This window comes from Ursus maritimus, unplaced genomic scaffold (genome assembly GCF_017311325.1).
Source record: "Ursus maritimus isolate PB19 unplaced genomic scaffold, ASM1731132v1 scaffold_5, whole genome shotgun sequence".
Classification (NCBI taxonomy): domain Eukaryota; kingdom Metazoa; phylum Chordata; class Mammalia; order Carnivora; family Ursidae; genus Ursus; species Ursus maritimus.
Genome location: NW_024426663.1, coordinates 58,750,876 through 58,893,157, shown reverse-complemented (window position 1 = coordinate 58,893,157; position 142,282 = coordinate 58,750,876). Strand labels below are relative to the sequence as shown.

Genomic DNA, 142,282 nt, shown 5'->3' with positions numbered 1-142,282 from the left:
CCTCCCACTCACTCTCATACTCTCTCTCTCAAAAAAAAAAAAAAAAAAAAAAAATAATCTAGCCAACCAGAAGAGAAAAAGAAGGTAATTTCCCTTCCTTTCAAATGGCAACCTAGAAGTTGCAACATCATTTCTGGTCACTTATCATTAGCGACGTCTGTAAGTAACACAGGATGAGAGATGTAAATTTTAAATTGGCGTGGCTAAAAATTCTATACGTGGTGATGAATATTAACTAGACCAATTATGGTAATCATTTTGCAGAATATACACATATTTAATCATTATGTTGTACAACTGAAACTAATATATCAATTATATTTCAATAAAAACTTTTATTACCATGTGACAAATGGAGAACAGATATCAAGGGTCAAGTAAGAATTTTGGCCACATTTGCCACTCTAATTTGTGTTTTCTTTGCTTCCCCCTGCCTTTTCCTTTTTATTTATTCTTATTTTATTTATTTTATTTTTAAAGATTTTATTTATTCATTTGACAGAGAGAGAGAGGGAGAGAACAAGCAGGGGGAGCAGCAGGCAGGAGAGGGAGAAGCAGGCTTCTCACTGAGCAAGGAGCCCAATGCGGGACTCCATCCCAGGACCCTGGGATCATGACCTGAGCCGAAGGCAGACACTTAATCAACTGAACCACCCAGAGCCCCTGCTTAGATCCAATTTTCTTATCTTTATTTTTCCTACCAGGTAAGAAGTCATGCATTTTGCTTCTTATACTTTCAGCCGGTCATCTTTCCACTTTTTAAAAATATACACATCTGGGGCGCCTGGGTGGCGCAGCGGTTGGGCGTCTGCCTTCGGCTCAGGGCGTGGTCCCGGCGTTCCGGGATCGGGCCCCACGTCAGGCTCCTCCGCTGTGAGCCTGCTTCTTCCTCTCCCACTCCCCCTGCTTGTGTTCCCTCTCTCGCTGGCTGTCTCTCTCTGTCAAATAAATAAATAAAATCTTTAAAAAAAAAAAATAAAATAAAAATAAAAATATACACATCTATTCTAATAAAATCTGAATATAAAACATTAACCCTACCCCAGAGGCAGATCTAGGTTTTATGGGACCTGGAGCTTATTCAACTTGGGAGTCTTCTTTAAGAAAAAAGGGTAGAGGGCTCCTGGGTGGCTCAGTTGGTTAGCTGTCTGCCTTCAGCTAAGGTCGTGATCCTGGGGTCCTGGGATCGAGTCCTGCATTGGGCTCCTTGCTCAAAGGGGAACCCTCTCCCCTTGCTCCACTCCCTTGCTCATGCTCTCTCTCTCTGTCAAATAAGTGAATAAAATCTTTTTTAAAAAATAGTAGAAAAAAAAAGTCCTGCAGCTTATGCTTTTTAGCGTCCTGAAAAATTCGCTTTCTGCTCTACCCTCTTCCAAAACAACAAAAGAATCTTAGAATACTTTACACCAATGACCCTGTTCCATCTTTCTTTGCTGCTTTTTAAAGGATTTTATTTTTAAGTAATCTCTACACCCAACATGGGCCTCACCTCACAAACGAGAGTCCCAGGCCCCACCAAGCAGCCAGCCCCGCGCTGACCCTGTTCCATCTTAGCCATTATCATTGCCTAGGACTTTATCCGTTCTTGTTTTTAAACCCTCCAAAATTAGTTGCCAGTATTATTGTCACTTTTCCAGTACAGGCTTACTTCGGTTTACCCACATGCATACTTTTTCTCAGGGGTGCTTCTTTCCTTCTAAGCTTCCTCCGGGATCAATTTCTTTTTTTTTCTTTTTTTTTTTTTTTAAGATTTTATTTTATTTATTTGACAGAGATAGAGACAGCCAGCGAGAGAGGGAACACAAGCAGGGGGAGTGGGAGAGGAAGAAGCAGGCTCCCAGCGGAGGAGCCTGATGTGGGGCTCGATCCCATAACGCCGGGATCACGCCCTGAGCCGAAGGCAGACGCTTAACCGCTGTGCCACCCAGGTGCCCCCGGGATCAATTTCTTTCTGAGGAAGATCCTTCAGAAGTTCTTTCCATGAGGGCATGGAAGAAACATCCTTTTCTTTTTTTGTCTGAAATGTCTTTATTTGGCCTTCATTCTTTTTTTTTTTTTAAGATGGGTTTTTTGTTTTTTTTTTAAGATTTTATTTATTTATTTGACAGAGAGAGAGAGAGACAGAGAGAGAGGGAACACAAGCAGGGGCAGAGGGAGAGGGAGAAGCAGGCTTCCCACGGAGCAAGGAGCCCGATGCGGGGCTCGATCCCAGCACGCTGGGATCATGACCTGAGCCGAAGGCAGACACTTAATGGCTGAGCCACCCAGGGGCCCCTTGGCCTTCATTCTTGAATAACATGTAGTTTGGCATAAAATTTTAGGGACAATGATTTCCCTCAGCACTTTGAAGATATCATCCTTGCCTCTCATTGCTGATGAGAAGGCTGTTTAAAGATCATTTCTTTGTAGGGAAAGTTTCTTTTTTCTGTGGTTTTCTTTAAGGATTTTCTCATTGTCTCTGGTGTCGTGAAGTTTCACTACAATGTGGCTATAGAGTGATTCTGTTTTCTCTGCTCAGAAATCACTGTGCCTCTTCCAACTAAGAATTCAGGTATCCATCCATTCTGGAAAAGTCATGGCTGAGTCTGAGCTGCTTCCTCTATCTCATGTGTCTTGATTTCCTTTCTTCATTATTTCTAATCTTTTGCAAATCTCTATGTTGAATTGGTACGTTCACCTAAAGCAAACTTAGAACAGAGAAAAGTTCTCTGGGAGGTGATTTTTGTGTTTTAGTAAAAGCGAATTTTACTTAGTAGCAGTACCCTCTGGGGGCCCCAGCAAAACTCCCGCCCACACAGACACCCCCCTCCCCCAGGTTTTACTGTGCTTTCAGAAGAACACAAAGATGAATGTTAAAGAACTCAGAAGCATAGAATGACTTATAAACTGCCAAGTTAGAAACAAGAACATCAAAAGATCACCAAAGCTAACTAGAGAAAAGGGAAATTTTTTTAGTGCTCTCTAAACCTTATGATGAAGACTGAGGGGCCCATTTCAATGCCCGCAGCCATTTCAGTTGGGCTCAAACTCTGTGAATACATCTCAAGACAAGAGACTTCTCCTCCACCCTTCTCTCCCACCAGCCATCCCCTACTGATTCAGTACTGTCCTTAACGTGGATGAGAGAGACCAGCCGTATGGATGGGGGGTGGGGGTGGGGAAGACAGCTTCAGGGAGGTAGAGTGACTCCCCCTCATCTAGCTAACTTTTTTTTTTAAGGAGGCTCCATACCCAATGTGGAACTTGAACTCAAAACCCAGAGTCAGATGCTCTACCAACTGAGCCAGCCAGGTGCCCCAATAGCTAGCCAATTTTTTAGGAAGAAAGCTGAATGTTTGACAAGTCCCAGTCTGGTGGAAGGTCCCTCCACCGCTCCAGGTCTCCTGAGTAGCATCAGACAGACCGAGGACACCTGAGAGCATTCAGGGCTCCTGTTCCTGTGCTCTAACGTTTTCTAAGACTTCTCATCCATTGTTGCAGATTTGGGCCGCAGCAGGGTGGATTGCGTGCTGAAGGTGGCAGGGAAGCCAAGAACTCCTGGGTTCTGGCCACACGCCGAAGGGGACATCTGGCCTCCAGCTCTGCCACCTGCAAGGAGCTCTGTGCTGTGGGAAAGCACGGTGTCTGCCCTGCACTGCCTCATACCTACAAGCCATCCATCACCTCCCAAGGCCCCAGCCTTCCCTTCTGTGAAATGGGAGTAACAGTAATTGCCTACCCATCCCACAGGCTTAAGGACTGTTTTGGAAAGAGAAAAATACGTTAAAATGTTGTGAGTCTTGTGGGGTGCTACTCAAATGAGAAATTACTGAGAAACCTGGTAAAATTTTTATAATCTTATAACTGAAGTTTTATTTAAAGAAATAAACACACGATTATGGTATAAAGTATAAAGAATTTCAGAAAAGCCTATGACAATAATAGGCAACTTTTATCTCAGCAACCAGACTAAGAACGTGATCTCCTACGTTCTCCAGTCTTTGTTCCATACGGGTATATATAGTTGTTGCTTTCATTTAATGTCAAGAGCATTTTGGGGGGTAGTAAATATACTACATCGTCATTGAGAATGATTTGAAGTCGTGGGTTTTTCCAACGGCATGTGATCCGTGGTAAACTAGTTAGAGAATATGACCGATCCCTACTACTAGGTACTTCCACGGTTTCTCAGCTCTAAACGAAGCTCCAATGTGTTGTAATCTAGGACATCTTTGCACACATCTATGGTTATTTTCAGAGCAATGGCCTTGCTAGAAAAAAAAGGTCTGCACAGGTTTTTTTGTTTTGTTTTGTTTTGGGTTTTTTTTTTAGGTCTGCACAATTTTTAAGTACTGGTACAAATATGTTGCCAAAAGGGCCTGTTGGATTTTCCGTTGAAAACTAGTTCCCGCATCCCCCCCAGCCCACCCCATTTCCTCCAGAGGAACCGGCGGGGGGCTCTGGCAGTCCCGCCCTAAGTAGGGAGATGGTATTCAATCATGAAAGAGGCTTGACCAACTAACCCAACACACCTCGGCCCTCGGACCCCGCAGGCGGATCCCCCTGGAGCGGCCCCACGGCTGGGCCTCCCCCGGGATGAATTTACAAAGAGGGCCCAGCGGGTGCCAGGGGCCCATTCCCATGCAAAGCGCTCGGCCACTGCCAAGGTGCGGGCGCAGCGGGGGCGGCGCCGCGCTGGGGAGGGGGCCTGCGAGCGCGGCCACTTCAAAGCGCTCGGTTTGGGGCGGGCAGAGGAAGGGGCCGGGCTGGGAGGCCCACAAAGGGAAACCTCCTAGGGCTGCCCCTTCCCCACCGTGCGCGCCAAGGGCGCGCAGGGCCGAGCCGTGCAGGCGCTGCGCAGTTGGGGACATCCTCCTCGCCCAGCCTCGGGGGACACCCTCCGAGGCCCCGACTCAGCCCCACTCAGGAACCTGACCTGCAGGCTCTCGGTGCCCTCGGCCTGGGGCACCTTGGATCTGAGGCGCGAGCTGCAAAAGACCAGCCCGACCCAGAACAAAAGTAACACCCCGAGCTTTTCCACCGTGCAGAATTCCCCCAACCTCGGCTTTCGCTTTTTGGGTTAGGAGTGGGTATCATGAAAGAAATGAGAAGTTAAGATTTGAGTCTGAAAGGATTAACATTCTCTCCCTCCCCACCCCCCAGTTCCAGTATTACTGCAGAGTTAGCAAGTTAAGGCCGCTGGGTGATGGGATACTAGACAGAGCTTAGCCTCGCCTGGAGCTGGTGCCGCTAGACCCCGGGCTCCTGCTCCAGACCCACTCCCGCCCCGCCATGAGAAGGGGGAAGCCAGTGCCCCCTCTCCACACTCCCCTCTGCCCCTCTGCGGTTGGGCCTGTCCCAGGATAACCCCTGCATAGGCAGCAGAGCCTTCGCCAGGGCCTCTTGCACATCTGAGCTTGCACAAAGGTTGTTTGGGGGGTGGGGGACCCAGACCCCCACAGCTACAGCGGTGCAGAAAAGGACCTCAAATAGCTAAATAGCTGACCCTAGGGTCTAGCCCCCATATGCAGGGAGCGAGCAGCCTGAGTCCATCTTGCAGACACCTTCTGAGTATTTAAGTTCATTATTCACGTATTCGCCAAGGACCTGTTAGGTGCCTTCTCTGTGCTAAGCACTGGGATGGCAGCTATGAACACATCAGAGAAGACATTCAAGATTTAGACATAACCCGAGAGAGAGGCACACAGGCACACAGCCTACCTCAGACAACATTTCTGCACTGGATCAGAATTGGATCCAAACTTTGCCTCCACCAGAGAGGGGCCTGGAGCAGCTGTCCTGAGCTCCAAAAGGGCTTCCATCCCTCCCACCAGATTTGTGGCATGGTGGCTGAGGCTTCTTCCCTCCTCCCTTCCGGTAACTGCAACAAAGAAGCCGGCGGTCCAGAGGAAGCTTCTTTCTGATGATCAAGGTTGCTGATGTTCATGAACAACACCCCAGGGGTCAAAGAACAAGGAGCCTGGGGAGCCGCAGGGTGCCCAAACTCAGCTCTGGGTAGAGTCACCGGCCAAATGCCCATTGCGGTCTGACCCTCAGCCTATAAATTGACCATCCTCAGGGGCAGAAGTGTCCCTCTCAAAGCCACCAGGAAAGTGGGATGTTGTTAGTTCCAAGGGTCCAGGCTCCAGGTTCCCCCACCCTCACCCAAGGATGCTCTCCTCCCCCCAACCCCAGTGTGACCTCCTGTAGTACAATAGGAAACAAAGAGTACTGTAGGGCCCTGAAACCTCAAGACCTTTAGAAGACCCTCTCTGGAGATGTGGTCTCCTGTCGTTTCTGTTTTGAAAATCCCCGAGCACTTCCCCACCAGCCTCAGCCTTTCATTAGGGTCCAGAGGGAAGAATGGGGGGGGGGGGGGGGTCTTGACCAGAAAGGGCTGGTTTTGCAGGCTGTGTCTAGGGATAAGAGGCTCTGGGCTTCCGGACCCAGCCAGAACACCTGCAGGGACAGCCTTGATAGCCAGACCTCTGGACCCATTACCAGTACCCTGAAGGGCCCTGCCTCCCAGAGGGATGCCAGTTAGAGCATTCACTTCTCAGTAGAGTGAGAAGCCCTGGGTGAATTCTCCTTGAACATTGTCTCCCAAGGGTGAAATGACTCTAAGCAAGTGGAAGCAGAGTAGCCAACACCCTGAAGGTGGTAATCCTCAAAATAAGGTCCCTGACCAGCACCCTCACCCGGAAACTAGTTAGAAATGCATATTCTCAGGCCCAGCCCAGAGCTCCTAAACCAGAAACATCAGGGGGGTCTGGCTCAGCAAGTGGAATCTTAGAAAGTTTTCCAGGTGATTCTTGTGTACAAAAATTATAAGCATCACTGTTCTGGGGTGAAGAAGGCATATTATTTCACCTTTTACTGGAATGCCTCCTCTGACAGACATCTCATCCCCAACCAAGCCAGCTATCCTTGAGTTGAGCTAGGCTTAGAGGCACATACAAGGATGTTTGCTACAGTATTGCTTGTGATGGTAACGATCTGGAAACAGTGTGAATGAATACTCATCAGTGACAAAATAGTCAATTAACCTGTGCGAATACACACTTGGGAACACTAAACTGTGGTTACAAAAGAATGAGGAGCGCTTACATACACTGATGTGCAATGATATAAATATAGAGATCTTCAAGATGTACTGTTAAGTGGGAAAGGAAGTTGCTAAATAATGCACAGAACTCAGATTTATGTGCGTTTTTTTTTTAAGTACACCTCTCTATCCTTGTATCTGTACACACATAAATGAAAATGCATTGAACAGGGGCGCCTGGGTGGCACAGCGGTTAAGCGCCTGCCTTCGGCTCAGGGCGTGATCCTGGCGTTGTGGGATCGAGCCCCACATCGGGCTCCTCTGCTATGAGCCTGCTTCTTCCTCTCCCACTCCCCCTGCTTGTGTTCCCTCTCTCGCTGGCTGTCTCTACCTCTGTCAAATAAATAAATAAAATCTTTAAAAAAAAAAAAAAAGAAAGAAAATGCATTGAACAGACTGGAGGGAGACCCACCCAAAATATAACCCCCAGGTAGGGTTCTGGGATGGGAGAGCTTTAGCTTTAATCATGTTTTCCCCCCCAATGTTTGCATTATTTACATCATTAGAAGTCAATTTTAAAGAATGAATAAAAACTTTGAGGGTTACCTCGCTGGCTCAGTCAGTACAGCATGTGACTCTTGATCTCAGGGTCCTGAGTTCCATGATGAACAGAGAACTTACTTTAAAAAAAAAAAAATTTTTTTTTTTTGAACTTGAAATTAAATCTGATTTGATAAAGGAGGTCAAGCCCAGCAGCAAGCATGCAGGGGTAGGGTGTCCTGCAACCTGGTATCAGGCACAGAGCCTGGGTGGGAGTCAGTTCTGGCCCCGGCTCATGAATTCTGGGTCATCCCGAGAAGAGAGAAGTGCTGAGTTAGTAGGACTGGAAGGCAGGAGGCTTTGTTGCCTGAGGGGCTGCTGGTCAGACCAAGTCAATCTCACCTATAAGGTGTTTTTGTAGCAGGCTTACCCCTTCCTCTCTTGGTTCTCTCAAACCTATCCCAATCACTCAGCAGTGGGACGACCGTTGGTTCCCCTTTCCAAAGAGCACTTGGAATTTAAAAAAGAAACTGAGGAAGAAGGATGCTTACCCCACCCTGCAAGGAATCCTGTGCCGATGGAGGGAGCACCAAGCAGGTAAGCAGAAATCTGGTATTTGGTAATCCTCACATCAGCTGTGAAAACATCCACCAGCAAGGCTTGTTTTCCATGCAGACCTAGATAGAGCAAACAGAAAAGTCATGAGTGTCATGGTGACTGTCCCCACAGCCTGGACCCAGGTCCTTGCCCTCTTCTCCAGACCATCTGTAACCTTGCTCAACAGCGCAACTCTTCCATTGTTCTGTCCTTTCAACAGACCTCAGGACCTTTCACACACTGTGCCCTTGGCCTGCAGTGCTCTCTCCCCAGACCTCCAGTCACCAAGATCACTCCTGTGCAGGCTTCAGATCTCTGCTGAACTGTCACTCCTTGGGAAGTCCTTCCTGAGTCCCCCAGACCAGGTCATTTCCTGCTGAGGTCAGTCCTCATTTTAGTCTTCTTCTTCTTTTTTTTTTTTGTGGGCTCTACCCCCAGTGTGGAGCTCAAACCCGTGACCCTGAGATTGAGTCGCATGCTCCACTGATTGAGCCCAGGCACCCCAGCTCTCAGTTTAGTCTTGGATAGCTCCTTCGTATGTTGCACATGTTGCAATGATATGTTTATGTGTGTCTAATGTTTGTGCCATGTCCATCTCCCCGTCTCCCCTACTGGACCCTGAGCCCTGTGCAGGCACGGCTCAGACACAGTTGCTCACTGCTCTCTCCCCAGCACCCTGCACAGACAGGTACCTGCTAGGTTCAGCTCCAAGGAAGATCCATGGTATATGGGAGAGACTCCAGGCCCAGAGACTTCTTGCCCTGTGGCAGCCTTCAAAGAACTCAAGACATGCCTGTCCTTCCATCATGGCCATGCATATTTAGGTGTGAGGCGGAGGACTGGACCAAATAACCTCTAGGGGCATCATCTCATCCAAGGACACAAGGCCATTAGGTACAAGAGGCTGAAGAGGTGAGAGGCAGGAAAGACAATAAGAGAATCAGGTTGTCTTAAAGATATAGTAGTTTGCCCACTCATAGCCCAATTGGGGCTTATATGGGTACCTAATAGTTCTGGGGGAGGGTCTGACTTAATGGCCAGATAATAATTATTACTAATTAGCACTACCCTTGTAAGTAAGCACTCAAAGTGTTTCTTCTTCTTCTTTTTTTTTAAGATTTATTTATTTATTTGAGAGAGAGAGAGAGTACACATGCAAGCATGAACAGGGGGAGGGGGAGGGGCCGGGGGAAAGGGAGAGCGAGAATCTCCAGCAGACTCCCTGCTGAGCACAGAGCCCAACATGGAGCTTGATTCCACGACCCTGAGATCATGACTTGAGCCGAAATCAAGAGTTGGATGGTCAACCGACTGAGCCACCCAGGTGCCCCAAAGTGTTTCTTCTTTTAAGAGATCAAACATTCACCCTTAAACCTCCTTACTCTCTCATTTGCCTGGCAAAGCCTTCCTTCCCCAGCATAGGAGGAAAACCTCAGCCTGGTCCACAAAATCAAAGACTCTAAGTCCTTTCAATTAACTTTTCTTGAGCGTCTACCATGTGCCAGAGGCAGCCTTTTCGCTCACAGAGTTTATTCCTCATGAGAGAGGGATCTATGACTCGGCCACCTGTCCTGTCCTCCCCACACAGTGACTGTATATCCCCATCATGCTGGAGTGCCCACGGGCCTTCTTCATCACCGTCCTCATCATCCTCAAGACTCACAGACAGCCTAACAAACGGCACTTACTAACACTAACTAACACTAACTACCAGAAGGTTCTTACTGGGCATCCAGCTCTGGTAAAGAGCTTTACACATACTCACTCATTTAGTGCTCACAAAACCCTATGAGGCAGGTACTGCCCATTCTACAGATGAGAAAACTGAGGCGCAGAGAAGATCAAGCCCCCCCCCCCGCTTTTGCCTTCCCAGCACCCATCCACCCCAGGGGGGCAGTTTCTTCAGGCTGCTCCAGAAATACTTTCTTTGGAGTTTGGCAAAAATGGAATGTGGGTTGTCTGAGTGTTCCAGCCTTGGCCACAGGTCAGATGTCCAGCTAGAGCTGGGGAAGGACAGAAAAGGCACTCAATGTCTAAGAAATACCCCTGGAAAGAGACCCTTCCCCTTTGGCTCTGCCTCCTAATTACCAGTGTCACAGGATGTGTTCCTGATAAAGCAAGCCGCATCAGGGAGCCTGGGGAGCAGGGGGCAGGTGGGGAGTTGCTGTCTCATGCCAGCTGTTTCCAGCCCTTAGATCCCCTGAGGATGTGAAGGGCACAGAGAAGACGGTCCAACACACAGCTGCCAAGCCCCTGGTCTGTGCTACACCCTCCTTGACGGGACAGGGCTGGGCTGGCCTGCAGACACAGAACCCGGTCAGAGCCCTGGCTCAGAGGCTGGAGGTCTGCGTGGGTGGCTTCATGCAAAAGCAAGCTATACACACACGCACAGGAGGGAAACCCACTGGCTATCCCTCAGGAAAGGTGGCAGGGAACAGGGAGGGGGAACAGGGCATCTGGCTGAGGACTGAGAGCTTTTTCAGTGGAATATCTGGGGCTGGCAGGGGCCTACTCAGAGCATCATGCAAAGCCCAGAGGGCCAGGCAGTCTAGGCTTGCTTAGGGAACCCCATGTGAAGTGGCAGGGCGTCCTCAGTGCATAGAGACCACTCTGGGAGCAGAGATGAGTTCTGAGAGATGGGAGGCCACCCTGGGCCTTAGAGGCCACAGTAGGGACTTTAGATTTACCACACAGGGTGTGCAAGGATAGTCAGCAAAGAAAGTCCATTTGTGATGTGGTCCCTCAAACATCTAGGAAGGACGGCTCTGGCCGCTGTGTGGTCTTGTGGCTGGTATGGGGCCAGGTAAGACAGAGGAGAGAGTGACAGCATCACGTGAAGAGGGCCAGGGGTCTGCATTCAAGCCATCATGGAAAGGGTGGGGAGGAGGAGGCGGACTTTGGAAATAGCAAGGAAGAGGGACAGATGGACTTGGGGTCCGCCCGGGATAGGGAGTGAGGGAGTAGGAAGCCAGAGAGGCGCCTCCAGTGTGTCTGGCCCAGGTGAGCAGGTCGAGGTCAGATTTGCTGAGCCAGGAACCTAGCAGAGCAGCTTGGGAACCCATTCCATCTCAGTCTAGGTCAGCTGAACCGACACACGCTGAAGGCCCACCGTGCGCCTGGCCAGACGTTCCCTTCGTTGACTAAGCCGTAGAGGAGCTACGTCATTTTCATCCAGGCTTTCCCAGGTGAGAAGGCTCTGGTCGACACGTCTGCCGCTGGGGCCTCCAGGGCCACTGACACCCCAGACTTTCACCCCAAGAAACCCACTCCACAAGACAGCCCGGAGGCCAGAATAGAAAGAGAGAAATAAAGGCTGTTGTTGACACGAGAGGAAAAACCAGGCTTCCTGTTTGAACTCGGGCAGGTACTGGAAGTTGTGAGTAATGTCGAATCTTGGCCTGCTCCGAAGGCGGTCTGCGGTGGGGGCTTCTCACACTCGCTGTGAAGAGTGGCTTTGAATCACCCACTTGCAGGAGACCTGGGGCCCGCGGCAGGCTTGTATAAGGAGTGCAGCATCCACGCGGGCAGGCCGCAAAGGAGGCAACCTCGACGTGCCTGCTGCAGTCGCTTGTCCTCCAGAAGGACCCAGCGTCAAATACTAAGGGCTTCTCACATCGGGGTCCCCAGTGCCCTTGGCTCCCGCAAGTCAGACCATTCCCAGGCCCTTGGAGGCTAGGACTGTCCCCTTCACCCCACTTGAGGTTGGACCAGTGCAAGAGGCCACAGGGGCTCAGGGTCCACTGTGGACCAGGAATGCCGGCCTGCATGACTCCAACTCCCTACGGGGCCTAGCGCAGGGTCCTTGGGCTCTCGCATCCCCAGGCCCCTGTCTGGAAAGGGACCTCACATAGGAATAAAAACTGCAAGCCATCCACAGAGGTAAAGTACCAGACACTGGGCGAATGCCTTATCTCGTCAGAGCCTCCCAACACCATTCCTGCATCACAGACAAGGAAAATCTTCCTATTCTAAAATGTACGTATTTTTTAATGTTATTGAGGTATAACTGAAGTACACTAAACGATACATATTTGAAGTATACAATTGAAGTCTGACATGCTTACGCTCATGCAATCATTACCACAATCAACATAATGAACGATCCCATCTCCCTCAAGTTTCCCACGCCTCTTTGCAATCCTCTCCTCCCTCCTTTCACCTCCGTCTCAGGCCACCTAACCTGCTTGCTGACAATACAGATTCCTTTACATTTCCTATGTTTTTTTTTTTAATTTTTAGAGATTTTATTTATTTATTTGAGAGAGAGAGAGAGAGAGCACAAAAGCCAGGAGCAGGGAGGGGCAGAGGGAGAGAGAGAAACAGACTCCCCACTAAGTGGGAAGCCTGATGCAGGGCTCAGTCCCAGGACGCTGAGATCATGACGTGAGCCAAAGGCAGATGCTTAACCTACTGAGCCACCCAGGCACCTCTCCTACAGTTTTATATAAATCCAGTCATACAGTATGTACCTCTTGTCTGAATTTTCTCACTCAACAAAATTGTGAAATGTACCCACGTTGTTGCCTATGCTGCCTGTATCAATAGTTCACTCCTCTTTATATTGAAGAGTATTCCATGACATGAATGTACCACAATGTATTTATCCAGTTACTTACTGGTAGACATTTAGGTTGTTTCCAGTTTCTACCTATTACAAAATAAATTGCTCTAAGCATTTGAGTATAAGTTATTATGTGCATATGTTTTCACTTCTCTTCTAAATGTGGTTTTACAGTCCCATCAACAGTACAGTAGACTCACATCCTCAACAACACCCGGTATGGTCAGTTTTGGGGTGTGTGTTCTTTTTCAGTTCTGATGGATATGGTAGTGGTATCTCACTGTGGTTATAATTTGCATTTCCCTGGTGACTAATGATACTGAGCATCTTTTCATGTGCTTATCAGCCATTTGTATATTTTCTTTTGTGAAATGCCTTTACAAATCTTAACATCTTGGAAACTGAGATGCATCTTACAGTTGATGGCTTACTATAGTTTAACTGGCAGGGAGCATTTTTTCTTTCTTGGTCGGACATAAAAATATGATACACCTTATGATGGATGGAATTTGAAATTTATGAAATACAGGAAATCACTTGCCCTGGGTCACGCAATGGATGGGGGGGGGGCAGAATGTCTAACGCTGACCCCGTGCTTTTAAGCAGCACAGTATTCTCCCCAGTTAGAAGAGTCAGGACCAAGTGTGTGGTCAGTGTGAGAAAAACTAAAGGGTCATCCACAGCACTACGATGCTTTAAGTGCTAGGCCCCAGAGCCCTGGAACATTCAGTGGCCTGGCCCTGGGGGACCCACTGGAAGGAGAAGCAGCCCCCAGGCGTGTAGGTGTCAGCTGGTCTTGGCATCTCGCTGCACAGTAATTCTTCACTTCCTGAGCCTTCACCTGGCAAAGGGTTACCAAGAGCAACCATATGCCATGCAGGTGTGTAGAGTGGATGGCGCTGAACAGGATGCAGCCTCCGATCTGCAGGACTCTGGGCCCAGAGAGGGAGTCAAGAGAGACCCATGGAATACACAGTCTGCAGAGGCTAGAAGCACTCAGAAGAAGGAGCGGTGGGCCCCAACTGGTTTGTGAACAGGATAAAGTCACTGCTGTATGGTACCTAAGGGTCCTGGGTGGGTCTTTCAGGTCATAAGATTCAATTCCTGGTTCCAGCCCTTACCAGCTCTGTGACCTCAGGCATGCATGCGGCTTAACCTTCTGAACCTCAGTTTCCCCCCCTGCAAAATGAGGGATAAATGATGTGATAGTGGATATTTCTATTCCTTTTACAAATGAATAAAGAGGATTAAATAAGAAAATGTAGGTAGAGTACTTGGCTTGAAAGACGGCTCTTTGGTCTGGGCTTTAAGGATAGCTAGGAATTCACCTGGAAAGAGGCATGAGGGAACCCTGGAGGGGAAACCTGTGTGATCCAAGGGAGAGCACTCGGATCCACTGGAAAGGGACTGAGATGGGAAGAGTCTGCAGGCACAGTGATCCCTCTGCCTCTGACTTGGAAAGACCTTAAAGCTGCCTCAGAGAGCATCTCCTGAAACGCAGTGAGGTGTTGTGCTTGTGGCCGAGGGCCCAGCAGTAGAGCTGCACATTGCAAGGAGGCTCTGAGGGCCAAGCACTCAGAGCCAGATCCAGAAGCCCTGGCCTGCATCTCACTCCCTCCAGGGATCCCTTCCCAAAGTGCTGCCCTCGAGACAGTCCAAAAATCCCCACATGTCTGTTCAGGTCCAGGCCAGCCACCAGCTTGCCAGACTTGCTATGGCTGGCCACTTAATCTTTCTGCACCTCGATTTCCCCATCTCTCAAACGGTGATATGAAAATATGACATGCCCGCCTGCCCACCACACAGAGCAGCGGCTGAGATCACAGGAGCTGCTGAAAGATACGCCAAAGGGCCTCGAAGCCAAAGCCTATGAGATCCTCTGCTTATGCAAATCCAGGGCAGTTCGCAGAATCGCATCACCGACTGCCACACCAGGAAAAGACACTGGACAGCTTTTCCTAGGACTCCTGTGCTTTCCTGACCAAGAAAGTGAGCCCAGAGAAGTAAAATAACTCACCTAAAGTCACAAAGCTGGTAAGCCAGAGTCAATCCTCAGTTTGATTCAAGCCAGGTTGAATCCCTCTGCCTCATGGGTCAGGGGTCTCTGTGGTCGCTGGGGGTCCCTGGGCACAAGGCAAAGCTAAAAACGAAGTCAGGAGCCAAGGTGGTCTCTCCTAACAGACTTGGGGAGCCACTGATTCCATGCACAGTTCAGAGGTCTTTGAAAATGCCTGGTCTCTGCAGACGCAATTATGGGACCTTCACTGAAAATCCCTTCTCTTGGCCTTGGGGTATTTTCTGCAGTCATTGCCCTAGTTACACTTACTTCATCTATAACATGGGCACAGTACTACACTTATTGGGGTTTGTGCTGTCCATCAAATTGACATCAACCATCTCCATGGCATGGGAGAGGAGATAAGGGACATGAAGTTGCTTTGAAAAACCAACCAAAGCTTACACAACACAAGGGTCTGTTTCTATTGTGACGTAAAGACTCCCGGTGCGGGCAGCCCTGGGTAGATTCCAAATATTGATGAACTAACAGAAGAGGTCAAATGGAATGGCAGGAGATGCCGCGACTGATGAATCTGGAACCCCAGGACCTCCCCAGGAGAGCACAGACGTTCCCAGACCCTCGGGGCCGCTTAACATCAGCCTCACGGAATCTTTGCAATTTAGGAAAATTGGCGGGCACGAGCTCGCAGATTCTTGGCAACTTCTGTGGAGGGAGAGCAGCTCTTTCTAGGACTTGCCTCCCCCACCCCCGTTTCTCCTCTCATAAAATCCCCTTCTGATCAGCATCTGATTCTTTTCTTTTCTTTCTTTCTCTCTCTTTCTTTCTTTCTTTCTTTCTTTCTTTCTTTCTTTCTTTCTTTCTTTCTTTCTTTCTTTCTTTCTTTCTTCTCTTTCTTTCTGCATCATCTCCAGTGCAGGCAGCAGAGAGAATTACAGACTCAGCACATTCCTATCCCACTTCTCATAAGTTCGGGCCCCTGATTCTCCCTGGTGACGCGCGTCCTCATGGTGAGTACGGGGTACAGTGAGTGGTTTTGAAGGCAGCTCCTTATCATGGAGCGTTATCAGAGCCATCAAAGTACACTTTAAGAAAAAAAAAAAAGCAGTTTCACCATCAAACTTGAAGGTTTGACTGTTAAAAGGAAGAGCCGGGACAAAGCGACCACAGCTTTTATCGCACATTTATGAGGGCGGCGTGCGGTGGGAATACTATATATTTTGGGCCTGCTGCTGAGAATACCTCCATGGCCTTTGAACAAAACACAAACCATGCTATGGAAATTGCCGGTAATTGTCTTTACCTACAGTTTCAGAGGGCGCACACCCGGCCTTGCGGTTGTGGGCGCCGTTTCATGCCGGGGTTCGCGTCCCCGGCTCTGCTTGGCACAAAGAGTGGAACAGATCGGGGCCCCAGATCTGTGCGCACCTGTGGTCGCTGCAAGGAGCCGAGGAGGACTGCCGCAAGATAAGGCAACAATGGAAAGTTTCTCACCTGAAAGGTCTGAGGAAGAGCCGGGAGGCCTGGGCGCCTCGGGGAGAGTCATCTGCCCCCAGAAACAAGAAACCAGGAGGGGAGACAGCCCCCAGAGCCCAGCCCCCTCCCACCCAGGAAGCACCCCCCACCCCGCCAACACACACTATTCATTTTCTTGCATGGTTTCTTCAACATCAACACTGAGGGATTCCTTTTACCTTTGAAAGGCAATACCTGCCTCCATCTATCAATAGTTCTCCTTGAAGAAAATAAACAGAATGAACAGAACTTTGAAGATCAGAGATTTGTTTTTCAACAAGCATGCATGCTCTGTTCATTCATTCACCCTTCATTCACAGTGGAGGTACTCCAGGGCGTCCCCAGAGCGCGGTACCAGCAGGGCAGGCCTGCCGCCAGAGGCCACTCCGTGGCTGTTCACAGAGGTCCTCTGGCCCGTTTACTCCGCCCACAGGCAGCTCCAGAGTGGGTCAGGGGCCACACAGAAGGGTCCTCACAACTCCTGAGCTTCCAGGCTCTCTGGGGGTCAGGGATGCCCCCTGGCCTGTGACCCCATCGGTGCCAAGGAAAGCCTGGGCCTGAGCCAGTCTGGGTGGGACACCTGGGAGGGGGCTGACCACGGGCATGGGGACCTTTGGGGAAAAGTGCGTTAGAAAGAAGGGGTAGCCTGGGCCACGCTTGGTCATTTCATTTGCTTCTGCTCTTGCTTTCTTACCCTTTTGTATTGCAAAAATAACATAAATAATCAGAAAAGGACATAAAATATAAATGTATAGCATGAGGAATTTGAGTGAACGCTCCTGGAGCACCTCTAGGATCAAGAACTAGAAGGGGGCCTGCACACCCCTCGCCCCGCCCGACCCTTCCCCTCTCTCCTCACCACAGGTCACCACTCTATCCTAATTTTTAGGGCAATCCTTTCCAGCTTCAGTTTTGCCCCCTGAGCTTACCTCCTCTAACACCGTAGAAGAGTGTTGCCTGGTTTTGAACTTTACGTGAATGGAATCCGTCATACCTATTCTTTCAGCCTCTTTCGTCGACACCACGTGTTTCAGATACCCCCGTGCTGTCGCGGGCCTCTTTGATTCATGGTCGTCACGGCAGCCTGCCTCCTGGCCTACTTGGCGGCACTGCCTCTCGATTCTCAGCGAGCAGTGCCTGGGGAGCCCAGAGTCCTCACTCCCTTGAACTAGCCTGTGGCGCCAGCCTCCCGCAGGCTGTGGGGGGTTGGCCAGACTTGGCTGTCTTGTCTCCAGCTGGCCTCGCTCTGTGGGGACAGGCGAGGACCAAGAGCAGTGGGCTCCCAACTTCCTCCGCAGAGCTTCCCCCGGGGGCACCCTGGAGGCTGCAAGGACCCACGACGGAGCTTCGCCCAGCCTCGGCACCGGCGCCTGGCGAGGGCAGGGATCACGGCTGCCCTGCCACCTCTGAACACCAGCTGGGCACTGGAAACAAACAATAAACCCAAGCACATCCTAAATGAGAAGCAGGTGGCTTCCTGGGACCAGATTTCTTAACATTCCGTCCTCTTGGTTTACCCCTTCTCCAATGTGGTTCCCATTTGAGGGAGTCTGAGCCTTTGGAGCCCAGAACCCATATGAAAAATGATATAAATTATAGCTCACCATCCCAGCCTGGCTGTTTGGGAGTTTGGCATAAACATTAAGGAAGGGCCACCCTGATTATAAGGTAGAGACGCTGGGGCGGGTGGGGAGGGCCGGGCAGCCCCCCAACATGCATTTCTCTGTTTCCCTCTTGGTGCGGGGCTTAGCCGGTTCACCTCACCCGGGGTTCTTTGAAAATGAGGCTCCGTAGGAGTTAGCAAGGCAGGCTCTGAGGTGCTGGGAGCACGGGAGGGTCACCTCCTATCCCTGCCCCGCCACGCCTTCCCTTCATACCCCATGTTCAGGCCCAGCTGGTTCCTTCCTCCCCACTTTCGCCCACACAGTCCTCCCAGCTACCCAAGTTCCCACGCCCCGGGAGCATTCTAATTCTCCACGGACTATTCCTAGACATTTGGTGCAGAGACCCACTGATGTCCTGCTCCCTAACGCTTGGCGTCCCTTCTCCTCCTCCTCTGAACCGCACCAATTAGCCCTGATTGCAGAATACATGCATTGTTCTCTAACGGTTTCATGTGTGCAAGTCTCAAATCCCCAGATGGGAGTGGGGGTGGGGGTGGGCATCGGCCAAGCCTCTGCTCCTCTCTGTTCCCCAGTGTTCCCATCTCTAAAGGAAGGAACCCCCCCCCCCACGATCCCCCACCCAGTGTACGGCCTGGGGGCTCTGGTCTTCAGGAAAGCTATGTGATTGATGATGGACTATCCTCGCACCCTCGGCCTCCACCCTCGGGCCCTCTGCCAGGAAACCCACTCCCACCAAGCCTCAGCTGAGGTGGGAGCCCTGGGCCTCCACCCCCAGCCCCACCCCCTGCCACTGAAAGGCAGCACTGGGGCAAACATCCTAAACCACCGAGTACTTCTAAAAATACGGTGTTTTTGTCAGAGAGCAACCTTCCACTTCCTTCAGACTTTGATCCCCATGCAACCCACAGAGGAGAAGACACACTTACAATAACAGTTTACAGCTTTCATCTCCCTTTGGGGGCTACCTCTCAAGGGCTTTGAACCCCCAACTAGATGGTGGTACCCCGTGGTCCTTCTGAGCATGCTCAGATCCATCTGCCCTTGGCTTGGGGATGGGAGACGAACAATCTGTCCGCTGGGTGGGTCTGTGCTCAGGGAGAAAAGTCCAGGACACAGAGGCTCTTGGGGCACAAACTGGCCATGGAAGCTTATGCAAGTTTATAAGGCTCTTTACTGTCTAAAATCTAGAGAGAACATTCATGCTAGGATAGAGTGGAATAAATAAGGGCTCAAGTATAGAAGTGGGCTGGAAGAAAAGAACGGAGAGGCTGACGCTAGCCCAGTGCCTGAACAGAAGTAGGCGCTCCATAAATGTTTGTTAGACTTTCAGGGACTGTTTCTGCCTGAAGAGATGGGGAACGTTCTTCCCACAGCCATGCAGGCAGGCTCGGAAGGACGCTGATGGGCGAGGATGGAGAGGTAAGGATTTCCTGGCATGGGAACAGCATGGGCAAAGGCTCAGCCACGTACTGAACAAGCGAAGTGCGAATTCACCCCATATTTGGCTGAAAGAGAGCTATGAAAGCTCTTCCACGAGCTCAACAGACACGTGAGCGGTGGCTGCTCGGAAGAAAACACAGGGACAGGCGAAATCACGGGATGAAATCAGAGAACCGTGATAAAAACGATCTTGTATGAGCACCAACTGTATGCCAGGCACCATTCTGAGCCCTGAACATACAGGTCTCTGCAGCAGACCTCAACCTTCGTTACTCATGTTTATTTTTCCTTAAGGGGAACAGCTTCAGAGAGGAAATGTCCTTTGGCCCCAGGTCAGAGGCAGAGCCGGATTTGAAGCCAGGCAGCCCGGCTCCTGGTTGATAAGGCCCAGTAAGACCCTGCCTGAGGCCACAGTGATTCTGGCCGATCTGTGCTTGCTGACCAAGACCCTGGCCTTCCTGCTCAATCGGGTGCCCAGGGAATGACCCCAGTGCCCACTTCTCACGCCTCCTAGAGCCCAAGTGCTCTCTGCTCGTGACTTCATTTATTCCCCCACCAAGCTTTGAAGTAAGTGCGGCGTTTAGTTACAAAGCCAGGCGAGGAAGCCGAGGTGCAGAGAGGCTAACTCACACAGTTAGCAAGTGACAGAGCGGGGATTTGAATGCAGATCCATCTGACCCCAAATTCCGTGCCCCTAACTTCTCTGCAGCCTCGCTGGGTTTCACCTCCTGCCTGGGAATTCCAGACTGTGAGTAATTCAAACGTGTCTGAAAAAGTCAAAATCACTATAATTTCCTAAAGACTTTAATGGAGGCAGAACATCTCACTTCAAAACAAAGAATTTATCAGCAAAACTGCCAAGGGGGCCTCTGAGTCACTGTCTTGGGCTTCTCTCTGTTTTGGAGAGGGAGTTGTGCGTAGAAGTCTCCAGCACAGGGGCCAGGCTGAGAAAACCAAGGTTGGGGTCCTGGCTTTGCCTCTCGCATGCTGTTCAAGCCTGGGGTCATGCCTTGAGCTTTCTGGATGTGTGTCGTCATCCAGAAGATGTGCAGGTCTCTCGGGGGATCTCCAACACTGATTCTAGAGCTCACGACGCATGTCTGTTCCCCTCACCGATCCCCAGTAGCCAATCCCCCATGGAGGGAACAGAGGTGTTGGACCATAGCGTAGACGTACAGTTCAGTAAATTCACTCTGGGCCTTAGGTTATCAGAGATTTCCATGTGAATCTTCTTTCCTGGTTGCAGCCTCTGCCTCTTCTCAGGGCCCAGCAGAACTGATGGAATTTCCCTGTCGGCTGGTTCACAGATTTGACCCGGGCTTGCCAAAGCCACCTGCAGCCAAGGCCTCTTTCAAGCTCACGCGCAATCGTCCTTCCAGGGAATAAAGGTGATTTATGGATTCCCAGCCCTGAGTCATAAATCTACGAGCGATCTGCTGTGTTTGGGAATGGCAGCCACTCCGGCCCCTGGCAAACCTGAAGGCGTGTGTGAGTCATCGGAGCACAGGTGCACCTCATTCGATAGCGCTGGATATGGTCCTGCAAAGTGAGATGTGAACGCAACCTTCTTTAAATGCCCTAGGGGAAGGTGTTCCCTTCTGCGGTGGGTAAGATCACTGCCTGTTCTTAATCTGGCGGGGCTTCCGTGTATTGGGAGCACTGAGGTAGGGTGAGGAAGATGTACTCTGGGACAAGACTGACCCATACGCATGTGTGCATGTCCCTAGCACGGCCACGCGTGTCCCTTGTGAGCAGTACCCACAGAACTATGTCGTGGTAGCTGTGCGCGTGTGCAGTGTGTCTGCAGGGACACAGGCAGGCCCAGGGACTCCGGGCTGGGCCAGGCTGGCCCTACACAAGGCAGAGCTGAGAATCCCATCTAGGCCCAAGCCCTACAGGCCTGTAATTGCCCAGAGGGCCTGACCAAGTCTCCCAGATGTGACTTCATTCCAGAATTCCCGTCAATGCCCCTCATATCAGGCTCAGAGCCCTGGGGTGGGCAGGGGAGCATAGGCCTCTGTGCAGGGCAGAGACCTGCGCCCTAGGTAGAGAAGGGGTAAGGGCACTCTTCCCTCTGCCCAGTCTTCCCCTGTGGGAGAGACGGCTGCCAGGCCACAACCCTCCACAGACGGAGAGAGAGTGGCTACCGCAGCCCCTCTCTCCTGCTGGCCATTCCCTATTCTGGGAAACACTGTGGGAAACCTTTCAACGTTCCCCCAGCTGGAATCCCTTGCCTCATCTGAGAGTAACTGTTACTTTCCTGTAAACTGCAGCTCCAAGCCCATTGAGGTGCCCCATAGACCGGGGCTCTGTGATCCCAGACCACTGGGGCCAGCAGGGCTGTGGGAGGGACTGCAACTGCCCTGCTGCTTGGTTTAAAACCACGTCCCCAGGGCTGGGCACCACCTCATCCCAGCAAGCATGAAGCGTTTCCAGTAGGAGCTCTTGGAGGCTCCCTGCAGGGATGCAAGAGTACAAGTCCCGCCCACGCTGGGCCTCGACCTCCAAAATGCCTACCTCGGCAAAGGGAGGGAGCACCTAACATATACCTAGCCCACCTCTCCTCCTTTCTCAACAAGGTCCCACAAGCTCAGATCCCAGAACAATAGTAGAGCTTCTCCTAGTCCAACCGCTGTAGTCAGAGCAGTAGGACTAAAAAAACATGAAACAGGGCAGCTGCCTCTGTGCTCCCCACAGAAAGGCCCCTCTCCCCACATTCTAAGGCCAGTGGACGGAGTGGGAGGGAGCTGCTCCAGGCCCCACCGCTGCCTTGTCCGGGGCCGAGCACATAGTGATGGGGCCTCCCAAGGCCGCTGCTGGGTTCCTGCCCAGGCCGGGAAGGGCTGTGGCAACCCAAGGCCATGTCTTCAATTTTAGCCAAGAGCTCTGGGGTTTCCTTTACACAGGCCACAGGAACCAGGAGTAGCCCCCTTTGGGAGCATTAGTTCTTCCAGGAGTCTCGCCCCCTTCCCCAGCATTTCAAAGGTGTTCACAGAACAATGATAGATATGCCACGTAAAAATGTACTGCAGTCAAAAAAAAAAAAGAAAGAAAGAAAAAGAAAAAGAAAAAACTGTACTGTAGTCAAATACAATTGGAAAATTTGAGTTTAAATAAAACCAAATGGGTTTCTGTTGAGCAGAACATCTCAGAGCTTTTATTTAACATGCTAATGTGCATCTCAAAAATCTTAGGATGGAGTAAGCTGTTTCCCGGATTGCTTCTGACCTTTTTCTCATGGACTTTATCACAAGACTGGGGGTTATTGAAATCACCGGGGGATGTGCTTCTATACCTGATGTTGCCATCCCCTCCCCACTTTCCCAGGGCCCCAGCCTGCTGGGGGAGGCTGGTGAGGCCCAGGGACCAGGCGGTGCTGCTCGCAACAGTGGCCACTCGCCACACACAGCTATTTACACGGAAATGGATTAAAATTAAACGTAATTCAAAATGTGCCTCCTCAGTCCCACCAGCCCCATTTTAAGTGCTCAGAAGGCCCACGTGGCTGGTGCGAGAACACCAGAGAACATTTCCATCACTGCAGAAAGTTTTTTCTGACAATGCTGATGAGAGTCGCAGAGAGCCCTAGAGACAAGCCCAGAACTACACAGGAATTCTAAGAAAGACCCAGAGGAGCTCTGGCCTTCTGTCCCAGACAGGGAATTTGACCACCAGCCTTCCTTAAGCCGCACACGGCCACAGGGCACCAGCTACTGAATCAGACTCTCCCCAAGTGGAACAGAGGCTTTTTACTGGGACTTCAGCAAAGGGCATGCTTCCTGTCTCCAGGGCCTGACTCCCACACTCTGGTTCCTTCGCAGGCCCTCCCAGGCCTCACCGACTGAACTGGGGAAGGAGCCGCTGCACGCCCTGCCCCCTCCATGCCCATGCTCCCCAGAAGAGTACTGGTCCCAAGCTGCCCTCCCTCTCTAGGCCAGGTGACAAGGCACCTAAAATGTTCCCTCTGCCTCCAGCCCAGGCCCCAGGTCTACAGCTCGACTGAGCAGCCCTAGCTTCAGGATTTGAGGCAGGTTCCAGAAGCTGCTTCTGCCAGTGTTCTCAGCATTATGAAATCCCCTAGTCTGGGGGCTGGGCAGGGCGGGTGGAGGGGTGTGGAGGGGGGTTGTGGGCCGTCTGTCTCTCCTTCATCCTGGCAAACAAGGATCCTGTTTCCATGCCCCTGCCTTCCTCCGGGCACATGCCACAGGCCTCCCTCCACACTGGCTGTTTGGGAAACACAGAAAAGGGGTCCATCTGGCTTTCCTATGGAATTCCAGACTCCTTGCTGCCCAGGCCAGTCCTGCTCTGAGACTGGCAGGCCAGGTGGCTGGGGAGCTGGTTTGGGGGCTGGCGTCTAGCAAGGCTGTGCCAAAGACCCCTGTCCACTGCTTCCTCTGCACAGCTGGGCTTCTGCTGAGGAATACTCTAGACCCAAGGATTGGACAAGCTCCCCGTACTTGTCAGCTCTCTGCAGACTTGGGCCACATACAATGCCTGGAGCAGCCGTCAGATCTACTCGGGTCTACCCAGGCTCTTTCTGCCTGTCCTCAGATCTCACCGCTCCCCGTAAGGCTTCTGCCCTGCGCCAGGAAAAGGGATCCCAGGCACTCCCCTCCAGGTGAATTGGCTAGGCTAGGAAGCTAATCTCTGTAGGAAGCCAAGCCCACAACAACAGAGACACTCTGTGTGGCTGTCCTGTTCTGTCAAGATGTAGGTCAATGCACCCCTGAATATAAACTTGCTCTGCCTGGAACTGGGTGGTCTGGAAGTTACAGGGCCTGCCCAGTAACAGGAAAGCAGAGACCAGTTCTAGCTGCCCACAGCTTGCTCGATGGGGGCCCAACAGGGCCACCATGTCACACAACTCCAGGGGGCACCATTCACATAAGAGTCCATGTCAATGGCACTCCTGGAGTTTGCCGCAGACAGCAGCCCTGGAAGCAGGCTTGCTGCATGTGCTGCGTGATGGCAAGGTTGACCTTTCTCCCTAGGAGTGGCTGTTGCAACCTCCAGTCCAGCCCTAGAGCAGGCAGTCCCAGCGCCCCATCTCAGGGCCTCACCCAGTTCCCAAATGAGCCCTTAGCAGAGGCCCTTAGCAGAGGATCAGGGGTGGGGTGCAGGCCTGGAACCTCAGGGCTCTGCAGCTCTTTCTCTAAAAATCCATTTCAATCATCGGCATGTTTCTGTAGTTCGATAAGCTCTCTTTACGGACTGGCCCCCGCAAAACGGGCAAAGGACACAGAGGCGACACAGATAAGGAATGGAGAAATCGGCTCTTAAACATACGAGACGATTCTTACTTCAGTACAATGAGAGAAATGTAAAAACACAACGCCATCTTTCTCCTATCGGAACCGAAAAGACTAAAACATGTTATAAAACTTGAGCGGCACCTGGGTGGCTCAGTCGGTTAAGCGTCTGCTTTCAGCTCAGGTCATGATTTCAGGGTCCTGAGATCGAGCCCCGATTGGGCTTCCTGCTCAGTGGGGAGTCCCGCTTCTCCCTCTGCCTCTGCCTGTTGCTCCCCCTGCTTGTGCTCTCTCTCCCTCTGTCTTTCTCTCTCTCTCTCTCTCTCGAATAAATACACAAAATCTTCAAACAAACAAACAACAACAACTAAGTGTGGGCGAGGCAGCGATGAGCCAGGGATCGTCCTAAGTGGGAACCGCGGCGGAGGACAACTTGACCATAGCTACCACAGCTAGAAGCACACTTCTGTGGCTCGGCATTTCCACAGCGGGCAATTAGCCTACAGATGTCCTTGCACACGTGTGCATTGGTGAATGGCTAAGACGATCCCTGTCAGCATTGTTCGTCCCCACGCCTATCAGAAACAACCTATACGATGACCCAGAGAGGCCTGCTTCGTCCACGGAAGGTTCACAGACACAGCGGATGCTCTCCCACTTCTAAAGCAGATGGACCAGCGTCTCTATATATGATAGGACATGATCTCCAAGATGCGTTGTTAAGCGAAAAAAGCCAAAGTACAGGACAGTATGCTTCACATGCTATTTGTGGCAGAAGAAAAAAAAAAGACTGCACACAGTGCAAACGTATATGCTTGCAGATGCGTGAACTGTCTCTGAAAAGATACACAGGAAAGTAGTAAGAGCGGCTGCCTCAGGGAAGGGGTAGGGCGGGGGAGAGGGGTAGAAAGGAAACAATTTTCACTGCATAATTGTTTGTACCTTTTTTCCTGTACCCTTTGAAGTTTGTCCCACAACCTATGTAGTCTTTTCAAAAGAGAAATGAAATAAAATATAAGAAAACCTCCTCGAGGCACACATTTCCCATTTTCCTGCCCCCTGGCTAGTCCAAGCTCCCCCAGATTGCCTGTTTCGCTCTGGCTCCAGAAGACTCTTGCTCACCAGGAGACAGCCACGGGAGCTCAGTGCCTTCCCACAGCCCTTGGACGCACCGCAAGGCCCTGGCTGGGGAATCAGGTGGAGGGGTATGCGAGGTGTTGCCCATCTTCGGGAAAAAGAGGCCAGGCCAGAAGCCGGAAGCATTCAAGAGTTCCACAAATAACCTTTTTTTGCACATTTTTTTGTATTGTGGTACAAAAAACACATAACATAAAATTGAGCATATTAAGCATTTTAAGTGTGCAGGTCAGTAGTGTTCATATATTCACATTATTGCATGACAGGTCTCTAGGACTCTATCATCTTGCAACGTGGAAACTCAATGCCCACAAAGCACTGGCTCTCCTCCACATCCCTCCAGCCCTTGGCAACTGGCTTCCTCCACTCTGCTTCTAGGCCAGGAAAATTCTTGTTCCTGGCTGGGAAGATAGGCCCGGGGCCAGAGGTCTCCGTAGGTCCTGGCAGACTGTGCACCTGTCCTTCACAGCACAGGCAACCCTATCCCGTCCTCCTTAGAGACAGCACAGCTTTGGGATTGGGAGTGTGTACATTCTGGCTCTCCATTCACAAAGCTGTATGTTCTTGGGCAAGTCTCAGCCTGTTTCCAGTTCAGTCAAGTGGCAACTCACGCAGATAATGATACCTTTCTCATTTTCAGATCGAGTGATGTAGAGAGCACTTTAGATGAGTCGCCAGCCCCTAGTACAGGCTCAGCCGGTGCTGGCTTGGGTCCCCATGCTCCTGGGAGAAGCTCGGCTCTTGGTCCCCATTCTCAGGACCCAGGCATCTATGCACCCGTCCTCTACCCAGCCGCCTGTCCACTGCCTGTGAATGATGCTGCCTGTTCTGGGAAGGAGGCCCTGCCCTGCGAGGTCAGAGCCTTCCCAGGGCCTTGACAAATATTCCTGTAAGAGACAGAATAAGATTCTAGGTCACCACAAGTCCCCAGGAAAATCCCTGCCCTCAGAAGTTCCTAACTTGGGGTCTACGGAATCGCATGCAGAACTGGGCAGATGTGGGTGTTTCCCCCGAGAAAGGCTTCTGCTTCTGCCAGACCCTCAGAGGGGCCACAAGCCGTCACCCGGGCAGAACCCTCCTCCCCCTGCTGCCTGGCACCTGAGAGCTCCCGATTGCCTTGGCCCACCTTGCAACCCCCTCCTTGCGAGGTGGGCTCTCTGCCAGGCCTGACCACTAAAACACAAGGCCACGTGGAGCACGGCCCGGACTCTGGGCCAGGCGGAAACGGGGCTGGGGTGACTTGAGTGTAAGCGGCGCTCTAGTGTCGGTCCCCACAGATCAGCTCTGCGCGAATGATCCCATTGGTCCCTGGAGCCTTCAAGCTGACGGTGAGATCCCTGAGCGTCCCGCCACCCTTCCGGGCCCTCCTGCCCGCCATGACTGAAGACGGGTGCTTCCGACAGGGCTTGAGAAGAAGGCGCGAGGTAGACGTGGCAACGAGGGGAACGATCCACGGTGCAGCCCGTGCCTTGGCAAGTCCCACAGCCACACGCTCTGTGGCCTTGGTTTCAAGGAAAAAGCAAAAATGCATACTCGCTCGCAAGAGAAGGTCTAGAAAGAAGTACACTGAAAGCTTAACAGCGATTCGCTCTGGACGCTGGAATTCCAGATTATTTCTATCTTATTTTCTACAATAAATATGTATCATTTTTTAGCTCGGTGGTTCATAACTGTGGGTAAATCTGTCCCAAAAGGGGCCTTTGACAACACTCAGAGGTCCTTTGGTGTCACAACAGTGAGGGAGGGGTGCGCGTCCGCCACCGGCATCTCGCGAGGAGAGGTCAGGAATTTTGCAGAACAGCCTACAAAGCACAGGACAGCTCCCCCAGCAAAGAATTATCCTGCCAAAAATGTCAGTAGTAGCAAGACTGAGAAAAACAGTGGAACTTACTCTGACAGGGAAGCAGGGCTGGAGAGGCACGAGGCCCTCAAGCTGCTTTAGCCTGTCCCACCATCTCCCTGAGGCAAGTCCTTCTCACCCACCTACCACTTGGTCAGACCTTTGTGGGCTCCCCAGCAGGCAACCTGAGGCCTGGCCGAGGCGCTGGCAGGCCCCGCGCTGGAAGCTGTGAATCTCCTGAGGTCCAGCCCCTCGCTGGAGGGTCACAAGACCCCCAGGACCTCTTCCCAAAAGCATCTCCAGTTTCACCTCCTCCCAGAACACATCCCTGTCTAATAAAAAGACGTCAGTGCAGATTAGTCCTGACTGCCAGGAGTCTTAACATCACTGCAATCAATGAGACCCCCAAATTCTCAAACATCCTGCTCCCAACATTTTGACAATGGCATCCTGTTTTCTTTGGGAAGGAAATCCAGGTTGGATTGATTAACAAATACAATCATTATTTAACCTCAGAACTTGGTTTTGAAATTAATTTACAATAAAAGAAAACGTCCATGCTAAATAATCTCTCTAATTATATGTTAAGGGCTCAGAAATGGAAAACATTCAGGAACACAAAAGGCCCAACCGAGCTCATTAAGTCGGCTTTGCCTCTCAAGTATCTCTATGGTAACTCACAGAGGGGGCAGCAAGGGGGAAGGCTTTTAACATCAGATCGCCAAGACTTCACCCAGAACAGCCACAACACAAAACTCTTTTTAAAAAAGTCTTCGGATGATGAAACGGTGAGGGTGTGTTTCCAGTCATGGCCCGGCACAGGCATAGGGAAGCCACCTCTTCCTAATTGCCCACAGTCCCCTAGGTTCGCCCTGGAGAGGTCAGTCCAGTGGCTGCAGGGGGCTTGGTCCCCACAGCTCTCTGCATGCACACCTATGGTGGAGGGGCTGCAGGCGAATGGGCCTCGAGGTGCTCCTGTAGGCTGGGGCAGGCTGGGGGCTGGGGAAGGACAGGAGCAGAACTGTGTGCTTCCAGAATGAGGCCAACAGCCATAGAAAGCAATTGTCTCATTTTCCCTGCAACTGTGGCCCAGGTTCCTAGGGGCTTTCCCATGGGGACCCAAACAGGACAGGTCTGGCCAACACCAGGGATTCCTTTCTCTTGGACCAATCCTCTGCCAGCCTCTGCCAGCATTCCCCTCTCACCCTGCAGCCCTCTGTGTCTGGACAGATGGTGATACCCTGCATGGCCCTGACCACCAGCCCCATCTTCTTCACAGGAGGATCCTTGGCTCCAGGCTCCTGACGCTTTCTTGCATGAGCCTGGCCCGATTATGTCATGGGAGCTGTCTGCAGCCTGCACGAGGAGCGGGTTAACGTCATGGTAACCAGGGCCAGCCCAGGGCCTGCCCTCACCCCTGAAGGCCCAGATAGAGGCACTGAGGCACTGGGGAGGGGGCAAAGTCCAAAGGTGCCAAGTTTTAGTCTCTAACAGACAGGAAAAGAACCCAGCCAGCCCACTCTGGATTTAAAGTTGTGTTTTAGGGCCTGCGATGGTGATGCCTGAGCTGATTCAGGAGCAGTGAGCAAGCAGGCTGTGCTCCGGGCTCAGATCCTGCAGCGTGATGAACAAGGAGGTCAGGCACTGCTGGGGCTGCCCGAGGTTGGGGGGGAGAGGGGGAAGGGGGAGACCTGGAGACAGAGGAGAAACAGAGCCTCATGAAGAGAAGATGGTGGGAGGGGAGGGAGAGGAGGAGGGGACGTAGAGAGACAGGCAGGAAAGACAGAAATCATTGAAACTTACCAGCTCAGAGCCTGGCGGCCTTCGGGCTGAGCCCAGACTCTGAGAAGGAGGGCTTTTTGGAGGACTATAATTTGGGCCACTAGAAAAAAACATCTGGCTGGGCCTGGCTTGGGGGACGGACTATTCTGGCCTGCCTTCTGGTTGCCACAGAATTAACCTTCGAAGGGACCTGCCCTTTGACTTCCCAGAAGTTAAAACTTCCCCGATTCTCAGGGCCCTGAAGGCTCCCTTCAGATACATGGTGAAGAGGCTGGGGCCCTCTCACCGCCTGCCTCTCCACTTCCCCCACTGGCTCACCTTCCCATCTGAACAGGCTGGCACAGCCTTGGCAGAGGAGGACATCGTGTCCGGGTAGTCTGCTGGGTCTCTGCCAACTGCTAAGCAGCCCCCACACCCCCACCCTGCAGTCGGCCTTTCCAGCCACCTTCCTTGTCTCACCAGAAGCTGCGGGCCAGACCCAGGGGTTGAGGCTGAGTGGGGAGAGGGCTGTCCCACATCTCCCAGGCCTTGCTGGTACAGCCTGGCCTCTTGGCTGGCCCTGGGTCAATCCGGTAGGCCCTGTGTGCCCAGCCCTGCACATGGGCCACAGGTGGAGAACACAGAAGCAGCAGGACCCTTTTTATTTGTTCACTTAGACTTTATGTACCACCTGCTTCTCCTAAGGATTGAGGCCCCTGGGGCGAACTAAGTGCCCAGGGGCACAGACCCTGGCGAGCTAGGCAGGTTTCCTGCAGAAGGACAAATAGGTATCAGTGGATCTGCCAGAGGCTGTGGCTCTCCCTGGGGGTGAGTAGATGGAGCATTTTCTGGAAGGCACAGGCCAGCCAGAGCCCCAGCCCCTTCACAGCTTACCCAGCAGAAGAGCTTCTAGGGCACCAGCTCATTTACGTATCATTTGCATTCTATTTTCACGTAATGCATAAGATGGAAAATCCCCTCAACACTGGGCCCGCAAGTTATAGTCCCTAACGCTTTGCTCCCATAGCTGTAGCAGCCGGTGGCAGACAGGGAGTCCTGCCCATTACCTGGGCCTCCTGCCTGGAGGTGGCAGCTGCTGTGCAGGTGATGGCAGCAGCAGACACAGGCCTCGCAAAACAAGAGACTTTCACATGTGACTCACACTCCCAGGATCAGAAGCAAAATTACGTGTGAAAACCAGAGCCGGCTAAGTCTTCTCTGGGGAATCCCCTCAAGCTCCCTCCCCATTGCACTCCTTTAAAAAACCCTGGCATGGCCTAGCATTCAAACGTTCCAGAAAAGTGCCACACTCTCCCAGCCATGGTGGGCAGGGACCACGCCACGCATGCTGGGTGCCTTGAAGTCTGTCCCAGGGGTCTAGGTCTTGGAAAGGACGTCAAAGCAGAGAAATAGTCAGAAGTGGATTCATCCCAGTGGGGAGTCCAGATGGGTCTTCGCAGCAGTTGTGGCTTTCACGCCCCAGGGCTGCTCCAGGCTCATCTTTTTCCCAGCCTGGCTTCCTCCTTACAATCCACTCTGTGAGCCATTCCATATCCTTGCAGGAAATTGCTCTTCTGCCCAAGACCACCAAAGGGGATTTCTGTTGCTTGTGAGCACTAATCTCAGCTGGCAGATTCCCCGTGAAGGCAGCGTGCTCCAAAGCCTTTAGCAAAGGCCATCTTCATCTCCTGACGTACCTCAGGCTTCTCTGCCACCCCCAGTAGACCAGCCTGGCTGCTGCCAGTGGCCTGACTTTGGGGCGGAAATTCCTCCTTCTGAGTTTCCGGGTCCCTCACCTGTAAAGGACAGCTGATAGTTAAAAAAACAGGACTGGGGGAATGATTAGTGAGATGAGGGAGAGCTGACATAGGAGTGGGGACTCAGCAAACCTTAATTTCCTTTAATCATCATATTCCTTTTCAATTAGGCCCACATTCTAATGATTCTTCTGATCGCTTTCTTTCATTATATTTTCGTTTTTATTGTGAGAAGCATGAACAATGTGGCCCACTCATGCATGATCCCATGAAGTAACAAAGCAGGCTTCGTTATCCCCCACTTCACAAAGACGGAAACTAAGACCCAGAGAGAGTGATTTAGTGGTGGCCTCCCACGTCAGACTCCCTGGGTTCAAATCCCATCCCCATCACTACGAAGCTGTGTGACCTTGGACCAAGTTACTTGTCCCCTCAGAGTCTCTGTGTCCTCCTCTGTCAAATGGGGGCAATAAAAACATCCATGTCACAGATCAAATATTAGATAGCACCAAGGAATTATCATTCACTTTTTTGGGGATGTGATAATGGCTTCGTGGTTATGTAAGAAAGTACCTCTATTTTTAGAAATTATGCTAAATCACACAAGGATGAAATGACATGATGTCGGGGATTTGCTTTAATAGATTTAATTTAAAAGAAACAGACTAAAAGAAAGAAAGAAATAAAATGAGCCAAGACAAGTATGACATCTTGATAATGGTGCGGTTAGGGTGAGGGGATATATGTGGGTCTATTCTCTCTACCTTGGGGATTTTCGTTAACAACTCCCAAAAAGACCACCTGCCTCACAGAGCCGTTATGAGGCCTCCCTGGCGCTGGTCACAGGGAGCATTTAGCAAATGTGAGCTCAGGCTGTCACTGCCATTATCCTTGTCATGATCCTGCCAGCCTGAGCAGGTGAGCCCGGGAAGAGCCAGCCTTCCTGACCACCCCTCCCCCCACGCCCCATCACTCCCAGTGACACCTCGCTCTGCCCCTCACGGTGGGGCCTCACCAGCTGTGTCACGGATCTGTCACCAACACTGAAGGCAGGGCACAGTCATGAAGTGCCTCCCCCCCTTATGCCCCGTGTGAGCGGCTTTGTTCTGAAAGACCCCCTTCTGGGACTTGGTTGAACCAGAACATGGGGCCAACATGGGGCTACTCCAGGGCCCAGGTGAGAGCCTGTCACAGCTCCTTCAGGGGGGAGATGAATTCTGCCAGTGAATCCAGTGCCATCCTCTCGTGTGCAGTGGTGGCAGCTGTGGGGGGAGGCAGGGGTTCAGCGTCCAAGGGTCGCTTTCCTTACTTCCCGTCCCTGCAGTTCAGACACAGCCTCTTCCAGAACCAGCCACCAGGGGGTGCTCTCCAGCGGAATCACAGCCTCCCCAGGACCCAGGGCACAAGAGGCTGTGGAAGGAGCCTCCTGGCCACCCCGAGCTAGTGAACTGCTTGCAGCAAGTCCCAAGCCCCCATCCGACTCCTGACATTTTTATTTCCGCCAGCATTTTTAAATAACATTAAGTGATTTATTTTTTATTACAAAAGCAACTCATACTCAGCATACGAAATGGCTTCTTTGGATTTTTGTTTTGTTTTGCTGCATGTTTCAAGATTTCTTGTGCTTAGGGCAAATGGCTATTAAATTTTGGGGGCTATGAAGTAGAGGAAGGGGGAGTCCCAGGGACTTGTGAGACCCAGGCAAGTCCCTGCCCCTCTGGGCCTCGGTTTCCCCTGTGTGCATATTTGGGGGTACCGGCCCTCTCCCACATCTCTCTGAGCTCTAGCAGGCTGGTTTTCCTTAGGACTCAGGGCTGATCCAGGGAAGGTAGGACAGGAGAGATTCACCCCCCAACCTTTCTCTACAAGGCCCCCAACTCCCTGCCTCCCATCTCACTGGCTCTTCACTGTGTAGCTCTAGCCCCTCTTCAGGGGACCCTCCTGACCACTACTCTCCTCTCCCCCGAGGGCCTGCATAACCTTGACTCTGCCATCCGGGGTGTTTCATTACACGAGGCCCTTCTCCAAACAGGGTGATCTCCAACTCCCCCCTGACGCTTGCACGTTCTCTAGGAGCTCTGGCACCAGCAGCGAACATGACAGGCCCAGCCTCGCCTGGGCTGGCATCAGAGCACAGCTCCCTGATGAGCGCCGCGACCTGGCGCCCAGGGTACCTTTGGGACTTTCTGTGGGTGCAAAGGAAAGGCCAAGACAGCATTTTCCATGCTGGGGGCAGGCACGCTGCGGGTTGGTCTCCTGTACAAGTCTCAGCAACCAAAGGGGTTTTAAGTGTTTCCCCCTGTAGACCCGAATCTCATCTTTGAACACAAATGTTCGAGTTTAACCACACAAGCCGGAGGAGCTCAGGGACCAGCCAGGCCCCACCCAGAGTATTGTGTAGGATCTGGGACAAAAAAGCTTTGGGACTTCTGCTCCTCCCCAGTTTGGGGGCCTGGGGTCAGGGCTTAGCAGGAGACAGGGAGCATTTCTCTAGCGCCAAGGCAAACATAAACTGGTGGTTCTCAGGTCTGCAGTCCTGGGCTTTTCAGAAACCAACTGCCGAGCACTGTCCCCCCAGCCCCCAAGCCAGGACGGAAAGTCTGTCCCAGCCCCTGGACTATACCTGGAAACCCACTGCAACAGGCCAGCTGCTGTGGCCCAACCTGTTGCTACTGAAGAAACCTCCACTCAAACCAGAGGGGCTGTGAATTCCAGAAGGGGAGTTTTCGGCCACAGGCCTAGTCCCACTCTGAATCAGGATGAGAAGGGCCCCGTGAAAGTTTTTTCTTATCCCCCGTTCTGTCAGGCTCTGCCATGTGCCCACTTTCTCAGGGCTCTATAGACCCCAAGAAGGAAGGTGACTTGCTTATTGTCAATGGGCTCAGCTGTGCCAGAAACTTCCCCAAGCAGGGAGGGCAGCTCTGAGAGGGGAGAATATTGGAGAGAAAGAGAATGGATAGGTCAGGGCAGAAAGGAGGCTAGGGGCACCAAAGCTCCCACTCAGAAAAAGAAAAAGAAAAAGAATTCCCAGTTCAAAGAGCATGGTCTACCCAAGTGTGTGTGGGGGGGGTATCCTTAGGCCTGCTGGGGTCAGGAGCAGGGAGATGAGGGATGGAGGGGGAAGTTGCTTTTAAACCAGCCCCCCACCTACCTCCTGCTTCAGCATCTTCTGAAACCATGGGCTGAGAAGAGAAAGACAAGAGGGAGAAGAGAGAAGTTCTCAAATTATAAAAACAAAGACCAAGCTTGACCAGAGGGGAAACCCTTAAAGATGTCAGTAATAATAGCGGGTTGAACAAAAAGTAAAAACAGCAAAGCTGACAAGGAAAACCACAGCAGTCAGCAGAGGCCCACCAGTGACCCAAAGTTGAAGAGACGCACTTTCACCTCTGCAGAAAAGAGCTGGCTCTGCACCCCCAGGGCCTAGCGCAGCTCCAAGGGGGATCCAGAAGGTTTCCTGGGGCACTGTCTCCCTTAATGAGGCAAAGCTCTGATGCCACACCTTTGGACAATGACTTGGACTCACCTCCCTGACAGAAAGCCTGAGGCCATGGACCTGCCTGTCCTGGCACCCAGGAGACGCGGGGGAAGAGCTCGGTTCGTGACTCAATGATCCTTCACTACCTGAGACCCCCTCCCCCATCAGAAGCCCTGGACGCCATCCCCTGGGAGCCAACAATCCCATCTCCCATTTCTGAGGAGCCTTCTGAAGAAGCCAACACCAGCTAGGGGTCCCTTCTGCCCCTCACAGCCCTCACACAAGGAAGGAAAAGACATCTCCATGGGCTGCAGAGCTAGAGTGAATATAGAGCCCTGAGACCAAGACCAGGGTTTGAGTTCTGTGACCTTGGGCAGGTCATTTCCTCTCTGCGAGCCACAGTTTCCTCATCTGTAAAATGGGGTTAAAAGACCTACCTCTCAGGGCTGTTGTGAGGATCAGATGAGATAACAGATAGGAAGGAGTTTTGTAAACAGTAAAGTGCGGTGCAGGTGTCTGGAGACATTCTTGGGTCTAACACATATATATTGGGCATTTGCTCTCTGCCAGGCTCTGGCTCATCCCAGGGGACACAGTCTTGAGTAAGACACAGGGGTCCTGCTGAGACAGCAGAGAGAATGGGAGTGAGCAGGACAGCCCAGGCCCGCAGCCTCACCCACACCCAGAGAGACTCTATGGGGAACCCAGGTCTCCCAGCTCCTGTCCCTGGTCCTAGAGGCTGCGTGAGGTGGCCCACCTCCCTCAGCAGTGTCACTGCCAAAGCCACCACCACCAGCCTGGAGCTCTAGCTGCTTCCAGGACCCCACGATGGCGATTACTCAGCTGGAGGAAGCAGGGCTGCAATTTGTAATCGTCACCCAACCATGTTGTCACCTATTAGTCCAAAAAATCTCCCCTGGGCAGCAGCAACGAGAGAGAACTTCCTGCCTGAGAAGGGGCAGGGAGGGCACTTCTCTGACCCCCTCCTGCCCGCTGTTCCGTTGTCCTCCTCCTGTGGGCACTTTACCTCCCTTACAGTGCCTGCAAACTCCTGGTGCGAGAGAGCCGAGTGGTTGAGAGCCCAGGTCCAGGAGACAGAAAATCCTGACTTTAAATCTTAGCTCTGCCTCTCACCAGCTGTGTGACCTTGGGCAAAGAACTTGACCTTCTCAGGTTTAGCTTCCCTAATAATAGGATTTTCAACTTCATTAGGGTTTTGTAAAGACTAAACAAGATGATTATTGTAAAACCCCTTGTATGTTTACTAGGCTAGGCTTATGATTTGCTCAATTAATTTTTATCTATTTAACAAATATTTATATGGTACTTAATAGGGACCACAAACTATTTCAAGGACTCTACCAATAATAACTTGCTTAATTCTTACAAGAACCTAGTGAGATAAGTATTATTATCATTCCATCTCACGGATTAGAAGACTGAAGCACAGAGAGGTTAAGTGACTGTGCCCAAAGTCACAGAGCCAGCTAGTGGCAGAGTCAAAATTGAAACCCAGGTTCTTTCCTCTCCTGCTTCTTCCCATCTATCTCCTTCCAGCCTGTGGTTTTAGAAGTTGAAGTAAGTGAGGGGAAACTGATTTAAAAACAAGCCCCCTGCCATCGCCTATCTCTGTTGTCCCCAGCGCCAGCAGGCCTGGGGTGGGGGGGTGCCAGGGTACAGATTGGGCTCGGGCTCCATGCTGCCAGCCACTGCATTAAGCTGCCTCCCCAAAAGGGTGATGTTGTCATTAGTCTCCCTCAAAATCAGCGTCTTACAGCAGCACTCCCCCCCAGCCTCCAGCCCCAGTTTGGAGGCGGAGATGTGCAAGCTTTGCTCTTCCACTCACCTCTGAGGCTGCCGAAGCCTGCAGGGACTCCGCCAAGCCAAGCGAGGAGCAGAGCTGCATGGAGGTATAAGGGACTGCCCACAGCCTCGGAGGGGCCCCAAGGGTGGAAACCCTCCTCAGCGGCTTCCCTCCCTTGGGAACTCCCAGCCTCTGCTCGCACACCTCTCGTGACGGGGAGCTCACTGCCTCTGTTGGTGGCCTGGGCAAGCCATGGTTGGCCAGGTCTGACTGGTAGACGTGTTTCCTCAAGCTGAGATGAAATCTCTCCATGTAATTTCCTCCCATTAGTTCTGTCTCTGCCCTCAGGCCGCACAGGCCAGCCGACTCCCTCCAGCCTGTAGACATCTGGAGATGGCCATCTTTTGGCAGGAGGAGCCTCCACTCAGGCTGAATGCTTGGCAGCCTCAGGCTGGCCTCAGAAGGCAGGGCTCTAGTGCCTTCCCTACCCTGGTCTCCGCGTTCCACCCAGAATTAGCAGGACTGTAGGGTTGCAGGGACTGGCTCTTCTAAGGGCCTGGTCCCGAGCACAGCACCGCTGGCTGGGAGCCGGAATAGCGACACTGGACAGCACTTAACCAGTACCCACTCTTCATTAGACCACACTGTGCTAAGTACTTTTTTTTTTTTTTAAGATTTTATTTATTTATTTGACACAGACAGAGAGTATAAGCAGGGAGAGCAGCAGGCAGAGGAAGAGGGAGAAGCGGGCTCCCCAGCTGAGCAGAGAGTCTGACACTGGGCTCGATCCCAGGACCCTGGGATCACGACCTGAGCTGAAGGCCAACACAGACACTTAACCGACTGAGCCACCCAGACACCCCTGTGCTAAGTACTTCACAAGCAAGAACACATACCATCTTCCCGGCTCTCTGAGACAAGTATTACTATTGTCCCCGCTGAGCAGGTGAGCAAAGGAGGGCTCTAAGAGGGAGGCGACTGGCTCAAGTTCCCACCCACAGCGAGTAGGCGGGGGGAGCCCCAGTTGCCACACAGGCAATGAGCTTCCAGCCCAGCTCCAAAGCGGATAGCCGGGGAGACACGGGAGACTCGCCCACAGGAAACAGACCAAACTGCTCAGGAGAAGGTGAACGACTCCAACTCTAAAAGCATTGCAGGGCCCGTAAGAATTCCCAGCTAACAAACCAGTGGGAATAGCCCCCCAAGGTTGAGGAACCAAGCTGGGTTGGACCTATACACAACAGCTCCACTTCATGGGTGGCAGGCATTTATTAAGCACCACAGTATGTGTGGTCCATGTTAACACTCAGCAAGGGCACAGAAGGGTCCATGACCCCAAGAAGGTGACAACCCAGTAGGACAGGAGTGAAGCCTGGTTAGAGCTGTGATGACCAGTTTGGGGTTCAACTATTGCTCATTTCCTCCCTATCAGGGACACAAACTGGAGTATGTTTTGAATAAGGAATGCCCCTCCCTGCCTTCTGAAAGCAGGGATACCAGCATTTCCCAAAAGACTTCCAGAGGAATTCTGTTCTTTGGAAAATCATACATGGAAAAATAGTTTTATGGTCAAATAAGTTTGGGAGACACTTGGCTGAAGAAGGCTCGACAGGACACCTCTGATGCAGGGCTTCTCAGAGCCTTTACTGGCTGTGCACATCGGGACCAGCCATGACTATACGGTCTGGTGCAGGCTCCCCTGAAGCCCTCCCTGACTACCATGTCCCATTGGTCCTTCTTGCAACATGCCAGCTGCTCAGAGTAAAAGGGCCACTTTCCAAGTGGAAGATGGTGGATTATGCACCCAGGAGTCTGTTCTAGGAGAGGGGACAATCAGGAAGAGCCAGTGTTTGGGGAGGAGAGGCATTGTCCCAGGTGGTGGGGATAGGGAGACTGTAGGACCTGGGACAGGAAGATGTGCCGTTCTGGGCAATGCTCAATCAATGGACAAACGCTCCCCCAGGATCCTGGCTCACCTAAGCCCCAGAGACCGTACGGGATCAGAGTCCACCATAACCCAGAGTGTGGCTACTGCTCCACCTGATCAAAGCTCTGCCCTCCCCCCTTTTTTTAAAATTAGGCTCCATACCCAACATGGGGCTCGAACTCACAATCCCCAGATCAAGAATCACATGCTCCACCAACGGTGCCATGTAGGCATCCCAGCCCTGTTTCTCTTTAATCCTACTTGCCTCCTAGGCTGACATCCTTCCTCCAGGAAGCCCTCCTTGACTTCCAGGTTGTGTGCCAGGACATTACACAATAGCCATGTTTCTGAACCCCTGGCCCCGGAAACTCTATCTGTCCTAATGTGTCCCATAAGAGTTCCTTGAAAGCAGGTACTAGGCCGAGTACTTCCTCCCCAGATTTTAAGTGATTGCTGCTATGAATGATTCATCCATCCATCCGTCCATGCATCCATCCATTCAGTCTAAAAATTTCTGAGCATTGGGGCGCCTGGGTCACTCAGTCAGTTAAGCATCTGCCTTCGGCTTGCGTCATGACCCCAGGGTCTTGTGATGGAGTCCCTTGTTGGGCTCCTTGCCCAGCGGGGAGCCTGCTTCTCCTTCTCCTCCCCACTTGTGCTCTCTCTCTCTCTCAAATAAATGATCTTTAAAAATTTCTGAGCACTGCACTTTGTCGGCTCTATAACAGGCCCTGGGAATAAGCAGCAAAGCCCTTACAACCTTGTGTCAAAACTAGAGATCTAGCGGTACTTTCCTGGTAGGACAGTCCCCTATCAGTGTGTCTGGGGCTGTTCCCACAATCCAAACATGAGTTAATATGGGCACATTGTGAGGCGGCAGGCAACTCCCACATGGACCTGGGTCTGTGTCCCTCACTTCCTGTTGTATTTGTGATGCTTCTTGTCTCCCCTCTGGTCTCATTGTTGTGGGCTCCTCACTACATCCCTGGAACTAGGTAAGGGGCCCTGAGCCCAGAGAAGGCAGAGGACTCACCTGAGTTCATGCAGCAGGTCAGGGGGTGGTGCAGGGAACAGGGCACAGGCGTCCCACTCCCCAGCGCTTTGGAGACCCCTGCACTCTGACGGCACAGTGCATGGCAGACAACGGCCCCTTGCAGCCTGCCTTTGCTGCTGAGTCCAGACCCCTTCCTGTGGAAACCCAGGGTGATTTCTTCTTCCTGGTGAGCGAATCCCAGCCCCATTCGCTGGGAACCGTGGCTGGCACGATGTGGGAAATCAGCCTGTGGGAAACTGTCCTAACAAGCCCTCTGAGGCTGAGGGGCAGCTCTTTGTAGTCTCCCCACCAATGCCCCCCCGCCACCCCGCAAGCCAATTTGGTCAAAATTCCTGGGTTTCATCAGGGATAGCTAACATCTAGCTTTATCATTAAATTTTTTTCATTAAATTTTTATTTATTTTTTTAAAAGTATTTATTTATTTATTCATGAGAAACAGAGAGAGAGAGAGAGAGGCAGAGGGAGAAGGAGAAGCAGGCTCCCCTTAGAGAGGGGAGCCCGATGCAGGACTGGATCCCAGGACCCTGGGATCACGACCTGAATTGAAGGTGGACGCTTAACTAACTGAGCCACCCAGGTGCCCTCATTAAATTTTTATTTTAAGAGCAATTCTTGGCTGTTGCACAAAGTCTGGGCAGCGGGGTGAGGGAAAAAAAGAAGGAAAAAATGACCCCAAACCCTTCTTGCTTCATTTTATTTTTTAAAATACCTCTTTATCTAAGTAATCTCTACACCCAATATGGGGCTTGAACTCAAGCCCCCAAGATCAAAAGTCGCACGCTCTACCGACTGAGCCAGCAAGGTCCACCTTATCCCTGCTTCATTTTGAAGGCAGCTGCCTGGTACCTGACCCAGAGCAGTCACATCACAACAGCGGTGTGTCTGCCATTCTACAGGCCACAGCCGCCTCACACACACACACACACACACACACACACACACACACACACGAACATACAGTGAAACTACACAGTTTCCAGAGAGCAAACTGTGTTTCTAGTAACAAACCACAGTCTGCCTCTAGGATGTGTGGCCAGGCTCTGCCCTGAGAGAGAAGGCTCGCACGGGAAGTGTTCCTGCCCAGAGCCGGCAGCCAGGCCTCCAGGCTGTGCTCGGCATGTCCCGACAGGATGCCAGGCGGGCTGGCGGGCAGGAAGAGATGCGGCTCCCAACCTCTCCCGGCTGTAATTTACCAAACCCATCTGGGGCTCCTTTGAGTTGTTTTCTGGAAATGTCACATTTCAAGGGTCTCCCCGTTAAAAAAGGTCAGAGAGTTCACACAGGCCTTTCATGTGAAGGAACTTGAAAGAAAAGGAAAGGAAAAGTAGATTTTCAGCCTTCGCTGTGATGAGGTGGGCCCGGGCCATGAGAACACTTAGATGACTTTCATGACGTTACATGAAGAGCCAATTAGCCTAACAACTTCCGAAAACTATCTAGCTCAAGAGTACCCATTTATTAGAGTGCTTGGAATGTGCCAGGCCTTGAGCTAAGCTCTTTCCTAGGATATGGAAATCATCTTAAGATCACTCCCGCAGTGCTAGGCAGCGTTGGGGGTGATACCCATTTTACCCAGGAGGAAGCTGAGGCTCAGAGAGGATCAATGATTTGTCTGGAATCCCCCACCTAGCAAATGGTAGGGCAGGGAGGCAAACTCAGAGAGGTCTGCCTAAATCCAAAGCTGGAGCTCTCTTGGTCAGACCCTCAACCCTTGTGAGCTCTGACTTTGTCCTGTCTCCAGCCTCCAAGGACACCACGTGCCCACCTGTGGCTCCCATGCATGAAGATGAAGCCTCATTAACTCTTCAGCTCTGGGGGCACTGGGGTGACTCAGTCGGTTAAGGGTCCAGCTCTTGGTTTTAGCTCAGGTTGTGATCTCATGGGTTGTAAGGTCGAGCCCCAGATGGAGCTCCGGACTGACTCCACACTAGGCGGGGAGTCTGCTTGAAGATTCTCTCCCTCTGCCCCTCCACCCACTGGCACGTGTGTGTGCCCACACGTGCGTGCACTCTCTCTCTCTCAAATAAATAGATCTTTAAAAATAAATAAATAAATCTTCAGCTCTGACCTGGACTTCATGGTCCAGAGAACTGCAGAAGACTCTGGCCCTCATCCTGAAACTGCCCGGTCACCTCCGGAGGGGCAGCCTCAACAGATCCCACTCACCACCCTGTGGAAGAACCGCAGGGCCATTGTGACTGTTTGGGATCTGAGTCAGTGCCCAGAGCGGGCAGTCTAGGGTGGGCCCAGAGATGGTACAAACTGAGGTCTGACTCGAGGGAGACGCTCTGGGCCCTCCTATCTAGCAAAGAGCTTGAGCCACCCTATATAGACCAACCAGAGAGATTCCTCAATCCTCCTGGTGGTCCCTCCAAGCAACATGAGCCACTTGGAAAGTCAGGACTCTATTAGTCACAGCTCATTCATCAGCATTTGTCTGCAGAGACCTCAAAGGAGGTAAGAACCGCCCCCCCTCTGGAATTTTAGAGGTCATGATGGAACACTAGAGTGTGTGGTAGTTAGGGTGCGGGTCCAGGAGTTAGACTGTCAAGTTTCTGGAATTTTGGTGCTCTCACTTCCAAGCTGTGAGATCCTGGGTGACTTATTCAACCTCTCTGAGCTTTGCTTTCCTCGTTCATGAATAGGGATAATAGTCCCTATGTCACAGAATTGGTATGATGATTAAATGAGATAATGTGTACATGGCAATCACTCAGGAATATGACATCATGGTGCAGGTGATAATGAGGATGATGATGACGGAATCAGGGCTGACCAGACACCAAGCCGCTGCAGGGCCACCTGCCTTTGGTGTACAAGCCTGAGCTCCTTTGCCTTTCTATCTCTCCAAACATTACAGAACCTTCCAGGTCCACATGAAGTCTGCTTCCTCCAGGAAGCCCACCTGATCACTCCAGCCACATTGATTTCACCATATCCAAGCTCCTTCTGCCCATGGTGTACACAGACTAATAACCAACAAACTCTAAGAACTTTTCAGCTTCTCAAGCAGACAATGCCTTCTGGAGAACAGGAAGCCCACCACTGCCTCTCCCCTCTCCACAGCTTGAGTCCAGGTTTGGTTCCACAGGAGATTCTCCTTAGCAGGCATTCAAGCTGATTTCAGTGTGGCTGTAGATGTCTGATACTCAGCTTGTTTCTCTCTCCCTTACCTCTCCTCCCCACACCCCTATTCTCCCTGCTCACCTTCCTCCTCCCCTGGTTCCACCCAGCAGGGCATGATCCTGCAGGGTCATGGTTCCCAGGCTTTGGGATTTCACATCCCTAGAAAAGGTCTGAAGAGATCTGGGGGTGGGAGAGTGAACGGGATGGCCAAGTTTTTCTTTTGCCAAATAAGGACGTTTTAAAAAATCAATTTCCACCATTATTTTAGTAAAGAAAGGGTGTTTTTACACCAATAAAGCAGAAAATCCATAATCTCTGATTAAAAGCTAATACTTTAAGCTGAAAAAATTCAGCCTTATAGAGAAAACAAACCACCTCACTGTTGCCCTGACTTCTCTCCTTTCTCCATGGACTGGAGAAAACAACCCCCACTGTCCTGTGTCCACTCATGGGTCTGGGGACCTTTGTCCTGGAGGAGGCTCCTGCTAAGCTGGGCTCACCCTGAAAGGGAAGAGGACCCCCAAAACCTTTGATTTAGGCAGATCCATCTTCCCACTCAGCTTTCCCAGAGGAGGCTTGTCCCAAGTTAGATCTTATAACGTCAGGGGCTGGGATGGGGGAGCACATGGGTCCTCCTATACCCTTTCCCCTTGCTCCTGGGCTAAGATTTGCTGGATCCCTACCCCCACCGCCACTGTTCAGTGGGAATAAAGTGAGACTCAGCAGCAAGCTCACACCCAGAAAAGGAGACTGGGGGAACCTAATGGACAGGATCTTCTCGACATCTCTTTTGCCAAATTGAGCACTAGTAACCCCCCCCAGCCCCCCCCCCAAGGGAGGAAAAGTGGGCACTCCAGCCGTGCAGTAGGAGGCCGAGCCGCCCCGCTGAGCGGGCGCAGATAGGATCTGAACGCGGAGAAGGACGGCCCTGGCTCTTTGATCCGCAGCCAACCAGGCTGGGCCTGCACCGGGAGGGGCGGCGCGGCCCTCTTCCGGCCCGGCTTTGCGCGGCTGCCAGGGGTCCCGTGGGGCTCTGAGCGGGAGAGGCGTCCAAGACACCTCCTTCCCAAATACCCTCTGTCCCTGAGCTCTCGGGAGAGATGGGAAAGTCTACACCAAGTCCAACTCAGAAACCTGCTGGGGGCTGCGGTTCACATCACCGCGATCCTAAAGGGCCTGTGTCTTTCCCAGGTGCAGTGGTGGAGCCAAGGCCAAGTGTGCTGTGGAGGCCCGCCTGGACACGACCCCGGGTGCCTCGCAGACGCGATGGAAGCTGGCGCACGTTCCCGCGCTCCTCTGGCTCTAACAGAGCCTGCAGCGTGGATCTTGTGAGAGTCGGCGGGCGTCAGGCTCCGAGTCAATCGGCTCCATGGGAATGCGACTCCCCATGATAAGTTGCTTCTGACCACCCACCCCTCGTCGGAATCCCGCGGCCCACGTGCCTACCCAAAGGCTCGCATCCCTGGGCCGCAGGTTCTAGGCGTAAAGCTGAGTTGGGAGGGAAGGAGGGGGCAGGTGGCTGAAGGATCCTCACGGGGTTTGGAGGGATCCTTCCTCCTTCCTCCTTGTCCTCTTGGCTCTGTTCGCGCCTCGGAGATGCCACATGGCTGAGAGGCACGTCACAGATGTGTGATGCATGAGCCCCGCATGGAACAGCGCTCAATAAATGTGTGAGGGGAATCATGCTTGTGTTTGCGCTGTATGTGGGCAGTCTGGAAGGAGGTCCCAGGTCGGCCTAAGGTTAGACAACAGGGCAGAGAACGGGAATTTGAGGAATCCTAACGCTGTCAGCCGGGGTGGGGTTCGCGCACAGCCTCGAACAGCCTCCAACCTCTAGTAAGCCCCCAGTTTCAAGCCCAGGACGTACTGGCTCGGGGCGCCGACGCAATTACACCTTGGCTTGCGTTCCAGTTCCCTCCCCGGGCCTTGGAGACCCGCTCCCTCTGCACTTGGGGGAGAAACCTGGGCGCTGAGCGCGAATCCCTTTTTGTAGGTGAGGAAGCGGGGTCAGGAGTCTCCTTTCGAGCCCCTACATTTCGGAAGAAGGGCGATGCTTGTCAAACTTGCCGGACGCCTCAAAGTGACGCCAGGGAGAGCGAGCCCTTTAAGATTGGGCGCGCTGTCGAGTCCCAGCTTCTCCCGGGAGAGGAGGGGCGGGGCGGGGCGAGTTGACCCCGCCCACCATCTGGGCCCGCCCCCGGCGCCCCCGCCCCGCCCCCCGCACTCAGCCGGCGGCGCCTTTGATGTTAGGACCCGCCAGCTCCCGGAGCCGCTCAGCCTGGCGCCCGCGCCCAACGCCCGCAGCCCGCCCAGGCGGAGTCAGCCCGCGCTCCGCCCGCCGCGCTTCGGGCTCGGAGGTCCGGACTCCGGGCTCGCCGCCTGCAGGGCCGGCTCTGCGCCCCGCACTCCAGCGCCCTGCGCCCCGGCGGGCGGAGCGCACCATGCCGCAGCTGGACTCGGGCGGGGGCGGCGCGGGCGGGGGCGACGACCTCGGCGCGCCCGACGAGCTGTTGGCCTTCCAGGACGAGGGCGAGGAGCAGGACGACAAGAGCCGCGACAGCGCCGCGGGCCCCGAGCGCGACCTGGCCGAGCTCAAGTCGTCGCTGGTCAATGAGTCCGAGGGAGCGGCGGGCGGCGCGGGGGTCCCGGGGGCCGGCGCCGGGGCCCGCGGCGAGGCGGAGGTCGGGGCTGAGGTGAGCTGCGGCCCGCGTCCCGCGCCTCTCCCGCGCCCGCCTGCCCCGCCTCCCGGGCCCCTGGGGTACCCATCCCTCAGACCCCTCCTGCGCGGGGCCGCGAGCCCGGCTCCCCTCACGGCCCCACTGGATCTCCCCACAGGCGCTCGGACGGGAGCACACTTCGCAGAGACTTTTCCCCGACAAACTTCCAGAGTCTCTGGAGGACGGTGAGTTTCGGCCCGCCTCCCCTCCACCCGTAAGGGCCCGGGTGGGACAGGGGGCCACCGAAGACGGGGTTGGGGGGGCCAGGAGGGTGCCTCCCCCCACGGCAGCTAAAGGAGGCGGCAAAGCCGGGGCGGGGGGAGTGGGGGGCGGGTTTCCCGGGCGCCGCCGGGCTCGAGTCACTTCCGGTGCCCTGACCTTTATAGGAGTAAACAGACCCCCGCCATCTCCGCCTCCCCTCCTGCCCAGGTGACTGCCTAATCCCCGGTCTTGAGGAGAAAGCGTTGGCCCAGGTTCCTTGGCCGGAGGGCGGGCTGGGGGTCAAGTAGGGGCCGCCGAGGGGAGGCCTGGACTCGGGGTCCTTCGTCCACACTGAGGCACCCCCAGCCCGTGCCTTCTCCGGTCACACACGTGAGCGGGGCCCCTCGGCCGTTCTTTCTCTGGAGAGCAGACAGCCTCCAGCCCGAGCCACCCGGTCGGGCGCGTCTGACCCAGCTGCGGTTTTTCCAGGCCTGAAGGCCCCGGAGTGCGCCAGCGGCATGTACAAAGACACCGTCTACTCCGCCTTCAATCTGCTCATGCACTACCCGCCCCCGTCGGGAGCAGGGCAGCACCCCCAGCCGCAGCCCCCGCTGGTAAGTGGCCCCGGCAGCCCGGCAGGCCCTGTGCCTGCCACCTCCTTGACCAGGTATGTGACGCATGGGCAACAAGTGACTTACCTAGAACAAGATAGAGAAGTGAGAACTCTGTTCAGGTGCCTTTTCCCATACACGCCCAGTGGGATCTGAACCAGGAGAACTTTGCTGAAGGAAAGAGAAAGACTGCCCTAGGCACCCCCCCCCTTCCCTCCAGCTGTTGCCTTTTGTCTTCCTAGCTTGCTCACCAGCAGGTGCAGGCCCTGTCCTGGTGCTAGGTAATGCCAGGGTAGAGTCTTTTCCCAGAATTTTTGAGCTGACACCATCCCCTCCCCTCCTGGGGGTGGTGTTGGGAGTGTGCTCTTAGCTGTGAGCTTTGCAGTTAGCCTTCTCCCCAAGCCTAAGCCCCAAGCCTGGGTGTTTGGAGGAATGGGCGGAAAGGCTAATGTGTTTCAGAGCTCCTGGTTGTGCAGGAGAAAATATGCTCTACTCACTCTCTCCTTATTGGCATGAATGCCCGCTTGCCAGAGAAAGAGCCTGAACGCTATGTGTAGAAAGTAGTTTTGCTCTCATTAGCTCTGGGAAGGGTTAGCAGAGGTGTTTCAAATCAGTGGTGTGGGTAAGGGGCCCGTTTAATGATTTTACTAATTAAATATGTTAAAGTGCTTCGAAAAGATTCCATGATCATTACAAACCATGCTTTTCTGCCTCATTGGTACAGATGATCTAAAGGGTGAAGAGCCTATTTTGAGTGCATTGGAGCAGTACAGCTGCACTTAAAAAAAATTGAGATTAGTGTTTCAGACTGTCCTCAGCTGGCCTAAGTCAAGGGTGAGATTAGAGCTCCTAGAGTACACGAAGTGTTTGGGGGACTCTGGTGGCTGCAAATGGAGGCCCAGTGCAGGAGGGGCCAGCAGGTAGGCGGCTCACATGGCTAGTTGGGGGGTCACTCTGAGGGAGGAGGGTGACTGCCAGGCTGTTGCTGTTTCAGATCAGGAGGGAGGAGAGTTGGTTCTGAAAGCTGTTTTCATGCCGAAGCTGGTGGGAGGTGAGAAGACAGATTGAGGCTTCTCTCTAGAAACCCCAGAGTGGAAAACTTGGTAAACTGTTGACTGTAGAAATGAGCTCCTTGCCCCTTAGACTCCCCATTTCCTCATATGCAGAAGGAACATGTTGGTTGAGTGGTCTTTCTGCTCTAGGGTGGCTCCGTCTATGAGGTGCTTGCTTCTTTCAAGTCTGTGGGGCAGGGGGCTTGCCCTCTGACCTTGCCATCTGATGCAGCACCTCTTCCCAGAGACCGCTGCCCTGCACAAGCAGATGCTTACCATAGATGCTTTTTGGGCCCCTTACAACATGTAAACCCTTAGATTTTGGGCCAACCTGACATACCGCAGAGCTGCCAAACTGCCAGCAGGTGAGTTGCTGGCATGTGACACTGGGGTCACTGTGACAACCTTGGGTAGACAAAAGGCCTAGGCCCGAGAACAGTCCTAGGAGGGCAGGATCCCCTCCAGCCGCTTGTGATTCCACAGTGGTTCAGGGAAGAGGCGGGATTTCTGCGTTCCTTTCATGGCCTGTGTTAGTGGGGAGAGTGCCCAGAGTGGGAGGGCCTCGTTCTCTTTAAGGGTGTGGTGATGGGACCATTTGGTGTCCTTAAGTTCACACTGGTCAGAGTGTAGGCGGACGGGTGGCCAACTCCAGCAGTCAGGATTGGGGGTGGGGGTTGAGGGCAGGCACACCAGTGTTCCCCTGGCCTGTGTCATTTGTTTTTTCGTCTTGGGCATCTCTCTCAAGCTATAGCAGAGGCTTTTCTGTATATCACACTGTCTCCTGTAGAGGTAAATCCCCTTGCCCTACTCCCCACCCAGCTGCAGCCTCCCACTGCCTGGCTTCTGGGAACAGGGGAGGAGTAAGACAGGCTCTGGAACAGATGTTCTGTGTTCTAGAACCAAATGTTCCGTGGGGCTGGGGACAAGGACAGAGGCAAGGGCCTAAGCTGGGGTGACACTGGGTGAGGAGGATGTCCATGAATATAGGGGAGCCTCTTCTAAGCAAACCTGATAGTTAAAAACGAATAGCAAATTGGAGTAGTTGCTTGTGTTACCCAAGAAGTTGTGTGGACATTTAAAATGCGGTTGGTTTTAAAAAGCAAATTTGATTGACTTTATGTTTTAGGAGCACATGTATCAGAAAAGATACTCTTATGGTGGGTCAGGAGTCCATTGTAGGGCCCTATGGAAAAACTGCCTTTGGAGGTTTCTTCCCAAGCTCTGCTTTCCTGAGCCCTCTTCAGATGTCAGACTGCCCAGCCCCTGCCCATGGACCTTAGAACTAGTCCCTGGCCCCTTTGCCCTCTCTCAGAGAATCCAGGCGGTCAGCAATTGTGCTGAAGAGCTTTTAAGGCCAGTGGGGAAAGCCCATGCCAGGTACTCCTCTACCCACATGTGGGTGGCATGCCCATGTGGCTACCATGTTGGATGCCTCAGAGTGGGCAGACTGAAACCTTGCCAGGGGCGGTGGACCAAATGACCACCTCACAGCCAGCTGCCAGGGGGCAGATGGAGATTTTTTTTTCCTAATGGGGTGCTTCTTTTTGGTATGTGGCTTCTCTTGAATTCTGTTTTGGGAAGGGAGAATTAGGTCAAAGTTTATTTCATGGCTGATGTTTGTGAGGCATCTAATGTAGGCTTGCAGACTGTTCCTGGCCTCGACCAGTAGCCACTCCCTGTTTAGTTTGCTCTGTTTTGCTCTGAGATTGGGGGTGGGGGTGGTGATAGAAGGGCCAGTGAGCTCGTCCTGGGCCTGACTTTGAAGAAATTCTGGAATGAGTAAGGCATCGCTCCCTAGGGAAACTCAGACTCTTGGATAGGTGAGACTGCCAGACTGGCGCAGATCTTCTCGGAAAGGAGATGAGGCCCGGTTGCTCTTATGTCCCCTTCTGTGGACTCCATTTGGAGTCTATGGCCTGGAAGGCTGCTCAGCCTTTTACCATTTAGATGAAATGTCCAGAATAAGCAAGTCTATAGAGATGGAACATAGATGAGTGGTTGTCAGGGGCTGAAGGAAGACGGAATGGGGAGTGATTGCTAATGGGTATGGGGTTTCTTTTTGGGGTGATGAATGTGGAATTAGTGGTGATGGGTACACAACCTTGTGAATATACCCAAGCCGCTGAATGGTATCCTTTGAAATAGTGAATTTTATGATGTGAGAATTACATCTCAATTGAAAAAAAATAAAAAGGCTGAGCCTTTTGGCTCTTGCAGGGACTTGGGGCCGTTCCCCAGGCCTGACCTCCACAGCTGTGCCAGTGTATGTGTGTGCCCCAAGCTAGGGACTCGGGCATCAGCTCCAATGTGGGGAAGCCCAGTTGAAGCAATGGACCCTTGCTTGGGTTCCAGGCCATTGAGCTTACATTCCCGGGCTCCAAGGTCTGAGGTCAGATGAGGGCTGTGTTAACAAGCCCTGTGGGGAGTAGGAGGTGCAGGTATGAGCAAGACTTGAGCAGAGGAAGGAAGTGCTGCTGACACACGGCCACCATGTCCAGGGAAGCTCTGCAGAGAGGCACCCACCCAGCCCTCCATAGCCTCAGAGAGAGGGAGCAGCCAGCTCTTGCTGGGGACGGTTAGTGAGGGTTGATCAGCAGCCCTGGTTGGAGTGAACCTTGTTAGGAGGGGTCTGGCACCAGGCTAGGTACCAGACGGATCACAGCCAGCCTCTGCCTCTGGGAGTGCCTAGCTCAGTGGAGGAGACAGTTGAGCAGACTGGAAGCAGGCCCTGGTTGGAGGAGTGCTGTGACAGAAGGCCCTGCTGGGGCATCCAGGGTGGAGCTGGCCCCCACGTGCGTGGGCTGTGGGCTCTGGAGAAGGGTCCGCCGAGCAGCTTCCTGAAGGTGCAGAGTTGGCCAGCAGATGAGGACAAAGAGTACCTAGGCTGCCCTCCAAACATGCCAGATCTCCCACTTCTCTACTTCAGTCGCCTCCTAAAGCCCAGGCCACCACCATCCCTCACCCAGAAGGCAGTAACAGCCGCCTCCAGGCTCCCTTGACTTTGCCCCCCCACCCCCGAGCCCCTGCCCTAACCCCCAGTCCAGGCTGCACACATCAGCCCAGCATCAGTCAGATCCCTTCTCTTGCCTGCTGAAACCCCGCAGTGGCTTCCCATTGCTCTTGGAGTAAGATCCAAACCACTCACCACAGCCCTAGTGCCTGGGTGGCCGGCCCTGCTGACAGCCCCTCCTCGTCTGCACCATGCTCTTCCTCTCTCCCTAAATAGCAGCTACTGCGCTGTCTCCATCTGTTTTCACCCGTCCTGTTCTTTTCCACCTCAGGACCTTTGCACTTGTTCCCTCAGTTTGGAATTCTCTTCCCCAGCTCTCCCATAGCTGCCACCTTCTCATTTGTTATTCAGGGCTGAATTCAAATATCACCTCCCCAGAGCATCCAACTGGGTCACTCTGTCACTCCCCCAGGCCTCTGCTGCCTCACCCACTCTGGTTCCCCAGGCCACAGTGGGCGGCCCTGCTTTATGATGAACTCGCTGTACTGAGACCAAAGGCAGCCCATCCGTCAAAAGTATCTCTCTACCTTAGTTTCCTCATTTGCACAATGAGAGTGGTGAGCCCTCCTCCCAGAGTTGGAGTGTGGGCTGGAGGCAGCAGTGCCAGGGAGGTGCCCAGGAAGGTGCCAGCATGTCCTGGGCTTGGGAGGTGGGGCTTTGGCCATAACTGATCCCTTCTCCCTTTTGCTCTCCTGGCTCGTCTGAGGCTAGTGCTGGCTCAGTGGTAGGCTCCATGGAGACTTCCACCTGGAAAGATGTACCTCTACTTCGGGTCACAGGGGTCTGGGGGTCTGAACCCTGGGGGCCAGCTCTGGAACAGGGACACAAGTGTACAGGCCCTTTTCTTTCTCTATTTTTTTTTTTTAAAGGTTTATTTATTCTAAGAGAATAAGCAAGCGAGCGGAGGGAGGGGCAGAGGGAGAGAATCTCTAGTAGACTCCCTGCTGAATGGGGAGCCCGACACGGGGCTTGATCCCAAGACCCTGAGATCACGACTTGAGCTGAAATCAAGAATCAGACAGTCAGCCGACTGAGCCACCCAGGCGCGCCCCATGTACAGGCCCCTTTCTTGCTGCTGTACCTTACCTAGGGATTCTTGGGAGGGGGAAGTACTATTCTTGGAGCCAGGATGGGAGCCCTCACTACTCCATCCTGCAGTCCTCTCCTGCCGTGCCCAAAGATTGATCTGAAAGAGATCCCCCTTCCCCAGCCATGTAGAAGCCCTTCGTGTAAGATGTTCAGGGCTGAAGCTATTTTGTAAGAAAAATAGGGAAAAGACCTGTTTGGTCATCAGCTTCCAAACCATTCTCAGACCTTTGCTCACATGGTCACACGTGCGTGCACCCCGTCATGTCTTGCCCCAGTTCTTCCCCTGGTGTGGGGGTGCATATTTGCACCTCCAGGTGGTGCCCACATATAGCATCTTTATTAGTTATCCTTCAGGCAGCTTCTAGTTTGCACACAGGTGGCCTTCCTTGCCCAGTGGGAATGATGCTGTGTACAAATCACACCTTAGTCTCCTTTTTGATTATTTTCTTGGAGCAATACGTTTGAGGAGAATTATGGGGTCAAAAGGCAGGAAGAATCAGGGGTGCCTGGCTGGCTCAGTGGGTAGAGCACGTGACTTTTGTTCTTGGGGTTGTGCGTTTGAGCCCCACACTGGGGGTAGGGATTACATTAAAAAATAAAATATTAAAAATAATATGGTAAGAAGAATTACAGCATTTTGCTCCCATCTGACCCCAGTTTGCTGTGGGTTCCTTGCAGTGTCTAAGCATGCCAACTCCCAACATGGAGTTTCTTCTTTTCAGTTGTTCATTTTGTAGGTTCATAGTGGGAAGTAGGACTTGAAAGTTATTTTGACTTGCATTCCTTCCTGACTTGGAAGGCTGTGTGGTATTGGCTGTGGTATTTGGAAAATCTGCAGCCCCCAAGGTGCGACTTGACTTTCAGGGTGCCTGCTTGCTGCCTTTCAGGGCCAGGAGAACACCACAAAGGTGGCTCCTCCTGCAGGCCGCTGCCGCACCCCATCCCCAGGGGCTGCAGTTACAAGACCCGTCCCCACTCCTCTAGCTCAGTGGCCTGGAGGGGCCGACAGAGCCTTGGGTCGGTCACCAAGGCCCGGATAGTCTTCACCCAATCGTACTAGGGCTTCACCGAGCCAGCTTCCATAGCTCTGCCCACCTCCCCAGGGGCCCTGAGACTCAGGTGTAGTGCAGTTGGAGAGGGAAGGCTTGGCGGTGACCTCCCCGAAGCTGCTAGCAGCCCATGGCCTCCTGGGTCTCCTGAGACCACAGCCCACCCCTTGCTCCTGCAGCGAGGGAAGGTTAGCTGAGCTGTGAGGATAGGCTCCGGGGGCCCTGGTTTCAAGTCAAATGACTGCTGAGGTCAGGCTGGATGAGGGTGGGTCCAGCTGTAGGGAGGGGCAAAGGGTGCCGCAGCCTCCCTCTGAGCTCCTCGGGCACCTGTGGTCCTGAAGCCATGCAGTCACACTCCCTCATGCCTTGTGACTGGCTGCTTCCTGCCGCTGTGTACAAACAAGACTCTGGTGGAGGAAACAGGTGTTTTATCAGGTCACCGGGCCCCCTTCCCCAGTGCACAGACCTTTGGGTAACCACCCTCCTTCTACCAGTAGGGACAGGACGGCCAGGTCAGGGAAGGGACCTATCCAAGGCCCCTTAGAGGCACGGAAAGGGAGGGCGTTGTCTGGAAGACCCACCCTCAAATACTGTGTCTGCCACTCCTTGGCTGAGAGGCCCTGCATGAATTCCTGAACCGCTGGCAGCCTGAGTTTCCTCATGTAGAAAACGAGGAGAAGGAGGGTTCCGACCTCCTTGGGTTCCTGGGTCATGGAAGGACACAGCGTGTGTGGGGTCCCTGGTACGTGGCCGGTGCTGTGAGTGCAAGCACTGGGGGGCTGGTTGCTAACAGCGGGTTGAAGAGCTCCTGCAAAGGGTGCTGTGCCAAGTGGGGGGCGGGGGCGGCTCCTGAAGCTGAGCTGGGATGCGGCCCCCACGCCTGCTCTTCTTCAGCTCAGCAGCTGGCTCCCCTGTGGTGGCCTCAGCTGGCCCGTGACAGAGTGGTATCTAGAACCCTGGTTCCAGGCCCCTATTGGCATTTCCGAGCCCCTGCATGCTTGGCCTTAGCTCAGCACAGAGGGGCGGTAGTCTGTACCTTCCGGAGCTCAGCCCTCTAGAGGCAAAGAGACTCTCCTGGGGGCTCACAGTTAGCTTTGAGGTTCTGCCCAAGTGGGATGAAGGCAGTGAAGAAGAGGCTGGTGCGGGGCAGCCAGAAGAGCTTCCTGAGAGGACCAGCTGGAACCCTGTGCAGGTGAAGTGAGACTGCTCTGGGGGTAGGGGCACTTTGAGCAAAGAAGAGCAGAGATGAGTATATTCTTGGTCATTGGAAGGGCAGCCCGAAGCCCAGGGTCTGTGAGGAGCACGAGGTAGGACTGGAGAAGAGCCAGCAGGGCCCAGCATGTGACCTTAATATGCAGGCAGCACTGGTCCCAGAGCCTGGGAGTGGCCGGTGGGCCATGCGGTGTGTTGGCAGCACGAAGGACCAGGTGGTGACCATCGGCTGATGGTTTGAGTTGGACACGGAGGGAGGGGTAGACAGAGCCAGCAGCTGGGGCAGGGTGGACGCTGGGAGGCCCCAAGCTGGTAGGAGGAGTGTGAGCAAGGCCAAGGGAGGGGTGGGCTTTGGGCAGGGGAGACCCAGTGTGCTGGCACACGCAGGGCCACAGGGCCTCAGAGGTGGGCATTTGCATTTTTGTGTTATTTCATTTGACTCTCAGTGTCTCTGTAGGGTCATGAGTCCAGGGTCTTGGCCTCCTGTTAACTGAGAGGAACCGAATCCCAGAGGTCAGGTCCCTCAGCCTATTGGTAGTTTAGCCAGGGCGTAGAGAGCACCTCTTCTCAGCACTGTCTTTAGCAGGACTCGAGCCTGGGGAGGGTCTCTGAGAACCCAGGACATTGGTAGCTTCTTCCTTCAGGCAGCTTCTTCCTTCAGGCAGCCTCTGCTTACAGATCCATGATGCTTGGGGTTTGGTCCTGGGCACCACCACCCTCCCTTAAAAAGATGTGGTCTTAGCATGCACAGAGTGTCTCAGGTGGGTCCCGGGTGGGTCTGTCCTGGTCATAGGGTTTGGCCTGTTCTGGTCCTGCTAGAACCTTGGGCTCCCCTTGGTGCAGTCCCCTGTTGTGTGGAAGGACACTCCCTGCCAGATAGAGGCCATGGCCTGGGCTAGGGCCAAGATGGGCATGAGTCTGGCCCTCTCCTTTGGGGAGGCTGCACGTGTAGCTAGTCCCATGGAGACTGACTGCCTGGGCTTTGCCCGCAGACATGGCTTTAGAGCCCAGAGGAAGGCTGGTGACAGAGCTTTCGTGCCACAGCCGACTCCACAGCCAGAGCTCCCTGGAGGTCAGAGGAAGCAGACGTTCTGCCAAATAAGCTTCCCCCACCCCCACCCCCCATTAAAACGACCAATTGTTTCTCTCTCCAGAGACAGGAAAGTTGTTGGGGCCCCACACTGTCTGCTTCTGAACGACGAATGTGTGGCTAGGCACGGATAGGCAGGACATGGCCCACCCCAGGAACAGGGGGCTTTGGAGATTGGCGTTGTTGGGGCTGCCCCTCCCCACCGTGTGTGGGCTGGCCTAGCCGGGGTTGGCACGTCTTCCCCCTCCCAGAAAGCCCAGTTTGCCTCTGAGGGCAGGGAGCCGTGATGGGGAAGGAAGCCAGAGGACAGGGCCACCTTCTCTCCTGGCTGTGTGATCTCGAGCAAATCTGTTAACCTCTCTAGGTCTCAGTTTCCTTCTGTAAATTGGGAGTGGGGATCCCTGGCCAGGAAGGATTTCTGAGGTTCAGATAAGTGTGGGCTGGAGACACCTGTCACTCAGGTGGGCCTCAGGTGGTGCTTGCTGGGCATTGCCAGGACTGCTCCAGGCCAGCCTCCCCATCAGGCAGGGAAGATGGGAGGGAAGGAGGGACAGGTGATGGGAGTCCAGGCTGAGGGCATTCTGACTAACTCTGACCTGGCTGTGGTGGTAGAGGCCCAGCCTCCCGGTCTGCTGGGCCGCCATCTGAAACGCATTACCGATGCTTTGTAAACTCCACATCATTTGGCCACATGAAAGCCTACGATCTAAAAATAGCCATTCCCAGAGGACGCCCCGCATTGGTGGGGCTCAGCTGACCTCTGCACGCATACCCACCAGCAGGCCCCGTCCCTTGACAGGGAGCCCCGACTGGCAGGGCCACACCCACCCACTCTCCCAGTGTGGGCAGCCCCTGCCTGGGGCCACTTTATCTGGGCACAGATCTCATCCAGCTGGTCAAAGCTTCAGGCCCTAAGGCTTTACCCAGGGCAGAATGTCTGGAGGAAGCAGGCAGGAGGCAGCTGGGGCTGTGTTGGTGGCCTCAGGACCCCTTTCCCAGCCCCATACATGCCTGGAATGGCTGTGGGACACTCATTGAGAAGCTAGCGGCACCATCTTGCACATGAGGATGCTGAGGTCCTGTGGAGGGGGAGCGTTGGCCACTGTCAGGTGGTGGATAGGAGGGCCACTGGCTGATGTGCTGGCGTGAGAAGGGTGGGGGCCGGCGCGGGCCCCACAGTGTTGGCGGAGGGCTGGCCCCAGCAGGAAGGCAGGGCAGCTGCGGATCTCCAGGCTGCTGGGCTTGACTCTTTGCCCTGCTTTCTGTGGGTTCCCTCTCCCTATGGTCTCTGTGACCAACTGCAAACCACTCTTTTCCCTAAAAATAAACATGCTTATGGGATTGGGGGAAGCTTTGTAGCTATCAAAGGAAATAATAGGGTGTTTAAGAAAATTACATTGCGTTTTAAATAACCAGCATGAAAGTCATTAAGTTTGAAGTTTCATTCAAATCAGATGGCTCTGTGGCTGGCCCAGTGGCCAGGCGGGCAGAGGGTGGGTGGGCCCTCAGGGACGCTGAGACACAGCCTGCAGAGAGCTCTGTGGCGGCGGCAGTGAGGTCTCTGCTGGGTACAGCCGGGGTCCAGGCGGCGCGGCTGCTTCGTGTGTGCCAGGCTGCGGCAGCCACCACACAGCTCGTTGGCCTGCTTGAAGCAGCGTGCAGGCGGGAGCCGCCCAGCTGTGGTGGGCAGCCCCATGGGTGGGGCTCGGGGGTGACCGTAGTCCGCAGGGTGTAGGGACAGATGAAGCTGGGATTGCCAAAGCCACAAGGGTTGCTGGCTGTATAGAGGTGGGGTTCCAGGAATGGTGGTTTGGGTCAGAAAGGGCTGGAGAAGACCTACGGGGCCAGGGCCACATCTGTCCCCTCCCCCGCTGGCCTCTCGGTCCCCACACAGGGCACAGTGTAGTGCAGGTGCTCAGTAAACTGTAGTTGAGGGAGTAACGGCAGCTTTAGCGGTGCGTGTGTCGAGAACTTCCCAAGTGCCGGCCCATGCCCAGGACTTTTAGTCCCAGTATCGAGATCCTTACACGAAGTTGAGAGAGTGTTACTGTTACTGCTCTCATTTTACAGATGGGGAAGCTGAGGCTCAGAGAGGTGAAGGATGTGCTAGGACCTGGAAGAGTCAGGGCTTCGACTTAGGTCCCTTTACCCCGAGGTCCATGCTCCTCTTTGCTCCACTGCTTTGCTCTCAAATGTGTGGAGATGGGGGCACCGCAGGCCTCAATGCAGAGTGGTACCCCCACTCCTTTTGGGCTCATGAGCTGGGTCCAAATGGGTTCTCTGGTCCCAAGGACACACTTGGCCCCCAGTGCCCCTCCTGGGCGTGACCTCACAGCTCTGGGCCCAGATCAGGGCTGGATACTTTCCTCCCTGGACATCTGGCAAGTCAGGGTTGTTAGGGCCACAAGGATTGTGTTTCGTGGTTGGAAGCAGGAGCCCAGGATTTCCAGAATAACTGTTGCCCTGGAAAATGTTTCCAAATAACATTTAAGATTGATCAGGTCTGATGCCTGACGAAAGCATGCAGGCTGAAACTTAAGGACTGTCTGTCCGTGGACCCTTTGCTCTTTGTGGCTCTGGTCCTGCCTTAGCTTGGAGCTCAGGGTTGGGCCTCTCTGGAGTAGGCGCCCTCCTCCGTGTGATGTGTGGTTGGCCTGGAGGTTGTGCTAGGCCCTGAGTCACTGGAAATGGCCTGAGGAAGCTAAGGTGTCCCTGGCCGTGGGTGTGTCCTGTCCCTTGTCACTGTGTCGCCTCCCGCCCCACCATGGGCAAGTCCTGCTGGGGCATTTCGAGAACAATTTTTTCTTTTCTTTTTTTTTTTTTTAAAGATTTTATTTATTTATTTGACAGAGAGAGACAGCCAGCGAGAGAGGGAACACAGCAGGGGGAGTGGGAGAGGAAGAAGCAGGCTCATAGCAGAGGAGCCTGATGTGGGACTCGATCCCAGTACGCCAGGATCACGCCCTGAGCCGAAGGCAGACGCTTTAACGACTGCGCTACCCAGGCGCCCCCAGAACAATTTTTTCTTGTACCACTGGCGTCCTCTGCCTGTAGTCCCCCGGCTCTGGTCACTGAGGGCCAGTCAAGAGCTTAGCAGTCTGGTCTTACAGCAATCAGGCAGGAGTCCAAAGGAAATCAAGGACCAGTGGACCCAGCCTGGCACACAGTCCAGCTTTCCTGAAAAGCCTGGTTTAGGGACCTGCTGGCTTTTGTCTTTTTTCTTTCTTTTATTTTGTTCTTCATTAATTTAATCCCACATCAACCTCATGAGATAGGACTGTTATACAGATGGGGAGCCCAAGGCTTGGGGAGACCTGTACCTTCTAAGTGCTGGAGGAGTGATTTGAACCCAGGCCTCCGCCTCCGTGTTTCCTGCCCTTACAACCATGCTTCCTTGCCTCTTACACAGCATACCTATCCACTCCTTCTTGGAAAAAAAAAAAAAAAGGGTTTTATAGCCCTAGCTGGGTTCCCTTGGCTCCCCCTACCCCCTCCCTCTGCACTCCTCACCCCCCCCCCCAAGGAGTTTGGTATTTCCCCCTCTTCCATGTATTTTTACAGTTACATCCAGTTGAGTATCTGTCAGAGTTGTCTGGTGTGGTTTTCGGAACCCCCTAATTCAGCCTCATTAGGGGGCTCCACTTCCGAGGGCCCCTGTGGCAGCCAAAGAAGCCCTGAGCTCCTCTGTCCGCGGACACTGGGCCTAAAGGGCTTGGTGAGAACGGTGAAGCCTGCAGCGGCTCCTTTCTGCTCTGTGCCTTGTTTCCCTTGGTATAAAGTGCTGGGCTCAGTCCAGAACCCCAAGGGTGGCAGGAGGTACAAGGATGAAACCCCAGGGAGCTTTCTGACCATGGCCCCAGGGCAGGACTGACCTCCCGGGGCTGGTACAGACAGCTGATCGGAGCCCCTGTCTTGTCTTTGCTCCTCAGAAGCCTGGCTCACATTAATCAGGGTGGAAACGCAGTGCTGAGATCTCCGGGTCTCCTCCCCCGCCCACCCTGGAGGTACCATCAGCCTCCCGCCTTTCAAGGTGCTGCTTGGGTTCTCTGGGCTCTCCCTCCTAGGCAGCATGCTTGCCCTTCTAGTCAGGCCCTGGTGAGGGCCACCCCTTTTGCCAGCAGCTGTCCTTAGCCCTCGTCACATGTGGAGGGGTGAGCATAGGCCAGACCCTGTGGGAGGGATGACCTTCACGTTTCCTTTGGTCATTGATGACTGAGAAACTGAGTCAGCTCCTATGAGGACAGGGCGAATGCACCCTTCACATAGGGCCAGGTGGAAGGTTGGAGGCACGTTGCTTGTCAGTGTGTGCCAAGAAAGGTTCTCGGCAGGGTATTACTGGCAAAGTCAGAGATCCCAGGTCCCCGGTGGAGGTCTGAGTGGGGAGACTTGGAGTGAGCGAAGGGGGATCTGGGAACCCCTGGCTTCACATGTGTGGTCTCCATACTGGCCCCGGTCCCAGCTGGTCTGTGAGGTCTGCCCCTGAGTGGTGACTATCTCTGGCCAGGAACCCCACAGGGCCGGATTCCAATCCACATCTGTCGCTACTTGCCATGAGACCTTGGGCAAGTTGTTGAGCCTCTCTAGGCTTCGCCTTCCCTGTCTGCAAAGTCTGCACGTGTTGTTAAGTGTGACAAGGGAAGACTCGTCCAATGCTGGTGGGGGGCGGAGCTTTGCGGGGCGCTGGCTGTTCCTAGGGTGGAGGGGCTGCCGTCTCTAAATCTGCATCTCTGCGCTTTTCTTCCTGCCTTCCCTACAGAGCCTGTTGGCTTCACTCCTAAGGGAACAGAATCTCTGAACTTCCCCAGTTCCCCCTCTGCAGAGTCTTGCTTTCCCTCCTGCCAAAGGTGGGCTGAGCTCCGAGGTTGTGTGGGCCTGCTCGGCCCGTGGCGGGCTCCTGAGCGGCTGGGCATGGGAGAGGAGCCGGCCGAGACTGCCTGGGCTGGGAGGGCGGGGAGGGCAGGGCTGCCCAGCCGCAGGGCTGCTGCACAGTCCCCACACCGTGTGTCAGTAGCATCAACTAGCAGCTCAGCTGCAGCAGCTCCCGGAAGCTTCTATTTTCCTCTAAAAACATCCTGTCCTGAGGGGCGTTCACCTCAAAGAGGAGGAAGGAAAACACAAGTAAACGAATGCGCAGAAACCACTGGAGGCTGTGGGCCAGGCGACGCAGCTCAGTGAGGTTCAGCGAGCTCGAGGGTGCCTCAGGGCCAGGCTGGGTCTAGAGCAGGCCTGTGGTTTGCCAAGGCCTCATGCAGGGGCTCTGGTCCTCACCTCTGCTGTGGCAGGGCCCTGTTATCTGATGTTGAGGCCAGGCAGCTGGTAGACTGGCCACACGCACCTGGCAGGGCTCTGTGCAGCAATGGCAACAGTACTCTGCCGGCAGGTGGGACCGAAGCCTCCCGGTCCACAAGGGTGTGGCCCAGCCAGCCCCCAGTCCTCTAGCTCGGCGGCCGCACGGCCACAGCTCCGTGCTCCGTGGTGGGTGTCTGGCACAAGGCGTCCGCACGCTGTGGGTGAGGAGCTTTCGGGCTGTCCTCTGGAGAGCACCATGTCCTGGGCAGCAGGGCCCTGAGTGGGGGGCTGGGGATGAAATGGCATGAGCCCTGCTAGGGTCTGTTTGCAGAGGTAGGGTCTGCCGGGACCTACAAATCGAGGCCCAGTTGATATGCAGGCACGTCCCATTTGGAAGGTCTGGGGGGCTCACTTTCTTCTCGGAAACTGATCCTCAGTGTCCCAGGCCTTGGGGGGGGAGCTTCCTACTCAGCAACTGGCCAGATCCCTTGGCACTTAAGCAACCACTGGTGCTGGACAGTGGGTCCCAGCTCCAGACACAGGTCTGAGGGAGCTGTGGGGCTAGCTGGTGGGCCCTAGAGGTGGGAGAGGAGCCAGGAGGAACTGATGAAGGCCAGAGTAGATGCTCGGGGCCAGGCCTTGGATGGATCCTGGCTCTTGGCAAGGCGGGGAAGAGAAGTGAGAAGTGGAGGGGACTTCTCAGCATGGCCAATGTGTGGGGTTTTGCAGGGGAGCTGGGCCAAGGAGCTGAGGCTTGTGCCCCCAAGCCATGTGCCCTCGCGTGGGCCCGAGTGTCTGTCCCCAGGATGATGTACTTTTCCAATTAGCACAAAGGCTCCATATGAACTAGCAGCCGCCCTGGCTTTGACTTTCAGGTTATTCTGACTGCCAAACTATTGCAGGCAGGAAGAGATTGGGGGGGCGGGTAGGAGGAGGCGTGGGGTCTCAGATGTCAGGCAGGAGGTCCCTGACTACATGTAGTGGCTCCAGCTCTTCCCGGCCTCCCGAGTCCTGCTGTGACCTTGTGCCCAGCTCCAGCCTGGGTGCTCTGTGCAGCGCTGCCACATTCTCCCTCAACACTGGCTTGTGTGGGGACCCACCCCTCTACCCTGCCAGAGACCCAGCCTTGAGGGCCCAGCTTTAACTGAGGTAACAGAAACAGTGCAGGGTACCATCCCCGATCTCGGGAAAGCAGTGAAGACAGACAAGTGAACAGATGCCTCCGTGCAGTAGAGTCAGTGCTGCGGCCTGGGGACCCTAGCAGGGGACCCCTGCTCACACAGGGAGAGTAGGAAGGGCTTCCAGGGGCAAGTCTCATTTATGAGGAAGCTTGAGAGATGGATGGAAATCAGCCAAGCCAAGTTGGGGGAGAGTTCTGGAGGCAGAGATGAGCAGCCCCCCTGTGGCTAGAGCATAGCAGGAGAGGAGGGGAGACAGTGTGGCCATCTGGCATCACTGAAGACCCTAAGCGCCCATCAAGGGGCCCCAGCATGGACCTGACAGGGGACTTGGCTGCACGTCTAACGGGCAGTCTTCTCAAGCTCAGAGCCTCACATGCCTCATCTGTAAAATGGGAAGAATACCTTTCTTGAATGGGTTGTCACACGTGGCATCTATAGTACTCACTGTCCCCTCTGTGCACCTGCCAGAAGAGAACGGTCACTATACCAGTAGCCCACCTTTCTGTCTAGTCAGCCTCTGCCCTGGAAGGAACACAAGGCTCAAGGTGTGGATCTGCCACTCCTGTGGGCTCGTCCCCACGGGCGTCTCTCCAGCTCCAGCCCTGGGAGCATAGGGAAGAAGGGGGGCTGAAGTCCACTGCACGGCGTATGACGGCATGCAGAGGTTATGGGGCAGCAGGCCTTTCCTTCAGCAAGTCTTAGTGGACGTGCCAAGTATAGAACCTGGACAGGTGGAGATGACTGACAAGCCAGTTCTGCCCTCCAGGACCCCCGGGCCAACCTCTGCACCCAGTGGGCACTTCTGCCTGCTAGGCTGGGGGGGCCCCAGCCAGGTCACAGTCCTTTCCAAGGAAGTAACCGTTAGACTGAGGTCAGAACGAGAAGGAGCGAGGCGTGCAAAGAGCAGGAGGAAGCATGGGAAGTTATGAGGGGACGGAGGAGGGGGTGGGCAAAGGCACTGAGGCAGAGAAGAGCTAGGCAGCTGGGCGGGAGAGGGGCAGGCCTGCGTGGCTGGGCGTGGCTGTGCCAGGATGAATGGGGTATCCGTGCACCGAGGCCTTGGCAGGTCCAGCTCCTGCCATCGGGCGGGCTCTTGGTGCCAGCAGCTCTGGCAGGTAGGCAGGTAGGCAGATGGTGTGGCCTGAACCCCAATCCCAGGGGCCCCAGAACCTGCTGAAGCGTTTTTAGGGTCAGGGAAGCAGTGGCTCGGATAACTGAGCAAGCAGTCTGGAGCAGGGAACGGGTGGGCTGGGCCGCCTCCCCTGCGCCCCCCAGGGTCCGTCCGTGACAACCATAGGCCTCTGTTGCACAGTGTGCAGCATCGCAGCTCCTCCCCTTACTGTGGGATCTCGGGCAAGCTGTACAGCCTCTGCGTGCCTCAGTTTCCTCTTCTGTCCAATGGAGAGAATATTCATGCCTGTTGTTGAGGAGCATAGGAGTTACATACACTCCGGAGGGCACTCGGAACTGTGCCGCCCACTTACCAGTAGGAAATGCTTTTCTCTCCGTCCGAAACGTTTGTTTGGCCTGGCACCCAGGCGCTCAGTGACACGAGCTGAGCGGACGTGTGTGCGGCTAGTGATCAACAGAGAATCTGAGCTGGGGAACGTCTCCTGGCACAGGCCCCGCCACAGGGAGGCCGGCAGGGGAGGGCCTGGTCAGGCCTCACGCGCTCCCCACCCCCACGCATGAGGCCAGAGGAAGCGGCAACTTTCTTCGCTGGGAAAGTGTTGTGGGGCTCAAGCGTTTGGGGGTTTTCAGAGTCAACCGTCAGAGGCGAGGGAGTTTTCTCTGTCGGCGGCGGCAAGGGCTCTCAGGGTGCACACAGCCTGCAAGCAGACCGCTGCGGTCTGCAGGGAAAATGCCGACTGTGTTTATTTTTCACCTGAGCCTGCAGGAAGTAGGGGGGTGAGGGGGTGAGGGAGGGCAGCCCAGCCAGGCCCAAGCTCAACCTCAGAGCAGAGGACACCTGCCCCGGAGTCCCTTATTTCCACCTCTTCCTGTCCCGCCTTGCCTTTGGACCCCCTCCTGGCTCCAGGCTCGACGAGAGGAGCGACGCTAGGGCAGCACTGCGAGGGGTTTCTAGCCATGGGCTATGAAAGTGTCCCATAAGGATGATGACCACCTTTGGGACAGTGGATTTTGAGTCGGAGTGGTGCCGAGCAGTAAAAGCCACGCGCCAGCAGGAAGGATGGCCTCTGCCGAGGCTGTGGCAGACTGGGCCTCCCAGCCCTGGGGTTTCCAAGTCCTGGACCTGTCCTGTAGTGCTGCAGTCTAGAGAGAGAGAGAGAGAGAGAGAGAGTGTGTGTGTGTGTGTGTGTGTTGGGGGCATGCAGGCAGAGGCAAGTAATGGGGCGCTGGAGTGTCCTGACTAAGGAGTATGGACTGCTGTGGTCTTTCGTGTAGGCATTCCACCATGTTGTGAACACTTACTGGGGGCGCAGCTCTGTGCTTGGCATTGTGCCCTCAGGTAAGAGAGGTAAGGTCAGAGGGGTGCCTGGGTGGTTCAGTCAGTTCAGTGTCTGCCTTCGGCTCAGGTCATGATCCCGGGGTCCTGGGATCGAGCCCCGCGTTGGGCTCCCTGCTCGGTGGGGAGCCTGCTTCTCCTCCTTCTGCCACTCCCCCTGCTTGTGCTCTCTCTGTGTCAAATAAATAAACTATTTAAAAAAAAGAGAGGGAGAGAGAGGGGGAAGGTGCCGTCGAGATACTTAGGGCCTGGTGGGGGTAGTCCGCCCAGGCCTGCCCCCTTCCCATGGAGGCTGGGCGGTCAGCATCAGAGGGAGGAGAGGGGGGAGCTCAGGTCACGGGGCTCCCCATACACATGCCAGCCCCAGGCAACCCCACCTTGTTGTCTGGGCAGCCTGGCCCTGGGACAGCCTTGTGCTGAGGCCATGGAGCGGGACGTTCCACTGGCTGAGGGGGGCGTGGGGTACTGGGCCCTATGCCAAACGGTTCCCCCTGGCTACCAGCGCAGACATGGAGGGGGCTGGGCAGTGAGACTGAGGGGCAGCCTGCCTCAACGTGGGAAGGACTGGCCAGGCCCTCAGTGCCCTGCCCCGGAGCCCTGGCCACCCCAAGGCCTCCAGCGAATGGCAGGCTCTCTGCCCCACCCCTGCCCACCTGGCACCTCTCCTGTGGTTTGGCTGCAGACTATTTAATTAGAGGCTTTTCCCCAGTTCCCAGGGAAGCCTGGTGGACAGGATGAGCCCTCTGACCATCGGGCAACGCCTCCTACCTCCCACTCCCTCCATACCCATTCCACACATGCGTCCCAGGCCGCAGGCTGTAGGCTGAGCTGGATTCTGGGGTTTCTTAGGCCTGGCTGTGCTGCACCTTGGGGCTTAGCCAGCCGGGCCAAGGACAGTCAGCTCTGGTCCTCCGTCAGGTGAGAGGCCTCTGCGTGGTTTCCTGGCCAAAGCTAGCCCTCCCCAGGGATGGGGATTTGCTGAGAAATGTGCTGTGGGGCCACCCTCTCCCTCCCTTGGAGCAGACCCACCCTACCCCCTTCCTGGGCAGAGTGGGACTCTGAGACTCTTTTCCTGTAGCTGGCACCTTGGACCCTAGGCTCTGGTTTTAAGACTTCCTTTCAAGGGTCCCACTCCACCAGCCAGGCTTACAGTTCTGGGGGCACAAGAGTCACAGCAGGGCTTAGATGGCAAGGCCTTCTCTGAAGCAGGAGCTTACATTCAAAAGCCCCCAGGCCAGAGGGAGCTGTGGAGGGTGTTCATTCCACTTACTGGGCCAGGTCTCCAGGCGTTTCTGCCCTTATGTGGCGAATGGTGGAATGCTTTCCACCAGAGTCCCAGGTTCTTGAGGGATTGGACCCTGAGGCTGTGGTCCTGTCTGTCACAAGGCCTGATCAGGGCTGATGATGTCTGGCTATCACTGTCTTGAGGACCTATCAGGATAAAAAAGCCCCAGAGGCTTCCAGGAAGCTTCCTAGGCCGTCGGCCACTGCTGTCCCAAATTCTAAGATAAGGCAGAATTTTTGCATCTGTCATCAGTGAGGTGATCAGGGCTGATTTTCTCATCATCATTATTCAAGGGGCAAATTGGCCCAGGATCCTGTAATGAAAAGGTTAATATAAATGCCAGAGAGCCTTCGAGCTAGGCTGCCTAGCCCACTTCACCTTGTGGGACACCTGAAAGTGATCACTAGACCAACTGGAGAAGGAGGCTGGAGGCTGAAGCACGCATGGGAAATGCTGGGCGTGAGCAGGGAAGAGAGGCAGGCGCGGGGTTAGAGAGGGAGTGGGGCCTGACCACACAGTGCTTTGTAGGTTTTCAGAGGGCGTTGGTGGCTCTAGGCAGAGAAGTGCTGTGATCTGATTTACATGGTTGCTGGATGGAAGACTGCTGGAGGGACAGGAGGCCACTGGAGTCGTCCGGGTGAGAAGGGACTACGACTTGGACTGAGTTGGGGATAGGGAGGAGGAAGCGGCGGACTCTAGATTATTTTGAAGGTAGAGCCAGTAGTATTGCCTGACAGATGGGAGATGGGACGTGAGCGAGTCAAGGATTATTCCAAGGTATCTGAGCAACTGGAAGGTTAGAGTTGCCATTAACTGAGGAAGACGGAGAACAGCATTTGGGGCAGAAAACCAGAGGCTCTGCTTTGGACATATTGAGTTTAGGCAGCATTTCAGACTTCCAGGTAGACGTGGTGAGCACGCTTTTGGGGAGTGGAGTTTCCTAGGGGAAGTAGGGGCTGAGATCGGAATGTCAGTCATCAGATGAAGACATGGAAAACTGTGACCCTGGATGAGAGCACTCTGGGAATGAGGGCAGATGGAAAGCCAACGGCCCATCTTGGGTCAAGTCAGGAAGATGAACAGCCAGAAGGTAGGCCAACAGAGAGCAGCCTGTGAGATGGGAGGCAAAGCAGGTGAGTGTGGCATTCTGGAAGCCAAGCGAAGAAACTATTTTGAGGAGGAGGGAGAAAAGAGTTGTGTCCAGTCCTGCCGAGAGGTCAGGTAAAGGGAAGACTGACCGTTGAGTTCAGCAGTGTGGCAGTCGCTGGGGACCTTGACAGGAGCCATCTGGTGAAGTGATGGTACAAGGGATGGCCAGGCTGAAAGGGAGCACGAGAACTAAGAACAGAAAGCCGAGGGTGCATTTTACAACAAAGGAGACTGAGACATGAGCTGGTGGCTGAGGGCGGATTTGCAGCGGGGAGAAATGGCAGCCTGTTGGTACCCTAGTGGGAATGCGGCTGGCTTTGCGGAGTGCTTGGCACAGCGCCTGGCATGTGGCAGGCACGCAATACATGAAGGATTCCACAGGTGTCCTCATACGCCATAGCTGCCCCAGGCCGCTTCCTGTCTCTTGCCAGCCCTTGCCGGCCAGCCTGAGGGGCCTGCACTCCACGCTTGGTTCCCACACACGCTCTGACTCGGTCACGATTGTGTCCGGGGTCAGGGCTGCGGGTAAAGCAAGCCTGAGTGTGGCACGAGCCTCCTGGCTTGCTCAGAAAGCCCTGCCTTAGAACAGCAGCGGGAAAGCCACTGCACCCAAGCCCTGGAGACACCATGTCCCTGTCCTCAGCCTCCCGGGCTAAGGTTGCCAGTGGGCTGCCAGGTGGGTCTTCCATCCTCAGGCAAATCCCCTCTGGCAAATTCAGACCGAAACTGGCCCAGGTGAGGCCAGCACCGCAGGGCCAGGGAAGGACTGTGACCATTTCCTTTGTGCACGTGAGGGGCTTCCCGCCTGTCCCTTCCTCATGACGCAACACCTGAGGAACTGAGCTCTTGGGTATTGTGTGGCTTTACCCTTACAGCAACCGTGGGGTCGTCTCCGTATGACAAGGAAACGGATGCTCGGATTTTGTAGTCAGTTCTTGAAGGCCACACACGTTAGAACCAGGATCTGAATAGGGCCAGCCGACTCCTCCTCAAGTTCACAGTGGAGAGCCCTCCCCGGACTGCCCCAGGAAGCCGAGAGAAGGCTCTAGTTAGAGGTGCTCAGGAAGGGGCTGTGGTGCCACTGCTGTTGGGACACCAGCCTCTGTCTGCCTGAGGACAGAAGCCAGGCTGATTAGTCCTGGGATGGGAGGCTCTTCCCAGTGGGCAGATGAATGGGCAGGGGACTGACTAGGGGGCAGTGTCGAGGGGAAGGGTGCCGCAGCTAGTAGCCCCGCTGCAAGCGCCCCCCGGAGGCAGGCGTGTGGGGGAGACAGCAGGCAGGGCTGCTGCTGGGGGGTGTGCGAGCCTCTGTCCACCTGGAAGCTTCACACCTTGGCTAAGTTGCAGCTCATACCTGGCCTTCCCTCTCGCCTCACCCTGGACCCCAAACAGCCAATCCCAAGGGGACCTGTGCCAGGCCTCTTCACCGTGAGCTACCGTGAGCTTCCCCAGAGCTGGTGATGAATGGATCATGAACTGCATCCATTACACGAGAGAGGAAACCGCAGCCCAGAGATGTTAGGGAGTCTGGCTGAATTCAACTCGTGGGAAACTGCACCCACAGGATAGGAAGGAGCCCAGGCCACCACCTCTCACTACTGTCCTGCTCCAACGATGTCCTGTTTCTTCTGTGCCATGAGTCAGAAATCCCTTATGTGTGCCCCTAGCCAGCAGAATCCCCGCAGGTGAACTTTCCAGGTGGAAGCTGAGCCTCGGTGGTAGATGGTGTCTCCAGGATCCTGGCTTGTGCAGCTGTGCGCTGGGGGTATGCAGAGCTGTGCCTTGGCCCCGAGCAGCACCTCCCTGTGGCTGGGTCGCATGGGGAGCCCCCTTCCCAGCATGAGTCATCTCATGACAGATCCATGTGACTAGTGTGAAAAGTAAGAGTCCTGTGTTGCTGAGGAAACAGGAAGTGTGGGGGCCGGGTGGGTTGGCCCTGGAGGGAGCCTGACCCCACCTAACCTAGCCCACCTGCTCTGAGTTAAAGGGCTGATGGGAGCCTTCCCTGTCCCCACAAATCCTGTTAAGCCTGAGGTGGAATAGTGGGTCAGACTCAGAACCCTGAGTCTGGGGGCTGGAAGAGGAGGAAAGAAAACTCCAGGCTGTCCTGGGTTAAGCCAGGTCTTCAGACCATTACTTGATGTCTGGGGCTGGAGGCCGTGAGCAGCCCCCCACACAAGCCACAGGGCTGCAGAGAAACCGGGGGAGGAGGGGGTGGTTGGGGGGAGGGGGGAGGAGTGTCTCATACCCAGAGGGAGAAAGAATTTCCTGCACAGGGGAGATGTGCCTCCTGGAATTGAGTGTACAGAAACCAAGAGGCTCTCTAGGTGGTAGGGCTGCCTGAGTAAAGCCTGGGGGACTGTGGGCAGGGCCACTGGACACAGGATGGCTGGAGTGGTGCCCCCTCCCTGAGGCCTGTGGTTTTAACCACCCCCACTTTCCTTTGACATTTGGGCTACCCGCACAGCTAAAAGAAGCTCTGTCTCTGTGTATGCCCCCAGCCCGGGGCCTTCCTCCTTTGGGTCTCCCCACATTTACACCCCCCCCCTCATTTTTCAGCACAACAAGGCCAGTCAGCCAGCCCATAGCGTCCCACAACTCTCTCCTCTCTATGAACATTTCAGCAGCCCACACCCTACACCTGCACCAGCCGACATCAGCCAGAAACAAGGTACGGATCTGGGAAGGGGAGGGGCCTGACAGCCCCAGAGCCTGGGGGCCAAGTCCCCAGCCACTGAGTCCAGGAGGCTAGGCCCTTTTTACAACTGGAAAACCTGGGGCTGGACAAACTCAAAGCCCAAAGAAAACACCAGAAAGATGGATGGGGAGCCTGAGGGCAGGTAGTGCCAGGTCAAACTTGGAAGGCTTCAGGCTGAGGTAGGAGCCTAATCCTGAGTGGCCTCCCCATGCCAGGATGTGGGAGCAGGCATCTGTGTAAAGCTGAGGACAATAAAACTTGTGTCCTTTCCCTCCCCCCCAGTGAGAAAATGGAAAGTGGTGGTTGTAATGGCTGATTCACCTCAGCCTCAGGGAAAGTCATTCTGAAATCAGCCATTGTCGGCTGTGGGAAACGTGCTGACTCAACCCTGGGGAGGCAGAGGGGGCGGGTGGAACCCAGGCTGCCCAGGCCAGAGCCCCAGCTGAGAAGCCCCAGGTGAAGACCAGCAGTGGACCAGGTCATGGTGAGACCTGGCCTTCCCACTCCTGAATGACTGACTCCACCTCTCCCCCGGCCAGCCAGTCTCCTTAAGGCTAGTCACCGAGCCTCTCTGCCCTGTAAATTGGGGCACTGTCATCACACTGGCATGGTCCTGAACAAACCAGTATGTCTGGTCCTCTAGCAAATGGAGGTAGGATCTTAGAGGCCCCACAGGAGGCTCTGAAATGCAGTAACTAGCTGAAGTGGCCTCCAGGTCAGCCTCGGTCACTCACTCGGCCCCTCTCCACTGCAGGAGTTCACAGGCCACTGCAGACCCCTGACCTCTCTGGCTTCTACTCTCTGACCTCAGGCAGCATGGGACAACTCCCCCACACTGTGAGCTGGTGAGTATGGGCCTGATGGGAAGAGGGCACCTTGAGCTGGTGAGACCCATACTTGCCATGTCCTTTTCGTCCTCCATCCTGGTCTGCCAGCACTCTGCTGCCAGCTCTGTGTCGGTACCAGGGGCTGTCCAGCAGCTCTGTCCATTCCCCAGGTAGCCCACTGCACTCCCCCCGACTCCTGGTCTCGGTCCTACTGCACTTCAACTCTGCCTCCATGTCTGAGCGCCTTGAATGGCGTGGCGGTGGGGGGACACCAAGCTGCCCAGGGTTATAAGAGTAGGCAAGGAAGATAAGGGAGACCTGCCTGGGCAGGGAGGGGACTATATGAATGGCCGCGAGACAGGTTTTGCCTCTCAGCCAAGTGGTGGGCAAGGGGATACTTCCTGTTCACCTCAGTGCCTCCGGCCCACTAGCCCTTTGGCTGAGCTCCCTGAGGAGCAGCGTTCTTCTGTGCCCCCACTGGTGCCCGCTTGAGCCCAAGCCCCTGGCCGACTGCTTAGAGAGCCTTGGAGTCTGTGAAGCCTGGGCCAGAAAAAGCCAGCCTGAACCTTAAGTCAGCAGGCCCAATTGTGGGCCCAAGGGCCCATCTTCAGCTGGAGCTGGGTCTCAGCACGCTAGTTGGCCCTTGGCTCGTGAACCACGTGTGATCTGGACAAGTCTGTAGCCTCTCTAGGCTGGGCAGTCACCCGACAGCAGGGAAGCATGGTTTCCCAGGAAGCAAGGGAAGGCCAGAGGCCCACCCTGAGACCTGCCTGCCCTTTTCCACATACTCTTTATCCATGTTCAGCTCACTCCTCCGTTTCCAGATTCTCCCCGGACAGTGCTCCACCCTGAACACCAATCAGGACTACACCTATGAATACCCCCAGGACTGAAGTTGGCCAGGCAGGGTTCTGGACACCAGAGCAGCACTGCTGACGCTGGCCGACCCTCAGGCCCCTGCCCTCTCAGGACCTGATCTGCCTAGTGCACCACTCGGGCCAGAAGCCCAACAGTTACAGGGCCGTGTTAGCAGTGCTTTCACTGGGGACTGTAAGAGCACAGAGAGGTGTCTCATCCAGCTTGGGATTTCAAGGGCTTTCGGGAGAAAAGGTCATTCAGCCAAGCAAGGCCTGAAGGGACACCAGGAATTAAAAGGGGGCCATATAATCCAGTTATTTTAACAGTGGATGCAGAAGCCCTAAGGCAGATGTCAACCCCGTACTGACCAGGAAATACGGCTGGAGGTGAGCTTGGGTGGGTGGGGGGCTTCCTAAGCTGCGTCCTAGGAGAATGCTGCCATTTCTGCCCCTGAAGTGCCAGTACAAGTCTGTAGAGGGACATAGGAGCAGCATGAGTTGCCCTCTGGTGGCAGATGCCAAGTACATACACTGGAAGAGTCCTAGCTGAGGCCAATTCCCTGCACACTATGGGTTAGGTCCAAGTCGCTGGGGACGTCCTTCCCCACATCTGGCCAGTAGCCAGACTGCTAACAGCTGTCTCTCCCAACCACAGGCCCAGCCCTCCTCTCTACCCCTTGTCCCCTTCCTGCGGATATAGACAGCACTTCCCTGCCCCCACTGCAGCCCCTGGCGCCCCCTACCCCAGGTGAGTCCCATACCCTGCAGCCAGGCTCCTGCTTCCTGTTGCCCAGGCTTCAGTGCCCACACAAGGCCATGCCCAGGCCAGTGCTTGCCCTGTGCTAGTTGTTTGTCCATCCGTCCGTGTGTCATTCCGCAGCCCCCTGCTGCTCTGTGCCTGAGACTAAAGCCAGTGGGAGAGCACGGGCCTAAGCCCAGGCCATACTGTGCAGCCAGGCGCCCTCGAGCAGCCAGGGACAGTGCATGCACGTGTGTGCTTGTGCTCCTGCCTCTGTGCGTGCGTGAGTCCGCCCAAGTGCAGGTGTGTGTGCACTCACTTCTCTTGTGCCTCCCTGCTGAAGTGCGGGTCAGGCACACTCTCCTGGGCATTCCGTGAGCTCTGCCCAAGCTGAGGCACCACCTTTTACATGTGTCTGCAACCTCGGACCCTTAGGGGCTCCCTGCTCAGAGAAAGGAGCAAGGGCACGGTGGTTTCCACAGAACAGCAGAAAAGCGAAGTGACAGGTGTGTGTATATATGTGTGTGTCCCTTCACTTCACTCACTCCCTCAGTGACAGACCCAAGCCAGGGACGGAACAAGGAACTCGGCAGACATGTCCAGCCCTACTGGAGTTCACAGCCCAGGGTGGGAGGTATGGACAAAGCACTAACAGTCAAATGGACTCTCTGGGTGATGGGATAACAAATCAGACCCCAGCCAGGGCAGGGGCATGGACAGGGAGAACTTCATGCAGAGTCACATGTCCTGAGTAAAGCGGCCAAAGGGCACAGCACAGGTTGGGGATGGCTAAGGGTGTTGGGTGATGGAAAACAGGGGAAAGGATGGAGCAGATAGTGTCAGCAGGGGTCTTCGTGCAGGGCGGGGCAGGTCCCCTGGAGACTCCTGGGTTTTATTCTGTGGGCTATGGGGGAATTTCAGCAGGAGTGGCCGAGAGNACTCAGGCATTTTTAAAAGGTCACTCTGGGTGTTGTGTGGAGAGGCCCCTGGAGGGTTCAAGCAGGAGAGGAAGGAGACCCACAGGGCAGCCACAGGCTCAGGAGGCTGAGCTGGTGAAAGCATAAGGTAAGGGGACAGGTTCCAATGCTATTTAGGACCGACTTCATAGCCACCTGAATGACATGTATGCACATTTGTGCGGTGTGTCTGTCTTATCTGTTGGGAGCAGGTATTTGTGTGTCTGTGTACTTGTGTGCAAGCCAGTGGGGGTGGGGTGTTCCCCCCCCTCCCCCATCCTCGTGTCCTGTGCAGGGGCCTCCCGATTCCAAGGTCTGGCCCATACATTCCTGCCTCTGTTAACTCTCCTTCTGCCTTTAGGTTCACCCACCCATCCCTGATGCTAGGCTCTGGTGTACCTGGTCACCCTGCAGCCATCCCCCACCCAGCCATCGTACCTCCCTCAGGGAAGCAGGAGCTGCAGCCGTATGACCGTAGCCTGTGAGTGAAAAGGCACACAGTGTGGAGGAGGGAAGGGGACAAGTGAGCAGACCTCAGGATCCCATCTGTTCATCAGCCAGAGACACACTCCTCCCACCTGGCTCTACCCCTGCTGCCTAGAAGCCCCAGGGACTGCCAGGGGCGGCCTCTGGTCAAGCCCTCTTACAGTTCTTGCCACTGACTGACCAGTATTTTGTTCATTTTTTTTTTAAGTTTATTTATTTAAGCAATCTCTTCACCCAACGTGGGGCTTGAACTCACGACCCCGACATCAAGAGTTGTACACTCCTCCAACTGAGCCAGCCAGTACTCTCCCCCCCTCACCCAACCAGTGTTTTTTGATCCTTAGAAGCAGGAGGGAACGGATGGGGTGGGGAAAAAAGATGGTTTGAGCCAACAGGAGAGGGGCTGAGAAGTCCTTAAACATGTTTCTTAGCTGCAGTATTCCTACATGGAAGAGTAACTCTGATCATCCACTCAGGAGCAGCTGAAAAAGATCCCATTTACAAAACCCTAGTTTCCACGCATTTACACATACACTGGACACACACTAGAAAAAGGTAATAGCATTAGGTGGACACTGGGGGGCTCCTGATTGATCTGGACTTGTACCCCTCAGGAAGACGCAGGCAGAATCCAAGGTAGAGAAGGAGGCCAAGAAGCCAACCATCAAGAAGCCCCTCAACGCCTTCATGCTGTACATGAAGGAGATGAGAGCCAAGGTCATAGCAGAGTGCACGCTCAAGGAGAGTGCTGCCATCAACCAGATCCTGGGCCGAAGGGTAAGGCCACAGGCAGATGGGCTGGCAGGGGTGGCCCCTGACCACCTTCACCCTGGTGCTGCCTGTTGATTCCTTGATGCACCCCATCTACTCCTCCTTCCCCACTGCAGTGGCATGCGCTGTCTCGGGAAGAGCAAGCCAAGTATTATGAGCTGGCCCGAAAGGAGAGGCAGCTGCATATGCAACTGTACCCAGGCTGGTCGGCGCGGGACAATTATGTGAGTGGCCGGTGACACACAGCAGGGGTGGGGAGGAGAACCTTCAACATGCCATGCCCCAGGCTCCACAGGGAAAGCCAGACCACCCTCCTGAAGGCAGAGATAAGGAGGGCAGGTGGTAGAGTGAAGGGCCCAAGGCCTCACATGGCTAAAGAGAGCTAAGCAAAGCAAGCTGCCCCTAAAGGTAGGCCCATGTCCTCTTTTCCACCTGGGCTGCACTGCCCCCCCACAGGGCTGTTGCCTGGTATTTGGCCACATAGGTAGAAGGGGAATAAGGGGCCTTGTAAGTTGTCTCTTCCATTCAGAAGGCAGACCACAATGGGAAAGGGTGGAGGAGCCTCTAACTGCCGCATGGTACCCTGGCAAAAACTGCCCTCAAGAACCACCAGGCCTCCTGGGGAAGAGGGAGCTGTGTACCCAGAATCCCAGCAACAGCCAGGTTAGGCTACAGGTCTCCTAACCACTCATTCACTGGAATTATCAAAGGACCACTTCCCAGATCTGAGCAGAATCCCTTTGTTCCCTGCAGGGGAAGAAGAAAAGGCGATCACGGGAAAAGCACCAGGAATCCAGCACAGGTGAGGCCTCCTCTCAGGAGTGGAGACTGCTCTCCAAGCCTGCATTTTCACGAGCACCCTGCTCTGGCCCAGAGGGAGGGGCAGAATACTCAGCCACAAGTCAAATCCCCATGTGAGGAACAGCTATGTGAAGTCCCTTTAACAGTTAACGTTGGTGTGTTGACCCACTGCACCCTCCCCCCTTTGCCAGCCCTGCTCACAGCTAGCCTCTGCCAGAGAAACCGCGCCTGTGGTTCTGCTGCCTCGGCCCAGCAGTCACACAGCCTGCTGGTTGGTGCCTGGCCCTTACTTGGTCACCACCGCCCCCATCCCCGTTTATTCTGGCAGTGCAAAGTGCTCTGTGTGGAGGACCCAAGGAAGCCACACGCTGCTTCAAGTCTCCTTCCTGTGGGTGAATTCTTGTCCCAAGTCTGATAATTCAGACCCCACATCGAAGACTATGCTGCCCCCACATGGGGAAGCTCCAGGCTAGGACTGAGGCAGGGTAGAATCCTCAGCCCCTTTTCTGAGGTTGAAGTATGGACTTTACCGTCTATCTGGTTTAAGCTACAGCATGAGAGGGTTATGGGTTAGGCAGACTGGGCAGTGGCAAAAAGGAAGAAAAACTGGATCAAGTGGGTAGGGAAATGTAGGAGGTGGGCAGCCCTGAGACAGAAGAGGCTGGATCCCTGTGGGCCTCCCCCCTGGGCGTCTCTCCTGCAGTTCCCATGCTGCGACCAGATAGAGGAGCTAATCTGATAGGGTCCCCTCCCTCCCTCTGCCATTCTTCCCACTGCCTCTCCTGCCTAGCTAGGTGCCCACCTTTCCTGATAACTTGGCTCTGGGTCCTGGGGCTCCCACTGGGGCTGGCTGTGCCATGGAGAGGTCCTCTGCCTATGGGACCTATGGGGTATCTGTGACTGGCTGACACTGATGTTACCTCTTCTTTCTGGGCCCTGCTCTGCCCTGCTGCCTGCCTGCTCGCCCTCTGCCCTGCTCTGCCCCTCTGGCATGGCTGTGAGCAGACCCTGGCTCGCCTAAGAAATGCCGTGCTCGCTTTGGCCTCAACCAGCAGACGGATTGGTGTGGTCCGTGCAGGTGGGTTTGTCCCCACCACCATCCTCCCTTTGCTTCAAGCTGCTTCCCTGACTCTGCACATGTTCTGCTGGGCCTGTAGCCCCTCCTTTGGTCCCCCAGTCCCATAGCATACCCACAGATTGGGGAATCCATGTTGCCAACAATGAGGTGGAGAAAGAATGTTCTAGAAAAGAAAGGCAGACTCAAGAATGTAGTTTTCTGGTGCCTAGGGTCCTCTGTTAATGATGGCCTGATGCTAGGAGTAGCAGATCCTCAGCAGGCCAGTCTCATGCATCCCATTCAGTGGTCTGAGCTCCTGGCTACCAGGCTGAGAACTCACCATGGTCCACCAGTTCCCTCACTTCTTCAAGTTAGGATTCCTGCCTGTGTTATCCTGAACCCTTTATGTAAAAAACAAAACACCAAGGTGACTGTAGTAGAGAACAACCTGGATGCCAAGTGGCCATCTACCTCATCTTGTCCCTAAGACCAGGGACTGCAGAGGTAGGGAGAGAGGAGGAGGGGGTAGCCCTGGGCTGTCCTAGCAAAAGGGCTGTACTTAGGCTCTGTGGCACTAAACCCGTGTGTTTCCCCATACAGCAGAGAAATGTGTCTGAAAAGGAGCTATACCTACCAAGTGGCTAAAGTTTGCCTGGTTGAGGTTGAGGCCAGGTCTGTTAGGGCGGAGCCTACTCCAGGCAGTAAGTTCACGGACCCTAAGGAATACTGTCCAGTCCCTCACAGTGCCCACCATGCTCCCTCTCCAAGGGCAAAGAGTATTTGGGCAGTATGTAAGTGTGTGTATGTACACAACGCTGGGAGCGTATTTTGTGTGACTCTGCCCGAGCACCACCCAGGAATCCACAAGCATCGCAGCCCTTTGCCTTAATGCAGATCTGAGTCCCACAAACATGTGAAGCAGAGGCTCCAGGGCCCCAACTAGGAGATGGCTCCCCTGGCAAACAGGAGACACCCACAGGGCTAGCTGGCACGAGGTTCCTGTGCCACCCTGTGGCTGTGCTGGGAACTACACCTGCTCTAGGTTTGAGCCAGGCCCAGAATTGCAATGCCAGCTTTGAAGGCACAGACAGGCACATCACCAAAGTCCTGGGGGGAGGGGACAAGAGGTCAGCTGGGCCTGTGCAAGGACAGCATTTTCTGGTTGTGGTGTATGACTATGAATTCACCCTCTGTTTACAGATAACTCTCTTCACTATTCCTAGGAGGAAAAAGAAATGCATTCGGTACTTACCCGGAGAAGGCCGCTGCCCCAGCCCCGTTCCTTCCGATGACAGTGCTCTAGGCTGCCCCGGGTCCCCAGCCCCCCAGGACTCGCCCTCATACCTCCTGCTGCCCCACCTCCCCACAGAACTGCTTGCTAGTCCTGCGGAGCCGGCACCTACATCACCAGGGCTCTCAGCCGCTCTCAGCCTCCCAGCCCCCTGGACCCCCGCAGGCCCTCCCCAGCACCCTGCAGACTACACAGGTGCAACGACAGGAATCTCAGAGACAGGCAGCCTAGCATGCACAGGACACGTGGCCGCCTCCAGGGGCCCATCCTCTGAGAGGAAGCGACAGAGCCCCAAAGCATGTGGAAACTGGCCAGGGGCCCTGTTACCTCCCTCTCAGGGACCAGGCCCAGGAGACTTCCGAGGCTGCACAACTTCTGCCTGAACCTGGGGCCATCAGTTCCAACTGCTCCAAGTGGTGGCAGTCAGATCTGTGTTGTGTCGTCTGATGAAGGGCATCCCTTGTGCCTACAGCAGCCTGCATCTATTCCTTTTACCACCTGTCTTGCTGGCCAGATGCCCCCTGCTGCCTCCTCTGCTTCTCTGCTATAGGTCATAGATGGGCAGGACTGAGCCCAGCTGCTTTCCCCTACCCTCCACCTCCCCAGCCCCACCACTGCCACACCCTCCCCAGACCAGATACTTCATGGACCAAGAATGAGCTGGTTTATGAAACAACACCTGAGCATGGTCACAACCACATGCTCAAGAGGACAATACTTCTCTCAAAAGGGCCTGGAGAAGCCCTGTTGACAGAAAAGGATTAATTATTCATAAGCTGGACCAGAAGGAAGCCTCTTGCCATGTTCTCAAGAGCTTGCAAGACAAGGAGGGAATGGAACGGGTTAAGTCTAGGCCTATCACCGTAGGCAACAGGAATAACCTGACACTACCTTATCAGGCAAGTATGGGCAGTGAGAGGTACCTGGCTCTAGTTCAAATTACTTGGAAATGTTTCCAAGAGAAATTCAACCTCCCCAGAAGCTCCGATTACCAAGGTCCCAAGCCTGTCTCTCATGGCTGAACTCAACAGTGAAAGAAATTATGGCCCCAAACCTGGTGTGCATCCCTCCCTGCTCCGAGAGCCTCTGTCACAGCTCCATTTCCTGCTTACCTGTGTCAGTCTAGGCAGCTCTGGGACAGTTGAGAGGAAAAACCTCAGGACAGCCAGTGCCTATCTTCCAGAATGAAACAGGCCAGCTTCAGCTTCCCGACGGGGCTGCAGGAAGGACCATCACCATCAAAGCAAGGAGCCCAGAGAACCTCTGGTGGTAGTCAGTGGGTCTTCACCACAGCCTACTTTAACCCATTTCTGAGCCAAGCTTCAACCCTGAGCCTTAAAAAAACAAACTTTTAATTTAACTTTTTTTTTTTTTTGCCTCCTCCTCACTGTACATAGCCTGAATCCAAAGAAAAAGGGCTGTTCCTACACCCGTACACCCTCAACAAAAGCCTTTAGTTCCTACTTTAGCCACTGGCTTCTCAGAATCCAAAGAACATATATTCTAGTGTAGTGTTGCAAGAAGTCTTGAGAGAAACAAAAGGACTATTGTAGTGTTCAAAATATTTTTGTATTGTTAATGCATCATCAAACAAAAACTTTTTTAACATGAGAATAAAGATACTTTTTACTGGGTTTCTTTTTCAAAGCTTGACCCTAAGGAATAAGCTGTCTCAGTAACAGAGCATGACTCTCTCCTTACCCACAGCCATAAAACCTGGGCCTTAATCTCTATCATGGGACACACGTTCTCAAGACTTTCAGTCTACAGAAGGCAAAGATTACTTTCCTCACCTCCCCTACTGGGGCCTTAGGCCCTGCCCCAACCACAAGAGCTAATAAGCTCCTTCTACATGTAAACTCCCCAATCTTTGGACCTCACAAGTGCTGCAGGGGCAGGCCAGCATGCATATGGGAACGGGCTGTAAACTGCCACCACAGACCCACACGACCACCAGGCTCCATCTTCCCTCCATTTTCCTTCCACAGACAGAAAAGACCCAACACTCCACGAGCACACATCCTATTTTAAGGCAAACCGGAATCTCTTATAAGCTGGTATCAGAAAACTTGAAAGAGCATTTTAATAGCACCCTTTCCTCCCAAAAGCTAATTAGGGGCTTGAAGTATCTTCCTCTCCAGTTCGATAAATCTACAGCCTCCTTTTTAACAGTTTCCATCATGTTTAAGAATATTAACTCCTCAAACCCATCATGAATGTAAAGCCACTTCAATAGGTCATTCAAACATTAGATAAAATGCTGGGCAAGAAGAATAGCACAACAGCCAGCCAATGGGTCACCATCATGCATTGTAATTTTCACGGAGTTCTATTTTTGAGATTTTATGTTTAAAAATATTTATAAATAAAGTCATCTTCCAGAGTAGTTTCTATCTAAAGTAGGCCACTGGAAGTTGTGATCCCAGACTTGCTTCTTTTCCGGAAGGGTGCGAGAGGAGACCATTCTCTCGACATCTGTCCCATTTAAAGAATTCCACCCTGGCTACTGGCCTAGTTGTTTCAAAAACCACATTTTAAGGCTTATGCAAGACTGGGTTGCTGCATCTGATTTGGTGTCTTATTTAGAACACATTGGGTACAAGAACAATGCACCCTTTGTGTATGTGAGGGTAAAGAGGGGGGACTCTGGCAACTTCATTAGAATCAAACCAGCCTTTTAAAAAAAGCGACTTAAAAGAGGAAACTCAAATCCTCCCACAGCACATTCCTGAGGCCACAGGTGACTCGGGAGTGAAGCCCCAAATACAATTTCAAATAGCACACCAGTCCCACCTCACTGCAAACCAAGAACTAGCCCTATTTCTAAGACCTCACAAGACAAGATACCCCAGCCTCCCTTATACATTCCCAGAAAACAGGCAGACTGGCTCAGTATCTGTGCTGCAGCTGTTCCTCCTGTGCTCGGAGAACACGCTGAGGGCTCAGCTCAGCAGGCCTGCCCAAGTCTCTCAATTTAAACACCTTTCCCCTTTTTATATAGGAAGCCCTGCGGCTAGACTCTCTTCTAGCTGTTAACTAGCTTCTGAATGTCCCTAACGCACTGCTGCCCAGCTCTACTGAGTGTACAGTAAGTCTGGCCAGAAAGGCCACAAGTGCCAGAAAACAGACTGATTCTTTACGTTGTTCCAAAGAAGAAATGCAATAGGTCCCTGCATGCATTTCTAGAAAAACAGCGCAGAAAGGGCAAGGGTAACAAAGACCTGTCAGGCTGATATATCAAAGTAGAAGATTTGAGACCAAGAACAATTCCTTATATAAAAAAGCAACTGACTGGCTTTTCTTTGAAGTTAGAAAGGCCGCTCTATCATGACTTTCTCAGGTCTACCCAGAGCTTTAAGAGTTCACCAAGGGTCCCTGAAAGAGAGCTGACTGCCCAAACAGACCCTGGTTCCTAGGCTCCATCAATGCCAACTATTCTAATCACCTCTGTCCCAGAGCTCTAATTCAGGCTCTTGGGCTCTCTACTGGCCTGGAGCAACTAATGGATCTTTGTTGGTCTACCTGTCCACAATGGGCCAGAGGGGTCTGAGAAGAGCCCTGACTTACATACTTCAACAGCAGGAGACCTAGGTGGGGATATTCCTATAGTCGGTTGGCTGGAATAAAAGCCAGCTCAGGTCACGAGAGATTTCGAAGGTAAGGATAACGTGGGATTAGGCAAAGAAGTAACCAGAAAAAGCAAATCCTGTCCTAGGGGTAGGAACTGTCCTATCTCTTGTGCTGAGGAGTTCAGTCACACAGGGTAAGGGGTAGTTCATCAGCTATAAATTATATAGAAAATAGTTACTAGTTGAAGCTGGGGCTTTGGACCAGATCTTCTTTTTCCATTCAGGTGTTCTTTCCTTTATCCGAAGGCTTGTTCTTTTAAGCATGTACACTGGGGGGGCGGGGAGTGGGAGGGAATGGGTGGAGGAAGGGGAGAAATATGGAGGAGGAAGAATTAGGTCGAAAGAACAAAATAAGGAAACCAAGCACGCAATCAAGCAAAGGCCACTCTGGAGACTCCTCTTGAATGTAGCTTTCTAACGGTGTAGCTCTACTCCCACCCATCCTGTAAGCCTTCTGGGAAGGAAGTATCTGCAGGCATGTGAAGCAGGTAAGAGAAGCTGTAAAAGAGCATACTCAGCACAGCAAGGACAAATATGAATTTGCACAATACATGAGGTAAGTACTGAAACTGAGAGCACTTCTATGGACTAGGCAGATTTTCAGAGTGAAAGAAGAGGCAGGATGGCATACAGATCAGGTGCTCAGCAAACACGTGAACACTTCAAGTTAAGCAGTGTCAGAAGGTCACGAGAACCACAGAATGTACCAACTGATACTGTTGTCAGCAGCTCTAGTCTATACGCCTCCCACAAAATGCCTCTCGGAAGTGGCACACAGACCAGATGCAGCCAACGGTGGAAGATGCCACAAGGCAGCAAGTACATCACCTGTGAGTTAGACTATCACTCAAACCCCACACTGGAAATCCATCAAACGAGAACTCCCTGGCCACCTTTATGCCACCATTAAGGTTCACAACCACTGACCTCTCAACAGTAAGGACAGCACTCAGTCTATCCTGCTTAGGTGTCCAAAAGGCTCAATGTTGCACCATGGGATATGCTCTAAACTTCTCACATCCTTCGTCTTGATATGCACATCCAGTTCTCTTACTCATTCGGCCTTTCAGAAAGTGATTTTTAACAAGCGTAAACAAAGGCATCGAGTAGGACTCCAACTACAAAACCCCCATCACAATCCTTTAGTACAATACTAAAAAAATGTTTTAGTTCAACCACCCGAGAACTGCACTGCCTAACATGGGTCTGATCAACACTCTTCCTGGACGGTCATCAAAATTCTATCACTAATCCACCACAATGTCTCTTTCCAGCCTATATTCTCCAGCAGACCCGACACCCAACGCTCTGCTAAGACTGAGCACTACTTTCCCCCTCACTTGGCATCCCTCCATCCCCAACTAAAACCACCAAATCAGTTTCTTCTCATAGAAGAAACTTAGACCCTTCTAGCCCTAGAACCCCCATTTGCCCATTAATCTTGTTCTGTCCAGGAACATTTTTATTACAGTTCCTCATCCCCTCCTGGCAGTATTTATGCTTTGCCTCATTAGCTGCACCAGAATCTCCCAAGAGGGAAACCATGTCTTACACTTCCTACAAAGGAGAAGCCAGGAGCTACGCTTCAGAGATTCGGCCATTATATACTTTCCCTTTACTAGCAATCTTTTCCCTTATTCTCTTCTGTACTAGCTAGAAATCAGTTTTCACACAAACTAGATAACTGAAGATTATTCATCTTTTTAAAGCTCAAGCAACTTCACAGGAAGAGCATTTGTTTGATTCTTTCCCATTTAAATATATAGGGAGATTTAGAAAAAAGAAAGATCTGAAACATCTTCAAATGAGAAGTGGTGGCAGAAGTTAAGCTTCAAGAGATAACAGCTTCTTGGGCCATGGATAGAGTGAATAATGCTCAGATTAAGAGGTCTGCTGCTCTCCATTCTTAACTTGTGGAAGTTACTTCCTATCCCTGTATATATCAACCTACTAAGAGTCTAGGCAACCTACCTAATTTCTTAATTTCCTTTGGATCAGCAAACTATAGAATTGGCCAATTTTTAAGTAAACTAAGAGATCAGGGCGCCTGGGTGGCTTAAGTCGGTTAAGTGCCTTCAGCTCAGAGTCCTGGGATCGAGTCCCTGAGCTCCCTGCTCGGCCCCTCACCCCTCTCTCATGTTCTCTCTCCCGCAGATAAATGGGTAAAATCTTAAAAAGAAAAAAAAAAAGTAAACTAAGAGATCATGTGCTTTGGAGTATCTGCCTGCCCTGAGCCACATGCTCATAGTGACTTACTTTCCTCCTTCTCCAGTTAGTTCCAGTCTAAACTCAGCACTACCATTACTTCATGATCCTGGGGCGCAGTCCTAACAATCTACCACATTACAAAGAAGTTCTTATTTAATTCCAGCAGCTGGTATGGTCCAACAGGTGCAGAATCGACAAATCACAGCTGCAATACTTCTCAGGAATCTTTACCTTATTGGAATGACTTTGTGGATCTTTGGAAAAATATAAAAATTGCAAAGCAATACCTACCTTGTGTATTAAAGTTAGATTTATGAAGGCAATCTAATAAAATATAAAATAACACTTCAAATGACATCACTTGCTTCTATAATGTAAGAATTATCAGAATCTGAGGGGGCACGACAATGCCAGGGAAAAAGGAATAAGCTAATATTCAGAAGGAGTTTGGTTTATTCTCAATCATAAGTGACACAGTCAATGAAAAGCTGAGAAGCCAAAGAACTGTCACACAGGAGTCTTCATTACCAACAGCACCACTTTGCACATAGCTACCAATTCCAACTCACCCCAGGCCAGGAAGGCACGAAGAGGCAGAAACAGGAGTCCAGCCTCACAGGATGACTTTGTGCCACAGTATTAGTTTAGAACAGCTGGGAAGTGAGACAGCAGGAGACAGTGTATCTCTGGAGAGAGGTCTGGCTACTGTGCATAATGGTAAAGAGTCACTCGCTTTCCCTGGGTAAGGTGAGGGCCTAGAAAACTCTTGGTAGACTTAGTAAAGAAATAGTGAGCAATTAGGCAAGAGTGAATAGGGCAGGCAGCATGCGGCCCCCAGCCTGAAGTGCCTCTGAACACCCTTCCTATGACGGATGTGGGCACCTAATGTCCAAAAATGGCCTATTTTCTCTTATATGAGCTGTCACATCTTTATTAAACTTGAGAGTTTATCAGTAGGTTTTGTTTAAAGCCTAGGGCCACAGTCTACAGAAAACCAGTAAGGGAACAAAAATCTTAACTACTATAATGTCTGTCCACTCAGTCTTACCTATTCAAAAAGATCCCAGCGTCCTTTAAGTATGAGTAGTGCCATTATTTAGTTCTGTAATTCCAACAATCCTTGGAGGTTATACACGTTGAAAACTAATAGAGAACTAATAGTAATAGGTTTGTTTCCTGGAAGCCATTACCTCCTTTCCAAACTACACAGGGCACGTGCTAACAATCCTGGACTTTCAGTTCAGAGTTCTATTTTTCATGATCATGCTAGAGATCTTGCTGGGGTGGTTAACTTTTTCAAGAACTGACCATTATGGTGGGAATTAACAGGTGAGACACTCCAGCTAGGATTGAATTCTGCTACCTTCCCAAGTGAACCCAGGACAAATGGAAAACAAGCTCAATTTCTGAGAATAAAGGGAATCAGGGATCCCAAAGTAGTCGTAAGGGTCAGCAAACTTTTTCTGTCAAGGGCCAGAGAGTAACATTTTGGGCTTTTCAGTCAAATACAGTCTCCTGTCGATTTTTTAATAATCCTTTAAAAACATAAAATCATTTTTAACTCAGAGACTGCAAAAACAGGCTGTGGGTTGAATTTCACCCACACATGGGCTGTAGTTTGCAATCTCTGGTACAGACGACAAATAGGAATTCATGTGAGACAGCATACGGGACTTTATTAAATAAGATACAGATTCAGGGCAAATGAGAGGTGAAGTATAAAGGCAAACTACTATCAGTGAATAATCTGAGCCCAAACAGCTGACGGTAAACATGACGAGAACGCAGGAAGACTACATGTGAACACAGACGATGCTAAACGGGAAAGCAAGAAAAAAGGGGAGCACAAGGAGGAAAGAAAACGAGGTAACAATTTGTGAGCCATCTCAAGCACCAAGAAAACTCCATTCTACTGTAGGGCAGAGACTGGAAACAAAGGCAGTGCAGTTCTATGCGGCCACGTATACCAAGTAAGAACTGAAGCATTGGCTCCAGTGAACCAGATCATGACAATCAGAAGAGACGCAAGTCTATCAGAACCCAACTGTTAGGTCAGCGGCCTCCAGCGAGCTAGGACATGAACTTCCTGCAAACCGTCTCCAGCTACACAACCATACATATACTTAACTCCTTTAATAATAAGTGAAGAGACACGGTTAAGTACACAAAAGCAAACCATTTATCACCTACTACGTAACTTACTTTTTATTGAAAGTATCTTGCATTCATGATGGATGCTTCTAGGTTTTGCCAGACATTTTAACGTTAAAGGTTAAATTATTTTTTACATGCAAGTAGTGTGAAGTTTCTCCCACATGGGATCACTGATTATAAAAAGATGACATACCACATTGGGTTATTTGTCTTTTTTAATCGAAAAGCTAACAGACTGGCTAATTATAGCCCCCAAACCACAAACTGAGTAGTAACTGAGTCTCTAGCCAACATACTCAAAGCTGAGGATTAAAAATGCAAAAACAAGTCCTTAGATCCAATTAAGGGAGCCCTGCTACATACAGGCTAATCAATACCAGTGGTACTCCTTGACTCCAGGAAGCTGGAAGACATCCTAATTACCCCATTCAAAACATTTACCTCAAGTAGCCTTTTTCCAGTTTCCAACTCATGAATAAAGATAATACATTGTTAATTCTATTTCAGAAAACTTTTTTCAACTTGTTTTATTTACAATGCCAACTTTTAAAAGGTCATTAAACTAAAGTTAACTAGACGATAAACCAGGCAGAAATTGCTTTACAAAGAGAGGGAAAGCCCAAAATGCCACCTTCTACAGAGAACCCACAGTTCAGGTTTATTTAGAGCAAAGAAAAAAGAAAGTTTTGATCATACTAGAAGAAACTCAGCCATAAGTCTGGAATCTGTACTCAAACTACACATGCAAGGAGGACAATATTCTGCTTAAACAACTGATTTGCTGCTGCCATTTGTCTACTGTTTGTCTAATATTAACAATTATAAACAGAGCAGTGCAACTAGTATTTGGAACAATCCTTACAGTGTTACAGTGTCAGGCATAACATTTCACTTCTCTTCACACCACTGGTTCTCTTTGCGTACCTAGAAGAAACAGATATAAGGAAGTACCTTAAGCAGTCTTTCTTAAGACTACTACCTAAAGATTAACAGCTTGTGAGGAGGGTCACAAAGGGACAGACGGAAATCTAGAAAAATACCCGGTTACGAGTACACTTCCTTACCCTTCTTCGCCTCCCTAGGTTTTTTTTCTGCCCTGCTGAAATTATCAAAAGAGCAAAGGCAACGGGCAATTAAAGTTTCAGTCACCAGAACTGACAGCAAATTCAAATACTTCATTCACACTGTTTCAGTTTGTAGCTGTGTCAACACTGTGATCTATTCATTCATTTCTTCCACCGGTCACTAAATTCCTGTCAAGTATTCTGCCAGAACACCCACAGGGGTTGCTTTTCTGAAGTCAGATATTTATGGCTTATGTCTAAGGTCCCAGGTGCCCGAACCAGTAACTGAAGGAGTAAATATCCAAGAGTACTTATGGTTGAAAACTAGTTGCTCTTATGCTTACACAAGAGCAGTAGCGTGCAAGTGTTTAGACTCACACACCAGTTTTTCAACTGAGTATTTTTACGGCACAGAAAGTACCTGTTATCATCCTCCAAGTCAAGTCTCCTTGATAGAGACACATCTTCTCCAGGCATGTTTTGAGTTTTACTTTTTTAAAAAGCATGTAATCAGGTACAAGCTGTGAGCAACCTACCTGGGCTTCCTCTTCTTCAGTAAAGTCATTTTTGATATTGAAGGTCTTACGGATCTCCTCAGGAGTTTTCCCCTTGATCATATTGGCAACAGTCTTGCATGTAACATCAAGTAAACCTTTGATGTCTAAGTAGTTTGCAGCCTGGAAAGTGATTGTTTTCATTAAAGTATATGTGATGTTTTACACTAAATCCAAAGTTAGTGACTGTAAATCCATACCTAATTAAGCTAAAAATGCTAATTTCGTGAAATTAAAGGGAAAAGCAGATTCCTTTGTGAAATATTTTCACACATCCCCTTCACTACACCTTCTGTAATATGGAGTCCTGCTGCTGCCTCCAGCAAACCACACCACCTCAAATGCTAAAGAATGGCCACTGCTTCAGGGTTTGTGTATGTGTGTGCTCATGGGCACATAAGCACCACATGGCAAGTCTTAACAAAAATATTTAAAGAGGCAGAAGCAGTAACCGTGTTGCATTTTACTGATCTTCTCAAAGAATAAGCTTTTGGATTCTTTGGTTTTCTCTACTGTTTTCTGTTATAGAGATTTCTGCTCTTACCTTCAACATTTCCTTTCTTTGGGTTTAACTTCATCTTTGACTAGTTTACGGTAAAAGCTTAGATCGCTGATTTGAGATTCTTCTTTTCCAATATAGGTGCATTAGCGCTACCAACTTCCCTCGAATTACTGCTTCAGCTACATCTCACTCATTCTCATATGCTGGGTTTTATTTCCACTGGATCAAAATACTTTCTGGCATAAAATTTCTAATTCTCTTTCCAATTTTTCTTTTAATTTCTTCTTTGACTCATGGGTTACTGAGAAGTTACTTAAGTTTTTCCAGATAGCTTTTGCTGACTTCTAATTTCACTGTGATCAGAAAACACACAGTGTGTGTGCCTTGAATCCTTTCAAATTTGAGACTTGTTTTTTACCTTGAACATGTTGACCAACTAATAGTACACACTTGAAAATGTATTCTGCTGTCATGAGATTTCACGGTCTCTAAATGTCTATCAGAACAAGTCTGTCAATAGTGTTATTCAAATCTTCTACATCCTTACTCATTCTACTTGTTCGATCAATTAAGGAGAGACAGCAGACAGTGGATTTGTCTATTTATCCTTTGAGTTCTATTAGTTTTTTTTCACTTTTTGGAAATTCTTTTAGACATATAAACATTCAGGACTGTAATGTCCTCTTAATAATGGACTGATCCCTTTATCATTATGCAATGACCCTCTTTAATCCTGGTGATATTGTTTGCTCTGAAATCTACTTTAAAATGGTCACTGTAGGGGCGCCTGGGTGGCACAGCGGTTAAGCGCCTGCCTTCGGCTCAGGGCGTGATCCCGGCGTTATGGGATCGAGCCCCACGTCGGGCTCCTCCACTGGGAGCCTGCTTCTTCCTCTCCCACTCCCCCTGCTTGTGTTCCCTCTCTCGTGGGCTGTCTCTATCTCTGTCAAATAAATAAATAAAATCTTTAAAAAATAAAAGAAATAAAAATAATAAAAATAAAATAAAATAAAATGGTCACTGTAGGGGTTGCTGGGTGGCTCAGTCGTTAAGCGTCTGCCTTCGGCTCAGGGCGTGATCCCGGCGTTATGGGATCGAGCCCCACATCAGGCTCCTCCGCTATGAGCCTGCTTCTTCCTCTCCCACTCCCCCTGCTTGTGTTCCCTCTCTCGCTGGCTGTCTCTATCTCTGTCAAATGAATAAATAAAATCTTAAAAAAAATAAAAATAAAAAAATAAAATAAAAATAAAATAGTCACTGCAGTTTTCTTTTGATTACTATTAGCATAATTTAATCTTCTTCCACCCTCTAAATCTAAGTGTGTCTTTGAAGCGGGTGTTTTGGAGACAGCATTTTTTTTAATCCGATGTGACAATCTGTACCCTTTAATTGTTGTACTTAGACCATTTGCATTTAACGTGATTGTTAATATGTGGATTTAAATATACCATTGCATTTGAGTTTAGAGAGAATTAAAATTCAGTAACAATGAATTTAACAAACTTTTTTACAGGTGCTAAAGGCTCTGAACTAGAGATATCTTAAAAAATGCATTAAATCATACCAGAATAAGTTCAAAAAGTGTTCCTTGGTCAACTTTCAGGAATTCTTGGTCCCAAACAGGGATATCATCTGTCCGCTTTTCTTTGTTCTCATCATCCTCGGGAGGAGGGGGGTCATCCTTGTGGTGGGTGCACCACTGAATGACCTGTAACAAAGAAAGTACATTCCTTTGTGGTATTACAGCACAAGGTACTCATTCTACTACTGGGGCAAGGTTATTCCTACACTGGGCTAAGAACTAGCTAGAAGCTGACTTGAGTAAACAAATTATTGGCCGAGCTTGAAAAGCAAAACTGAAGCTTGAGAAATCTTCACAACCCTACAGGTTAGAAGATCTTAGAGAACAGCAAACCATGCAGATAGATTACTATTTTGACCACATTAAAAAAGCTCCTGCGCAAAAAAGATACATGAAGTCAGCAGGATACTGAGTGGAAAATCTGTGCACCATGAACAAGCAGCAATGGGTTACCCTCTAGAATATAAATCTTAAAAATCACTGCAAAGTGGGGCGCCAGGCTGGCTCAGTCAGTAAAGCATGTGACTCTCGATCTCAGGATTGTGAGTTTGAGCCCCACGCTGGGCGCAGAGCTTACTTTAAAAAGAAAAAGAAAATCACTACAAAGAAACGGGCTACAGGGACACCTGGGTGGCTCAGTAGTTAAGCGTCTGCCTTCAGCTCAAGTCATGACCTTGGGGTCCTGGGGTTGAGCCCCTCATCGGGCTCCCTGCCAAGTGGGGAGTCTGCCCCTCCCCGCATTTCTGCTCTCTCAAATACATAAAAAAAATCTTAAAAAAGAGGGGTGCCTGCGTGGCTCAGTCGGTTAAGCATCTGCCTTCGGCTCAGGTCATGATCCCAGGGTTCTGGGATCGAGCCCCGCATCGGGCTCCCTGCTCAGTGGGAAGCCTGCTTCTCTCTCCCAGTCCCCCTCCTTGTGTTCCCTCTCTCGCTGCCTCTCTCTCTGTCAAATAAATAAAGTCTTTAAAAAAAAAAAAAAAGGAAAGAAAAAAAAGAAACAGGCTACAGATATGAACAGGCTATTCACAAAGGAAATCTGAATATTCAAAGAGGAGAAAATGTTCAGTCTCATTAAATACAAAAATCAACACTCCAGTCAGGTCCTACGTTAGAATGACCCCCCCCCCCAAAAAAATCAAGATTTTGATAATCATCACTGGCAACACTGTAAGGATAACATGAACTCTTATACTGGAGAGTGTGAACTGGTATAACCCCTTTGAAAAGTAATTTAGCAACTACCTAGGGACAATGAGGATGTGCATACATTATCACCAAGCAATTCTAAATAACATGAGACTACTGAATGTAAGAACAAAGCAAGAAAAGCTGAAATGTTCCCTTCGTAGGGGAATAAACATATATCAAGTTTCAGGAAGCAGGTTAGACCACATGTACCATCATAAAGACCAAAATCAACACTTCAAGTGTTACAAGTTGTAGAATCTAAGTGGTAGGTAAATGTAATATCACTTTTCTGTCTGATTAAATTTTGTTCATAGTATATAATGCTGGACAAATAAAAAATGCTGGAAAAAATGGCAGAGCTGAGAAATGATACTGTCAGGAGATAAAAAAGGAAAGAACTATTTCTAGAAGGAAAAGCCAAGCTAGGAGTTTTCATGAAATAAACAATATCTTTTTAAGAAGTATTCCAGTTGTATAAGAAAAAAACAGCAATTAGCATTTGTTTATGTAGGCATTAAAAAAAAACCTCTTAAGAGTAAGAAACTAATGTTGATTATTATTACTTGAGGAGTTTCAGGTCAGAGAGAGACAAGGATGGGAGATTTTACTGTGTACTTTTACAGTTTTTGGACCATGCCATTGTTCAGTGCATAAGTTTAAATATGCCTAAGACTTGGAATGCAAACAGATTGAAAAAAACCTTACTCTCAGAAGTGGCCCTGTGTCACCCAGCCCACAACTCTGAGCTTCTGTACTAACTCCTTGCTTGTTCACTATGCTTTAGTCACCACACCTGCCTCCCCACCTTTCCTCAAAAGGTAGAGCATGCTCTTGTTTTAGGGTCACTGCACTTGCTCCCAGTGCCCACATTTCTCTTCCCCCACCTATTCATGTCTTTGTTTAAAGATCAACTTCTCAGTAAGGCATTTCCTGACCACTCTTATTTTAAAAATAGCTAACTCTCCACCAATCCACTTATACTCCATAGCTTTTCCATCTGACCTATTTCTCACATTGTATGTTTCCCCCACACCTTTAGAATGTTAATTCCCTAAGGGCAGAGATTGGTTCACTGCAGAGACTGTCTCTGGTTCACTGCTATACCTCTAGCACCTAAAAAATATCTGGCATTTGAACGAGCGCAAAGTCCTTTTAAATACACTTTACATTAGTATAAAATACAATGTTAATTGCAAGACAATACCCAGAAGATCGAACTAGATAAAATATAAAGCTTCAAAACCATAAAATACTATAAACTGACATAAGACAATGCAAAGTGATAGAATGCTATATAAACTCCTATAAAAAGCCCACTAGACCACAAAATGGATGAATCTTGAAAACATTACACAAAGTGAAATAAGCCAGAAACAAAGAGACAAATATTATATAATCCCACTTATAGGAGGTACCCACAACAGTCCCAATTCATAGAGACAGAAAACAGAATAGTGGTTACAAGAGGCTGGACGCAGGAGTATTGAGTTATTGTTTAAAGGGTATTGAGTTTCAGTTTGCAATGATGAAAAATTTCTGGAGATGGTGAGTTGCGGTAATTGCACAGTGGTGCAAATGTACTCAATGCCACTAAACTGTCCACAGAAAAAAGTTAAAAATGGTAATTTTTATGTTATGTATAACAATTTTTCAAAAGCCCATTAGAAAGACGTGCAAAGAAAAACAAAGCAGAAAATATAAATGGCCAATAATACATGTAAAAAATGTTCAGGCTTAGAGAATCACTTTTTACCCAGTCTAGGGCAATTAAAAGAACTGGTAATAGCCAATTATGACAAGATATGGAAAAATATGCAGCACAGCTGCATCTCACACCAGGGTCAAGAGAAAGCAGAAGATGAAACTGCATATGGCTAATGACTTTTGAAAACCTCTGAGAAAGGGGCCAAATGGAACCAACCATTCCCATCTCTAAGCCTAGCGAACAGAGTTCCTCTGCCTTGTAAAAACGGTGTTGTTTCTCCAAATGAGCATCCAGTTAAATAGCTGGCTCTGTTAAGGAGCCATGTGCCCTGAAACAATAAAATTCTATTCAATGTCAAGAGCCTTTTACACTTAAACACAAGGTAAGGTGATCAACAGTGGGGGTACATTTGTTCCCAAGCTCCCTCTGAGGCATAGCTATTCAGTGGACGAAAAAAATTTTCCTTTTTGCTAAGCACGTACTGTTATATTTCAGTAATTTAAATGTGTTAATCAAAAAAGACTACACGACTCGGGGTGACTGGATGGCTCAGTCGGTTTAAGTGTCCGACTCTTGATCTCAGCTCAGGTCTTGATGTCAGGGTGGTGAGTTCAAGCCCCACACTGGGCTCTGCACTGGGCATGGAGCCTACTCACACACAAAAAAGACTACACAACTCAAATATTCACAGTACCTGGTTAAACAAATACAATAGACATTTAGAGTCATAATCTATGTAACAGTAGCAGTATAGGAAGACCACCAAGATGTTAAATGACAAAGAAAAGTACATCTTCAAGTACATAGTTTGTTACCTTACCTTTTTTAATATTGCTGCATTAACATTTGGTAGAGGAACTGGGTCATCATCTCCTTCATCATCCATTCCCAAATCTAAGAAAACCAGAAGAGAACTGTTATTTCTTAATTCTATTATAACATTTACACCAACCAGACATCTCGAACAAGTAGAACTTGCAAGACATTGTTTAAAAGACCATGAAAAGTACTTAAAATCGTTCTCTTATGAGCATTTAAAATTAGCAGTTACTAACAAGAGGTCCATAAACCACCCAAAACTATATAAAGTTGTATGAGTAGACAAATACAGGAATATTACATAAACAGAATCCTTAAGAGGAAGAAAAGTAACTTAATAACAAGGGGGACTGAGATGACTGGAAAGCCATGGGAGGGGAAATCAAAGCCAGACCCTTATCCTTACTTTTTATACCAAACTCTCTAGATGGGCAGCATTTAGAAAAACAGAATAAAAAGTATTTCAAGTAACAGAATCTCAACCTAATAAAATCCGAAGTCCAAAAATGTATATATATACACACAACAAATCATGCAGCCACTGACAAAAATAAGGCAGGCAGCTCCATACATACTGGGTATGATTTCAGGATTTAAGTTTTTAAAAGTCAGGTAAAAGAAAATGTTACCTGAATAAAAATGGGTATACCCTTATATATTTATTTAATTTTATTTTTTAAAAAGATTTATTTATTTGACAGAGAGAGAGAAAGAGCACAACACAAGCAGGGAGAGTGGGAGAGGGAGAAGCAGACTCCGGCTGAGCAGGGAGCTGAACATGGGGCTCGATCCCAGGACTCCGGGATCATGACCTGAGGCGAAGGCCGACGCTTAACCAACTGAGCCACCCAGGTGCCCCTACACTTATATATTTAGATTGAAAATATCTCCAGAAGGATACATAAGGAATTGTTAACAATATTATGTGTAGGGAAGTTAACAACAACGTGGGCTGAGAGACTCAATTTCAGTGTATACCTGTTATCAACACATACATATTACCTATAATTTTAAATCTACAGGTTACCCTGGTAAAAAGCCTAATTTTCAAATTCTCAAAGTGACCGGTTAAGTCCAAAGAAAAAACTTAAAATTAAAATCCTTGTTACTTAAGGATTCTAAATAAGAGTATTTTTCATGCCAAATGGGTCTGTCCTTCAGTTTCTACAGGACTTAAGAAAGAGCTGCCAAAAGTTAATAGTTAGCAAGTACCAATATTAGAGGCCAAAAGTTACTTCAGCTCTATATTGGTTTTAGCTGAGTATCAGTTATGCTGACATGGCCAGTGTTAAGTCAAACCATTTGAGTTCCTGGTACGTAACAGGTGTCCTAGGGTAGTGGAGAGTCAGCAATGAATACCGGAGGATAGAAAAGAATTGTTGGAACTTTAGATAGAACTGCTCAACATGTCTCACTGACAAGATGACATTGTAGTAAAATCCTAAAGGAGAAAGAACACCTAAGCAGTGGAAATGACGAATGCAAAGGCCTTCTGACAGGACAGTCTTGCATGTTCTAATAACACTAAAGCAATCTAGTGTTACTTGAGCATGGTTAGCAAGGATGAAAGGAAGTAGATGAGACCAGTGACAGGGGACCTGACGGTAATAGGGTTCAAACATTTTTGGCTACTGTATTGGGAAGAGATGGTAGAGAGCAGCAGAGAAAAGAAGGAAATCAACTATCAGGCTGGCAATAATCCAAGCACAAGATGGTAGCTTATCCAGGTTTACAGCTATGGAAGACGAAATGATCCAATTCTGGATGCATTTTGATGGTAGAGGCAAAAAGATTTGCCAAAAGATGGCAAGTACAATGTGAGTCAGGGAAGACTAAGGTTTACGACATGAGGAACTGGATGGATGAAACTGCCACTGGAGTTGCCATTAACTGATACGGGGAAAGCTGTCAGAGAACTGTTATTTTGAAGAGCTGGGAATTAAGAGCTCTAGTTTCCTAATATCCTATTAGGTATGCAAGGGTACACCAAGCAGTTACATACCACCGGAGTGGTCAATATTAGAGTAGATTCAAAAAGTATCTTATTTTCCTGTAGAGATGGATCACTCATTTCCCCTCCTCCTTTCTACCAATGTTGTTCCCTTATCCCATCTCAACCTAGAGTAAAAACTATAAAACTGACTGTATCAATTTGGACTAAGCCACTTTTGCTTTTCCTGTACTAGTATGAAGTATTCTTAATCAGAGTGCAGAAAAAGAAGTTATACTATATAAAATACTTGTGTTTGGGGAATAGTACAGGAAACAGAATACAGAAGACCAACTGGTTTAGATCCAAACATTATTTGGAAGAAGGCTCAAGTCGTATTAAAAATAAGGGCCTTACAATTGTAAAGGATCACTTCTCTAGCATTTAAACTAAGGATGTACAATGTCTTTTCTACTTTTAGACTGAATGCACTGGTATCAACAGTCATTCCTTTAAGCTATTTAGTTTCAAGGACTTCTGAAAGACAACTGTATCCTGATACCACATCCTGGACCTGCACAAATCAGTCAACCTACATGTACACATGCCAAGATTTTCACTTCTGATTATCCTGTGATTAGGTTTTATTTTTGTTTTCTAAGTCACAAAAAAACCATAATCCGAGTTACTGCAGATGCAAAACAAGAAAAGCATAAGTTGCCAAATTCAACAGACTCCAATCTTGAACAGGCTAGAATTCTATATAAACCACTGGTACTTAAAGCCATTCACCTTTGATGCCCAAAGGCTATGGAAGAAAAGAATCATTTAACTGTTGCTATCACTCCACTTGCTTCAGTGATCAGAGGAGTCGTGGGAAACCTTCAAGGAGCCCTATGTTCTTACATTGGCAAATGCTTCTTTGAGCAGCAAAGGACAGATTAGTGTGCCAGACACCAACTACAATGAAATAAAGAACACGTTCATTGCCAAAGCAAGTATTCAGGCAGTAATTTGGTATCAGTTTCTACATCTTCTAGATAAAGCCTTACTCTCCTGCCTTTAGGGACACTTGGATTGCTTTCACACTCTTTATTAGTGACCATACCATAGTTCTTCATTCAACAGGTACTTGGTGAACAGTGACTGTGGGATGTACCAAGGGGTTTACAACTTAATAGAAGTGATCTATTTATTTAAGTTACCAGGATACAGGACTGTAAGTGCCACATGATTGGTACTAATTACCAAAAAAGAGTTACAAGTTCAGCTTTTATCAGCAAACAGAAGTCACCAGCTTAGAAAATAGAAGACACACCCTCTGCAATTTAGCTTTTGCCTCTACCACACCTAATAAATGCAGTTAAGAAATCCTCTTACTATGAAATTCCAAATGACCAGGGTACAGTATATGAATGTGATAATCATTCTGGTCACCTCAAAATGCCTCCTTCTTCCCCTGGCTTCCACAAATCTTACTTCACTGATTCTCCACTTCTGACTTCTACTCGCATACCACCACCTGCCTCCCATTCCAATACAGCGGACTGCCAACCTCATTTACTCCCATAGATAAATACTCCTTTAATCCACCACACAAAGTCTGTATCTCCAGCAGTCCATAGCTCAGAGGCCAAGATCCACATACTCAACTGCCTAGTAGATTGTTACAAAAATCTTCTGGGGTGGGTGTGGGGGGGGAATCAAACATACCTAACATGGTCATCTTGAAGTCATTTTCTTTCCATTTCTCTCAAACCCATTCTTCAGTTCTACCAATTACAGTATCACGATCTCATTCCATACCAATAAACCCCAACTAAAAACCTCACTCTACTTTTCTCTAACACATCTTGCCTACTTTACCTCAGAATAATCTCCCAAAACATTCTAATTTTACTAGATTTGAAATTATCACCTATTACTACCCACTGTAGTCTCTCCATAATCTTGAAAAATAACATCAGCCAAGACGTTTCCCCAGCACCACTTGGCACACTATACTAACACACTAATTATACCATGTGATAGTCTATCTTGTTTGGTGTCTTTCTCCCTTCCTAGTTTTTTTTTTTTTTTTTTTAAGATTTTTATTTATTTGACAGAGAGACAACACAGGCAGGGGGAGTGGAAGAGGAAGAAGCAGGCTCCCAGCGGAGGAGCCTGACGTGGGGCTCGATCCCAGGACTCTGGGATCATGCCCTGAGCAGAAGGCAGACGCTTAACAACTGAGCCACCGAGGCGCCCCTCTCCCTTCCTATTTTATAAATTCTTCAACAGCAAAGACTATTTTTCATTTACCTTCCTTTCACTCCCACAGCTGGTGCCTGGCACATAACTTGTCACTTAAGCTTAAGCTACATAAAAACCTTTGATATCTGAATACTAAAGAACAGTCTTATTACTGTTAATTTTTTTCCACCAATGCTAGAAATTGATTTGTAATGTCTCCATATACTATTAATATCCACTAAGATTAATGGTTAATATTAAGATTGATTTTAACTAAAGTTTCAAAATGTTTCAGGACCGGTTTTCTAACCTTACTTCTTAAATGTGCTGTGTATATGCTTTGCAGCAGTTTCAGAGGAATGACAAAATGGACAAAATGGAAAACTTGTTAAAAAAAAAAAAAGACATCTCAGTTTACCATCTACTCAGCTTACTTCTGTGTTGAAACAAAGTACTGTATTTAGATACCATATAGGAAGGTTATCTCTTTTTCTGAGCCTTTTATTTTTCTCATTAGAAACTGTGAATCCAAATTCACTTCAAACAGAATTGGGCCATTGTCTGATGCTTAGAATTCCCTTCAATATTAGCTTATGGTCTTATCTACATGAAAAAAATCCATTAATTCGGACAGTGCAGAAAGGATGTCCTGTATCAGAAAGATGCAGTTAATTCTTTAATTTAAAAAATGTCAACTTGATCCCTTCATACTCTTGAGCATTTAGTGACAAATTGTGACTTGTATAAATTCAATGTTCACAGGTTATCTCCAACTAAATATTACTTCCTGCTTCCCCTGACCCAGGTTAATAAACTTATATTTAATAAACTAATAAACTTACCTTCCAACATGGTCTTGATAGTCACAGACTGTTTGGCAATTTCAACATCAACTTCAAATATCTCTCCATCGGAACTCTGCAACTTAATTGAAGGCATCTAAAAAAAGGTATTATATTGAATTTGAAATTTAAGAGAGATTAGTTTTATACATTTCATCAACTACAGTCTGTTCTTAGAAGACCTCTAACTTATTACCTATAAAACCCTAAGGCCGTGTAGTATCTATATAACCCTGTAAAACACTGTCATTCACAGGCTAGTACAGAAATGTTGCTATCAATTTTTCCTAAGTATAACTCCGAGGAACACAAGTTTTTAAGGCTTGCCCTACTGAACTTATTACCGGTATAAATTTAAGAGTTACATTCCATATTTTTAACGCAAAATATATTTAAAATAAACTTATTTATTTAGTCTGTGCCTGCATTTTTTTTTTTAACATTTATTTTAAAGAGTGGGAGAGACCACACCTGCGTGTGCGCGTAAGCACGTGGGGGAGGGGCAGAGGTAGAAGAATCTTAAGCTGACTTTGCTAAGCATGGAGCCCCATGTGGGGCTCCATCCCACCATCTTGAGATCATGACTGGAGCCAAAACCAAGAGTCAGAGGCTTAACCGACTGCGTCACCCATGTGCCCCTTTGCCTGCCTTTCTGCTTTCAGTGAATACTGACTACTCTCATCTCAATAGTTAGCTGCCACAATAAACCTCCTGCAAACCAGAGGGCAGTCAGTCCAAAATAAACAAAGCTACCAAGTAAGACACAAATTTTCCAATAGTGAGACTTACCAGTGATCATTTTTGGATCGGTTATGATCCAGAGTGTATGAGAATATTATTTTATATTTCCATCAATGTAAAATATACAAGATAATAATATCTTTAAGGATGAACAAATGTCGATCTAATCTGCTAAACCAAATAAGGTACTTAAATTTAACAGTCCTTTTTATCTTTCATTACTGACTGCCCAGGTGTCCAAGTTTGAGTTCTTCTGCTAAAATCCTCATAGAAATAACCTGTTACTTGCTTCAAAAATGTATTTGTTAACTCATTAATTCTGAGTCATTGGGAAAAAGATACCTCTTAGATAAAAATTAGTTAGGCAATTAACTACAAAGGACTTGAGTTCTAGCAAAAACCGAAGAACATTTCTTTAAAATTAAGAGTTCTAAGCCATCAATTTATCTTCAGATTCTTGAGGGAAGGAGGAAGGGAAGCAATATCTGATTCTAATGATTACTTCATGATCCCTTCAAATAACAAATATAAATTTTAAAGGCCCATGCTTCTCAGGTATTCATAATCCTGCAATGTCACTATTAACTCGAGAGTGTAGACTTTGGCATTTAAAACATTCACTGCACCTATTTTAGGATCAAAGACTTCATTAAATCAGTTAAAATATTCATTCGGCTTTTCTTAGACAATTATCTCCATTCCCCAAATACACTGTTAGACAAAGGATGCAAAAAGGTAAAGCTATATTTTAAAATCAGCCACTGAAATATCCTGCTGTCACGCATCCATGGTTGGAGAGAATCCGATTTCACTTTTCAGTTCACAAATATGTCTGTTCCTCCATGTTACTTAGTGCTTGCCAATAATGCAGTTGTCCTATTCAATGGAGAAGGGCCCAGAGCAGAGGACCTTCCCTGTGACAAGGCAATAACAAAAGGTATCCCCCCCAAAAAATATTTTAACGTGATCTCAATTTTTTTTTTTAAAGATTTTATTTATTTATTCGACAGAGATAGAGACAGCCAGCGAGAGAGGGAACACAAGCAGGGGGAGTGGGAGAGGAAGAAGCAGGCTCATAGTGGAGGAGCCTGATGTGGGGCTCGATCCCACAATGCTGGGATCACGCCCTGAGCCGAAGGCAGACGCTTAACCGCTGTGCCACCCAGGCGCCCCCGTGATCTCAATTTTTAATTACAAAACATTCTATGTTCCTTTTATATTCCATAGTACTGGAATGAACACTACAGAAAAACAAGTCTGGCAATACAGCTGATAAAATTACTATTAAGCAGGAAGACTATTTCCTATTTCTTTCAAATAACTCTTGGTAAATAACCAGATCTGCTTAGTCATAGTCAAATTCCTGTATTAGGTTACTCTTAAGGGAGTTGAGATCTTATTAAATAAGCAGGCAGGGAATGGGTTAATCTGTAATCGAATACACCTTGTGATCCCAAACTTAATACTCAAAGAGAAGTTTTTTTTAATGTCATAGAGCTAGAATTCAGCGCAAAACTGTAATGATGATAATGGACGAGATTCTGACTTGACATGCTTTCAAGACAATTCCCTAAGTTCCTTATCTTGAAAATCAATCACCCTCCATGACTGGCATGAAGTAGATTCTATCAACAACGTAAAGAAAAACCTGTGCTTTCAGTGACCCGAATTCTGATACCTTTTTGAAAGCAGAATGGGCAAGTCTGCATTGCTCTATGACACAGATATATTCTATCATGAGGCTCTGACGAAAAACTCATGACCCCAAAACCCAAACCTGAGATCCTTATCCAGGTGAACCTCTAATTCCTGTAAAACTTAAAGTGTCTGGCTTTGAAAGAGTTGGGCCCCCCTAAAAGTCACACCACTATGATGAGAACATCTGCTATTTCAACAATTGTTTCACCAACTCCAAGGTATGGCAAAATAATGGAGAGAAATAATTCTGAAAGAGCAGGCAGCCTGCTGGGCAAACAGGCGGCCCAAGCACAGTTAGCCAGGACCGGTGACTAGTGACGCCAGATAAAAGGAAGAGAGAGGATGCGAGCGAAAAATCCAGCGCTCCCAGACTCCCACCGCCACGCTCCTTCCGGACACCAAAACAACAAACATGCACACACGCCCACGCTCACGACAGCCTAGGGACCTCCACTGAAAGCCCGCCGCCACCCCCGCCCTGGGTCCCCGAAGCCGACAGGCTCACGGCCAAGGGAGGCTCCGGGCCGCAGCCTGGGCCTTGCAGCCGAGCTCCGCGCAGGCGGACACTCGCCCTGTGCGAGGAAGGACCAATTCCCGGCCCGGCTCGCACCTTCCCCCTCCCGCCCGCCCCGGCACCCACGAGGCGCAGTGAGGACGCGCGGCCAGGTGAGGGACTCGCCGGCACCTCCCGAGAACAGGGTCGGCGACGGGTTCCACTGGGCCTGACGGAGGCCAGGCCCAGGTGCCTCCCACCTCCGGCAGGCCGAAGCCGCAGCCGTGCGGCCCCCCCAGCTCGCCATCCACGAAGCGCCACCGCCCCTTCCCGCTCGGTCGGCGGCTACTCACGGTGCTCGGTCTCAGGCGGACTGCGGGCTCGAGGCTGACAAGAACAGAGCGGCCTCACCGACGAAAGGAGAAAAGCGGAGAACAAGGCCACTACGGCGGCGCGGCGCGGCGTCGGCCTTTATAAGAGCGGGCGCAGGCGCCGAGGACCCCGGGGCCCGTGGCGTCACAGAGCCGGCGGGGCTGGCCGCCGAGATCGCCTGACGCAGGCGGAGGACGGCGGGGCTGACAGGCGGCGGGCGCGGCGGCGCGGGGGCGGGGCTTCGTTCTCCCCCCCGCACCCCCGCAAGCGTGGCTCTCTGTCCTGAAAGCAGGAACGCGGGACGGGCTGGGTTACTCTGCAGCCTGCAAGGGTCCTTCAGGCAGGGACTGGCCTACGCCGAATTAAAGACCCCAGTCCTGAAAAGCCTAGAAGCTGCGAGTGGGTGTGTGGTGCTGAGGGGTTAGTGGTGAAGAGGGGCTGTGGCTCTCCTTTCATGACGCGGAAAGGGGTCCCGGAGGAAGAATGACACATGGGCAATGGCAGTCACCGCTCTGAGATTCCTCTCGGGGCCTGAGTGACATCCACTGAGCCCAGGATGCGTTTTAGCTCACTCTCCACAATAACCCATGAGGGGAAGTGTTCTTGCCCTTTCCAGCTTTATACCTCAGAACAGATTCAGAACAACACAGTGTAGTGAGTGCTCTTCAGCCTTGTTTCCTACCGTTGTTTTCTAAGGAGGGTTCCAGGCCACAAGAACCATTGTTGCAGCGAAACCCCAAGTCTGGAAAGGAGGCCCTCGAGCAGCGAAAATGCATTCATTCAGCAGTCGTGTACTGAGCAAACGTGTGTGTGAGGCAGTGCTGCGGGATTCGGGGGGAACCAGGCAGCCAGGGTGCAGCCTGCACAGAACTCTTGGATGGGATGCTTCGTGAAGTCGGCTGGGCCCATAGGATGAAGCCAACGCTACAGGAAAGGGGTTTGAGTTTGGCAAAACGCTGCCCCCCAGCCCCACGCCATGCAGTCAGGGGCTCTGCGGGACTCCACCCTGTTGCTGCTGGGTGAACACTGCCAGCCCTCCCTGGGAGACTGAGGCGCCTGTCTCACCTAACCGCCAGGCATGTGATGGGATTCCTGACGCCAGGGAGACAAAAGACACTTCCACACAGGGCCCCTTAAGGAAACCAGAGGCCTACAGCTCTTCTGGGATGGAACTGGGCAGGGAGGCCAAGCAGCTTCTTGGGTTACCAGGTCTTTGTCTACAAGCTGTGGTATCCAGTGTCTGCCAGGTGCCATAGCTGATGGCAGGGAGATGAGAGGACTTACAGCTCTCATACTTGTTTTCCCACAACACAGCCCTGCCCTCTGCAACTAGACTCAGGTCCCCTAGGCAAGGCCCCCCTCAGCCCCTCTGCTCCCTTGTCGGTGACAGACAGGGTACACCTTGCAAACTCTTGTTAAACATCCTGAGCAGGAAGGACTGAGCAATGGTGGGTCACACGCCCAGCCTGAGGACCCAGCATGAAGTAGGTGTATTTTTCCAGATATGTCTGGGGACCCCCAATATGAGAATCACCAAGAGATGCTTGTTTTTAAAATGCAGATTTCATTTATTCATATATACTCATATTCGTAGATTATATCAGGAAAGATACACAAGAAATTGTTTACCTCATGGGGAAGGGAACTAGGTGACTGGGGTACAGGGGTTGGGGTGATTTGTTCACTTTATACCCTTTTCTACCTTTTGGATTTTGGATATTACATATTCAAAATGTTTTACTTTGGGGTGCCTGGGTGGCTCAGTTGGTCAAGCGTCTGCCTTCGGCTCAAGTCATGATCCCAGGGTCCTGACATCGAGCCCCACATCAGGCTCCCTGCTCAGTGGGGAGCCTGCTTCTCCCTCTCCCTCTGATGCTCCCCCTGCTTGTGCTCTCTCACTATCTCTGTTAAATGATTAAATAACATCTTTTAAAAAAACGTTTTACTTCAAAAAATAAGTGGTATCAAGTCAAGAAAAATGCAGATTCCTGGGTCCACTCTTGATCTAATGAAACTGATTCCCTGGCAGCAGGTTTTTCTGCCTTTTAAACAAGTTCTCCAAGTGATTCTTAAGCCCAGGATAATTGAGAAACCTCTGTAGTGGGGGGGGGGGGGCTCAGTGATTAATTACTGCTAAAAAGGGGCCAGGAGTGTCTGTCAAAGGTGATGCATTTAGCCCCACACTTTCTGAATCAACCCTCCCGTCCTTCAGACTCTCCTCTCACGATGAACAAGGCAGGTGCGGGACTGTCGGGTGCAGGTTGGTGACCACTCACACCCCCCCCCATTTATCCATAATCACCAGCCAGGTCAGGAAGGACCAGCCACCACAGGGTCCCCTTGGTGAGTAAGAGTGCGAGGGAAGGGGGGTTCCTCTGGCTTCAAAGCTGACCCTCAGGAGGCCGAGGTCTTGTCCTAACTTTGGTCACTCCACAAACCATGTAATCAAAGCTCTTTGTTCTACAGAGGAAGGAAATAAAATCAAAGAGAAGGGACATTCCCACTGTCACACAGCCCTTGTGGAAAAAGGTTGAAGCTCCAGCCCCAGCTATGCTGGTGCCACCAGAGCCCATATACTGAATTTTAGCTACATCCCTCAAATGAATGCCAGGAATACTTTCTGATTTACTACTGTTTCCAGCATACTACTTGCAGGGAAGCTAAAGGGCTCCCATTAAAGTCCAGGTGGGAAAATCTGCTTTTTATGATGTATTCTTTTCCAAAATTACCTCCCCTTGTATATTGAGTTTCATTGCTGTCAGGTGTTCACAGGAGAAATCCTATGAGGACCAGCTCCCTCAGCGCATCTAAAATGGGACTTTGCTGCCCAGAATTGAGTTCACACTCCCTTTGTCAGGCACCTACCCATGGGACAGACTGAACTCAAGGTGTGTTCCAGCCCATAGGACAGCATGTAAGGTAAGAAGTAATCCAGTCCCCGCGAGATCGCCGACCTTCCTTCTTCCTTTTTCCAAACTCTAATTCTTCCATCTAAAGATCAGACTACCTTATTACTCCAGAAGAGAGAGGGCTGAATGCAAAGAAAAAAGTCAAAATATTGGATCTTGATTTGCAAAATGAACTCTCAGAATAAATGAACTTTTTAGAGCAAGAAGGTTTTTTGGAGCACTGAAAGCCCAGGAGGCTGAATGACTCAATCTTAAATTGTATGCCAGCAACAGCAGAGTTAGGAAAAAGAAGGTATGATGATACCAAAACCAATTTTTCAAAAGGATAGGGGTGGGGGGAAAGTTGCAGCAAAGAGAGCATTGCAGTTAGTTACTGGGGTGGGTCTCTGAGAACTCTCCCCCACCCCTCCCCCATCCTCTCTGCTCAGGGATAGGGAGAACTTAGGAACCCCAGAAAGGTTTGCAGGCTCTGAGACCAGAGAGAATCTATGCCTTGGTCTGTGAGAAAGGTCCGAAGTCTTCCATGATGAGAAAATATGGGATCAGTTATGTAGAAATAGCAGCTGGGTGTGCCTAGGCAGGTGGGCCTAGAAGTGTCTCAGGCTCATGCCTAATGTGTAGGGATCCCAGAGACCCTATAAATGTGTACTGAAGCCCTAAAACAGCATGGAAGTTGCTCAAAGAGGGGATAGATGACCAGGAAGGGGCTTGTGTGATATAATCAAGGGAACTTAGATGAACCTAGGTGAACCTACACCATCTAAGCCAGAAGCCATGGCACAAATGCAGCTCCATGGGCACAGCAGAAACCAAGGATGACAGCTCACAACCGGCCTGGGGGGGGGGGGTTGTGCTTGCCTAACTGAGCAGTACAGGAAGGTGGATGATGACCAATGACCAGACAGCCTCCAACCCTCACCTCCCACTCCATGCCATGACTACATAAGCTCTGCAGGCTGTTGCTCTGACCCTAGACAGAAGAGGGACAGGGACCCTCAACGTGATTGAGTGTACCCCTGAAATGCCTGAATGATCATACACTCAACTGACTGTGCCGGGAAGTAAGCACATTGCATTTATGCTATCAAATGGAATAGATAGAAAATAAGAAAATACAAGACTTATCATTTTGGCATACTCACATTTTCTGACTTTAAAATTACATATGGCCAAGGTGCACAAGGAATCTGAAGACCGCTGCTACCCACTCGCAGCCCACATCCTGTGTCATCGGGGTGGGATAGGTGGCTTCCTCTTTGTAGCCTCAGTCTTCTTATCTGTAGAATGGGGCTGATAGCAGGACCTGCCTCACAGGATTTTTGTGAAAATTAATTATCTTAGTCACCAGGAGGGCCGAACTTACTAGCCTGGCCGTACCGAGGATGTGGCAATCGTAAGTCTCCCATGTAGCTGGTGGGAGTGCAGGTTGGCACACCAGAAAACTGGCAGTGTCTTCACACGCAATGGCTCAGTAATTCCAATTACGGACAAATACTCAACAGGAACACATTCTAATGTCCACCAAAAGGTATGCTTAAGAATGTTCACAGCAAATCCATCAACTGTAAATGAAAAAATAATCTCGTATATTCACCCAGTGGAGGAGTAAACAGTAAGGAAAAAGAAACTACTGATCTCAACAACAGCATGGATGACTGTCACAGACATAAGGTTGAACAAAAGAGGCCTGATGCAGGAGTACTTACTGTCTGAGTCCACTGAAATGAAGACTGAAAACAGGCAAAAACTGATTTAGAGACGATAGCGTAATAGTTAAACTTTAGCAGATGAGGGAAGCTTCTGGGATACTAGAAATTCTCTGATCTTGGTCCAGGTGATAGTTCCATGAGTGTGTGCATGTATAAAATTTCACTGAACAATAATCATATCTGTGTACTAGTAATATATCAAGTTTTTTTAAATGAAGGGAGGGGCATAAAAGGTGACAATGTATGTTGCATGCTCAGCATGGTGCCAGTGTCAATTCCTCAAGGAACTTCGAGCCCCTGTAGCCTCTTCTTTCACATGGTTGCCCAACCCTTCACAACCAAGGCTGGAGGAGTAATGCGAGATGTTGGGAAGGAAGGTGGGAGATTGTTGCAAGGCTCCTCTGCCCAGGGAGGACTTACCTACTCAGGGCCCAAGAGTCCAGCTGAGGCCTTGGACATAGCTGCAGAGAGGGCTGCTCACCAGCTTCCTTGCTTCTATCTCAGCCAGCCAGCACAGGGCCTCCCGTGGTGGGCTATGGACCCATCCTTGGGAGCTGCTATGGAAGCTCTAGGCAAAAGGGGCATCCACACCTAAATGGAAGAAGGAAAAACTTCCTGACCCATATCTGTGCCCAACACCATCAGAGACCCGTGGGTGCAGGCTGCATTGAAGAGTTATCAACCCGGAGTGGGCTTGCCCGTGAAGCTGCGATGGCTTATGTATGTAACCTGTCCCAGGCCACACAGCTGGGGAGTGGGGAGGTGGGACTGAACCTAGGTCTGGCTGACTCACCACAGATGAGTCAAAGCTTACCAGAAGAGCATGGGCTACCCTCTGTTCCAGCTCCCCCCAGAGGGAAAGTCCATGGGGATACATGGGTACCCAGAGTGGCTTCACAGGGCCCAGCAAAGGCAGGGACAGGGAGGGGGTTGCCCTACAGTCCAGCCTTGACCCGTCCCCAAGCACTGATTGGCTCTGGCCAGCAGATGGTGCCAGAGGGCCATTCACGGAGCCTGCCCCCTCACTGCAATGCCTCCAGAAGCTGCCCTCTCCCCTCTCCAGGACCAAGAGTCCTGTCCAGATCCCTGGTGTGACCATCAGAGGCTGAATGCCAGTACAGCTTGACTACACACCCGCAGTGTAACCCTGGAAGTAGCCCTCCAGCCCTGTAGGCCACAGCGTCCCTCTGTGAAATCAAGTTCACGCACACAAGTCCTGGCAACAGGGGCGAGGTAGGCTCGGTCAAAAGCAGGGCAGTGTAGGCCATCGAGGGCTGTTTTGTAGATGACAAAATCATGACAGGCATGACCTACTATCTCCCGCTATGTCCTCCCTAGGGGAACCAAAGGACACCAGCACCAGCGTGGCATGTGGAGCCCAGCACACTGGGGCAAAAACCACAAGAGAGAACAATCTGACTGAGAGGCCCACAGCCCAGCCTGCCAGCTGACTACCCATGGAGCTCCAGGCCAGACCCTGAGATGCAGAACATTCTAGGAGCCAGACTTGGGGAGACATCAAGGAGGGCAAGGCAAGTATAACTTTATTTTTTATTTTTATTTTTTTATTTATTGAAAGAGAAAGAAAGAGAGAGGAGGGGCAGAGGGGGAGAGAGAATCTTAAGCAGGTTCCACACCCAGCACAGAGCCCGACGCAGGGCTCGATCTCACGACCCTGAGATTGTGACCTGGGTTAAAATCAAGAGTCAGAGGCTTAACCAACGGAGCCACCCAGGCCAGCAAGCATGACTTTAATATCTCTTACAAACCAAGGGCTGGTTTGTGAATGCTGAAAGCCTAGTTAGGAAGGCCTGTTTGCCCAGGGTCCACTGAGTGGCAAGGACGTCCTCTGGAGAATCTCTTGAGTACAGGCCCAACCCATGACCCACTCACTGGCCCAGAAAGCTGCCAGTGTGTGATCTGCCAGTCATCCAGTCAGTGAATATTTACCTAGTAAGAGACAGTGGTAAACAAGACAGAAAAAGAACTTTGGTGGTAAGGGGTCTGTCTTCTAGTGGGTAAGATAATGATAAGCACACGCAAATAAGAGAATGTTAAATAGATAAGTATTGTGAGGAAAATAAATGCTGATCCAGAAAGTGAAGTGGGGGCAGGCATGGGCAGCAATACATGTAAGCAGAACCTGCCAAAGGCGGCATCAGCCATGGAAAGAAGGGGGACAGCTATTCGAGGAAAGCAAGTGCAAAGGATCGGAGTTAAGAATGACCTTGGTATGCTCCAGGAACAGCAAGGCCGGCGTCGTCAGAGCTTCATGCGGGGAGAGTGAAACGCAATGAATCAGAGGAGCAGGCAAGGACCAGAGCACGAAGCTTGGCAGGGAAGACATATGAAAGTTTGATCTCGTTCTGTTTGCATTTAGCAACCTCAGGGGATGGAGGTTAAGCAGCAAGAGGCCTGATCTGATCGACAGTTTAGAAAGATCATTCTGTGACTGTGTGGAGAATGTAGTTGGTAGGAAGAAGGGAAGTAGTAAAATCTTTCAGGAGGCTTGACCCAGGGCAGTGGAAGTGGAGAGGAGGAGAAAGACACATGTGGCAGTATAGCCAATGGATTACACGGGGAGGATAACTGCATGAATGGTGGTGTTATTTTCCGAGATAGGGAACACTGGGAGTTTGAGTGGGAGAAGATCAGGGATTCAGCGTGAGCTGCATGTTAGACATTGGAGGCATGTCAGGCAGGCAGTCAGAGATACAGCTCTGGAGCCCAGGGGAGAACACGGGCGAAGAATATAAACTTGGGATTCTTCAGCATATAGATGGGACGAGATGAGATCACATAGGTAGAAGGGAGACAGAGACCTAAGCATTGGTGACACTAACATTTAGCAAAAAACTTGGGAGGTAGCAGTCAAAAAGACAGGAGGAAAACAAGCCCATTGAGTGTCATGGTAGACAAGGAAAAAAATTATTTCCAGGAAGTTATTTTGGTCAGTTGCCTCCAATACTAAAAACTGGTTTTTTGTTTTGTTTTGTTTTGTTTTTTAAATTAGGCTTTATGCCCACCATGGGGTTGAACTCCTGACTTGACATAAAGAACCACATGCTTGGGGCACTTCAGTGGTTAAGCATCCAATTCCTGGTGGCGGCTCAGGGCGTGATCTCAGGACTGTGAGATGCAGCCTGGTGTCAGGCTCCATGCTCAGCATAGAGCCTGCTTAGGCTGCTCTCTCTCCCTCTGCTCCCCCCACCCCCACTGTTTCTCTCTCTAAAATAAATAAATCTTAAAAAAAAAAAAAGCCATATACTCTACCACCTGAGTCAGCCAGGCGCCCCTAAAAACTGGAATTTTTTAAAAGATTTTATTTCAGAGAGAGAGAAAGAGAGGAGTCAGTGGGGGGGCGGTGGGGACAGGCGGATGGAAAGGGAGAAGCAGACTCCCCACTGAGCAGGGAGCCCAACACAGAGCTGGATCCCAGGACCCTGAGATCACAACCTGAGCTGACAGACGCTTAACCAACTGAGCCACCCAGATGCCCCCAAACTGGAATTTAATAGTACGAAAAATGTCTACTATGCTTGGCAATGTAATAACTTTGACAAAGCCGATTATTTCAGTGGAGCAATGGGTCCAGAAGACAATGCAAGAGGAGATAGAGAATAGATAACAGTTCTTCAAAGTTTTGCCAAGAAGAGGAGCATAGAGAAGGCACAGACGCTTACGGGGGCTGTGAGGTCAACAGAGTTTGTGTTCAGGATTGAAGATACTGGAGCCATGCTTGTATGCTGTTGGGAATAATCCAATTGAGGTCAACGTTACAGATTCGGCTGCAGAAAAGTTGGTGGAGGTGGTGGCAGGAAGAAGAAAGTATAAATTTGCAAGATCATCAGAGTCCTGGAGTTTGGGAGAGGAGGTGCTGGCAATTTGAGAAGAGACTATGTGAATCAGTCCTCTTGAAGCCTTTGAGAAGGGATCTCAGGAAGCAGAGGGGATTGTCTGGCAGTAACTGTGGTCACTTTGACATTTGTATAAATGAGTCCCTACCAGTACATTTGCGTCCATTTCTCTAGCCATGTCCTGCTGTTCGGGTGCAGGCCTCAGACTCTGGAGAGAAAATCCTAGCCCGGGCTACAACAGGTTCCCACCCCACAGCTTCCCTCCTGCTGCCCCTGACCTCCTGTTCTCAGAGGGTAAAAGCAGAAATCTCTGGAGATGTCATCACATGACAGTCAATGTTGCTCTACAAACTACACTCTAGTTTTCTGTTTTTGTTGTTTTTAAGATTTTATTTATTTATTTGACAGAGAGAGAATGAGCACAAGTCGGGGGAGCAGCAGCAGAGGGAGAGGGAGGAGCAAGGAGCCCGATGCCGGCTCGATCCCAGGACCCTGGGATTGTGACCTGAGCCGAAGGCAGATGCTTAACCGAACCACCCAGGCGCCCCGCTAGTTTTCTCTTTTAAAAGAAGGGTGATCTTATGATAAATACCATCTAATACAGACTGGTGAAAAGGGGTAGCTCCTTTTCATCCTTTGGGTCTCAGCTCAATGTCACTTCCTCAGAAAGCACCAGCCTCATTACCCAGCCCAATCAGTACACTGTGAAGTTTAAAATTTATATAAATTGAAACACTGAAAAGCCACAGCATCAATATGTATTACGCCATCAGGCAGAAAAGCGTCGTAATTCACGAACTTGGGGAGTTGCGGAGAGCCTGCGCGACAGCATGAATGTGAGGCTGTGGTAAAAGGGTACCTCTTATAAGAGACTCTTTATTCACAGATAACAAACTAGGGTTGCTGGAGGGGAAGGGGGGGTAAGTGGGGGATGGGCATTAAGGAGGGCACGTGATGTAATGAGCACTGGGTGTTACATAAGACTGATGAATCACTGACCTCTACCTCAGAGACCAATACACTATGTTAATTAATTGAATTTAAATGTAGAAAAATTTAAAAACAGCGTACCTCTTTTTAACCCCTTGCCTCGTACCCTGCTTTATTTCTCTTCACAGCACATTGTTCCTATCTGCCTTTTGTATTTGTCTCCCAGAAATGTAACCTCCACTGGGGCGCCTGGGTGGCACAGCGGTTAAAGCGGCTGCCTTCGGCTCAGGGCGTGGTCCTGGTGTTACGGGATCGAGCCCCACATCAGGCTCTTCTGCTATGAGCCTGCTTCTTCCTCTCCCGCTCCCCCTCCTTGTGTTGCCTCTCTCGCTGGCTGTCTCTATCTCTGTCGAATAAATAAATAAAATCTTTAAAAAAAAAAAAAAAAAAGAAATGTAACCTCCACAAGGGCAGACACTTGGTGTTGGACATCACTGCATTTACTTCCAGTGCCTGCTAGCACCTGGCATATAACAGCTGCTCGGTAAGTAGGTGGTTGTTGAGCGCGTGTTTAAATCTATTTTCTCCTGTTTGCCCTTTTAAAGGTTGTGATATTTGAAAAGACTCCTGGCTAACGTGGAGAAGTGCTCGTGATGAAACCCAGGACAACACACTTGGCATCAGGGGCCTCACTCTACGCTTCCCCTTCTTCCCCACACACTATAGTGTTCTGTCTTAGGAAGACAGGACACAGCCCTCTGCTCCAGTGAAAGTCAAAATGACTCCTAAGCCCATGGAGGCCATCCAGTCACTTGTGTGACTCGAGGTCAAGGATATACCACCAGTCACTACCCAGTCTCCCCAACCATGCAATTCAGCTGGTGGTGCCTGGCAGTGGCTGACTTGCACATGAACCTTACTCAGACACCATGGCAACGTGTTTTCTAGCACTCATGTTCTCTGCTCCCCCAGATGGAAGCAGCCCCTTACTACACTCTGGCGCAGAGAACTAATAAGCCCTCTTGCTAGAATCACATACCCCACCCCAACCCCCCACACTCTCGCCTTCCCCTTTTCTTCTTATTCATCAATTTATTCCTGCCTTTCATCTCCCCCTTTAACAAATATGTCTGTCCTTTACCTCAAGACTTGGAAAGTCTTGAAATGCTCTCACAAACAAGAGCCATTGATAGAGCACAAGTCAGGAGTCCACAGGTCCCAGAGTCCTAAGTTTTTTAAATGCAAAGACTGGTTCCTGCTGACCCAAGACAGCAGGCCATGCAACCAATGGACTTAGGACTCAGGTCTGAGTCACTTCATCCAGCTACCACCTCCCCCACCCTCCTACCAGGAACTCAGAGTCTTAGAGGCAAAGCAGAGACTGGATCCTGCAAAGCTGGTGAGGGTGGGAAAGGCTTTGTGTGTCCATAAGATGTAGGCACAGAACACAGTGGGGTGACCACCTGTCCCAGTATGAGGACTGAAAGCTCTGCATCCTGGGAAACGCTTAAGTCCCAGACAAACCAGGATGACTGTCACCCTGTATAGGTGCTGTGCCCAACTAGGAGCACACATGTACAACCTGGTGAGCTCCCTTAGTTTTGCCTCCCTGTTTTAACATTAAAATACTTCAGGGACCCAGCATACTTTTCACCAACTCACTACTAAGTTACTTGTAAAATAATCGTCACAATACTCAAGATGTTACACTTAAAAAAAGAAATGTGCAAGAGTATCTGCTACCATGTTTTAAAAAGGTAAGGAGTGGGAGGGGGGTGGGGGACTGGGATAGGCCGGTGATGGGTAGTAAGGAGGGCACGTATTGCATGGTGCACTGGGTGTTATACGCAACTAATGAATCATCGAACTTTACATCAAAAAAATAAATATTTTTTAAAAAATAAAAAGGTAAGGAGTAACACAAGCACGTGCGCACACCCACACACAAGGCTAACCGAAGTTGCTCGCAAAGGAGGCAATTTAAATTACATGATGATTATGAGGTATGCTGACCACTCTACAAGCAGGTAAGCTTGTAGTGCTAGTATGTATGCTTGTGAGAGTATCCATAAATCATTTTTTAAAACATTTTATTTATTTGACAGAGAAAGAGAGCGAGAGCGCACAAGCAGGGGGAACAGCAGGCAGAGGGAGAGGGAGAGGGAAAGGGAGCAGGCCCCTCACTGAGAAGCAGGCCCCCCACTGGGCAGGGAGAGGACGCAGGGCTCAATCCCAGGACCCCAGGATCATGACCTGGGATGAAGGCAGACACTTAATGGACTGAGCCACCCAGACACCCCCCCCATCAATTTTTTAAAGTTTATTTTTAAGTAACCTTTACACCCAACATGAGGCTCAAACCCACGACCCCGAGATCAAGTCACATGCTCCCCCAACTCAGCCAGCCAGGTGCCCCAGGTTCATCAATTTCAACAAATCCATCATTGTGGTAGAGTATGTTGGTAATAGGGGAGGCTATGCTTATGTGAGGACAGGATGGGAAATCTCTACTGTCTTCTCAATTTTGTTGTGAACCCAAAACTTTTTAAAAACTTAGAAGTTGGGGATTGGGTATCCTATTCTATATATATACCTCCTTAAAAGAAACTGTGGGTTTTCCTTTCCATTTTTAATACATTTGTCAATTCAAGACCAATGTGAAAGTTCTTTTACTCTCAGGAATAATAGGCTATGGTGTGTGGTGCTGAGTTGAAAATTATTTTCTTAATCAGCCTCAGCTCCTTCAAAATCTGGTTCATATAAACGTCCTTGAGACACACAAGTCAAGTCATTCCATCAGCTCCAGGAATGCAGTGACCAGGATACTTGACTTGGGCCAAACTCAACAGGGCCAGAGTACAAACATCCCTTGCCATGCTTCCCAAAGGGTCTGGCACACACTCAGCTTCTAGAAGCAGGGGTCAGACACACAAGTTATTTTCTCTGGAACTGAAAGCTGTGGTGGGTTTTGCCCACCCTTCAAAGGCTGCTAAAAATTAATCCTAGCAAAGGAAAGAGAACTCTAATGCTTTAAATACAGTACTCTGGTGGCAGGCGCCTAAACAGCTTTACCTTCTCTGCCTTTTTAAACAGTTGAGACAATAAAATAATTCACGTAAAATGCCTGGCACATGGGAAATGCTATGATAGACATTATTCACCAATACCTATTTCTGCCATTTCAGTCTGAATGTCCAATACCTACTGTTCTTCCAAGGCATTCTGGATTCAACTACAGTCTTTACATTAAAAATAATGGTCATTCCAACACTCTCCTCATTCACAGATGCTGAAAGCATTAGAACGCTAACCTAGTTCAGAATGCCAGCTGTCACTATTAGGATTTTTACCCTGAGATTATGTATTTCACAAGCCACAAATCAGTTACCCTGCATTCTTCTAACATACCTAATGATGTAGGCCATCTGCCATTCAGGTTGATAGGAGAAATGTGCTTCCAAAAGGTGGCTTCAATAAATACTCCCGTGAAGATCGTTAAATCATCTATCCACATTTCTGGCTCTATTTCTAAAATCCTGGCTTCTGGGGCACCTGGCCAGCTCAGTTAGAAGAGCATGTGACTCATGATCTTGGGGTTGTGAGTTTGAGCCCTATGTGGGGTGTAAAGATTACTTAAACTTAAAAATAAAATCCTGGCTTATTTCTAGAGTAGGGTTATTTTTCCTAAGATGTGAGGTGAAGTTGAAAACACCCCAACACCTCTAACACAATCAAGATTGTTTTTAGTAAACTCTACACCCAACATTGGGCTCAAACTTACAACCCCAAGATCAAAAGTCACATGCCCTATCCACTAAGCCAGCCAGGCACCCCATGCAACATGGGGCTTAAACTCCTGCCCTGAAATCAGGAATTGCATGCTCACAAACTGAGCCAGCCAAGAGCCCCTCAAGATAGTTTTAAAGATATCCAGGGATGCCTGGGTGGCTCAGTCAATTAAGCGTCTGCCTTCAGCTCAGGTCCTGGATCCAGTCCCACATCGGGCTTCTTGCTCAGCAGGGAGCCTGCTTCTCCTTCTGCCTGCCACTCCCTCTGCCTGTGCTCTTTCCCTCCGACAAATAAAATCTTAAAGAAAAATAAAGACATCCAAAGCTAAGGGCAAAATATGCTGTTGTAGCACCAGGCAAAGAGGGTATAATCAGATCTCTTATCAAAGTCATGAGAGGTATTGCACTGCCACCCCAAAGATCTTGATTCATGTTTGAATGTGCCAGCCCTTCACAACCAACTCCAGTGTGGCTATGGGGAGGTAGTAATGAGCTGGGGTTTGTCTGTCTTTGTGCTCTGCTTTTAGTCACAGGTCACTGAGAGGATTAAAATTAAAATGGTAGTTTTACACGTAACAAAGTAGAGATTAATCACCCTTCTTTTGCATGATTCTGGGAAACAGTATGCTCAAGACCAAACAGATTATATAGCTTCTCCCCCAACTCCTCTGGCCTGCTGCATTCAAAACACCTCTGAGACCCTCACTACTGTTGGCAAGGTACTTGAAAGGGAAGCTGGACCCAACACAGGAAAGGCTTTTCTGCACATTTTACATCTGGTATATTTCACTGTACCTCATAACATGGCTTTTTTCCTGAGACATACTTGGACACACCTGACCTTGGCGTCAGGACACCTCCCCTTGACCAGGCTGACAAAACCTACCTACTAGCCTTTGCCCCTGCCCCCTAGTACTATGCCATGGGGGAGCAGTTCTGTACCTAATGCAAAAGCTTAAACCAAATTAGACCAGTGCAGAAGGTATGCTAAGCCTTGAGGCAGAAGCACTCAATGCTGTTTGGCATTTCCAATAGCTTTCATTGAACCTTTCACTTCGGTTTTCGTGGCGACTCCATAGCAAGCACTCTTTAACTCTCTTTCCTATCACAATTCTGGTCTTTGACTTCCACCAATGGGCCCTGGACTTGCTGGCAGCTACAGCTTACCGTTGTATTAGGAAATGTCTACTAATCATCTCTGAAGAACACAACTGGTACCTGTCCACAGAAGCCTAAATGGACTTTCCCAATGACAATACTCTGGATAGCTAAGGCTATCTCCAGAGAGATTGCCAAGGGGTCTAAGTAGCAATACGAGCCACGCGTTCCATTATTAGTAGCCTTTTAGGGAAAGAAAACTCAACAGCCCATCTACTTATCCCAAACCCGTTGAGGATACAAACTACTTAATTAAACTTCAACCGTGAGATCTAGAGAACTGATGGGTACCAGAGGGAAGTTGGGGGGGGGGGATAGGTGAAGGGGATTGAGAGTACACTTACTGTGAGGAGCACCGAGTAATGTACAAAACTGTTGAATCACTGAATCGTACACCTGAAACTAAAACAACACTGTATGTTAACTACACTGGAATTAAAACAAAACAAAACCTTCAGCCATGAGAATTTGTGTTTTGCCTTAAAGAAAAAGTAGTCATGGCCTTTTCCTCAGCATTTACTATTTCTTTCACCCTCTGGGAGAGGGATTCTGGTCCAGGTATGACAAGAATCACACATCTAGGGTTTTCTGCTTCGTCCACTTACTCTGATTTATCACTGATCTTTGCGAGTTCAACTTTTAAACAAATTTGTATATTATAAATATCCATAACCCATATTTTCTTTCCCTCAAATTTATACACCAGCTGAGAAACACTAACATATTTACAGGATAGCACCAGTACTTCCAACAGTGCCATTTCAGCAACATCCCATTTTTGTCTAGATGGCAGTACTTACATAAATACACAGAATAAAAAGGAGAAATCAAATGTATAGTCCTCAGACATAGACTTAAACTAAAATTGAAACAAGTATGGAGATCATCAGGAATGCCTGAAATAATATATCCACAACCTTCATAAAATAAATGTACAAGTGTGAAGGGGAAAAAACCCAAGTTAAAAAGTTTACAAAACCCAGAAATATGTCAAAGAACATGAGAACAGATGAAGGCTTAAAAAAAAAAAAGTTGCAGCTCCTGGGAATAGAACCCACTACAAAGTGAACAAGCCCATCACTAAACTTTAAGGCCCATTTCTAGGAACATATTATGGCTTTTTGAAAAGGGACTGCATATTATACAGGATAAAACTCCACTGTTGAAAACAAAGAGTCATATGGTATATTTCAATTATTTACCAAAACATACAACCACCACCAATCACCAAAAGCCAATTTTCCTAAATTTATAGCTGGGATACTTAACAGTGATTCTTAAATCTAAATGTAAATTAAAATCACTTGGGAAATTTAAAAATACCTATGCCTGGATATGCCTCCAATTTAAATCAGAATGTGGGCATCAAGGCTAAGAACCACAGAAATAACCAGCCTTACTAATCTAAAGCTAAGTCTTTCTGAAAAATAATACTAACTATACTTGCATTTAAAAAGTATCCACTGCAACCAAGAAAAGGAAAAAAGTCACCTATGCTTGCTAAGAATATTCCATCTAAGAAATGAGCACAGCATTTTACCATTTCATTTTACCCTTCAAAGTTCCAAAGCAAACTTCTACAAGTCATGGGTATAGAAATCTCAAAGCACTCATTTTTAGTTGACAAGTGTTTGATTTTTTTTTAAAAAAGCTTTTTAAAAAGTTTATTATAAAAATTATCTTTTAATCTGTTACTAATTGAGAAATCAGCAACAGCAATTATATATTTCTAAAGGGAAATTACTATACTTACCAAAGCATTTTTTTTTTAACCCACTTCATAATCAGGCAGGTTACTAAACACTTTCTAGTTTAGAAGGCTAACGCCCAATCATTCTGTAGAATTAGAAACTTAGTTTAAATTCTGGAAACCATTCTAAACCCAAGCCATTTTGGCCACAAACCCTCTTCTGCTAATCATAAGAATTAGAGAATTTGTACACCTGAAGGATAGTACCGCATGTTGATTAGAAGAAAGGCATTCTTTCAAAGTCAGTTCTGTTACCACAGGACCTGAAAAACAGCTGCTTGGTATCTAGAACACTTGGACCCTAGGTTAAAACTACTGCACACGGATATATTATTTGTTCAAAGAGGAAGGGCATAAAGTGAGAAAGCAAAAACACACATAGATGTGTTTCTTGTGAAAGCATAAAATAAAATGGAATGGAGACATGTAGAAAAACAGGGCTTTTTGCTTTGGACCATCAACTTCACAAGCCACCAAAAATACTGTCAATTAGATCAGAGAGAGAAATAGAAACTAGATCATTTTTTTTAACATAGAGTGTGTGTACTTTGAGTATTTTCCTAAAGCATCTTAGCTATGAGAAAGCTTCCTTATCAGTTCCAAATTCAACACAATACAAAGCAAAGGAACTTTTATTACTACATTCACACAAGTAATGATTAAGTGCCCTGAAGTTTACCCTGATAGCTGAAGATTACCAAATATTAGTTTCCACAGAAGAACTGTTTTAACTTCCTAATCCTATTCAAAGGAGAAAAGGGTGGGGAAAACTCATTAAGTGCTTAGCACTCCCACTTCATTTCAAATGCCATTTTTGTCCTTGGGTGAATGCATATAACACCAAACCGTGATCTAGCAATAGTTTTCTATTTGGTTTAACTAGTAGCACTTAAAGAGCTTAATACAGGGTAATACTTTAACAGCTTTTTTATCTGAGACAAAGTTAACTCTAAGATAACATGACAAGCAATGTACAAAATCCGTCCATCATTTTTTTTGAGTCCATCTGACATACAGAGCAATATGATATTTATAACCAGCAACTGCACTGAGAAGTAGACACATTAGTTTGTCAAGCTCTACCTGAAAACATGATGTTTTATTAAAACAAAAACCAAAACACTTAAATCTCAAGTTCTATGGTCTTACAGTCCAGTCTTACTGTAGTTGCACAGATTTCCTTTCTTGTAGACAAGGTAATATGCAGAAGAACCCACGAAGAGCACACTGGCTATCTGACAAATTGTACTACCTGGATTACAAATAAGTCTTGAAAATCTTCTGAAGAATGTCAAGGAGTTACCAGAGAGATTATATAGTGACCTTGATTTTTATTTTTCTTTACCTAGAATTCTACAAATTCTAAAATTTATCAATTGATGTATCTTTTAAATAAACAGCACCAGTCTTGCCCATTGATACAATTAAAATTTGACTTTCAGTTCTTAGTTCACAAGTTTATTATGAAAAACACTGCAGTGCTCTTGTGCAGTAACATCGTCTTATAGGAGGGGGAAGAACAGTTCTGTTCAAAACAACTCACCAGGTTCTGACAATAACAAAGAACAACATGAGGCTGAGATTTGAGAAGGGAAATAAACTGAGTGCAGACAAATCATACAATTAAATTAAACGGTATCCCTGAAAATAAACAAAACGATTTCAAAACTCACAAGTAGAGGGGAGGCCTTGGTACTTATTTTTAAAAATGTTCATTAAGCTCCAATGATTGTTTGTTGCTATCCTTATCTACAGTCATGCTGAGTAAAGCTATAGCTAAATGGAAGTTAAATTGTATTCACGAGGTGTTAATGTTTACATCTTATTATCTGCAGTCTCTCAGAGAAAGCAAAAGTAACTACAAATAGCGCTATGCCAGAAACTGGTTTCTTGACCAACAATGTCGCTTCAGCATGCAATGAACTGGTTCATTCTAAAGTGGTCACGGCTGTTGATGACAAGAGGCTTTGTATTTTTATATGGCACATCTTTTGGTCCGTGTGAAAACAAGTTTTTTGAATGTTAACTATTCTCTGACACTTTGGAGTTACTGTTGCTCTTCCCATTTCCATTAGGTCAATATATGGTTCATGGCAATACTGTACAAGTTTAAAATTTCATTACAGGAAATAGTCTGGGGTACGACGAGTAACATGTGGCTCGCCTCTGCGAGGTGCTGGGTCAAACTGCAAGCTGAAAAACAAAACGTATTTGTTGTTTATACTCCATCTATCAATGTACTGACGATCAAGAACATTAGTCTTTGAAACTTTATAATTTTTTCCTATACAATTTCAGCTTGCCTCTAATGGAACAGAATCCTAATTGTAGCCTAATCATCCACTTAAGTTTTCTAACTGAGTGCCTCCTCAAAAAGCCAGGCAAACTTCAGAGAATTTTTAAGACAGAATTTTTATACATCAGGATTCCTTCTATTTGAAAGAAGGGTCCTACTAAATAAATAAAATTTAAAGAGCCTAATGTATTTGTATTTGTAATCTCAACATCAGGATTTATTTTATTAACCCCACAATAAAAACATGTGTTTAAAAGTTAAAATCTTAATAATTCACATTGGGGTCTATATAGGACAAGTTTCTACTGATGAGTTTCAACATATCCTAAGTCTGTTCAAAAGGAAATACAGGGGCGCCTGGGTGGCTCAGTCATGAACCTGAGCCCCACACTGAGCTCTGTGCTCAGCGCAGAGTCTGCTTGAGATTCTCTACCTCTCCCTCTGCCCCCTCCCCACACTCGCACTCGCTCTCTCAAATAAAATAAAATCTTTAAAAAAAAATAAGGAAACATAAAAATCAAACTGGAATCTAGATTTAGCATGAGCTCTTCAACTCTTAAACCTCACATTCCAACTACACAGTGTGACTCAACTGTAAGGGCAGCCAACTACTTAGGTGTAAATACTTACAAGGAGTATTTTAGAGTATCATCGAGTTCCATGATCGCAGCTTGATTACCACAACGATAACAATAGTTCGGAGCACTGAAAATCGTTACTACATTCCGGTCGTGGCACCAGTTATATCCCTAAAAGGCAAAGAAAGGTGATAAAAACCTATTTCACTCCCTTATTTACACAACTCAATGTGACTCAAGAAGAAAAAAAGTCCCTTCCAAAAGGCTTAAAAACTATTAATGTTTTGTTTCCAGATATTTTAATAATTTTCTGTACTCTGTACAACTTAAAAAAATACATGAATTAATTTTTCCTGAATTAGAAAACTAGATTGTAAATAGAAAAAACAGTAAAAAACAGAACCAATCAACAAAGAATAAAGTCATCTGGCCTTCTGTGAAGAGCAGTATCTCATCAGCTTCCCACTGCCGTGGCCCTAAACAAGATCCAAGAACAAGTATATGGCCATTCCTCGTAGAGGCAGATAACATACTCCTCAAGACCAAAACTATATTAATTCCTTCAGTCAGAGGTGAAGGTCCCCAAGTCAGTCACTGCCCAGGTACAAAGCAAACAGGCCTCTAGGATCTCCAGCCTCATTTTGTCAAAGTCCATGTGAATACATGAGTTATTTTTTAAGTACTGTACACAAATATTGTTCCCTATCTTTAGCGAAGTCATACTTTTTATAATAATCACAACTGTTACCAGTATTAATCTAAACAGGACCCTAATTTTATAAGTATGCTAATCAACATCCCATTTCCCTTTTAGTTTCTTCTTTAAAATTACCTATAATCCTATCATCCAAAGGACCGCTGAAACATTTTGGTATTTCATCTCAATCTCTCCTCCATACATACACATGCTGAATACATGAAATAAACAAAATTGAAGTAAAAAATGTTACGTTGCCTCCTCCCCTGCTCCCGGCACCTTACTTTCCCAGGCTTAAATACCAAGCACTACCCAGTCATTATGAATTCTCTGAAAACATATCAACTATGAAACTCACTGTGATCAAAAGCTTGAGATTTTAATTCTAGTGTGCATCTACTGTAAAGGCTCAGGCCACAACGGCAAATTCATTGGAAGGGAAACATGGAGTATCCTCATTAATATTAATTAGCACCCTCCCCACTAAAAAAACCCCTCCCTAATATCTTCCTTCATTACGTTTACTTAAAAAGCAAATCAGATTTAGAGAAGAGAACATACCTCCATCACCAGCTGGTGAGCTCTGGACACCAATGTGAGGCCATTGGCATGATTAAATGTTTCGGAAATGTCCTGCCCAAAGGTATAACCAGCTCCTCGAGGAGATATTCCCCAACCACCACGATCATCTGGATCTGACCACAGCAAGTCACACATTGGACCCTAAAAAGCAAGTTAAGTTTTAAACTGCCTCTTGCAAAAATGATTTAAGTAATTCATCAGAGGGAGCACCCTATGAAGTCACACTTTGAGTGGTATTTGCTGAACACAGTTTAAGGTTCTGCTTTAAAGTCAAGTATCTCAGGGGCGCCTGGGTGGCACAGCGGTTAAGCGTCTGCCTTCGGCTCAGGTTGTGATCCCGGCGTTATGGGATCGAGCCCCACATCAGGCTCCTCTGCTATGAGCCTGCTTCTTCCTCTCCCACTCTCCCTGCTTGTGTTCCCTCTCTCGCTGGCTGTCTCTATCTCTGTCAAATAAATAAATAAAATATTAAAAAAAAAAAAAGTCAAGTATCTCTGTCAAATAAATAAACTATTTCCAAATGTTTTTAAGAGGCATATCCTACGTCAATGAGCCCCAAGAGCAACAAGCCCTATAGTATGCAAATTTCAATGTCAGACAGTATAGACAAGTAATTAAGGCAGAGGCTCTAAAGACAACAACCAAGATTCCAAGCCCAGTCTGAAAGGTGCTGTGATCTTGACAGGTTTCTTAATATTAGCTTTTAAAGAGGTTGCTGACAAGTGTTCACATCACATGGGGTCATTTTTGAGCATTAAAGGAGAGAACACACATAAGAAAGTAAGTTACAATAAAACTTTTCCTCTCTAAAAGGTTTTCTGAAAAGATTTTATTACCAAATAAAAGTCAATAACTCATTAAAAAAACAAAAAAAGGCAATACCTCATGAGGAACTTCTTGTAGGCGATCAAGTGCTCTGATGTGATCCAGTGTATCTATGGATGGTGAGAGGCCACCATGTAGACAGAATATCTGGAAGAGTCGTTAATAATGTTAACCTCACACAGAAGAAACTTTAAACGTTCTGGACTAAGCTGCAGGCAGCAGTGGCACAGTCCTTAAGCATCTGCCTTCGGCTCAGGGTGTGATCCCAGCGTTCTGGGATCGAGCCCCACATCAGGCTCCTCTGTTAGGATCCTGCTTCTTCCTCTCCCACTCCCCCTGTTTGTGTTTCCTCTCTCGCTGGCTGTCTCTATCTCTGTCAAATAAATAAATAAAATCTTAAAAAAAAAAAAAAAAAAAGCAAGCTGCAGGCAGCAGCCCATCACTTGGTGTGACTAGCGTTTCTGTATTCTGCCAGAATCAGGCTTGTCTCTGCAGGGGCTGTCTTTCTTCCAGTCCACTCTAATCTAGTGAATACACTCCCCTTCTTCCTGAGAAATCATTGCTACTGCACCCAGAAAACATTTCTCTGACCTTAATCTCAACACAGACTATCATCCTTCTCATAGAATTTTCTTGCCATGTCTTCTGTGCACCCCTCTACATGGACCAGTAAATAGCTAATTACATCTCCATGACTAGTCCAGAAACAACCCTGAGAGGATGGATGGGCTACATCTTCCATTCCTGTGGTCCCAACATATAGTTCAGTGCCTGATACAAGAAGGCACTTCAGAAATCTAAAAGGGATGTGTGGGTGGAAAGATGACTGGCACCTAAACATTAAGAAAGCAGGTTCATGAAAATAACCAGCAATGTAAGTTTTAGGAAGACCTACATACCTGCCCATCCACCAAGGCAGTGAGAGGAAGATAGTCAAAAAGATCTGTAAAATATTTCCAAACATTTGCATTTCCGTATTTCCTTAAACACTCATCATAGAAACCATATACTTGTGTGATCTGTCTGCTCTCATGATTTCCTCGAAGAATGGTGATACGTTCACGGTAACGAACCTGAAACCACAAAACAGAAAATAACTGAAACAACGAAACAGAAAACAGTATGAATACCTGGCTCCTTCAAAAACCAAATGACAATTCAGCAAACTTTCTGCAGGAAAATCTAGAGTTCCAATTTTGGAGGGGGGAAAAAAACCATCCCATGACCCCGCACACTGTAATGAAACCCCACATCTACAGACATCTGTCCACGGAGTATCGGCAAACTCCATCTCAACTACAATCAAACTCCTACTGCTACCAACTTTACTAAGCATAATCATTAGCTGTAGAACTCCATGAAATTTTTTTCTATAGTCAGATGACTTTTGGTAAATTTGTAGGTATGCAATAACCATCACAATTATTTTAGAACCTTTCAATCAGTCCAAAAATATCCCCGCTGGGCTGTCCCAAACTCCTACTCCCAGCAGCCACTGATTTACTCTGTCTTTTCCATATTTCTTAAACACTCATCATAGAAACTATATACTTATGTGATCTGTCTGCTCTCATGATTTCCTCTTTTGAGATCTTTTTGTAAAATTTCATATAAATGGACTAATACAAGACATAGTTTTTTGTGTGTCTGGCTTTATGCATTTAGCAGACTATTTTTGAGGCTCATCTGTGTATATATCAGTGGATCCTTGTTATTGTTCTCCTTTTTATTGCTGCGCAGTATCCCGCTGCATGGCTAGTCCACTTTTTTTTCTTTATTCACCAGCAGGAAGAACATTTGAATGGTTTAGTTTTTGAGTATTATGAAAATGTTGCTATAATCATCTTGCCTCTAAGTTTTTGTACAGACATACAATACACTTTCATTTCTCCTGGGCGTATTTCTAGTCTAATATAACTGCTGGGTTTCAGTATGGGTATAAGGTTCTAATCTCCCCATAAACACTTGGTATTATCAGCCTTATTGATGATAGCCATTCTAATGGGTGTGACTGTGACTTGACTTTGCATTTCCATGATTAATGATTTTGAGCATCTTTTCATGTGCTTATTGACTATTCATATATCTTCTGGGTGAAATACCTATTCAAATATTTTGTCCATTTTTAATCTTCTTATTGAATTGTAATAGGTTTTTATTATATGAACACAAATACTTTTTTCTTAGTGATATACTTTAAAAAACAAAAAAATCTTAATTTTGATGAAGTCCAATATAACAATCTTTTTAATGGATTGTGTTTTTCATATCATATCTTAGAAATCATTGCCTAACCCAGAGTTACAAATTTTTTTCTCCTATGCTTTATTCTACAAGTTTCATAGCTTTAGCTCTTATATTTAGGCTCCTGATTTTGATCCATTTGTATGGTATGAGATACCTAAGTCCATTTTTTTGTATATGGATATCCAACTGTCCTAGCACTACTTGCTTAAGTTTCCTTCCCCCAGTGCACCCGTATTAGTGTGCAAGGGCTGCCATAACTAAAGTAGAACAAATGGGCAGCTCAAACAACAAACATTAATTTCCTCACAGTTCTTGAGGCTGGAAGTCCAGATCAAAGTGTGAAGAGGGTCAGTTTCTTCTGAAGGCCAGTCCACTTGGCTAATAAAAGGTCATCTTCTCCATGTTTCTTATCATCTTCCCTCTGTATCTGGGTCCTAATGTTTTCTTACAAGGACACCAGTCATATTGAATTACGGCTCACCCATATGACCTCATTTTACCTCAATTACCTCTTAAAGGCCCTATCACCGAATACAGCCACATTCCGAGGTACTGGGGGTTAAAACTTCAATGTATGAATGGGGGCGAGGTGTATGCGGCACAATTCAGCCCCATAATCTTTAAACATAAATTCTTAAAGGCAGCATATTCACTCCTCTGCTAAGCACTGGGATTCATCCTGGGCTTTAAGTACAAATTAGCTTGCAAGGTTGTTTTCACAGTACCTAGAGAAACTTTCCATCATTTAATCCAATCGCTTCATTTTATAGATGCAGAACTTAGTATATCCTCCAAAAACGTTTTGTAGCATGTTACATGATTCAGACTAGTAGCTTCATAAACATATACATTATATACTGCCTAAAATTCAGCTCTCGCCAAAACCACATCTTACCACTTTTGCAGTATTAGAGGTTTCTGGCAGCCAGTATCATTGTGAACATTCTTTAATAAAATCTCCCCTAAAGGTAAAATCATACTTCCTTTCCAAGGAAAGCCAGAAGGCTACCATTCTAAAAACTAGTGACTACTACTGTGTCTCATTTTCAGATCTTTGTACAATTCCCTCAGCTACAAATGGTCTAAGACAATTTGCTTTAATTATCATTCCTATTGTTCTAGATTGTTAAGTTTTAATGGCTGCAAACTATTCCACAGAAATCATAATTTAGATATTCACTTTTATTGGATATTTAGATCAATCTTTATTCTAGTATTAAACATAATGCAGAAATTAATGTTTTCACATAAATAAAGCTCTTTTCCTCTTGAAATCCTTCTTCAGTAGGAGTCTAATTATAGAATTACTGTGTCAAAAGATGTAAACATCCTGACATTTAGTATCTTTTATTTCAAAAGCATCTAGAAAGGTAATTATAATACCTCCCCACACCCTGATTCACCGAAGAAACATTTTTATCTGACCAGTCTTCTAACACTTTTCAAAGAATTTGAATGAGAATAACCTTCTGTACCATCCCCTTATTCAGAATAAAGACAGACATATGATTTATAAGTCCCAAACCTGAATACCTGCATTCCTAAATATGGATTTTTATTCTAAAACTTAACATTCAGAGAAAATCACAAACCACTGGGGGGAAAAAAGAACAAAGCTGTCTCACCCAGCACAAAATGCCCCCAAACAAAACTGAAATTACCTTAAGAGCTACAAGCAGAGTAACTGTTTCAACTGAATAATATCCTCTGTCAACATAATCTCCCATAAACAAGTAGTTTGTATCTGGTGATTTGCCACCAATTCTAAACAGTTCCATGAGATCATGAAATTGCCCATGTACATCTCCACAGACGGTGACTGGACATCGAACCTCTTGCACGTTGGATTCTTTTGTCAGGATTTCTTTAGCCTACAGATGGAGATAAAATAAACCAATACATTTGGCATTAAACAACATTAACAAAGATGTTTACTTAAACTTAATGTAGCTTAAAAAAAGAGCAGACTCAGTGTAAGACGAAATTGTAGGCATTGATAATTCCATGAAAGTAAGAGGGCAAGATATGGCCAGATTCCACCTACTGGTTATCTCACTCCTGATACTTAGAAAAAGCATGTATCAAGGTGCATAGTTCCATTCCTCTCATCACGATCAGTTTTTAGGCCTCTCAGTTACCATCTAACTAAATGCTAAATAGTTTATTATTACCAGCCATATAAGATAAATGAAAATGGAACAAGACATTCAGATACCTAGTTCCTTAGTTTTAAAGTTCTAATTATAATATGCTGGCACTCCGGGTTCCAGGATATGAAGAAAGGTTTCTAATTCCCGCTTAACTGGGGTTTTTTTTGGGGGGGGGGGAGAACGACACATTAAAATTTCACCTTTATTTTTATACTCTTAATACTAAAAATACAAACTTTTTGTTTTACAACTGTAACTATTCAATACACATGGTTTTTTATAAAGTTGTCTGACAGCATATGCATTCCCCCATGTAATCACAAATTCAAACATTACTTTTAAGGGCAGTGTAACATTTCACTCAACTGAAACCCGGTCAGTCATTCAACATACATTTACTGATCATTTACCTTACCCTCAAAACCAAAGTGCACTAGGGAAGACCATCATTCACTTGCTCAGTCATCTGAGTGATACTATGTGTCAGGCCTTGTGCTAGCCATTGGGGGACCACAGCATACAAGACCAGTCACTGGGGACAGAGGACCACAAACAAAGTAACCAAGCAACAAAGTACAGGCTGTGTTAAGCGATAAAGAAAGGGAAAAAGGGACAAAGTAAACGTGGAGACCCATTTAAATAAGATATCACAACGAACAAGACAGCCCATAAAAGCATACAGTGCAGCACCAGCAGCAGACAATAAAATGATCAGGCCAAGTGCTAAAACATGCTAGAGTAAGCAGCAGCGTTCCCGGATCACAAATTGGGACAGCTAGGAAAACCGCCTGAGGTCCAAGGAATGGGTGGGAGTCAGTTACAAGAAGGGGATGGGAGTAGGAAATGGGAGGAGGTCCAAAATAGGCAAGGTGCGATCATGTGTATATATTCTCAGGAAGAGGAAAAACTTTACATGGCTGAAGCATACCACTTAAGAGGAGAGAAAAGGGTAGAGGGGGGGTAGGTACAGGGTGACCCAACTATCCTGGTTTTAGTGCTCAAAGTCTGGCATCCCAAGAAATGCCTCAGTTGCACTCAAGTAAGCCATGATAGCTGGTCATCCCAGGAAAGAAATAAGGAGGAGAATAGGGCATGGACATAGACTGAAGAACAAATCAAAGCAGTACTAGAACAAAGATCCGCTGGTGGAAAACTTGATGAATGAATTTAGGATTTCAGAGGTACAGATATACATGTCAATATCTGAGACAGAGTAGAGCTTAAAGGCCACTAGTATTCAGTGACCAATCCACCAACAAGTCTTGCCTAGTCTCCCTGCAAAACATATCTCAAATCAATCTGTTTTTATCTTTTTTGCCACTACCCCGGTCGAAGCCACTATTACCTCACCTGGATTATGTGCTAGTCTCCATAATGAACTCTCTGCTTCCATTCCTTCTGCCTCCGATCTATTTTCCACCCAACTGTCCAAGTTAAGAGCTAAAAAATGTTCACCAGGTTCCTTTAATTCACCACTGCATACACAGCACCTCGCTAGGGCAATCTTTGAGGTGTAAAAGGCATTTTATTATCTGTTTGCTGAACGAATCAAGAACTTATACTGGGGTACTGGGTACGTCATCTTCGGGGAAAGCCATGGATGTCTCTCAGGACAACATCAGAAGTACAGGCCTGGAAATTGGCACCAAGTTCTCTGGAGAATGAAGAAATAATAGGTAACAGTAGTAAGGAAAGGCACCTGGGTATTTAGGTAGAGAAAAGCAGCCTGAAAATCAGGGAATTTTATCGTAGAGGAAGGCAGCACCCATCTATATGGGAAGGCTATTAGAGAAAGTATAGGACTTCCACAGGAACAGTCAGATTTCAGTTAAGCCAAGAAGGTAAAAGAAGTTTGTTCTGAAAATGGATTAAAAGTATTTATTTCATACACTCAACATTTATTGAGCATTTTCTTCTATCTGCAGCTAGCATTATGAAATGGTGTTCCAGAATGTACAGTGGGAGGCTGCATCAGGGGAAGGCAACACACTAGAACATGAGGTGAAATTGTCATAGTAAATTGTTGCTAACGAGCCCAATGCTCTTTAGATTTTAAGCAAGGGTAACAAGGACTGGTTTTAAGGCAGTGATATGCAACCTTAGCCACATATTAAAAATAAAGTGAGAAGCTCTTAAAAAAAAAAAAAAAAAAAAAAGATGCTAAGGCTACTCCTCTCTCAAGCCAGAATCTTTGGTAGTGGGATCCAAGCACCAATAATTCTTTTGAGTCTTCCTCCTTATTCCACCCCAGTGCTTTCTTAGGTGCAGTGAAGTCTAAGAACCATTTTTTTTTTAAAGATTTTATTTGAGAGACAGTGACCAAGCATGAGGGGGGTTGGGTGGCTGCAGAGGCAAAGGGAGAAGAAGACTCCCTGCTGAGCAGGGAGCCTACCGTGGGGCTCCATCCCAGGACCCCAAGATCACCACTTGAGCTGAAGGCAGATGCCCAACTAACTGAACCACCCAGGCGCCCCTAAGAACCATTATTTTCAAGTCTCCAAACATCTGGGGGGCCTATTTCAAGACACTGACCAATCATTAACATCCAAAAATTATTTTGTTCTATTTTTAAGCTTAAAAAATTTCCGCTGTGTCTCAAAAAGTGATATTTCTCAAGAAATACGTATAATCCATCTCGCTAGGGTAATTCCAATCTCCCATGATTTATTATTACTAAAAAGCAGAATTTCACTAGGCATATTCCGTAAGACTGTTTGGCATTAATACCATGTCCAGTGTTTTTAGCACCTGGCACATAGTAATGAAAACAGCCATGAATGAAATGATAGGTCCCAGTTCAAAGAAATCTGCAAGTTACTCAAAAGTTTTAAAAGGACAATGACATAAGAAAACAGATGGTGACCACCATATAAATCTTGCAAGTCTATGAGAAGTTAAATTCCAAAATACATCTCTTGACATCTGCTTACCTGCAAGGCTATTCTCCGTATGAATGATAAAAAGTTGCCACTCACAACTGCCTGAAGTTCCTTATTACCATCTACTCAAAATTTCTACTCAAATCATAAAAGGACAATTAAACCTACATGCCAGTTGTTCCTTTTATTTCAATTTTGACATATAACAATGATAAACACTGTATCTTTACTTTTACTTTCATTTATTCATTCATTTATTTTTTTAAGTAGGCTCCACTCCCAGGGTGGAGCCCAACTCGGGGCTTGAACTCACAACCCTGAGATCAAGAGTCACATGCTCTGCCAACTGAGCCAGCTAGGCTCCCTGATCTTTAATTTTCCTTTTAAAACTGTGCAAGTTATAGTGACACATCCTTTGAAATTAAAAAAAAAAAAAAAATTAGCAAATAAAACCAAATGTCCCTTTGACCACTCTCCACAATCCCACTCCTTTTGGGCAAAGTATTCTGACGTACATCCTTTTGAAACGCTGTTTACAAGTTTTACATACATATTATATGCCTACAAAAACATTATCGTTTCCTTTGCACCCCCCCCCCCACTTTGCACTTTTAAACTAGGAATTGTATTATTCGGCAGCCTGCTTTTCTCTCCAACAATCCATATTTAGGGAGATCATAATGCATACATATAGACCTGGTTAATTTCTCATGATGGAGGTAGAGTATTCCCTGAGAGATCATAATATGGGGAGGGGGAAGGTGAAAAGGTAAAAATACTACAATATATATATTCTAGTATTTGCTCCCTGGTATATATCTGGTATAGACACTTCCTGAAAGAAGATACCATGAAGTAGACACCTATTAGCAGTTCTAACAGTTAGCTTCTTTTTATGTTGACATTACAAAATTGTCCTCCAAGAAGGAAAGAACACTGTATTTATAAAGTAAACTAACATAACTTCTACGCCTGGGAAAGCCAAAGCTCGTTCTTCTCTTCCTACCAAATTTCAGACCAGAACAATTATAATTAAATTCTGGAGAAAACAGTATTATGTTCATATGCCACAGAGCCAATTATTAAGTATATTTTAACAACAAAAACTCAAGCTTACAAAGAATTTAAGTATACTTTTATTGGGTCTTAACTCAGCTTTCAGAGGATCACTACACCAAAATGTACTATCCCAGAACACCAGAACAATAATGGTTACAGATGTCCTCACTGAAGATTATTTTAGTCAAGAAAAACTAATCACAGAAAAAGAAATGTCTGAGAAGCTGTGCTGTCACAAGGAGTCAGGCCTTTCAAGTCTCAGAAACACCTGACAGAACCCCTCTATGGGTCACCTAATGGGACCCCTAATGAGTCATCTTTACACTTGATCTTAGCCAAAAGGCCGAGAAGCGATCTGAGTCACCTTTAGAACCTGCAGGCCTTCACCAACCATCAGTTTCTAAGGTAGATATACAACTTCAACTGTCTAGCTTAATATTCAAGGTAAATGACAGAACCAGATTTTCAAAGCAACTTAATTAACATTAGAGAGGTTTACACTTCAATAACTACCTTTTCACTTTCTAGTATTGACTCCTGTAATTTAAAGCCTCATGTCACCTGAATTATGCAAAGAAGCAAAAGCAAATGATACACACCCCAAACTTTTGCTTCCCCTAAAACATTTCTGAGGGACTCAAAAAGTCTCTGCTAATAAACATGTGGGAAAAAAATAATTAAAATAAAGTTTTTAAAATAGTGTAGTCAGCACCATCTTGTTTTTTTCTTTATTTACTGATTCTTCAGTAGGAACCCTACTGAAATTCAAATGGCATAAACTGAAATCAGTGATTTCAAGGAAAAAAGATGTAATATAAAACTTCATAGAACAAGGCTAAAATTGGAATAAGCTAGTACAGTAATAAGAGCTTAACTAAAAGTTTTCTACAGTCCTAAAATTCAAACAATTTGGAGATTCACTTGAAGAAAAGAAATCTTTAGGAACATTAATTTATTATTAACGTCCTCTCTGCCTTCTGAGTTCAGATTCAGAGATCTTAAAATTTTATTTTCCAACTTACCATCAGGTTTCTTGGGTATGGGCCATCCTAACCACAATAACATGAAATTACAAAAAAGCAATTTAATTTTTAAAAAAGATTTTATTTATTTGACAGACAGACAGCCAGCGAGAGAGGGAACACAAGCAGGGGGAGTGGGAGAGGAAGAAGCAGGCTCCTAGAGGAGAAGCCTGATGTGGGGCTCGATCCCAGAACGCTGGGATCAGGCCCTGATCCGAAGGCAGACGCTTAACGACTGCGCCACCCAGGCACCCCACAAAAAAGCAAATTTAAATTAGACTCCTAAAATCATCCAAGTCAAGATGTTCAAGGAAGACAAGTAAAAGAGAAAAAAACAGGAACCAACAACAGATTTACAAACTATTTATATATTAATTTCCTTAAGGACACACAATAGCAGTATAATTTCTCCTTAATGTGTACCGTAGAAAAAGATACTTATGCATTTTTATATTAAATAAAGTCACACAACATATTCAAACATTTTTATTATTAAACCAAGCAAACATTTTTAAAATGCAAAATGATTACAATTATGTAAAACGTCTTTGTATGAGAACATTGGAGAACATTAAAACGTTGATAGATCATGGCTATCTTAAAACCTACCACACCAACAAAAACTACTCTCATTTCTTTGTATTCCTTTCCAGTCTTTACCCACATACAGACCTCGTGCTTAAATTGGTAAATGTCTCAATTTCTGTCTTAAAGTTCATATTCATGGGGGCGCCTGGGTGGCACAGTTGGTTAAGCCTCTGCCTTGGGCTCCAGTCATGCTGGGATCAAGCCCTATGTGGGGCTCTCGGCACAGAGGGGAGTCGGCTTCTCCCTCTCCCTTTGCTCCTGCCCCCACTCATTCACTACATGCTCTCTCTCAAATAAATAAATAAAATCTTTAAAGTTCATATTCATGAATCCAATGTCCTATAGCATTATAGTGATAATTTTATAATGCTATATAATATCCTCCCAGATTTATACATGTACTGTTTATTTGACTTACCTCCTTTCAGGAGATTTTCAATTGTGGGATACACAGCAAAATACGTGAACGTTTTTTGAGTACATATATAGTTTATAAAGCTCAATTATTCCCAACTTATATACACAATAATAAATGTTAGAATGCACCCATTCTCATCTACTTCAAATATAAAATGTTACCTTCTGATTTAACTGGTACTTTTCATTGTGGAGTTCAAACTTTTTAGTCCATGTTTATTTACTATCAGTTTATTTCTCCTCTTATACAGATTGTCCACACAGATTCTTTGAGCATCAGTAGAAAACTAAATGATGCTCTTAGATATTTTTCTATTAAAAATCTGATTATTAATTCAAACGTTCACTGGAACTCTATTTCACATAAATTAAACATTTCACACTTTAATCACAATTGAGTATATCTTCTACCAATACAGCCATAAAGACATAAGAGAAGCAAACCTAAAAAAATGCGGTAACTAATTTTTGAATTTTACTTCTCAGTTTCCAAATTATAAACATTTGAAAACTTTTTAAAAAAGCAAGTTCACAGGGCGCCTGGGTGGCTCAGTCAGTTAAGCATCTGACTCTTGCTTTCCACTCAGGTCATGATCTCATGGGTGGTGGGATCCGGCCCAGTATCAGGCTCAGCAGGGAGTCTACTTGAGATTTTCTCTCTCTCTGCCCCTCACCCCACTCTCTCTCTCTCTCTCTAAGTAAATCTTTAAAAAAAGGGCAAATTCGCAAGCAACGATAAATTTTTTCAATATCATAAGAGAATTTCATTTTCCTTCATACTGCTTTTATGAAAGGTGGGTTTTCTTGATTTTCATAATTGTGCAAAAAAAAAATTAAGGTTCATGACAAACTAGTGTATATGGCTAGATTTTTACTTTGGTGTGATACATAATGTAGACACATTACTAGCCCTGGAAGCAAATAAATCCTGAGTTAATCTTCAACTTATCAAACCTTTCTTCGTATTACTTGTTTTTCATTATTTACACCAAACAGATGCCTCTAACGTTTTATGAAACATTTTGGTCTTCTGTATGATTATACTGTATGTATACTAACTGTGTGATTATACTATAGAAGTACTATAATCCTCCATGTAATGTTCTAGGAACTAGTAGTTACTGTTAAGGTCAGAATCTAACCAAAAGAAAATGGTCAGGTATGAGGGATTATCCTAAAATTGTATTAAAGGAAAATACTTAAGGGACACCTGGGCGGTTCATTCAGTTAAGCGTCTGCCTTCGGCTCAGGTCATGGTCCTGGGATCATGTCCCCATGAGGCTCCCTGCTCAGCGGGGAGCCTGCTTCTCCCTCAGCCTGCTGCTCTCCCTGCTTGTGTGCGCACGCTCTGACAAATAAATAAAATCTTAAAAAAAAAAAACAAAAAAAAACCTTAAGTTGATTTTTTTTCACCTCTGTCAAATACACATGTGCAGGAATTAAAAATTCCCAATCATTCCTGCAGAGGAGAAAATACATACATAATCTGAACAGAGAAATGTTGGTATATTTGTAGTTGTTTAAAAATTCTCACAACAGTCCATCGTGAATGATATTCAACCACTCTGGATGTCTCAGTTTCCTCCCTCATCTGTACCAGGTGACTTAGCCTAGATGGTCTTAAAGGTTCCTTCCAGCACTGAAATTTTACTAAAGCAATTCTTAAGCCTTTTCACTAAGTCATAGGCTCCCAACAGAAACAGGTAGTGGAAACTACTGCCAGTTTACAAACAATGGGTAGCAGCAGACTAATGAAACACACTTGATCACCACTAGCACAAATATTTTAAAACCTTTCCCATCTTTGGAGTTTACTACAAGTTCAACCTCCTGACTAATGTGAAACCCTAATATTAGAGCAAAAAACTAACAAATCCCTAAAATAATGCTATTTAGACAAAGCTAAATAGTGAAAATGAGCAATGCATATAATAGGAGCTTAATAAATTTTGACTGAATGAATTCCAGAACTAAACATACACTGTCACATAGTTAATAGCATCACTAACACTCCATAGTCTTTGTGAACTACACTTTGTATATAACTCTAGGTAAATGAACTGTCTCCCAGGAGCGCTCTGGAAGAAGGTTTTCAATCTTCCTGCAGCCCCCTCAATGTCAGCCATACTCCCATCTGTAGCAGTAACTGAATGACCGAAGCAGACGTGAGGACATGGAGTACCAGAGTGACTGGCCAACTGGTCACATACAGTTTAGAAAACACCCAGATTCAGATATACACACCTCTGTCACTGCCTTGTTCATCCATCCTAAACCACGCTACCAATATGTAAATAGGCAATAGTTATTTTGTATCGTTAAGAAATTAAGCAGTTAATCCCAGATTGCGCTTTACAATTTTTTTTTCAGAATCCATCCCCAGCCATTTACTGGCAGCCAGACCTCTATTTCAGTTTCTTCTACCACTTCTGCACCAGGAGCTGAAAGAAAAGCTATTTAAAACATCAAAAAACCAAAATCTTTTCCCTTCATAGTTCTAGTCCAATTCCTATCTCACTTGTGTGGGAAAGTGCAGTTTGAAAGTTTTTTCAGACAAGGACAGTAATGAGAAATGAGTAACGTAAAAAAAAAAAAAAAAAGAAAAAGAAAGAAAAGAAAAAAGAAAAAAAGAAATGAGAGATGGATCAAAAAAGTAAAAAAATCAAAGGGGGGGAGTTTTCTCTGCCACACCAAACTTTCCCTCTCTTCTGAGCACCTTCAAAAAAGACCCTCCCTACCATTACCTTAAGGCAACCCTAATATCTCCTGATTTTCCTAGCTAACATCCTCCAACCTAAACAAAGAATACTCCACAGGTAATTGACAAATGACTTACAACACTACCAGCAATAGCCTCTGCCATTAAAGAGGAGGTGGGAGAGAGACACCTCACAGTTGATACAAATGTTACCCATACACTCTTCCAGTGCCCCTCATGCTTTCTAGCACGAGTTTCACCTGCCAATATTTGCAAGCAGAACTGCTGACTTTGACAGAGAAAACAAAAGGAGAGTTGGGAGACCTTTCTGAATAGTAGGACTGTTCACCTTTTCCATGCTTCCTCATTAAGTCAACCCAAACCAAGTGCACTACTGCTTCAAGAGTAGGAGATCATGAAACACACACAAGCACATATAGATCTGACTGTGGAAGCCATGATAAAAAGGCATTTTACAAACTGTACTGAACAATAGAAATGTTAGTTATGCTTTCCTGGAATATTTTAAAGTTCGGTTTCTAGACCATGACTTCCACTAAGGATACACAGAAAATGAACTGGCATTTTCCTCTCACTAATGTTATTTGAGGGGCAAATGCAGCCAGCCACACTCAAAATTGAATAATTACTGTTTCCTCCTCCAGCACAAAGACAACAATGCGTGACATGAATAGTAAGCTTTTAAGCAATGAGAATAAAAATAATGCTTTATTTTACAGAGCTATTGATTCTACAATTCAGTTTGACCCCAATTCACCTCCATTTTTCATTATTAACACCACCTAAGACAAGACAGAGGAGGCTGTGAAGCAACACTGGAACACTTGGGCTGAGAATCTGTTAGCCTGCACAATCTCAGTTTAGCCCCCGAAGTCAAGTCACTTTACTTTTCTGAGCCTCTGATTTCCATCTATAACTGAGGATAATAACTGTCTCATAAATTTGTTAAGAGAACCGTGTATGTGAAAATATGGTGCAAACATCGTTCTGCATCATACTTTCCCCGTTTGTTCTCAATATTCAAATTACTTTTATAGAAATGAGCCAAACAACCTTTTAAATGTTTTTTGTTGTTTTTTAAAGATTTATCTATCCATTCCAAAGAGAGTGTGAGTGAAGAAGAGAGGGAGGGCAAGTGGGAAAGACGGAGGGAGAGCAAGAGCGAGAGAGCCACAGGGAGAGGGAGAAAGAATTTCAAGCAGCCTCCAAGCTGAGTGTGGAGCTTGATGTGGCGCTTGATCTCACGACCCTGAGATCAAGACCTGAGCCAAAAACAAGAGTCCCACACTTAACCGACTACACCACCCAGGTGTCCCCAAACAATCTTTTAAATTAAGCACACATACAGACACACAAAAATTTATTACCTACTTCATATAGAAATTTAACCTCGGCCAAGCATTTTGCAGCTCATCCAATGAGAAGGAGGCTTTGCTTTTTCCCATACTCATGTAACAAATGTGAGGCCTTAATGACTGCATTTTATTTATAGTGTTTGCAGAGCAATGGAAAAGAGCATACCTAGGTAAAGAACTCCTTTGGGGAAAGAAAAAAAAAACAACTGGCTATCAAACAACATTCTCCACAAGTTTGGAAAGACCTGAAAGAACAAAGCCAAAAATCATACCTAAATTAAACCACTGGTGAAGTCACATAATAAAAGACTGTTTACTGTAGTTGATACTATTTACTTCTTCCAATCTGTAAATGGAAACATACCGTCCAGTTATACAAATGTAGTCATGTTACTGACTATAGAACTATACCTGAGACAAAACTGCATTCACTCATCACAAATTTTTCCACAATCAACTAAAATTATGATCTCCAAAATGACAAAGTAAACTCCATACACAATCACCTTGGCTTTGATATAAACCTTAATCACACCCTGAAAGGAAAAACGCTTAACCAGTCAATTGCATAAAAACCATATTCACCTTGTCTATAAATACACACCTGGATTCTCTGCATTTTGAACACCTACCACTGTTAATTGCTAATGGGAGACCATAATAATGGTCTCTGAATTTTTTAATCACCATGACCTCTCATGGTATACTTCTATCTTTACCATTTAAATATTTCATTCAGATCAGCACCTTCAGGTAGATAAAAGGAAGGCTTTTGTATTACTTTTCCTTCTTAAAATTAAAGAAATGATCAACTACTACCAAGCACCTATCTCCAACAAGTATCTTTTCTTTAAAAGAAAAAACTATTATACAAATGAAAAATGGCTCCCTCAAGATTTTCAAAATATGTAGCTTTCACTATCTGTGCTATTGGCTATTCAATTAAGAGTGAAAAGAGAATTTTTGTTTTAGTTTCCTACTACAAAAAATCATTTCGAGTCATGCATCCTAACTCACATTTCACGTACCTAAAAAGCTGCCTTAAAATTTAGTTTTGCAAAGTTAACATAGTTCCAAAAGTTCAAAAACGTGCAAGTTAAAAAGAGTATGAAGACTGCACAATATTCTCCCTCACAGGATCCACTTCTTGGAAACCTAACTTCAAATATTATTTCCACCTTTTTGGCTCTAAGAACAAAAATCTGGACATACTGGATAAGCAACGGAGATCTAAGTATAAATTGTTTAATCTCACTATACCTTCATTTTACAAAGATGGGGAAAGCAATCACATTGACCACATTCATCCATCTTTACACACCCAAACTAAGCACACATATTAATCTCCCGCAGTCTCCAACACAAACCCTTTACTTCCCTGGTTCACCTACTACTTACTTCCAACTAAATTCAGGCTCCTTGAGATTAAACATGATTATACATTATTGCTTTTCCTTTCTCTCGTAAAAGTAAGCAATCGTGGATAGTTAATAGGTGTTCAATATTTAAACACAACATACTAATTTAAATTGGATTATATAATCTCAGATTAGAAGGGACCTTAGAACATCTATTTTAACTTTTTAGTTTAAACAGCAAAATGTGGACTAAATGATTGTCCCAAGGTCAGTCACAATTACTCTGCAGCAGAAAGAGGACTAGTGTCCAGGTCTAACTTGAAGTCCAGTGGTCTTCCAATTACATCATTACCTCTCTTCCAATGTTTTCTACACAAATGACTAGTCATCTAACCAAATGCTGACTCAAAGTCTATATAAAGTACTGATCCCTAAAAGTCATTAAAACCATCACTTAATAGCACCTAGAAATTAGGACTTGACAACATACGTTAAGTTTTAAAAGCCTCTTTCTAAACCCTTAATACAAACACCATCCTTATTTGATGAGGATAAAGAAGGAACAAAAGGCTCAATACATTGCTAACATTAAAATTCAGCTCCAATAGATAATTTGCCACCTCATCAACTAGTAGGAGAGTTTTTCAGGCTAAGGATAAATAAATCTGAATTTGACTCATTTAAATTGCAATTATTCACAGCACAGTTTCTGAAAAAGCCTGCTTTAGGAGAATATACATCAAACTCATGATCCTAATTTTCCCATCAAACCGCAAACGAGTCAGCATAATTGCTCTCTAATAACTCTCTTCACTAACACAAAATGCAAATACGGTATCCGCAATTCTGCACTAAAATGAAATACTGCCAAGTTAATTTTGACAAGAGAAGTTAAACTATTTATAGTGGGGATAAACATTTTCTATATACTAGAAAACTGAGTCATAAGAATTCAAAAATACAACACAGCCAATAGCTACCACAGGCTACCTGTTTCACCAACCCTAGGTAAAAACAAAACGGAATTAGGTATTTTAAAATGGACTTATTAAAGGAACTATAGCATTCCATTTTCAACATCTGTAAGATATTTAAACACTAAGACAATTTCTGGGACATAGTAAAAGCTCAATCAACAGCTATTATTACTATCGCTACTTAGAGCCTCAAAAATACAAACAAGTAACTTTCCCAACAAAGAGCCAGTATACAAAATTCGCTGCTCGCAGTTTACGTTATTTTAAAAATAGATGGCAAAATGCCAAGTACGTTTAGCTCACAGAAGGGTTTCACAGTACCCAATTTGAGTCAGCATATAAATCATAGATTAAACTGACACTTGATTTCCAATCCCAAAGCTCCTTATGTAGTATGACTCACCAAATTCTCCATTTCTTCCAACTATGAAACCCAAGTTGTACTCCTCCCTGCACCTACCACCATGACCTTCGTAGAAATTAGGTTAGAGATGCTATTTTTAAATTCTTATTAACACACATTTTTAAGTCAGTCTCTGTAAAGTCTCTGCTCGGTGAGTATAACACAAACCACGAGGGATAGTACTAAAGGTGAGCGACCTTTAGACAGGTCTTGGGATCCGGCCTACGAGCTTGCCTTTGGTGGATCCTCTGGGCAGCTTTGGATCGAAGAATGAGGCCCGAGTACAAGTAAAAGGGCTCTTACCCACCTCACAGTAGAGTCACAGGCCCGCATCCCAGGCCGTAGAACCCAAGTCCTCTTACAGGCACCGTCCCCGACACTAACATACAGGGTCTCTGCTCCCCCAGCCACCTCGCCCAGCACCAAAGCCAGGAGGCTCCGAAGCCCCGGAGTCGGGTGAACGGCGCCATTTTAGGCGGCGGTGGCGGCGACAACCAATCCCTGCGCTGGAGGCAGGGGGCGCCGGGTCGCCCGGGAGCCGCCACCGGGCTGCGCCGGGCGCCGGTCTGGGAGGCTCGGGGGGCCCGGGCCGGCTGCCTCCGCCATGTTGCACCCTCCCCACGGCCGCCTCCTTCCCGAGGGGCTCGGCCCGCGGCGCCTCCCGCAGCCGGAGAGAAGCTCACCTTCTCGCAGAGGCTCTTGACCTGGGACTCGGACAGCTGCTTGCACTCGTTCAGCTGCTCGATCCACTGGTCCAGCTCCTTGGTGAACACCTTCTCGTCCATGATGCCACCCGCCCGAACCGGCTGCCGCTCCGCGCTACTCCCGCGCCGCCGCCCGCACACGGGCCACACGCACACGCCGCCGCCGGTTCCCGCGGTACCTGTGTGGCTGCTGGCGGCTGCTCGGCGCTAGCGCAAACCCGGGGACTCTCCCTGCAGTACCCGGCCACCGGCCGCTGCCCTCCTCCGCTCGATCTAGTCCCGGAGCTCGGCTCTCTGTAATGGCGGCCGCCGGCGTGGTGACATCACGCCCGGCGTCAGGAGGCGGCGGGGTAGAAGGGCCGGGACAAGAGCTGCGCAACTGCAGAGCCAACCCTGGTCGGCCGCCAGAACCAACGGGGGGGCGGGAACCAGGGGCCAAGGCGCAGGCGCAGCGTAGCCGGCTGGTAACTGAGGCACCTTCGCTTTTAGGGCGTGGTCGTCCAGAAGGGAGGGGTTGAGGGGGGAAGGGAAGATCGAGTGAAGGCAAGCGCGGTTCCTACAGCCGGGAACTGGGCTAATTCCAGAACACAACGTCCTGCGCGGCGCGGGCGCCGGCGTAGATCAGACGCAGTCCCGGGGTTGGAGGGTGTTGGGGGAGAACCTAGCTGCCGGAGACTTTTTCCCTAAGGTGAGCCGGCTCTGCGCTTCACCCCGCATTTGCACCCAGGTCACAGAAACTAAAGTTGTGACCCTGTGATGCGCTGAAATTGTATGGGATACTCAAATCTTTGGCGGCAGGAACAGGCGCCAAGTGGTAGCCTGGTTGGAGTGGCCACCTCCGCCTCTGGGCGCGGCAGGCACCTTGTAATTAGGTCACTCGTGGGCGGAGGAGGGTGTGTCTGCCCTGGGAGTGCCGCGTAGTGCACCTGACTCCCCCCGCACACACCTGTCCTCCGGCCTAAGGTGTCCTGTTGGGCGCGATGCCTGCGGCCGAGCCTTGGGCTTTTCTCTGAGCCTCAGACCGCGCGCCTGGCTTCCACACGCCCCACGCAGCCTCGCCCGCTGTTGCCTTCCGACCCAGGTGTGCGCCTTCCTGCCACTCGGGTTCCTTGTGGGAATGAGGCTCCTCTCTGGCCTACTTTCTAGAGGGACGGCGACCCGAGGGTGTTAGAAGCGGCTACAAGACGCGCTTTAAAGAAAGCTCAGATACCTTAGGCTCGGATCTCGGTCTGGCTATGAATCTCTTTGGGGTTTGTGGAATGTTTTCACATCCCCATGTTCCTGCATTCACAGAAATATTTGGCTCCATAAAGCGCCAGTTATGTGCTGGATCCCATGCTTGGGAGAAAGAGCGGTCATCCAAACAGACAAGGTATCCTGCCCTGGTGGAAGCTTGTATTGTCCCAATAGTCTAGGAATAGATAGAAAAGAGAGTATGATGTCCACAGGACCTGAGAGATGTAACTTTCCAAAGGACATTTAACCTTAAAGCGCAAGGCAAGCGCTGACTCTGGTCACTGGTCTTCTAGACTTCCCACCCCCAATAGCAGTGGACCCTGCACTCTACATCTCTGAGGGCATCATCCCAACCAAAACGCTGAAGAAAGCTCTGGAGGCCTGGATCAGCCAATGGTGGGACTGAAAATTGTCCTTCATCCAAGACAACCTGCTTAGCAAGGCTGACTGGCTTGGCCTTCCCAGACTGAAAGTGACAATTCTGCCTCCCCTTCTACCTCCCAGCCGCGCTCCCAGAGGAAAGTGTCTCAGATCTACTCCCCCAAAGACTTATAATGTATTTAATTTACCAGTCCGGGGGAAAAAAGTTATTTTAGCCCAAATTCTGACCATGTTTTGCAGTTATCATCCCCAAATAATAGGGGAGTAAGAGTTAAGATCATGTAGAATGTATGAGTAAAAAATCATCACTTAGTGCTCATGATTATAAAGCCATGCCCAGTGTGGGGTCATCTTACTCTTCACTGTTGCCCTGTACTGTGTGAGAACTGGTCCTGTCTCATAGGGCAAGAAGCAGACAAGCACTCAGAATAGAGAAGGGACTTCCAAGGTAGTGATCAGGATTTGAAACTTTATACTTCCAAGTGCAGGGTCTCAGCCACACTCACACAACTAACCTCCAAGGACTGAAATATGGAACAAGATCAATATGATTTCCCTTTGCCTGTTATCTTATCTAGAAAGGTGGGGGTGATATTAGTTTGGTTCATTAAAAAGTATTGAGCACCCTAAAGGCTGCATTCATTCATGTATCGGAGGTCCTGAATGGGTGCAAATGTGTACTGAGGACATCAAAATTTTAAGCATCTGCAGCAGCATTTTACAAGGTAGTTACCATGGACCATAATTCCCATGAGAAACAAATTCCTTTCAAAAGGAAATTTAGAAAATGCTATATTGTCAGAAGTGTGATTAAAAAAAAAAAAGCAAACAAAATAAAAACCTCATGGGTTTTATCTACCCTAAAAAAAAAGTATTGAGCACCTACTATGTGTAAAGATTATAAATGAGTAGGTTTTTCCAAAGTTATGTGAGCTCCTAGTTGGTAGCCCTAATGTAGGTATTATTTATTTTCTCTTGATGCAGATCACTTGGCTCACCACCACAAAATGGAGGGAAGATATAATTATATATACTTAAAACATCCTGCCAAATAATTAGATGCCATGACTTAACTTCTTAAGGAATGAATTCTAGGAAGCTCTTAGCATTCAAGCCGTGAAGTAAAGCATATGTGATTACAAACAATACAGAACTAAATCAGAATGTCTTTTCCTTTAGAAAGAATCTAGAATGTTTTCCTACTCTGCGGAACTCAAACTAGCCATGGATCTAAAAACTTCAGTTTGATTAATCTGGTCTTGACTAATTAGACCTGTCTAAATTCTAGAGCTGAGGAATATGTGGAACAAAAAGTTAAAAGCAAACCAAAAAAAAAGTCCCTTTAATTTCTTGGCAAAAACCAGAGAGTGAATAAAGCAAATATGCTTTGAGAAAGAATCTTTGCTCAGATGGCAAATTCAGTATACAGCAAGTCTTAGTGTTGCCTATGATGTTTAAACATAACTATAAATAAAAATCATCTGATGATGGGGGTGGGGTAGGAGGAAGATGACCTTTGGCAAATAGCTTTATAATAGATATCTTAGCCAAAGTATAAAAATTGACATTAAACATGGAGAAGGAATGAGATAAATCTTTTTGTCAGCAATTCTCTTGGCCTTACATTAGGTTTATTTTGTTGGTGTTCCTTCCAGTT

The 142,282-nt window shown here is 48.5% G+C and overlaps 3 protein-coding genes and 1 long non-coding RNA gene across 9 annotated transcripts; 1 reads left to right on the top strand and 3 right to left on the bottom strand.

Moving 5' to 3' along the window:
• Window positions 1–7,694: 7,694 nt before the first annotated feature.
• Window positions 7,695–17,577, bottom strand: LOC121100658. The gene is made up of 3 exons (XR_005832368.1): window positions 17,184–17,577; window positions 8,854–9,065; window positions 7,695–8,241 (listed from the first exon to the last, which is right to left on the bottom strand). It is a non-coding gene; the product is annotated as an uncharacterized LOC121100658 (long non-coding RNA).
• Window positions 17,578–44,879: 27,302 nt separating this feature from the next.
• On the top strand, window positions 44,880–85,162 carry TCF7 (transcription factor 7). 6 transcript variants are annotated; one of them, XM_040622446.1, is made up of 12 exons: window positions 44,880–45,004; window positions 45,119–45,146; window positions 45,289–45,355; window positions 45,861–45,985; window positions 68,415–68,526; window positions 69,308–69,398; window positions 70,893–70,985; window positions 72,294–72,413; window positions 73,033–73,195; window positions 73,306–73,413; window positions 73,943–73,991; window positions 82,240–85,162. In XM_040622446.1, exons 1-12 carry the CDS (start codon window positions 44,895–44,897, stop codon window positions 82,296–82,298), a joined length of 1,125 nt encoding a protein of 374 aa, XP_040478380.1. In that variant the 5' UTR covers window positions 44,880–44,894; the 3' UTR covers window positions 82,299–85,162. The 6 variants fall into 6 exon arrangements, with proteins under 6 accessions (XP_040478380.1, XP_040478379.1, XP_040478381.1 ...); XM_040622445.1 differs by lacking the exon at window positions 82,240–85,162 and adding an exon at window positions 76,271–77,972; XM_040622447.1 differs by lacking the exon at window positions 82,240–85,162 and adding an exon at window positions 76,248–77,972.
• SKP1 (S-phase kinase associated protein 1) lies at window positions 84,366–100,190 on the bottom strand. The gene is made up of 6 exons (XM_040622450.1): window positions 100,033–100,190; window positions 96,748–96,844; window positions 91,745–91,818; window positions 88,014–88,157; window positions 85,930–86,070; window positions 84,366–85,253 (listed from the first exon to the last, which is right to left on the bottom strand). Exons 2-6 carry the CDS (start codon window positions 96,842–96,844, stop codon window positions 85,218–85,220), a joined length of 492 nt encoding a protein of 163 aa, XP_040478384.1. The 5' UTR covers window positions 100,033–100,190; the 3' UTR covers window positions 84,366–85,217.
• A 17,407-nt stretch (window positions 100,191–117,597) lies between these two features.
• Window positions 117,598–139,329, bottom strand: PPP2CA (protein phosphatase 2 catalytic subunit alpha). Its single transcript, XM_040622443.1, has 7 exons — window positions 138,988–139,329; window positions 125,039–125,248; window positions 122,030–122,203; window positions 121,188–121,277; window positions 120,285–120,446; window positions 119,079–119,197; window positions 117,598–118,345 (listed from the first exon to the last, which is right to left on the bottom strand). Exons 1-7 carry the CDS (start codon window positions 139,087–139,089, stop codon window positions 118,273–118,275), a joined length of 930 nt encoding a protein of 309 aa, XP_040478377.1. The 5' UTR covers window positions 139,090–139,329; the 3' UTR covers window positions 117,598–118,272.
• Between the last annotated feature and the right edge of the window lie 2,953 nt (window positions 139,330–142,282).

Coding starts and splice junctions, on each gene's coding strand:
- SKP1 (XM_040622450.1), bottom strand. CDS start 96,844: ATGCCTTCAATTAAGTTGCAGAGTTCCGATGGAGAGATATTTGAAGTT. Junction 91,819..96,747: donor TATCAAGACCATGTTGGAAG/GTAAGTTTATTA, acceptor TGGTTTTCTTAG/ATTTGGGAATGGATGATGAA. Junction 86,071..88,013: donor CACTTTTTGAACTTATTCTG/GTATGATTTAAT, acceptor ATCACTTTCCAG/GCTGCAAACTACTTAGACAT.
- PPP2CA (XM_040622443.1), bottom strand. CDS start 139,089: ATGGACGAGAAGGTGTTCACCAAGGAGCTGGACCAGTGGATCGAGCAG. Junction 119,198..120,284: donor CTCACCAGCTGGTGATGGAG/GTATGTTCTCTT, acceptor TTTGCCTTTTAG/GGATATAACTGGTGCCACGA. Junction 118,346..119,078: donor GATACTCTAAAATACTCCTT/GTAAGTATTTAC, acceptor TTTGTTTTTCAG/CTTGCAGTTTGACCCAGCAC.
- TCF7 (XM_040622444.1), top strand. CDS start 44,895: ATGCCGCAGCTGGACTCGGGCGGGGGCGGCGCGGGCGGGGGCGACGAC. Junction 45,356..45,860: donor TCCAGAGTCTCTGGAGGACG/GTGAGTTTCGGC, acceptor CGGTTTTTCCAG/GCCTGAAGGCCCCGGAGTGC. Junction 72,414..73,032: donor CAGCCGTATGACCGTAGCCT/GTGAGTGAAAAG, acceptor TGTACCCCTCAG/GAAGACGCAGGCAGAATCCA.